The 144,179-nt window shown below is 47.6% G+C and overlaps 4 protein-coding genes across 4 annotated transcripts; 2 read left to right on the forward strand and 2 right to left on the reverse strand.

Moving 5' to 3' along the window:
- Positions 1-26,510: 26,510 nt before the first annotated feature.
- LOC140213968 (acetylcholinesterase-like) lies at positions 26,511-27,378 on the forward strand. Its single transcript, XM_072285163.1, has 2 exons — positions 26,511-27,005; positions 27,100-27,378. The coding sequence occupies exons 1-2, from the start codon at positions 26,511-26,513 to the stop codon at positions 27,376-27,378; spliced, it is 774 nt and encodes a 257-aa protein (XP_072141264.1).
- A 9,546-nt stretch (positions 27,379-36,924) lies between these two features.
- On the forward strand, positions 36,925-59,746 carry LOC126517757 (uncharacterized). The gene is made up of 2 exons (XM_050167553.3): positions 36,925-37,247; positions 58,405-59,746. The coding sequence occupies exons 1-2, from the start codon at positions 36,966-36,968 to the stop codon at positions 58,717-58,719; spliced, it is 597 nt and encodes a 198-aa protein (XP_050023510.2). The 5' UTR covers positions 36,925-36,965; the 3' UTR covers positions 58,720-59,746.
- A 24,113-nt stretch (positions 59,747-83,859) lies between these two features.
- Positions 83,860-107,371, reverse strand: LOC126518337 (uncharacterized). The gene is made up of 7 exons (XM_050168187.3): positions 106,101-107,371; positions 104,815-104,929; positions 104,589-104,740; positions 101,868-102,057; positions 99,704-99,888; positions 90,506-90,647; positions 83,860-84,929 (listed from the first exon to the last, which is right to left on the reverse strand). Exons 1-7 carry the CDS (start codon positions 106,171-106,173, stop codon positions 84,707-84,709), a joined length of 1,080 nt encoding a protein of 359 aa, XP_050024144.3. The 5' UTR covers positions 106,174-107,371; the 3' UTR covers positions 83,860-84,706.
- Positions 107,372-129,936: 22,565 nt separating this feature from the next.
- LOC140213969 (uncharacterized) lies at positions 129,937-135,689 on the reverse strand. The gene is made up of 3 exons (XM_072285164.1): positions 135,675-135,689; positions 135,402-135,550; positions 129,937-130,444 (listed from the first exon to the last, which is right to left on the reverse strand). The coding sequence occupies exons 1-3, from the start codon at positions 135,687-135,689 to the stop codon at positions 130,030-130,032; spliced, it is 579 nt and encodes a 192-aa protein (XP_072141265.1). The 3' UTR covers positions 129,937-130,029.
- Positions 135,690-144,179: the final 8,490 nt, after the last annotated feature.

Below are 144,179 nucleotides of genomic sequence, written 5' to 3' on the forward strand. Positions count from 1 at the left end.
GATTTGGCCGAACAAAATAAAAATAATTATTTCTGATTCGACGCCTTTTCGCCATTAATCCACGGCTATTGATGAAAACTTTTCGGGCTGCACCCACTTTACCTGCCTGTAACGGGACGTCACAAAACCGCAACAACTCACCGCGTCAAAGTAACGCGTACGCGTTAAAGATGCATTAATATGCCGAACAAAACTGAATTTTCTTCTGAATAGCCGCAGGCTGCCCCTTTCCGAAAGGAATAAAACATGGCGGCCGCCGATCGCTCAGGCACTGGCTACTCGCACTTGCCGGAGAGCATGAGTTTATTTGTGTGCAATAAACCTTTTTGCATGCCCGTGTAACGTTTTCGAGCACTTTCTGCACGTTTACGACTTCGCTCTGCGAACTCTTCTTTGCTGAGGGTCCGTTTTAGCGGCATTCTTAACCTTCCGTTGCATACCGCCGCGATTTTCGACCAGCCACAACAAACTAAGTAAAGGAAAGTGGACCAATCGCAGAAATCGACACCACCCTCTTCATTCGGTTATCGATTTTCAGTTCGGTGGCTCGGCCCCATCGAATCCCTCTACACTTGAGCGTGCTCCTTGCGTCTTGTCAGCCAATTAGATAAGACTAGCCGCTCAGCGTAGATAACGTTATTCGTTTTTCAAGCAAACAAAAGCGTCCTCCTATAAACGAGGAGAACGTTTGATTGGTCTGTTGGGTCAACCCTGCGCAGTCAATTTGACGTCAGCAGATTGGAATAAAAACTTATTGGAAGAGTTTTACGTTATAAGGCCCTTGAATATGGTTCTCTGGTCTGGAACCCGAATGCCAGAAGTTCGTATTCATAGATTGGAAGCAAAACAATATCCTCCTGTGCGTTTTGTTTCTAATTCCTATAGTGGTTATGAAAGTAACGCTACAAGTTTAAAGCGCTCTGTGTCACGGGACACGCTACAACATCGACGCACCATTTCTGGTGTTCGTTCCTCTTTTTTATTTCGAAAGTTTGCCCAACGGGGTACACTGTTAAAAATATGCATGCAGGTAAGTTTCGGCGATGCACATCAATAGTTCTCGATGGTTCATAGTCCGGTGGTCTCGTGGTATTAAGGCCCACTGCTTGCAGGTAGCACCGTCGTATCTGCCTAACGCCAGGGCATGTGCACAACAGATGGTTGATTGTAGTCGCGGACGCTCCAGCTGAGCAGTACGGGCAGGCATCCACAAGTGGTCCACGGAGAAGTTATGACCAGGCATAGGTGACTGATGGGGCAAGTGCCGACCCCACACGGAGTCTCCGCCACACCTCCTCCTCTAGGTCGGTAACGTGCTCACTTGTTGTGAAACAAAGTGGGTATTTTTCTAACGTGCATTCCATACTCACAATGCTTGTCTGGTCGGGAACCTGAACGCCGAAGTTCTTATTAATGAATTGGAAGCAATACAATATCGTTCTGTACGCTCTGTAAGTTAGCGCTCTGTGTCATGGGCACTCTTCAACTTCGACTGACCTTCTTTGGGTGCTCGTTCTTAAAGCAGATTGTTTGCTGAGAGGTAGCTATTGATAACCATCAATACCTTCAGCCTTCAGTGTAGATATTCAGAAAAAAAAGGGCAACAGCAATACCATTTGAGAATCTTCATCTGTATTTCAAGTGTCATTCTTTTCGCATACGATTGCAGATTAGAACGCCCTGCGTGATACTGTTGTCTGCGCGCCTTGTGAAGCGTTTCCGGTTGCATTCAGGTAGCACTTGGGAGAAATCTCAACATGATTTGCAGCTGTGTAGATTGAATGATTGCATGCGGCTGCAGTCACGCTATGTATTGTATCTACATTTTTCTGCCTCCTCTTGCGTTCTTCTGGTTGTCTACCCATGAGTAAATAATGTGTTCTTTTACTAGTGGTGTCGTTGTTCTGTTTCGTATTTTTTTGTGCGTTTAACTACCCTACAACAATGCCTTAGGACGTATGTAGGTATGAAAAAAAGATATTTGGCCATTTTATTCCTGCGTCTTTGGCGTCAAGGAAACCGTCGCGCGAGCATGCCCTTATGCGCAGACTTGCTACGCAATATGACACACACGGCGATGAACGCCAAGTTCCCACGGACTGTGGGAATCGATGTAAGCCAAGCTTTGTATGCTGTTTCCTTTGATCGACGATAATCAGCAGTGATGTTGGCGGCGAATGTGTAGTTTCTTCAGCGTTTATAGTCCAATACCACAGTGGTGAGTTACACGTTACCTTGCGTGCATCACTGCTGTTTGTCTGCGCTGTCCACAGAGCACACAGGGAGACGTGTTTGCTTGATGCGCTGTTGCGCGTCATTGTTCACAATGGCTGAGAGGGCTGAGCATTATCATTGCCTCACATGGCACATCGCATCGTGGCAGAAGTGTTAAACTCAAATTGAATTACGGGGCCGTGCGTAATTCATTAAATATAGTTGTAGGTGTACATCGCATACATACATTCGTGGTCTGCGCCAGGTTTCGTTGCGTAGCGAAGACGCTCGTGCTCCACGCGGCACTTCTTTTGGGCCTGGATGTCCTCCACGCTGAGTGCACGCTTTGGAGCCGTTTTGCTGGCGCGTGTTTACGCGCTCCTTCTGCATACGCAGTCAGCACTCTGCTGAGACGCCAGCTCCAAGCGCTCTCTTCAGGATATGGACGACTGTAATGTTTTACACTATCGCAGCCTAGCACGCGACCTGCAGAGCCCAGCACCTGCATTTTTGCCGCATAGGAAAGCAAGCACAGCACGTGCAATCCGCACAAACAGTTCAACGCTGCCGCGGCAGTGTCGGCCGGGATGCGCGGAGGCAAGCGCCATCTGGTAGTGAGTGTTGCAAGAAACCCAACGGGATGAGAGGCAAGACCATCACCACAGCAGCACCGGGAAAGTGGGCAGAAGAGGCAGAGAAAGTATCGCTTTAAAAAGCTAGTTGTATTTGGCACGATAGGAGAATACGTTCTAGCAATTTTCTTGACTGGTTTCACGTCTTTATTTGTGTTTAATTTCGTCTGATCATTCACTTCTGCTGGGTTCAGTGTCACGGCTAATGTTTTGCTTCCCTGTTATACAGAAAAAGATACAGCAGATTGTGACTTAGTGGTTAATCGGGCTACTGTGCTGGGAAAACTATGTTCGATCCCCACCACCTGGTACGCAATTCAAATGTTCTTTTCGTTAACTATCAGCATTTCGGTGAGACAGCAGCAGCACGCAGTCAGCAAAATCCGCGAGGGTTCGCAAAGGAAGTTCGCTTTAAAACTGTAACGCACAGCTTAGAAACGTAGGTAACAATTGTTTCCCTCAGAAAACCGCGATATATGCTTTTGTTCACTACAATACGTAGCTAGTCACTTGATTTGCCTTTGTGAGGCATATACAAAACGCGGGCGTGTGTCATGTTTAGAGTGATCAAAATCAACAGGCAGGGGATGAAGTAGAGGAGAACCAGAAATGACTGCCGTTCCCACCGAACATTTCACTAGCGAACAAGAACAAGAAAACGCGATTGTTCCTCAAGGGCAAAAAAAACAGCGACGGGGTCTTGCAGCGGCCACTTTCCTCAAGCAAGCAACGTGGCTTTTGGTGAGACTCACGATTCAAGACTCTAAGGATGCGCATTATATGCAATCATCATATTTTAACTGTAAGCTTCCAGCAGCCGCTGTCTCTCACAATTGACGTATTCAGCCCCAGTAGAGTGTAACGTAGTTTTCAGTATTCAACGAGGGGCTTGGGACGACGGCATCTGCCAGTTACGGCGAGCTTAGCTCGGGATGGCCGCGAGGTTTCGTGCTTTTAACTAGCAGCTAGGCCCCGCCTTTCCTGGATGACGGTACAGGCCTGTGCGCCCTGGCTTTCACGTGACGAGGAAAACATGGCGTGTACCTAGGTAAAACATGCCGACCCGCCTTTCATCGCAATTTTGTCTTTTTAGGTGAGGAACTTATATTCTGTACAACTGAACAAGTAAAAAATAAATAACATTCTTCGCAAAGCTTGTGTGGGATGTGGGAGTGAGGAGCGTGTGTAACTTTAAACTTGCATATTTCTGTTGCGTTTGTCTAAGAGATGTGCACGACTTCTTTGAAGACTGCTTTCATGCCCTGCCTAAGACCCCTTCGGCCGCCTTAGGTGGCAGGATAAAAAATGCTGCTCAGAGTGTGCTTCAATTATAGTCAGCATAGAAAACAGTTTACTTTGATAATAAGACAATTTAAAGCCCCTGTAATGGAAGGCACCTGGAAGCTGCCTCTGCGAGTTGACACTACCTTGTCCCGGCAAGGAAATGCTAACTACATAATATCGCTCTATATTACCACAGACGTGTGCGAACTTAAGAAAAACACGATGCAGCATACATTAGCGCATAAGAAATCGTCGCTGTATGCATGCGGTTTCTTGTGCGCAGGCGACCGTATCGCCGAGCATCTAAGCATTCTGCTCAAGCGTCATGATGTTCCGACCGCAATGTGTGCCTTGCATCGCTTTCAAATTTGCAGTTATCGCGAAGCCCTCTTTTTTTTCCTGGCTTCGTCGGAATTGGAACGACACGTACTTAGCAGTCTAATAACTTGAAGTCGGGAGGTGCTGGAATACAACCTCAGACGCCTAACCTCAGCATGCGGCAATGACTGGACATTCTCTATAGATTTTGCAAAGAACCAGCAATGCGGAGCTCAATAGCCTACATACATTGTGTATAGTTGCTGGCGCTGTGATTTGAATTTTCAGCTTTATTCGTGGCATGTAACACTTCACATGATTTCACAGGGTTGTTCAGCTTTTGTTCTGTTCAGTGTCGGATATTTGTTGTAAAACACCGATTCCCAGAAGAATATATTTCACTGGATCGCAAAGGGTAAGAGAACGTTGAATCATGTTCAAGCAAAAGAGAGGGCACGGACAAAGCCAGCGGGCACACTTGTGCGTGTCAACTCGCGTGTCGGGTAATTGTTAACGTCTCACAGGAATTCAGGGTATTTGAGAAACGTCGTTGTGGAAGCGACCATCTTGAACGGTGTTTAACGCGCCGTCAACGACCGGGATGCTGTCGTTTTTTGCGTTTCTCCTCTAGCGACCAGTAGTCAAGCTCGCAACTTACCCACTCACTTCTTCCGTGTCTCGTAACGAGCTTGATGGTTTTCATTTGATAGTTAGTTAAACGTCACCTAACGAGAAAAGGTTAAGCTACTATTGAAAACCATGCGTTCGAAAGAAAAAGTCTCAAGAGCAATCCCCATATACCATAAAGCCCATGAGATGAGCCAAGACACAGCAAAATAGCGCAAGAAGCTCTATTTTCTTCAGCCCTTCAAGGAGCACGGCTCAGCGAAGGCGAGATACTGCGCTCGATGACAAAAAATATGTAATTCTTAGGAGACCTGATAATGAAGTGCCAAAGCGCATGTGTGTTCTCGCCCTCCAGCTCGGCACCGCGGCTCAAAGAGCGGGTCCTTCAGTGTCCTGGGACCAGTTGATATAAGTGAACCGAACGCGCACTCATCAATGAGCGTGTCCGCGTGCTCACCTTCCAGCCAGAAAGCGAACCATGCTTGATCTGAGCCATACTAGAAACGGCCTCGAAGCGACTCGCTATAGATAGTCGCTTAGAACACGGAAAAGTCGCCTGGGACACGCAAAAGTTATTTATTCAAGCCAATCTTCCCTTGCTCACCTAACCGCTATTTGGCGTGTCGTCGTTGCCCTCGTTTTCGACTGTCTGCCCCGAGCTCTTGTGTATTCGGTGTGCTAAAAGGGAACACTGTTGCGCATTAATTTGTCTACTATAGGCGAACTGTTGGCACAATTAGCATTGTTGGCCGTGTGAATGCTTTCCCCATTTTTTTTCGATATCATTTGTAGCAGTGCTTATCTGTGGAGAAGTACAATAAACGCTATTGAAGATTGTGTTCTGAGAGACACGTAAGTTACTGCATTACCACAATGCAGCTACATACCTCGCTCTGTGACAAAGACGGATGTTCAATTGAAAATGAAAATGTCTCATAACTGTACTAGAAGATGTCGCTATCGGTGGTACGAACATTCTCGCGAGGTCTCGCGCTACTCGGAACCGGGCGGGTCGGCGCATGGGGCTAACAGCGTATTGAACCCAGTGTCTTCTTTGGCGACTTCAGATCGATTTGTAGTTCCTAGGATCTGGGTTTCTGGCCACTTTCGCCTAGTATCTTAGACAATTTGAGCCCCTTTTTGTGTACGTAGGCCAAAAAAAGGCCTCAAAATGAAGCTTTCGACGAAAACAACAAACCAAGTTAGCGTAGTGCTTTTTACGCCGCAGTAGTGATGCATAATGAGCGCGAAGAAGACCGGAAGTAAACCGAAATAGTGCAGTCTAAACAAACCAGATGGTACATTAATCCACACCAGAAGTCCTTGTCTTTGTAAGATGTCAACCACTGTTAAATCACCTTTCTCTTGCAGTGCCAAGAATGCTTTCGGCCGACTACTACGTTGCGTCCACAGCCGAGTCGCGTGAGACTTCCCAGAGGTGACAGTGTATCACCAAAGGCGATGGCTCGAGAGTGTCGCCATTGAATAAAAATTACTGCACAAATTGCCTAGTGGGGCACAGCAGATAGTGCGTAAGCATTCTGCCTAGACGCTCATCTCGCGTCTCTGACGTGTCCGAACGCGTTTGGTCGTATGATGGAAGCGTTTGCTCTGTTTCTATTTTTATGTTTTTGCTGTTATTTTGTTTGCTTTAAGAGACTGGAAAGAATGGTCTCGGACTACCTGACAAGTCCCATAGTCTGTCTTGCCTTTTTTTATTTTTTTTCCTTTATTCAATACTGCCGGTCGCCTTTTGGTAGCCAAGACAGGAGTGGGTGCATGACGTTTGCATGTTAATAGTCCATCAATAAAACAACAACAGTAACAACTACAACAGAGAACCACATAGGCACATGGTAAGGTTACTGTGAAGCAAATCATGAACAAACCAAACAAGAGGCAAACGCGTGACATTCAGATCCAAAAATAAAGCATATGCCACCTTCTTCTTCTCTCATCTTCTTTCACTCGTCGGCCAATGTAACGTAGCATTTCCCCCATTTTAGATGATGCCCACCAAGCGAGCTATTCGAATGTCCACTGGTGGTGATGTTTCAGACGGGCGACGTGAACGACATCTGTCTTGCGAGAGCGGTGACCAGTACATGTGAGGCGGGATATCACGTAAGCTGTGTCGCTGAGACGTGCCAGAGCGACAAAAGGGTCGGTGTAGCAGGCTAGAAACTTTTGACGCGAGCCACGCTTGCGAGGTGGAGTCCGCAGCCAGGACATGTTTCCTTTTGTCTTCGACGCGTGTTGGTTTGGCTTTTCATAGCGAGCCTTCAGCGGTCTTGCGGCGCAAAAGTACGCAGATGTGCGACGCGTCGCGCTTTCTCAGCGCGACAGCGGGTCTCGGTAAGAAAAGGTTGGTCCTGCTCGTCAAACGGAAACATCGTGTCAAGCTAAGTTTGGAGCTGGCGCACGTAGAGAAGATAAAAGGGGCTGAAACCGGTGGTCTCACCGAGAGCAGTGTTATAAGCGTAGGTCATAAAAGGCAGGATAGCGTCCCAGTTTTTGTGCTTGACGCCGACATACATGGAAAGCATGTTGATGAGAGTCCAGTTAGTGTGCTCAGTGAGGCCGTTCATCTGTGAATGGCACGGTGTAGGGTGACGAAACTGCGAAGCGGAGCAGCGCCTCAACTACATCGGCGACGAATTGGCGACCACAATCACTGATTACGAATCGTAGCTTAAGTTCCGAAACCTGAGCCGCCGTTGCTGAAAAGATCGCTGCAATTTCGGCACAGAGAGTCAGATTGTCTACACAGGCAATAATCCAGCGGTTGCCGTTGGCTAATCGCAGAAAAGGCCCTAAGTCAACTCCGACAATCTCAAACCGAGAACTCGGAGGAGCGATCGGATGAAGGTGTCCTGGCAGGGCACTAGTGGAACGTTTGTAGCACCGGTTTCTCCACTGAAGACGTATGTAGCCGCAGCGTGACACATTCGTGACCAGTAAAATCGTTCCTGAGTACGGCGCAAGGTCCTGGTGAAAGCCATGTGGGCGGATGACGGGTCGCCATGCATGAGTCTATAAGGACTTCCTGTTCCAAATTTCTAGGTAGGACCATAAGTGGCGGGTGCCTTCTGCAGAGAACTTTCCCTTATAAAGAAGGTAATTTTGTATAACAAAGGGCCACCTATGCGACTTCTCGGCAGTGGATATAAAGAAAGGGGCCAAAGTGCGGTCGTTACGTTGTTATGAGCGGAAGGTGTCAAGATCTAGAAACTGCGAGCGAAAAGCGGCCACATATTCGTCGAAATTGTCGCCGTCGCGCTCCGTTGTGGGAAGAGGCAGTCGCGATAGAATGTCAGCGTTCGCATCATGAATGCGACTCTTAAAGCACAACTGAAAGTCACATTCTTGCAAGCACAGGGCACAGCGAGCAAGACGGCCGTAAGGTTCAGGGAGACCACTGAGACAGCATAGCGAGCGCCGTTCTGCGACAACAGAGAATCGACGCCAATGTAAGGGTGAAACTCGTGCATAGTGACAACGACCGCGAGACACACTTGATCTGTTACGGTGTAGTCAGCTTTACTGGAACAACGGCTGGCGTAGGTAACGACATGTTCACAGTACCATGATGCTGCACTAGGACGGCGCCGGGACCAGTTCCACTGACGTCAGTGTGTACTTCGGCTGGAGCTGATGCATCAAAACGGCGAGAGATGGGCACTGACGTAAGCATACGCTTCAACTGCGATAACGAAGACTAGCATTCTTTTGCCCAGGGGAAAGGGACGCCTATGTTAAGCAGGCAAGTGAGGGATAAGCAACGTCAGCAAATCTGGAAATAAAAACGCAGGAAATAAGAGCACAGATGCAAAAAGCTCTGAAGATCTCGTACCAACTGCAGTGGCTTGAACCTGCTTACCTCAGCGACATCATGTGGGTCGAGTCGAACACCGTTCTTATCCACAAGGTGACCAAAGACGAGAGTTTCAGGACTGCCAAAATGACACTCTTTCGAAGTCAAGGTAAGCGCAGCTCTTTCAAGGCATATGAGGACTATGTTAAGATGATGGTTGTGCTCGACAAACGTGCGGCCAAAGATCACGATATCATCAAGATAACAAAGATTTCCCATTTTAGGCCACGGAGTACAGCATCCATAAAGCACTAGATGTGTCACACAAACCAAGCGGCGTGACAGTGAATTCATAGAAACCAACTGGAGTAATTAACGCCGTTGGCAATTTGTCTGCTGAATGCATGGGAATTTTCCAATATCCAGATCTGAGGTCCACAGAAGAGAAATACGAAGCAGAATACAGACAATCGATGACGCCGTCAGTGCGTGGAACATCAATGTGCGGAAGCGAGTATTCATCTTTTTCCGCCAGCCAATGTAAGATAGCAATATATATATATATTACGTTAAACGTAATCGCTTGGTGCAGGGCACGTCTGCATGTATCAGAAGTTTCTGGAATGTTATCGATAGTTCTAACTATTGTCTGCGCTCACCGAATATTCCGTAATCTGATTGTAACCACGACGCAAATGGGGTAGTACTGTCTGATAGGCACATGGGCACCAGCGATTACGTTGGAACCTTCGACGAGTCATGCATAAAAGCCGACGCACTTGACCCGCTAATTTACGACAATCGCCGACTTTGCCCACCGCTATCATTGTGTACAAGAACTGGTCCTTGTTCTTTGAGTGTAACCTGCTTTTTTGGGCACATGTTCGCCCAGTAGTTGGCTAGTTTCGCGATTCACAGCTTTTGCTGCAGTGCTTTTCACCCTCCCTACAGCGTGACATCTGGTGGGTGTGCTTCGTTGTGTAACGGAAACACCCTGCAAGACCAAGTCCTGAAGACATCGGCGACGTCACCACGGGCCTTAGAGCTACCCGCAGGCTGGAATAATTACCGCTGGACCAAGGACTTCTATGGAAGGCTTCCGGGAGATTAAAGCCAAGCCAACTGCTGAACTGACAGCACCCGCGCATCGAATCATCCTGGGACAATCCAGGGAGCCGACGACCTTTCGTGGATTATCGGTTGAAGACCTCGAACGATGGCGGGAGGCACACGAGAGGGTGGCGAAATTCAACAACTGGAACTCCTAGGACAAGTTGCACCGTGTGTACTTCTCCTTAGAAGATAGCTCGAGGGCCTGGTTTGAGGAACGAGACTCAACCCTAACGACATGGGCCCTGTTTCGCAACGGCTTCCTGCAGACCTTTACTAGTGTCATGCGCAAGGAAAGGGCGGAAGCTCTACTAGAAGCCCAGTACAGTTCCCGTGCGAGAACATCGCCACTCATACGGAAGAGATGACCCGTAGGTTCCGACATGCCGACCCGAACATATCTGAGGAAAAGTGAGTTCGTTTCCTCATGCTAGGAACAAAGCAAGAATTCTTCGCCGGATTAATTCGCAGTTCATCGAAGACAGTTGCGGAATTTTCATTGTAGGCCATGACTATCGAGAACTGCAGAAAGTTAAAAAGGACCGGCATTTCCGTCTGGGACGACCTCTCGACAAACACGCTACGAAAGCGGAAGAGGCTATGGGAAAGCGGGAAAGCAGAAAAGGAGCAGGGCTTGCAGGTTCAACTCATGCAAGACAAGACTATTATCGATAACGAGTTGTATGCGCGGAACGATGCACAGTCTTGTAGAATGAAAACAAGCAAGAAATATTCAACTGCACGTGTGTCTCAGTTACACTGTGGAAACCAAACTCGAGATGTCAGCTTATAAACATTAATGCTCGCAGCCCAGTGAACAAAACCGCTGATTTTGAGCTCTTCGTCTTTCTGGACAACCCCGATATTGCCATTGCGACTGAAACCTGGTTGCCCGCGAAATAACACCCCCCTTTTAATTATTTGTAAGAATCATGAAACTCATAATGACGGCGTAGCGATTGCTTAAAAAAAAATATTGAGCTTGTGATGTTACACGAATGCCCCGATAACAAAGGAGTTGGTGCAGGTCAATGCTGTGTGGCTTTCCTTGCGGAATTGGTGCTGTTCATGACCTCCTAATGCCCCTCTTGCTTTTCTGAAATAAATTCGACTTTTTTGGCTGACATCGTGTCTCAATACACGCGTGTAATTATAGCAGGTAATTTTAACCTGCCAGGTATTCGTTGGGATGTAGGACACATTAGCTCAGGAGAATTCAAACATTCTAGTGTATTATTTGACATGGTATTTAGCAAATATTTTACACAGGTTGTTAATGAAGCAACTAGAATTGGACCAAGTACTCAGACAGTGTTTGACCTTGCATTTATAGACAGCAGGATTACTGATCCCACATTTTCTATTGATGACGGACTATGGGACCACAAACTTGCCCAATTGTGCATAAAAGAGGTTTTTCCGGCCAAGCCCAAAAGAGAAACAACACACGTAAGAAATTTTGTTGCAATAGATGATGCCAGCATCTTAAATTACCTGGAGATGGCACTGGAGTCGTTCGATGGGGCAGCTGAGGTCAGTACGTTGTGGGATAAGTTTTAAGGTATTGCCGATTACTTCATACATAAATATGTTCCTATGAAGATAAAAAAATCCGAAAAAGCGAAATCCTTGGGTGGCCCGAGAAATCATTCAGTGAAAAAGGAAATTAAAACGTAGACAGAAAAGAAAAACTAAGGCCGTAATGAGATTCCAGATCTTTCAATAATTCTGAAGCAAAATATATCTATTGCGAAAGAACATTGCTATTTCCACATATTATCACAGTTTATGAAAGAGAGGCGCAGCATTTTTGGCGTCACTTTGCTCCATCGTGTGAGGATGTTGCAGATGTTAGCAGCGATGAATGTATAATGACAGACTCTGGGCAAATTGATAACCAATACCATGATACAATTTTTCCATTCCGTCTTTGACTCTCGTTTGCCATTGCCTGCAGACATAAGGGAGAAAAAATTGGAGGACGCTTGAGCTTCACCTTCAAGAGTGGAACGCGACAGCGTTCCCGTCGACCCGCCAAGGGGTGTGAGACAATGCGCTACGGCGGATCACTTACGAGGCGCCCGCATTGGACTTTGCACCCACCAACCACGCGGTGAGCGTCGAGCAACGCAGCGTTCGGCGCGGCAACGAAACGTGCGCCTGAGCAAGTGGAACGAACCAAAGAACTCGGTGTGTCGGAGGGGGAAACGATGTACGCCAGCCAAACGTCGTCATCGGCACGGGCAGAGAGATAGACAGATAGTGATCTAAAGAAAGGAAGGACGCTTGATTCTGCAACCCGTGGGGGAGCATGGCGAAGCGTCGTCAGGGGAGGGGAGTCCGGGCCGCGACGCGCCTCGCACCGGTCCCCGCACAGCCCCAATGCGCGCGTGGCGCGCCACCTGTCGGAGCAGCGCTGTACATTGAGAGGAGGGGGTCTTCTGTGTTTGCCGCAAGATGGCTCTGCGTGTGCGGGAAGCGCAGAAGAAATGTAGGGGAAACGTACTTCGCTACTCGTGAAACTGCGACTTCTGCAAGTTACATGGTCATAATTACCGATATACACCGCAGTATAACTTTCTACAGCACGTTTCTAAGGCAACACCGCATTCACTAGAGGCGATTTTGTCTCGTTTTGAAGAAACGAACTCGTGGCTGAGTGGTAGCGTCGCACACTCCGGAGACCCTGGTTCGATTCCCACCAGCCCATCTTGCAAGATGTTTTTTATTTATGAAGTGCCTTCTGGGATTTATTGCTCACGGCCAACGCCGCTGACGCCGACGCCGACGACTCCGGCTTTTCTGCGACACGAGCTCCTTAACGCGGTCGCGTTAAAATGACTAATGTACATTCAGAAAGGCAAGAGATTATCTTAACTGTAGCAGGTATACTTCTACTGGTATTATAGCTAGACATGGAAAAGTTACCTGGCCCGGATGGCATCCCTAATGAATTGTTGCGACGATATGCAGAATCTATCGCAAAATATTTGCTGATAATTTTCCATGCGTTTCTTGAACAGCATAATTTGCCACAGGACTGTTTAAAGGCGCGAGTCATACCACTTCATAAAACGGGGGACAAACACGGAATGCAAAATTATAGACCCATTTCAATAACATGTATTTGCTGTAAAATATTCGAGCATATCCTCAAAAAAGCTTGTTCAACTATCTCGAAAGCTCAAGCATGCTCATTTCTAACCAGCGTGGATTTAGGAGCCGATTGTCTACAATCACAGAGCTTGCGGAAACTACGCGATTTTGCTCAGGTAAGTAATGAAACAGGTCAGATAGACGAAATTTGCCCAGAGTTATGAAAGGCGTTTGACCACGTTTCCCATTCATACTTTATTGGCAAGCTACTTGATCTCGGAGTCAACTGAAATATAGTTTAATGGATTAAATCATATCTAACATGACGAAATATGTGGAAGTAAAAGGAAAAAAATGCGAAAATTCTAAATGTAGCAGGTCTTCCTCAAGAGTCTGTGTTAGGACCTACAGTATTTCTGTGTTATATTATTGACATTACAAAGGGTCATAATGAGAAGATAACAATTCTTTTATTTGCAGATGATTGCTTAGTATACGTTAAAATTCACATGTCATGAGGACCAATCAGAATCACGTTCATATCTAGAAGCAATTAGCGATTAGTGCACACGATGGGACATGGAAATAAATTAAAAAAGAAACTGTCTACGCACAAATAACTAGAAAAAATAACAAGATACGTGTGGATCTACAATTACAAGCTAGAAGGTAAACCAATATAACAATGGAGCCATTCAGGTACTTAGGCGTTACGATACCAGATGTCCTGGACAAAAAATATGGAGGACGCTTCAGCTTCGCCTTTTAGAGTGGAACGGGATAGCATTCAAAGATCCCTGCCTACTTCTCACGCTTCCCGGCAACTGGAGCGTACGTAACCGTAATGTTTACAGGGAAACGCTGACCGCGAACCCCATGCACGAAGGCGGGCTTTATGGGAGAAGCGCGGCCTCTTGCGTGGGCCACGATGTGATGGAGGCGAGCGCCAGCTTGAGGAACCGGGCGCGCCACTCCGTGGCCCTCGAGATACCCGCGCGCCGGCGCGCTCAAATGGCGGACGCCGCGGCTGGTCTGTGAATGGTAGAAACGCTGGAAAAGGCGTTTCTTTGAGTTTTCGCGTAACATACGTTTTCTCGTACAGTCAAATTACAATTCGAGGGTTACCTTATCTGTAGGTTGTGTGTAAGTCATAGTTTACCATGTTTCACGTGTTTAAGGTAAAGAAATTCAATTAGTTCCGTAAATTTCTTGCGTCACATGGAAAGGCTGGGTATGAAAATAGTTTTTCGTACCATTCGTATCTTTTACTACCACGGAAGCCGGATGCCAACGCAGGACGCCGGATTTTCTGCGACACGGGCTCCTTAACGCTATCGCGTTGGCACATAGAAGCACATAAATTACCTATAGGTAATTTATGAAATGCCGCAGAGGTTAAACTTTGATCACTGGGGTGTAGGCCTAAGCTTGGTCCACTGCATATCTGGCATCGGTTCGGTACGTCCCGCGCTGCAACGTGCTAGCATAGCAAGGAATCAATAGAGGAAGAATGAAATAAATAAAATTGAAAACAATACAGAGGCGTGCAGCAAAGTTTATTATGACGAAATATAGGTGCATCGAATTCGGTGCCTGAAATGCTCAATGAACTCAAATTTCACGAGCTTTGACTGCGACGAAGGCTAGGCTAAACTTTATTTACTTAGTGAAACATAATTGTGTCAATTTTAACACTCCAAGGTATATACAAAACGGAATGTGTGGGATTTCAAGGGCCGTTATATCTAGCCACGAGGGTCAGTATATGCCCATACTTGCGAAAAGTTGACGCATTTAGTATTCTTTTTCCAAAAAGGATTGAAGACTGGAATGCGCTACCACATAGCACAACCAGAATTGATTTGCCAGAACAGTTTGAAAAATCGGCACTGGCCTATTCTTCTATGTAGCCATGCTCAAATATCGTTAGCTTTATTGCGCAGTGATAGGCAGCGTGTGTAATATGACATTATTCGAAACGGCCCCACGTGATGTTTTCGAAGTTCCTGTGTATGATATTGAAAACTTGATTTTCTATCCCCGCAGGGGCGTCTGCGTCAGCAGGCGTTTGGTGTGTTGCGACACCACGTACCCGAGCACACGAGGGTTGGACCCTCCCGCGTGTAGCCGTGCGCGGCTTAGCCATGTCCGGGGAAAGGGGGATCCTGGAAGTTGAGCCGATGTCGGGTGTTCGGACCTTTAAGGCCCCCCGGCGGAGGCAACACACCTCTTTGGCCTCTGCTTCACATAGACGGCACCCCCGGACTGACCCACCCGGGGTAAATCGGTAGTCTCCTCTTCCCATCTCTCTCTCGTCAAACCTTCGTCTTTATCTCTCACTTTTTTATCTTTCCGGTCTTCTTCTCTCTTCCATTTACTTTCTTTCTCCACGGCGGCAAGGGTTAACCTTGTGTGGCTATCCTACCTTGGGTACACCATATTTGGTTATAGTGATGGCGTACGACTGGCGTCTGGCAGGCTTGTTATGCAAGCTCTGCCACGTCCCCTCGTTGGGCTCCGTGGTGGGCGGTCGGCGCTGTTGCCGAACAAACAAATTTTCTTATGGCAGCGCAAACTTCTGTCTATGATCGGCGTCTGAAAAGATGCCGCACCGAAGCACCGTTCCAGTTCTCTTTTCGGAGCAACGCACCGTCATTTCCCAAATACTATGTCGTCCACAGTGAAAATAACATACCAGTAAGAAAGCTATCTCCATTTCTGGTAGCCAAGTGTCTCAAAGACAAAATCGTAACTACATATAAAGCTCCAGAAATGTCTAGCAGGGACCTACTCCTAGAGCTAAATGATAAAGATCAAGCTCAAAAGCTATCTTAACTTACCACTATTGGCGACGCCACAGTGACAATTTGACCGTATAGAACACTGAGCACAAGCCGGGGTGTGATATCAGAGGAAGACTTCATTGGCCTGAGGGATGAGGAACTCCTGGAGGGTTTCCAGCAGCAAAACGTGACAAAAGTACAAAGAATAGTTATCCGCAGAAATGACCAGGAGATCCCAACAAAACATGTCATACTTACATTTGGAACAAGCGAAATGCCTACCTCTCTGGATGCAGGCTATGTAAAAGTAAACGTCAGACCATATATCCCGAACCCAAGACGTTGTTTCAAGTGTCAAAGGTTCGGACATGCTTCACATGCATGCCGAGGCCAAACAGCTTGTCCTAAATGCAGCTCAAGTGATCATCAATCTGAAAACTGCACTTCTTCCCCACATTGTATTAACTGCAAAGGAGACCATCCAGCCTACTCGCGGTCTTACCCATGCTGGAAAAAGGAAAAGGAAGTAATTGCACTAACTGTGAAAGAAAAAAATATCGTTCTTTGAAGCCAGAAAGTGGCTATCGTATCTTCCGCGAAGAAGTTACGCCGATGTGACGCAGTCGGGGGCAGCGTCACAGATGCCTCCGGAGTCCTCCGAGCCCACGCGCAGTGGTGCCGCAGTGACTCCTCCCACCCCCGTGATGGAAGCAGCCGATGCTGCCCCATCCTCTTCCAAGGTCCTGCAAGCACCAGTCCCGCAGGGCCTTAAGATCAAGCAAACTCCAAGGCCCGAGGAACGTGTCTCGGCGCCTAACTTTCGGTCCTCCAGCGCCTCAGAAAGAGCGATGGAGGTCGACACAAAAACTCCGGTGTCATTGACACCGAAGGACAAGCGCTCTCTCGAGCGCGGTAAGAGGGACAAAATCCCAGTAACCACTCAAAATAAGAAAGCGATAACCTAAGGGTTATCGCTCCTTTGTATTAGCCTTTTTAATCCATGTCACCTATAATCCCACCTCTTACTTTTCCGTAGTGCCATTTCTGACCTTTCAATTTCAAGATGGCTTTTATTATCCATTGGACTTGTAGAGGGCTTTTACACAACTTAGGTGACATCAAAGACTTGTTAAGTAACTTCTCTCCTGTAGCCTTGTGCTTACAAGAAACAAACAGGGGATAACCCCAAAAACATTTTAAAAGGCTTCGCTGTTGTACGGCGCGATCTTACGCAGGCGAACCGGCTTTCGGGTGGTGTAGCTATAGTTCTACAGAGCGGCATTGCAGCTAGAGAAGTTGCCATTAATACTCACTTAGAAGCCGTTGCTGTCACGGTTATAGCACATAAAACCATTACCATTTGTTCAATGTACATTCCACCACATTTACATTTTACTGTAAGAGATATGGAGTTAGTTTTAAACCAGCTACCTAAACCTTTTTTAATAGCAAGTTATTTTAACGCTCATAACATATTATGGGGTAGCAAAACAACTGACACCAGGGGACAAACACTTGAAGATTTTATCCTGACTAACGAAATATGCCTTTTAAACACTGGTGCGCCAACCTACTGCTCCCCAAGCACAGGAGCTATGAACTGTCTAGATCTGGCGCTATGCACTCTATCTCTGTTGATCGATTTTAAATGGAGTGTTATTAACAATTCTTATAGTAGTGATCATATGCCCGGCATTATTAAAAAAACATCTCCTTTCCCTGCAGTACCATTAAGACCACCCCGTTGGAAACTCCATCTAGCAGACTGGCCTCTCTTCATCGAGAAGGCCAGTCTTGATCATATATCAGATGATCAAACAATACACGAAATGAATGAAAAGATTATTGCCTCCATACTTGCTGCAGCAGAACAGACGATCCCGCAATCCTCGGGCTTCTTAATGAAACAACTAAAACCCTGGTGGACGAATGAACGTACTCAAACTAAAGAAGCACAAAACAAAGCGTGGGGTATCTTTCGGCGATATCCAACACAAGATAACCTCCTGTATTTCAAAAAAGCAAAGGCGAAAGCCAGGTACACGCGTAGCCAAGCCGAAAGACAGTCTTGGCAAACGTATGTATCCTCCATCAATAGCTCAATAGCATCCAAAAGAATGTGGGATCAACTTCGTAAGTTTATAAAGCGAGTACGCTCCTTATACGATCCCCATACTCTCACCTCCAGGTACATAAACGAATTTAAAAGAACAAGCAGACATATTAGGGCAGCATTTCCATAACATATCAAGCTCACTAAACTATTCCACTGAATTTCAAAAGTATAAACAATCAGCAGAAAAGCAAAAGCTTCCGACAGCAGGAAGTTCCGAGAAACTTATAATACCCCTTAACACTTCCGGAAATGAACAGAGTACTCACTACTGGCAAAAAAAAAAAAAAAACAGCGCCAGGTCCGGACAGAATATATTACACAATGCTCGCACACCTATCTCCAAAAGCAGTTAAGACATTGCTCCACTTTTTTAACATAATCTGGGAAACAGGAAAGATGCCGAATGAGTGGAAAAAAGCCATTATAATCCCTTTCTTGAAAGGTGGAAAGCATCCTACAACAGCTACCAGCTACCGACCTATAGCACTCACAAGCTGTCTTGCCAAGTCCTATGAATCCATTACAAACATCAGATTGGCAAACGTCCTCGAAACTGAGAACCTGCTCGATAATCATCAGTGTGCGTACGAGAAAGGTTGCTCTACAACAGATCATCTAGTTCGGTTAGAACACGAGATACGTGCGGCCTTTCTACACAAGCAATATTATCTCACAGTTTTCTTTGATCTTGAAAAGGCGTACGACACAACATGGAGGTTCGGTATTTTAAGGGACTTAGCGGATTTAGGGATCCGCGGCAGAATGCTTAAATGTCTAGCTGATTTCATGTCCGATTGAACATTCCAAGTGCGTTTAGGAACGGTGCTGTCCAGCGTATTTATTCAGGAAAACGGAGTACCTCAGGGATGCGTATTGAGCACAACATTGTTTGTGGTGAAAATGAACTCGCTCAATATTGTAATTCCATCCTGTATAATGCATTCACTATATGTGGATGATCTGCAAATTGCATGTCGTGCATCGAACATGGCAACCTGCGAACGACGAATTCAAATTACATTAATCAAACTAACGCAGTGGGCATCTGAAAACGGCTTTCGCTTCTCAAGTGAAAAAACTATAAGTGTTGTATTTACACAAAAAAAGAGGCCTAGAAGCAGATCCCAGCCTCAAACTACAGGATGCCACACTACCCGTAAAACAAGAACACAAGTTTCTGTGTCTTCTGTTTGATAAAAGGTTGAACTTTCTCGCGCACATCAATAGTATTAAAATCAAAGCGAACAATGCACTTAACATCTTAAAGATCCTCTCCCGGAAACGGTGGGGTTCTGACCGTAAATGCCTGCTACGCATCTACCGCACTTTGGTGCGTAGCATATTAGACTGCCGTAGCATCTCATATGGTTCAGCCAGAATATCTTACGTCCGACGACTTGATCCAGTTCATAACCTAGGACCACGACTGGCATGCGGTGCTTACAGAACATCACCTATACAGAGCTTACATGTTGAATGTAATGATCCTCCTTTACAGCATCGCAGAGCGCTACTAACTTTTTCCTACATACTCAGAATCCGATCCACACTACAGCACATAGGCTACAACATCGTCACACAGCGCAGCTCACGCTTGCATTATACAAATAAACCAAACATGATTAGGCCGCTTATCCTGCGATACGAGGAATACTGTCGGGATTATGACATCCCTCGGGAAGTCCTCCAGGTTGCCAGAAAGCCAGAGCGTTTATCCCCGTGGTGTGATTTCATAGCGTTATGTGATTGGACACTAACACATTTAAAGAAAAGAGACACACCACATGAACACATTATAGGAGAATTCCGCGCTTTTCAAGACAAGTATACAAACTACATGGAATTTTATACTGATGGCTTCAAAACGAAAAAACACGTGGGTGTGGGGGCCGTAACAGAAAATTGGGAAACAAGTATTCGACCACCTCAGCATGCCTCTGTCTACACAGCCGAAGTCTACGCAATATGGACGGTAGTTCAAAAGATCATTGCTGACAAACTTGAAAACACTGTCATATACACATATTCATTAAGCATACTCAAGGCGCTACACATGAAATCCCAAAGTGAACCCTTGTTAGGCGATATTTTGAACGCATTATTGTCAAACAAATATGGCAGATCAATAAAGTTTTGCTGGGTACCAAGGCATGTAGGAATATTGGGTAACGAAGCAGCGGATAGATGCGCATCAATGGCAGCGTACAAAAACATTCAAAATACAGCACTTCCATATAAATACAGTGCCAATGCGAATCGGAAGGCCTTGACGTCAAAATGGCAACACGATTGGGACAATTGTTTAAGCAACAAGCTTCATCAAATTAAACCTGTAATTGGCGAGTGGAAATCATGCAGTCAGCAGCAACGATTCTACGAGGTGATCTTCTGTCGACTTCGAATTGGACACACACATCTGACGCACAATTTTCTTCTCCGAAAAGAAAACCCGCCAACTTGCGAAAAATGCAATGAAACTCTTACAGTCATGCACATCCTAATAACATGTCCACACGTTGATACACTGAGACGGAGGTTTTTACACAGCCTGTATAATTTGCACATCCCATCACACCCTGTCCTATTACTAGCAGATGACCCCCTAGTGCCATCTGCAAACCTCTTCGACTTTTTAGAAAAAACTGGTTATTTACACCAACTATAATGTAATGCAGTTTTACCTGCCCTAACATACCGTTTTATTTTGTCTTGTGACTGGCGCAGCATGGCCTTAGTTAGTTGCCTTTGTGCCATTAAAGCCAAACTAACTAACTAACTAACTTGATTTTCTATGGTACGGCTGTTGTTGCTTTTAGTGTTTAGAGTCTACAGTGCAATGCTTATTTGAAATATCGTAGAATATTCTAGTCTAAAATTCGCAATAATTAGGCAAACGTTTGTATTTCCGGATTTGATTTTGTAGCGCTCGTCTCTGTAGCGATATTTGAAGCTTATTTTACGATTACACCACCGTGTATCGGCCTTTGGGCTAACAGAACAAACAAACAAACAAACAAACAAACAAACAAACAAATAAACAAACAAACAAACAAATAAATACGACGCTGGAAATGAGCTCCAAGCATTATGATCGCCAAAATGTTACGCAGAAGTACGAGGTCCAAGCACGTGGCACCGACGACTTGCGCGAAAACATCCGACCAATTGTGCGCGAGGAACTATCGAGGATGTACCCAAGGTCGCAACCTCAGGTGGCGTCGATTTCTTCTCGGAAGTAGTGCGAGAAGAAATCGAGCGGTCATTAGGAGTAACCTGTGCAGCTAAAGTGCATTTCCGTCGACAACAAAACACCGGCAGACATAAAATCCGTCGTCTAGGGCGACCAACATCTACTGCTAGTCCACGAAGTTTGCGTCGCATGAGGAATCACTCGACAACGTGGAGGAAAAGCTAAAGTAACGTAGACAAACTTCAGCCAGGAATACAAATCTCAACAAGGGCATGGTGATGGCATGCATCGAGGAAATTGTGGAAACTAGCAAAGCGTTTGTCCTCTCGGATTCTGCCGCATCTATTTCGACGGCCATAGTTCCCGCACCAGCCTTCGACATCAATACGAGTTACCCAATGTGTAAGCTGCAACAGCTAAAAATTCTCCGACAACACAGAGACTGCTCTTCGATCTCATCGATGATTCAGGAGACACTAGTTACTAAGCCTCCCATAATTACCGAAGAATATGGTTCGTCACTGCGTCAGAGCCCGTACCGAGCTTAAACGCGGGAACGAGAAGCTATAAAGCCACACGTAGATGCAATGTTGCGCAACAAAATAATCCAGCCTTCGAAGGGCCCGTGGGCCTCCCCTGCTGCCTTGGTGAAGAAGAAGGACGGAAGCCTGCGTTTTTGTGTGCATTATCGTCGGCTGAGCAAGATCACGAAGAAGGACGTGCGCCAGCTCCCACAGATAGACGACACGTTGGACCGGCTATGGAACGCTAAGTATTTCTCACCGATCCATCTCAAGACTGGCAAATAGAAGTCGACGTGATGGAACGCCGGAAGACTGCCTTCATCACGTCGGACGGCCTCGGCGAGTTCGACATCATGGAATTCGGATTGTTCTCGGCACCTGCAACGCTCCAACGCGTGATGGACACGGCATAAATAGGGATGAAGTGGCAAACCTGTCTTGTCTACTTGGATGACGTTGTTTTCTTCGCCAGCAATCTCCAAGATCTGCTTAGGCGGCTTGGAACAGTACCAGACGCCATCGAGTCATCAGGGCTCACTCTAAAGTCTGAAAGTATCGCTTCCCTTAAGATGAGCTTCTGTTCTTGGGCCAGTCCGTTCCGATTCGCAGAAGACATCTTAGAAAAGCTGCGAGCTAGGCGAGTTGGTAAACGCTCATGATGAAAAACCGCTGCTAAGACGGAGATATATGAAGAACACAGGCCAAAGCGCTTTGTCTTGCGTTCTTCCTAAGTCTCCGTTATAGCGGCGTTTTTTCATCCCGATCAAGAAGACATCTTCCGTCGCTAACTTTCCATTGCCCGCCGACAGGAAGCGACTGCGCATATTCCTTGGCCTGTGTACCTATTATAAGTTCTTCGTCCAAGACTTTTCATGTATCGGCTAGCCGTGATTATCTCACATAATCCGACATCAGGTTCAAGTGGGAAACGCCGCAAATCACAGCATTCGATGAGCTTAATAAACGACGCCTGCAGTCAACGTCAGTCTTGCCTTCCAATTACTCGACGAGGCTTTTTAACTCCGTCTTTGTTCGTTGCTGTTCAGAGAAGTATTCTGCGCTTAATGTTCCCAGGAAGGCGTTGTCATCCTCGTCGGCTAGCGGTGGCGCGTCAAGGGGGCGCCTGATAGGCAGTCGGCATCAGAGTGCTTCCATCCGTACGTGTAAACGACGGTGATGTGTAATTCCTGGATTCTGACACGCCATCGTGCGGGGCGTCCTGTAGTTTCCTTAAGTTTGCCAGCCAACACAAGGCATGGTTGTCGCTTGCGACTTTGAAGGACCTGCCGTATAGGCAAGGGCCGAATTTCCTGGAAGCCCAAATGATATCCAGTAATGCTTTTTGCGTTGTAGAATAATTGGTTTCTGCTCTCAACAGCGACCGGCTAGTGTAAGCAATGAACCTTTCAAATCAGTCTTTCTTTTAGACTGGGCGCCGAGAATTAGGCTACTTGCGTCGACGCGGATTTCGGTGTCAGCGTCTTCGTCAAAGTGGGAGAACACTAGCAGTGACCGCAGGCGCTGTCTAAGCTCTTGGAATGCTTCACTTTGCGGCGCTTGCCACTTCAAATCTTCGTCTGAATTCATGTGAAAGGTGAACTGCTCGGTGATTTGAGAAATGTCCTTGACGAAGCGCCTGTCATAGGCACACAGGCCAAGAAATCTGCCAAATCCTTTTTTTTTTGGGTGGGCTGTGGAATGTTAGCGATGGTGGGTGCCTTCTGGGTATTAGGACAGACTCCACATTTACTGATGACGTGGCCTAAGAGGAAAAGCTTTTTTGATTTATTTACAGGAATATTGCAGGCCACATGACCCAAGCAGGAGGGGCAATGCACAAGCTCATAAACAACAATGCACGCCAACGAACAAATAAACGAACATAAGCGGCGCGGCACGTTTCCGGCTTCACAGGTAGCCCTGATGACTTGATGGCCTCTAGTACCTTCCCAAGCCGCCTAATGCGATCGTCGAAATTCCCGACGTCGACGACGACATCATACATGTAGACGAGACAGGTCCGCCACTTCAACCCTGCTTATATCCTGTCCATCACGCGCTGGAATGTTGCAGGCGCCGAGCAGAGCCCGATTGGCAATCCCTTTAACTCGTAGAGGCCATCCGGCATGATAAAGGTGGTCTTCTCGCAATCCTTCTCGCTCATTTCTATTTGCCAGTAGCCAATCTTGAGATCCATCGACGAGAACTACTTAGCGTTGCAGAACCGATCCACTGTGTCGTTTATATGTGGGATGTTTACCGACGTCCTTCTTTGTGAACTTGTTCAGCCGACGATATATAGCTGACGTAGAAACGCAGGGTTGCGTCCTTTTTCTTCACTAAGACTGCAGAAAATACCCGCGGGCTTTTCGACGGCTGGATGGTGTTGTTGTACAGCCTTTCGTAGACTGGTTGCCTTAAGGCTTCACGTTCTGATGTGGAAACTCGGTAAGGTGTCTGACAGTGGTCGAGCGCGTTCTTTGGTTATTATGCGACGCTTTGCAACTGGTGTTTGTCGAATCCTCGATGAAGTCGAAAGCAGTTTTTGTATCGTCGGAGAAAACTTTTGAGCTCTTGTGTAACCTTGGGGAGACTTGGATATATGTCCACAACTGGTTCCTAAACTACGACTGCCGTGGTAGACGCGGCAGAATCTGAGAGGGCAAACGCATTGCTGGTTTCTACAATTTCATCGATGCATGTGATCATCGTGCCCTTATTGATATGTTTGCAGTCCTGGCGGAACTTTGTCAGCGTCACTTTCGCTTGTACTCCGTACACGCAAACGATTCCGCTCGCTACCCCAAATTTCGTCGTCAAGCAATAGATGTTGGTCCCCTTCGACGACGCCTCCTACGTCTGCGGATGTTTCGGCGCCGACTGAAAGGAGCATACTGGAACGAGGCAGGATGGCTGGCGTTATCGTCGATCACACTTAAGCCATGGTGACAGAGAGCTCTCCGGCGGTCTCGCTTGGTCTTGGGATAGTGTTTTGACTTGAACGTCAGGTGGATGATTCCGTTCTGTTGGTTCAGAAACTCCATGCCAAAAATTACGTCTCTGGAGTACTGCTGGAGAATAATGAATGTCAGAGGGTAGGTGCGGCAATGAAGGGTCATTCTTGCCGTGAAGATGTTGGTGTCCTCCAGCTGTACGGATTTGAGCGTCGTCTCATGCAGTCTTCATTTTCTTCAATTAGTTCGCCAATGATCCACTGATGACGGCATAGTCGGCCCCTGTGTCTGGAAGAGCTGTAACTTCGTGGCCGGCGAAACGCACGTCGAGGTCGGGGGTCCTCCATCTTGCTTTGCAGGTAGATAGCTTCTGTCGCGTTGTGCGGTTGTTGATTCGTCTCGTACTGAGGTCTGCTGTAGGCGGCGTTGTGTTGGCTTCGACGCTTCGTCTGGATGGCGGCGTGCCATTGCTTCGTCGTCGAGTAGGATCTTGAACCGTCCTCGTCGGCGGCGGAGGATCTTCAGCATTTCGATGTTCAGCAACCTCACCTTCATCGGTTGCTGCTTTTAGTTTTCCGGATATGGGCTAACTGACCCACCAGGAGTTGGGTCAGTGTATGGTCGGCGTTGCGACGAAAGGTAGCGGCCAGGTGACGGCAAGCGGGAAGGTTGTCGCGCTCTCCCTCAATTGCTTCCAGGTGGTCAGTGTGGCCGTCCCGTGATCGTTCCTCTTGTCGCGAGCACGGGCCGTCTGGTGGTATGGGCATTGGCGGTAGACATAGCCCCTTCTCCGTAGCGGTAGCACAGCGAATGGTGGTCAGAGGCGCGTCAACTGTCGGTCTTCCTGGAGGGGTTGCGCGGCCTAGGGGCGGGCGGTAGTGGCGGCGGTGTTGTGATCGACTGTTAGCCTCGCGACACCCCTCGGTCACGGCTCGCACGATTATGGGGAACGGGCCGACGGCCTCATAAAAATGGCTCTCGACAAGGATGAATTATGACCAGCGCGGGAATACCTCGTTCAGGAGAGGTTTGAGCAATTAGCAATGATACGGCTGTCACCTGTCAGCAGCACAAACTGGCGAGTCCAAGCCGTTGACGCGCTCAGTGCGATGGTCCGGCCATCACCTGTCAGGGTACGATCGGAGTCGGCGAAAAGGGCAACCTACCTCCGGATTGGGGGCAGCTGATGTCATCGGCCTCCTGACAGCTGGTTGGGGGAAGGGACTCAACAATAATCACGCAAGGCATAAAAGGAGCTACGGACGGCGGGAGTGATCGGCGACTACCACTTCATCAACTTTTCTGTATTTTTTTGCACTTTCTTGTACATATGTAAATATATCCGTTTTTGTCTAACGTGCTGAATATCGGACCCGTCTTCACGTTCACTTGCCCCTGCACGAGGAAAGAGGATCCCCCGTCGCAACAACGGCGGCGGTGTCTGGAGACGGGATTGGCGTGGCCATGCCACACACACACACACACACACACACACACACACACACACACACACACACACACACACACACACACACACACACACACACACCCTGTTTGCGGCAGCTGTTTACTTATGCAGGTCAAACTGGTTCGCGAAAAGCGTTAGGACGCATCTTTAGCATTAACTGCACATTGATACTGTCTTTTGCCATGTTATGTCGTCAGTTCCCTCTCGGATTATTTAATTTTGTTGTTTCAGGCTTGTACGTGCCTTGCTGAGCTGCTGCCTGCTGTCTCCGCGGTCTTCCTACTTAGATCCTACACTATAAAATCAAGAGGCTGTGTCATCGTGAGCATGCCGAACGGCTACGCTCAGGGAATCTTGCTTCAGTTTGAAATCAACGGCACATGGTACAGCTCCATAGCCTTCTACGGCATCCGTTCGGCGCCCCGGCGACTGGAGACGCGCGGTTCGCTGAGCCCCGATGCGCCCAGCCCTGGCGCGTCCTGTTCAACGCCACGTACAAGCGACCACCCTGCGCCCAGTCGGACACGCATTGGAGTCGCAATTACGTCCTTAACGCCTCGAACTCCACCAAGAGCTGCCTGCACATCGACGTCTGGGTGCCCGGTAGGTGCCTGAACAAACTGCTGGGCCGTGAGAACCGCCGCGCCGTCGTGTTCTGGCTCTTCGGCGGCGCCTTCGTTAGCGGAGGCAACAGCTACGACTACTACGATGGCCGCTTCGTGGCCGGGTTGGGAGGCGTGCTCGTCGTCACGCCTAACTACACGGTGACGTCCTTCGGCTTCCTCAACTCGGGAACGGGCCGTGAAGTTGCGGGCAACATGGGGCTGTACGACCAGCTTCTGGCGCTCCGCTGGCTCCGCGACAACGTCCACCGGGTTCGGCGGCGACAGCGACCGCATACTGATCGCCGGTCAGAGCGCCGGCGCCATCGCGTCCTCCATGTTCATGGCGAGCACGATAATGTCGCAGTACGGCCCGTACCGCAGGGCGTTTCTCATGAGCGGCTCGGCGTACGTTCCGCTGCCCCGGAACGAGGGACCCGACGCGCGACGGAGCTTCTGGCGCCTGGCCACCAACGCCGGCTGCGAGATGGCGCGCGTCGCCGACACTGTACACTGCCTCCGAAACCGGAGCGCGTTGAAGATCTTGGAGGCCACCAAGGGTGCTGCTCTGTGGCTCATGCCGACCTTCGAGGCACCCCTGTGGCCGGATAAGTTGGCCTCTCTCGAGCGGCGGTTAGAGGTCTGAGGCAGGGACACACTGATCTCCAACGTGGCGATGGAAGGGCAGGCCTTCTTCGAAGTATTCTTGCCAGACGTAGAAGGTACGCAAAGAAACATTAGGGCGAAAATGTTGAAAGTATATTTTCCCGATTTATTAGCCGACGTGCAGAGAATGTGGTGGATATGGTCATTTCTTTCCTGAGGAGCATGTACGACCTCGACGCCCCCAACCACCACGGTTGGGTAAAGGTTATCGCTGACATCTTGTTCCATTGCACAGTCGCTGCCTTCGGCAAAAGATTGGCCGCCCTAGGAAAAAATGTATACTACTTGCAATACACGCCAACCTTCTTTTTCTCTGTTTTCTGGAGAAAGCGCGACCCACGGAGACGATGTGCCGATGCTGTTTGGCTACCCGTACTTGTAACCGTACTTGACTACTGACGAAGACAGGCTCATGTCCTACCGCATGATCACGATGTTGTCTAGTTTCGCCAAAGAAGGGTGAGTGCTTCGGGAAACAGAGTTTTTTGCCAGCGAATCTTGGGTTTCTTTACCAAATGGTTCGTTGAATTTTACGTCCGGACCGCACACAGGGGTTACAAGATCGCTTTGGGAGCAATGTTCGACTTACTGCTGATCTCTTTGGATTCATTCTCCATCCAAAGGTGGCGAACTAATTTCTTTGCAGTCCTCTCCGCGCTAGTTTGGATACATCCGTGATTGCCGGAAATTGACGTTGTGCTCGGCAGGAGAGCCATAACCATTCCGCCTCCGCGTGGTGATTTGTCGATACCTGCGTTTGCGTAGCGCTTCACTTTTAGTACTGCGTACGTAAGATGGCTACGTTCTGCAAAGTGCGCATGTGCAGAACGCAACAGGGACGGGACGTGATGCTTACGCGGCCACCGCGTGCGCACGGATCCGATTCTTGAGCGCCTACGTTGGTATCCCTGCGTGCTGCTCTCGTGGTTCTCGTTTATTCCGGAGAGCGCGAGACGAGAGTTTCTTAGTATGGCGCCGCCAAAGGTGACCAGCAGAAGGCCCTACTTATCAGTGGCCTACGATTTGGCTTTGCTGCGTGAAGTGAACACGCAGAACCCATTCCAGAATCCTGCAGGGCGGATATCCATGGTGAAAAATACGAATTTCGTTTTTGACAAATCGTTCAGTGTGCGCTGTCTGCGCTAAGGGCTCAACCTCCTGTTGGCGCAGTACGTCGCAAATGACCGTGCAAGCCTCAGAAAGTGTGCTAGGTGTTTATTTTTCTCGATATGATTCGTGCATTGCATCCGTATTAGATGTGCCCTCTTTTTAAAGGCCTAAATATGGTCCGACGTAGCGTCAGCGCGCGCACACGTTACGTCTCGTTGGCGAGAACAACAGCGTCCATAGTTCGACCGATGATTCGACGCACAGGCGGACGTGGCGAACGCGCTACAACGCGCCAGGCTTCTAACGGCGCTCGCCCGCTTACGTACGCGGAGACTTGCCATCACTAAAAGCCCTGGCGTCACACGCGCTGCTACGTTCCGCAAAGCGCTTGCGTGCTGCGTACGTATCGTCGTGGCGCAGTACTAAAGCTGTCTATTATTTCACCCAGCAACGCAAGCACGCAACCCTGACAGGTACGAACCATCAACGACACTTTTAATGAAGACAAGTGGTTTACTTGGAGCACTTGCGAAAGAAAGTACAAAATTAGGTGCAATAATAGACAGCGCAAGAGAAAAAACAAGCACGACACACCGCCAAGTTCATCTCTGAAAAAAATGTTTCGGAAGCGAAAGGTTTTTGAAAAATGGTGTCCCTTCTGTTGAACCCTTCATGTAATGCTTAACGTATCGTCATTCTTGCGAAATTGAGTTTGATGGCTCAAGATTTGAATTTAGGCGTGCAAACCTAACGCATAGCCTAAAGTAGCGTTTTCGATAAGGCGGAGCGAGTGTCAATTAGTCGATAGTTCAACAGAGCAATTACTTGCTATTCTAAGCATGTAGGTTTTTACTGGAATAACATTTCATTGCTTCCGTGCACGAATGGTCTCTCCGTAGCCAGAATAAAGGTGAAGTACTTGTTCAACGTTTCCTTGACGTGTAACGGTGTTTGGGCATTACAAAGTGTCGAAGAATGTGTTCCTGCGATCAAGGTAGCGCATTGGGGACGTCAACTAGGCAAAATGCTCACGCCTTGTCACCAGTAAGCGCAGGTTTACAGTTGGCGCTCTGTCTAACTTCTTTTTCGTGCCTTACCTTTTATTGCGCGTAATTTTGTATCGGCGCATTGTTGATCACACTGGCTTCTGGAGTACCTTTAATTTAGGCTGACGATGGTAACGGCAGTGATTACGGCCCGCAGGTCTCTCCCGAGCCTGGCGGACGGGAGGACCTGGCCGCTGTTCTCGAAGGCTTCCAAGTACTCGTTCGTCGACCGCGCGCACTCCGGGTTCACGCTTTGTGGTCCCGCTCCCGGCTGTCCGTCGATATCGTCAAGACACTCTGGAACCAAGACAAGTCGGGCCGGCGAGCGATCGACGGTGCTTGGACGCCCGAAGTCGTCCGCTTGGCGCTGGACATGCTCGCCGCGATACCGGCGCGAGCTCTTGAGGTCGCCGCCAGCGGTCATGTTCATGGTTACAGAAACCAGTGAATGTGCCGTACCATTGCTGGGTGTTCGTTTTGCGCCGTTCGTGGTGTTAAAAAAAACTCAGTTTTGCGGAAAACAGGCCACCTCGTTCGTGGTTCATAAACTGCACATTTGAGGATCGTTTGTTTTCTTTACGGAAGTTTACGTTGAGAAATCCATTAAACGAAATTGGGAACGTCCCATTTTCACACTGTTTTTTTTTGCTACTTTGTAGAACTAAGCTCATTTGTGCAAGTCAATTAACCGAGCCATATGAGGAAGATTAGTCGTAAAAGCGTAATTCAGAGGCGCAAAGGGATAAATATTGCGCAGGGAGTGCATGTCGAGTGATGGGACCGATGAAAACACATTTATTTAATTTTTTGATTTATTATACCCTAAAGGTACGGTTGTACATTGGAGATGGGAGGGGCAAGGTAAATACAGAGGCAAATCACACTATAGTTGATTATAAAAAAAAATTATAAGTACAAAGCAAAAACTTTCGAAGAAAGCGTCAAAGCTTATTATTTGGAACTCAATAATTATTAAAATAAAGGAAAAATAGGGAACGAAGGCAACAACATGGCAAAAAGGTGCACGAATTCCCACCCGAACACAGACACTACAGACGCAAAATCTGCAGAAACCGTCCACCGTGAGAGTGAATGTATACCGAATAGCCAGATACTTCGGAAAACGGCTGTTCTCTTTATTCCGGTAATAAATAATGCTCTTGCAGCCGCATATTTATGCAGAGACAAGAGCCATTGACCATCACATTTGTAACGGTATAGTTTAGGTGGCTACAGACCTTTTACAGCGGGCAGTCTGCACACCACGCGCCAAAGGCTGCTACAGGCCCGCCGCCACCGAGCGCCCTCTGAATCCAGAGCAAGCAAGCACCAGCAGCAAATTTCCGCCGATAGGCCGGGAATTGCGTAGGTCCATTTATTTAAACGTGGCAGAGCGGAAGACATGCTACGTCGTGAACTGCAAGAACTGCCACATAAACTTGTATGTGTGGGATGAGACTGTTTCCAAGCTTCCTCCGCCTCAGCTGCTCAATCTAACCCTTTTCCCGCCTGCCTGGGTCCCTAGGTATTCATTCGTGGAATGGGTAGCGCATAGGGACCCTGTGCTGAGGTAACAGGCTTCGAAACCAACCATCGGGCCAACTTGTGTAACTGAGTATGTGGCAATGAGTACGTACCACCGTGCCACTCTTCAGCACACCTCTTTCACGCCGACTTGTGTCGCTGTAGATGCTGCACTGGGTAGATAACACTGTGGGAAGAAACTGTTCGACGCCTATTTGGAGTACTGGGTATGTGTCATTCGGTCTGTGATATTCTTTAATGAACCTCTTTGATGCCAACTTGGGTACAAGGTGTGTCGCACTGAGAACGTGCTGCTCTACAATGAAGAAAAAGATGCCTTAAATTGGTCCGATGCATAGCGGAATGGAACCCACATCACAAGTGTTCCTGAAAGACAGCAACCCCGTGCATTATCAGGTTGCGCTACAAATGCACTGGGTATGTACGTGCCGCTCTTCAATAGAGAGTTCTAGAATTGGGGACCCAAGCGGTTTTGGGGCCCAAGAAAATTGTAGGCCGCAAGCGCGCATGTGCAGAACCCAAGCCAGTCTTGGGTCCTTGCACCCAATACCCAAAAGTCAAGAGAGAGAGAGAGAGAGAGAAAACTATTTGGTCCATTAAGGGTTTAGCGTTCGGTCTTCGTCTTCATCGCTGCAGACGCTTGACCTTCTTAGCAGGGTTGGGCCCCTAGTCCAGCGCTCCACTGAGCCGCGCTGCTTCGCTTGCGTGCTGCACCATTGCCCTTTGGGCAGCGAGCTCGCAGCTGGTGAGCCGGCTCTCCAACAAAAGTCGAGAACTAGCGCGGGTCTCCGATCCGTCTTGGGTCACTCGCGAGGGCGACAAAAGGTGGTTTGGCTTGACAACAGCATACTCATTCATAGCAATAACATAATGATTACGTTCATTACGTTTTAGCGTTCACCATTTTTGCTCAAAAATGCATCCTGTTCGTTTTCACTTGTAAGAAAAACTTTTCTTCCTTCTTGCTTTCAAGCAGCTTTTTATTTTCGCCACTGAAGCATCACGAGCGCTCGACTCAACGCTATCTGGGTTTGACACAATTCCCAAACTCTTCTGCTCCTCTAAACCCAAGAGCAGCCAACCGAACGCGGCTTGGAGGCCCAAAAGCTTCTGTCCCCAATTCTAAAACTCTCTAACGAACCTCTCACCGACGAGTATGTGGCACTGAATGTGCGGCAAGCGAGGGAACAATTCTCAGTGTTCGCGGGCACCGGCGCCTCACGCTTTTAGTCTCGGAGGCCATGCGCGGACTTCGCCACAGTGTTACTAGATGGCGCAGCGTGTCCGGAAAGAAGCTCGACAGAGGAGCTTGGTTACCGCATGGCGCGTCTTTCAGCATTCCCACGCACCTGCGCGCAATGCATTTCGGAGGTTACGCGCAAACTTCGCAGCGGCGGCGCTAGATGGCGCCAAATGTTTTTAGAGAAGTGCGGAAGAGGTGTCCCTCTATGGCGCACTGCTCATACATACCTCGATTTGATGGTGTTGCTATTGTGATTCAGTAGTAACGCATTACCGTCGACAGTCGTCGTGAGATGAGTTCCGCCGCAATTTTGGAGCTTTGCGTTCACTCAGACCAGCGTGTCCTAACTTGCACACAGCCGCTCAGCGGGAACGCTAGTGGGCGCTGAGCCAAACGCTCACTCCGGCAGCGGAACGTAGAACGTTGCCCGCAAGGTGCTTCTTCTTGGGTTTTTTGCCGTTTTAGAGCCAAGCTGTGAGCGCGCCGCTGGAGCCTAAGCGAGATCAACGGAATTCAAGCAGCCACCGGTGCACATGAAAATGTAAGGAGAGCGGAGTATAAGCAGGGCTCTACTCAAAAATCTCTCATGAATCCGTTCCGACTTGACCAACTTGCAGTCGTTCTTGAGAGCACCTGCCCCTTCCATCGGTGCGAAGTATGGTGAAAGCCCCGTAAATGGGTGAAAGAGCGAAAGAAAGCTGTTTGCTCGCTCAAAGTCCTTTTGTTCTTTTCACGAGGCTGTCGTGTAACTTGCGAAAGATAGTCGCCTATCTGCCGCCGACAGCCAAGGCCTCTGTGAACGCCTCGACGTCCTCTCGATTCTTTCTTCTTTATACCACTCTGCCCTTCTGCGTGCTTCCTAAGGGGTTGCAGGAAATAGCGCCTTTTCATTTTCACAATCTCTCTGCCTCTCGTATACTTACAAGTAGCGAGTCCGGGGCAATTATTCTTGCCCAGAAAAGTTATCATTTGCGTTCACCGTTCCGTATGGTTAAAAAGAGGCATAAAAGACAAGCGGCCTATGCACAACGTTCCGCCATTCCTGCTTCGAGTGTAGGGTAGACACACACTGGAGGAAAAAAATGAGATGGAGGCAGTGGGGAGAGCCATGAGAGCTACAGACGCTGTTTGAGACAGCACTGATGTAGCAGCTCCTCGGAGCCTTTGGCTATATTACGTGGCAGTATTGAAAACCAATGTAAATCCGCCTGTGTGCCTCAGCTGAAAGTAGCGAATTACAGGCATAAAAAAAAACAAATCGGAGGACGGCTAAGCACTTCTTCCGAGTTGTGAATGCGAAGGCATTAATGTCCAATTGAACGCGTAGCTAGGCTGACGATGATTATTATTATTATTATTATGAACGCCACTGAAAGGTTTGTCACACGGAAGGGAAGATAGGCTCCCTCAAGGGACTTTGTCTTTCTGCGATTTCAACAGCTGTTCAGTCGCCTTAAATTCACCTACGCCACCGTACCCTCTTTTAGCACAATCTTATGCTTACAGGTCTTAAGCTTTCGTTTATTTTCCTTTTAGATTGCACTACCTTCGGGATCGGCTTATATTTCTACACCACACTATCCGCAGTATCGGCGCGTATTTTTTGTCTAGTAAAGGCACATTCGCGGTTGCGATTTTAAGTGCACGCAGTTTGAACGAGCGCATCGGGTATTTAGTTCGACATTGTTTTAGGTAATTACGCAGTATTACTGCTCCGTACATAACTCTATGCTAACTGGGTGCGTCTTTTTTGTTTTAAACTTAACTTTGAAGCCTTTCTGGTTACGCTACGTGCACCAAAATGTCTAAAATCATGTAATATATGCTGCGAAAGAGGTTAGAGACCCACATCTCACGAACCGCAAATCGATGCGAGCTCGTCAAAAAAGATTCGGTCTCCAAAAAAAAAAAAAATAATACCCAGCAGCGACAGACCTAAAACAGCTGAGCAGCAGCCATAGTAACCTGCTTCAGACACGGCAGCAGCACACCAGACTTGAAACATCAATTCACTCATACGCCCACTCCTGCTTGGGCAAGCTGGCCTGCAGTATGTTGTGAAATAAATAAATAAATAAATAAATAAATAAATAAATAAATAAATAAATAAATAAATAAATGCAAGGCAGAACACAGAACAGTGCGTTCCCGGACATACCGTCCTGTCAAAGAAGACTTCATTGTTCTTTGGCTTTACGCCAAGGAGGCTAATAAAATTCTGTTCATTTATTCTTTCCCCTCTCACTCCTGAATAAAAAAAGTCTCTAAACAAACCACCAGCCATACTTATCTAAAATATTATTGATTCAAATCTCCTTGGAGTCCACCTAATGCTTTCGCATGCCCCCTTTTTAAGTCTATCATGGGGAACCTGTAATAATTCACCTGTCTGGCGCTGCGCTTCTTAATGGTGACGCACTGAATAACACATCTATATGTATTTTATGTGTACTAAACCCAATCCTGAAGACGGCGTTCGCAAGCTGCATTTCCTGGCAAGTTTCATGAGATGAGACTCGCCTGCAGCAAGCAAAATCATCCTCGTCATGGGAAATTAAACCAATGGTGACCGTTATGCAGGCCCCAGACGCCCTAAGATCAGTTCAAACCAGAAGAAGCTAGCAGATGTCAGCGCGACGCCGGACTAACCCTTAAATCAAAACGCCGAGAACATCAATGAATTAACTGCACATTGTCACACGACAGGAATGATTGCACAAGCAGAAACGTCTATTGACAAGATAAACGACAAGAATGCCACTTTTTAGCGGGGAACTTGTGCCCAGGAGTCAAACAAACACGTAATACGAATAACGGCGAATGACACTGCTTCATCCTGGCAGCGACATAAACATTCGTCATCGTGCCGAATCGGTCACCAGGTGTAGCACACGTATGTCGATAGACATCAAATGACCGGCGGCAGGACTTTCTCTACTGATAAAATTAGGAGAAGGTAGCACCACAGCGAAGAGGAGACTGCTGCCGAAATTAGGTCACCGGGGAAGAGGGAAAGGCGCCGATGTATGCGGACCTCGCTGGCTGGTCGAGCAGGGGCGTTGATGCCACGCTAGAGATAAGGGTTCCAGGTAAAACAAGTTTTCAAGGGGGCGCACCTACATCTTTCCTGCTAGTTTCCTCATCGAACCTCCTCTCCGTCACAGGTACGGATGGGCTCAAGAAAGCTCAAAACTAATCAAGGTGTGCATACAATAGGGCTATTTGTTATTTACTTTCACATCAATTATAATTAATTCTATCATGAATACGTTATTTCACACCGAGAGCAGGTATTATGTTTATGTTCTAGAACAAAGAATTTATATAAAGAAGCATAGTCAGTGCAGTCTAACTGCCAACAATGGGCAGGTTGCATTTTACACCACGAGCCATGCTGTCTCGTATGATCCCTCACATGCGCCCGCTTCGATCCCAATTCACGATTGTTACTTGCTCTCCACCCCGTAGGCAATAAATAAATGGTAAAGTCAGCCATTGCTTAATCTCATCTCATGGCGGGGGTAGGACATTAGGCATGTTTTGCCGTTGTTATTGATATCAGGGAGGCTATTCTGCAAGTGTCCACCTAGTCGACGTGTCGATTTCGTGTGCTGCTGAAGTGCTGATTAGCTGGGGTAGCCTGTCTTCTTCTGACGCGTACGCCAGCCCAGCCAATCATGACTCCAGCAGCAGACGAACTGGACACATCCACTAGGTGGACACTTGTACAATACCTCCAAGCTCTCTGTTCTGACGCTGTTATGCCTACACAGACGATGCAGACGTATACGTAAAAGGCATAGTATGCGAAGAGTGCATGAGGAACATAAACGATAGGTCATGAAATGAATGTCGTGATATGTATAATATAGGTCTTCAAAGAGCCGCCTACGTCTCGGTACTCTCATGGTTGTTTGGTTGACTTGGTATGTACTAAAATTGGCATAGTATGAAAACAGTGTACGATGAACATAAATGATAGGTCATGAGATGTGTGTCAAGTAGGTCGTGAAATAGCCGCCTCATCTTGGTGCCCTTATGATCGTTTCATTACATTGGTAGGCTCCCCGCACACTGCTTCGCAAAACAACGGTTCCCGCAGGACGTGGGATCTGCCGGCTTTATTTATCTAGGAATCTTAGCTTCCAGGAACCGCTTCGTTAACCTTGCGGGTCGACGAAGCGGCGGCCCGGCTTGCCGTTGTGATTATTGTGCCAGAAGAGGGATAGGGGTTAGAAAAGCGATGCTTACTATGGTAAAAATCGTGAACATTTATTTCCCTTGATCAGTCGGATAAACTATTCAATATTTGGCCAGTCGTCCGTAGTGGGTATGAGGCAGCCGTGATTCTCAACTTTCTTTCAATATAATTACCAATGCATCTCGCTTCTTAATTGCGGTTATGCACGATTTTATCTTTTTCAAGGAAAATTTTCTAATTTCATCATAAGTGCGTATAAAAAAACCACCCGACTCATCGCTCGTACCTCCTCCTCCTCCAATTGTAGGTACATGCCATGATCTGAAGAGCGAGCACCACTGTCAGCCAGCCGTGCCCCATCGCCAGAGTCAGCATCGCGGTGAACCAGGCGCATTAGCTTCGGAGGCAGCAGCCGGAGGAGCATGGCCTCCCGCTGGGCCAAGCTGGCGCGCAGCCTGCACGGACTGCACGTCCTGCGCAGTGCGCACTTCCTCAGCCTGCTGGCCGAGGCCGTGGGCGTCTCCTGGTGCGACACGACGGGTCTGTTCGACTCGCTGCTCGAGTCGCTGCAGCGCGAGGACGCGCGAGCGAGCGGCGCCGCCGCCACCGGTGACGTGCGCGTCGGCATGCTGCTCATGGACTACCGGGCGCAGGCCGCCGCCACGCGGACTCTGGTCGCCGACGTCTTCCTCAACCTTTCCAAGGTAATCTAGAGGAATGGCAGATCCGAGCAACTGATACGTAAAACAGCGAAGCTGTATAAGGCAGCTATCCGAACCTTCGAAAGTTCGTCGGCCGGGTTTCGTTTGTCGCTGCCCAAAATGTACCCAAGACTTTGTAAGCGCTTCTTTATATCCGGTGCGACTCCTTCGCTGTACCCGATTCTTTATGAATGCAGCTATACATCTGCGTTCTATGAATATGTAGCCACTGCTATAGCGGGCGCATGTATTCGTATTCTGCAGTAGATCCACCAATGCCGGCTGCGTGCTCCGCCTACCTGGCGATATGGCCACTTCGAGGCTGCGATGCAAGCTGCGTTGCTGCAGCTCTTCGCGATGAGTCGTAGCAGACACCGGCGACCAGCTGCGCGTTTTCGCCAACGCTATCACCACGGGACCACTTCGGTCCCCTAACACACGCTTCATTATTTACTGTTCCTTGATTGTCATTTGAAACTTGTTACTCCGCGCCCTCTGGTTTCGGATGTGGTAACCATAAAACGGGCCCTGATGTGTAACATTGCAATGCTAGCTCGTGCAAAATTCTCAGTTTAGCAACAATGCCTGCAAGCGTGGCCACCTCAAGAGTACACTATAGCCTCGGATTGCGCCGAGCCTACTACCAGGGATATGAAATGGTTTGCAGAAGTAAGAGATGTGGCTCGGAGTCTATTCCCTCCGCTTTCTACCGCGTTGGTCCACTCCAGATGCTTGGCTGTAAGGCCTACCCACGGCCTGCCGGACGTTGAGACAACTAGGGTGCTTCTATGAGCACCTTCTCCCCTCTCCAGAGCAGTGAGAGGAGAAGGGGAGGAGGTCTGCCACGTCACTCCGGCCGCCTTCGCCGGTGGACGCCGCAAAGCTTTGCTGTAAATGGTCCTGTCATATGTTGCACTTGCAAACACCCCTTGTATTTTCTCGCTCATAGAAGCTTGAAACTGCCGATTCTCTCGGCAGCTTTTACTTTTCGCTTCTGCGGGATGTACAGTCGGCAAAATTAGATTCCGTACCACGTCCCCACAGAAAACGCTGCATTCCGCCGTACTATGTGCGTGCAACTTCCAAGTGGGAAGGAACATCTAAATTTCCCCTTTCGAGAATTGCAGTGCGTCACTCACTTCTTGGTTCTGCCTTCTGAGCTCGACGAAATTCATCCTGTTCTCTGTAGGTGCGGTCCTCAATCTTCAATCTTTGACGGTATATTTAATGACAAGTAAATTATCATTATTAGTTAGCTTTGTGTTTTGATGCATAACGTTATACAATAATAGCCTTGTTCACTAATATAGTAGCATTCTAACACAGTTTTGTCCTTTTGTCTAATACATGGTTCTCAGATTTTACACAGGTATTATCACGAGTGTGGTACTAACTTTGCACTCTATGCACATTTAGTTTACACAACGTAGCACAGCTTCAGCTGCCTCCTAGTTGCTGCCATACAAGCCGTATTGCAGTTCGGTAGGCCTGAACGATGATTCAAGGCTGCCAAGTCTTCATTGAGAAAACTTGTGATAACAGGTAAACGTGTGTGTGTGTGGGGGAGGGGAGGGGCATCAGAATGATCCGATGTTCTTATGTCAGATGTTCTCCAGGGCTGCAACGCAAAATGTAGCTGTGTGTAAGGTGAACAGTAAAATGACGACAGAAGGAAGTGACCGACACGACACAGGAGCACTAATTTGGGCTAGAGGGTGGGACATCGACATACGGAGCAAACAACACAAACATGGCTATGGGAAGACAGCACCGGCGCTGACAATCAACTAGGTTGATTGAAAATGCATTGTCAGCGCTCGTGTATTGGTGTTTAGGTTAGCGCTCGCTCTTTTGGTAAGCGAAAGAATTTGCTTGAGTGCTTCTGAAAATTTAGCGGAATTGACTATGTCAGCTACTGATCTCGGAAACAAATTCCACTCCTGAATTGCAAAATGGAGAACAGTGCGGGTGAAAGGCTTAATTATTGTTTAGTTATTAAAACGCGCTGCGAATTGTAAATACTACGAGGTGCCCCTCACATTAATACATGGCCTTCGGACGTCCCCTGAATTGTCTGGTTTGTTGCTTACAAGCTACTCACGATTAACTAAATTGCCATAGTTGTAACGCGGTATGCTTTTACGGCCACATTGGATATGGTTGTCTCACCCGTACGGAGCAACTCGAAGAATACGCAACCAGGGTCAAATGTTGCATTTAAGGAATGTGACACGGCAGCATATATTATTTGACGTTTTAAAGTCTCCCTGTGCGCGCCACCATTTAGTTGCAAGCTGTTCGTCTCGGCTTTCGCACGTATTCTTGCTGGTCAATTCAGCGTCTCATTTCAGGGTTCTATGACTTTTGCTTCAAGATGGGATTGCTTAGCGAACTCGTAAAGCAAGGGTGCAAATTCTATGTAGTAATGAATTTTCTACAATAGCATTATTTAACCGCTTGACGAGTAATAAACATCATCGCCAATTTGTATTTTTTTCTGGTGTATAACCTTCGCCTGCAAAGAAATTAATGAACCTTCAATATGTTTCATACTGCATTCTTACTGCACCTGTATTGACACTCACTTTAAAACATGATTGCATATTGCACTTATACGAACGCATTGAATTTCTTTTGTTTATTCTGGTCGTAACGTATATAACAGTATTCTAATAAGCAACTCCGCCATAAATATCCCTCCTTTCTTTCGTTCCTCTCTCTCTACCTCGTGTAAAACGCTTGCAACAACGTGGAAATCAGGCTTTCACCTTGTTTTATAAACAGTAGACAAACATTAAACAAAAACAAATCAAAATATTTGAGTGAAATCAGCCAGTTGCATCCCTTCATGCAAATGATAGCATCCTTTCAATTGCAGGCGGTTCTTGTACGTTCACTGCTGATGAAGCGTCCACACGTATCACGAGTCATACGCCTTGCCAAACAAGCCGGAACGAACGTTGCTAATGGGTTTGCAATGACACCTATTATTGCATAAGCTCATATAACCATATCCTGTACTTACTGCCTTTATAATTAAGGTATCCTGCAAAATCCAAGGTTTACAAAGACATCACGACATTTGTGAATCTGAATCGTGCTTTTTTCAGATGGTGAGATGCAGCTGCTAAGTGATTTATTTTGTTATGTGATTTAATGACATGTGTGTGCCGAACCACTAAAATTCTACTCTGCCGATCTCACCGGGACCCAGAATTACCAATTCTGCGTAACCGAGCTCACCTAGACTCTGCCAAACCTCTACTCTGGCGTGCTTGCTCTGACTCAGCCACGAAAATTTTACTCAGCCGAGCTCACTCTCAGTCAGGTTCATCAAACTTTACTCAGCTCTGCTTCCTCTGACTTAGACTCACCAAAATTCTACTCAGCCGAGCTCCACTCGGGCTCAGAGTTACAAACTTTTACCCAGCCGAGTTCACTGGGCTCAGACTCAACCAATATCCTGCCCAGCTGAGCACGCTCGGACTCCTATTCATCAAAATTCTACTGCGCCTACTGAAACGAACTCAGCCTCACGGATCGGCCCGAGTCTTAGTGTTCTGACTCGTGGGTGAGTTCACTCATCTATGTATACATGTTACATGATACTTAAGTTGTTACCTGGGCGGCGCCTAAGAAAACATTCATATGAGTCCGTGTTGTGTCAGATGAAAATAGGGTCAATTCCACACATTGCAGTTAGTTTTATAGAATTTATTTGATCATTGCTTGAACGCTTCACCTCATGTCGATTCCAACAAGTGCATTAGATCTGTATCCTGGTTTTTGCCGATACTGCCGGCTACCTCGGCCATCACTGGGTGGCCATATATTGTACATTTCAAAACAAAGTTGCATAAATGACTGTCGTGCAATACATTACAAAACGTTTACATCACTACAAGTTCAACAACCAGAACAGAAACACATGCACATAATAGGACTTTGTACATTTCATCATAACTTTGAATAACTGAGTGTAGTGCAATACATAAAAAACGTTTACGTTATTACAAGCTCAACAATCAGAACTGAAACGCATGCACATCATATGATGCACGCGAATGTTAAATACATCTACAGACGGAATAACGCTTAGGCCAAAATGGCCGCAACCTTTCGCAAACAAAGCACAGGTTCACACCGAAATGGCAACACGCATGATCATGCCGCATGCTGGGTACATGGGCTATAGGAGAAACATACGTCGAACCTAGCAGTTTGCGCGAGGTAGCAGGTACGGACTATAGCTCAGTCCGCAGCTGGTCACTCGACCACTCTAGAACAATATGATACAGTCATTACTTGTGCGTATGCACACTTTTATTGTCTATATCTGAATCATAGCGGTGTTCTGCATAGCGCATGAATGGCTTTAGGAAAAGTACAGGGGAGGAAGAGCGCTGATTTCCAACTGAATTTTATTTTCGAGATGGAGCAGTATATTTACACAGGTGTCTAAAAAACAAAACCGAGGATAACAAAGACGAGTCAATTGGCTTATAGTGCGTGCCCATGATTGCCCCTATACCAGGCCAAGTAATAACTCCCAAGGCGTGATATTGCGATAGAAGGGGTGCTTGCTCAGGAGTCACCGAGCTTACAAATTGCTTCTGCTGGTAGTATTTCACTTGTTAACTGCGGCCTGTGCCTTGCCAGTACTACGCACTGATCAAGACGGGGATGGAGCCACAATCGAGTCAGTGAATGCCGTGGTGGCCCTGCACCGTATTATGCACATTGTCTCGTTTACTCACGCAGCCAGTCGTTGAGACTAGTTGAGACACTGCTGGTCTGCGCAACGTATCTCTTTCCGCACGTCACTGGGTTCGAGTAAACGACCCCCACTGCGCAGGGGACGAAACTTGACTAGGGGCGCTATAACGTAAAACTATTCCAAACTTTTCTATTCCAATTCTGCTATCAGTCCTCCACGATTGGTCAAAAAAATTTTCCACCACCCCCACTTCACCTGTGTCTCACGCGACGTCACGAAAACCGTGATGCCTCCCCATCTGATATGATGTGTACACACTGATTATGCATGATTTGACAGAAAAAAGAAAAGCAGTTATTTCTGACTCGACCCCTTTTCGCCCTTAGCCCTCGGCTATTGGTAAAATGTTTTAGGGCTGCACCCACTTCACCTGTCTGTCACGTGACGTCACAAAACCGCAAGAACTCACCGCGTCAAAGTGACGTGTTCGCGATAAAGATGCATTAATATGCCGAACGAAACTGAATTTTCTTCGGAATAGCCGCAGGCTGCCCTGTTCCAAAAGGAATAGAAGATGGCTGCCGCCGATTGCTCAGACGCTGGCTACTCGAACCTGCCGGAGAGCATGGGTGTATTTGCGTATAATAAAACTTCTTGTGTGGCCGTGTAACGTTTTCGACCACTTTCGGCACGTTTACCCCCCTCATTCTGCCAACTCTTCTTTGCTGAGGGTCCGTTTTAGCGTCATTCTTGAGCTTCCGTTGCATGCCGCCGCGATTTTCGACCAGACACCGCAAGCTAAGGAAGGGAAAGCCGACCAATCGTAGACGCCGGCACCACCCTCTTCATCCGGTTATCGACTTTCAGTGCAGTAGCTCGGCCCCATCGAATCCCTCTCCACTTGAGCGTTCTCCTCGCCTTTGTCAGCCAATTAGATACGACAAGCCGCTCAGTGTAGGCAATGTTATTCGTTTTTCAAGCAAACAAAAGTGACCTCCTATAAACGAGGAGAGCGTTTGATTGGTCTGTTCAGACAACCGTGCGGGTGACCGCCCTGTGCTTGCGTTGGTGGTTACGCAAATTTGACGTCAGGAGATTAGAATAGAAACATATTGGAATAGTTTTATGTTATAGGGCCCCTGCTCTGGACAGAACACGAAGACATGCTAGCGCGAAGTGCGTTATCTTGTTTGCACAGTTCTTGCAGCTTCTCAGATGCCGAAAAACACATCCTCACACTGGCGGGCTGACCAATCTTTCCTTGCCTGCGCGCAATGTTGTGTACGTAAGGCAGAACGACTACCCGGCTCTTTACAATCACGCTTTTCAGGCTTGTCGCCTCGTTCGACGACCTTTAGTATCTACTCGGCCCCCCAGAACGCAAGTGGTTCGGGTAGCCAGCGCGTACGGAAAGTCCCACCTTCTGTGCGAAGCTGAAATACATTGCGTGCATGGCGGCAGGACCATTTGAGGGCCCGCCCCCCTCCTCCCACAGGGCTTTGTCAATGCCATCAAGAGGGCGTTGGCAAAGAAAATGTTTGTGATGCCCCCCTCAACTGAGTGGGCCGAGTTGAAAGGCGAAAGTGGTTTACCCCTTCATGGCTCATACATCCTACAGCGTGAATGGGTGACATCGAAAGCGTAAAGTCCAGAAATCATAGAGTGTCATCAAAAGGCGATTCATATGTCAGCTCTAGCGCCTGAAAACAGTCACGAAAAACGATCACTATGTGAGGAGTGCTCTGAAAATTTCCATTGAAGCTTGGAAAAAAATATGTTCGGCAAACCAGCCGACGTCTCAACGACAGGCTTCGTGAGCACCGAAACAATCTGCATGGTGCTGTGCAGGCTCGTCTCGGCATTCACTGGCGCGATTGTGGTTGCATCGCCCTTCTTGATCAGGGCGTAGTACCGGCAAGGCACCGGTCCCAGTTAACACGTGAAAAACTAGAAGCAGCAGCAATTCGTAAGCTCGGTGACTGCTGCATAAGCACCCCTTCTATGGCACTATCACGTCTTCAGCGTGATTACTTAGCCGGGTAGAAGGGAAATCCTGGGCCCGTGCTATAAGCGAGTTGACTCGTCTTAACTGTTATCACTAGTTTTGCTTTTTAGACACCTGTGCTCATCTAGAAAATAAAAATCAGTTGGAAGTTGGTGCGCTCTTCTCTGTACTTTTTCTGAAGCCATTCATGCGCGGAGCATAACACCGCCATGAACTGCTGCCAACTCGCCCAAGCTTCCACCACTATATCTGAATCTTTTAACGTGGTCTCCTAAAAAAATTCACAACTTGTATTCTGAAACTTTTAAGAGCGAAACTTTATTCCATTTTTGACTACGAAAGAACAATATGTTGTGTGCTATTGGCATTCAAGCAACTTTTAAACAGCAATAAAAGGAATGAGTTTCACGCGTTTATAGCATTGGGTTAATGCAGGCAGTTGAAGCAGGCGTAAACTTTTGCTAATACAATCCAGATTAGATTGAACCTTGAGGCTTTCCTTGCGCTTTCTTATTTTGGTCGATGAACCTAGTTTTCAATGGCTGTTATTGCCATGCTCTAACATTGCTCTAATACAGGCTAAGCATATGGATGCCTTAACAGACTGGGATGCTTGTTTTTATTTCTAGTTAAGGAGCCACAACGTTCACTCCAGCTGCACAGTCTTTTCGTGATCTCGGGTTTTCACGCACACTTTAACATAACGTGTTGAAGCACGTAGTAGCCCACGCATGTCAACGAGATTGACCGATAGCTTCGTACTTTACGCTCTTGCCATTACGAGCACAAAACGTCTAGCGCTCTATTTTGTTATTAAAGAAGCAAAGATCCTAAGAACATATTTCATGTTTTCGGTCAGACCACGGCACTGAACTACCTCCTGCAGCATATTTATTTAAGCTTTTTGGTACAGATTCACAGTACTAACAGCGCGAGACACAGGACGAGAAGGTAGACGACGCCACTGTCCTTTAGAATGCTATGATGCTACGCACGCAAGTGACTACAGCGCCTAAAAAATTTGTGGTGCCGGCTTTTGCGCCTTTCGAAATAATCAGAGAGGAACTCTATGCATAATTACAGCACACGCGCCGCAATGGACGAGCCAGGCTAGTGCTAAGATTGAAATTCACAGCACGAATTCAATTCCACGTTCAGTAATCAAGTACAGATCATTTGCGGCTTCCTTCAAGGGCAGACTTGTGCCTACGGCTTGGTGCTTGCTGCTGCGGTTTGTGCAACAATATGGCTAGGAGCAGGCACCGCCTTATGCGCAATTACTAGCCACACAATTTCTTCAGAAGCCGACGCTGTAAGCATAGGTAGCGCGAGGATCTCTCGGGGCTGACATGACGACTTGGCTGCAGCTGGATACCGAATACTGCATATGCGACGAGAGTAGCTATATGGGCTTGTTGATAAGACATCTCCTAATTTTTGTAGCGCAGGCAGAAGGTCACGGTAGAAGGCGCGCGAGACAACACACAGCGCTGAACGACCACTTACGAATGTCCACAGTGTCTCATCGCACTTCAGGAACCGCTCTCGGGCACTCGAAAACAAATTTTAACTTCAAAGCATTTTTAAATTACAAGATGCGTATTATTTCCTCGATAGGTCAATCTTATCTAACAGATAAGATTGACCTATTCACATCAGTAAGTAAAAAAATTCGGCAGAGACACTTAAGGCTGCTCACGTGGCGAAAGGCGGAAACATTATAGTCGCTGTTCTGAAATGTCTTGGACGGGTGTTTGCTACATGCATTAATGTTTTTTTCTGCTGATTCGGTGTGTGTCTTTACGTATACGGACCACTTTGGCGCCGAGAGTCCATCACAGCAGACACAGCAACTGTGGAATACGAAGAGCAAGTGACGCGCGGGAGGCAGGGCGGTCATTTTATACACTCGTGACGTGGCGCCACCTGCTCCCGCTCGCGTATTTTGCTTTCCGCGGATGATTCCACACGCGAGAGTGAAAAAAAGGAGGCCGAGGAGGACGGCGCAACTCCCGCCGGACGCCCTTGCACACTATTGGTTCTCGCCATGAGGTCACGTGCTGCCTGCCTGGCTGTTCCCATGACTGCCGGCAACCCCGTACTAAGGAGCTTAAGCGCGCACGTGGTTTTCGCCGACGGCGTCACGCGCGCGCGTTTTGTTTGAGAGTGCGAATGCTGGATGCCCTGTTTGGGCTTCAGCTGTTTCATACGCGCTGCTAGTGGATCAATAATACTTGCAGAACGGAGAAGTGCCTTCCGCGCTGTTTGTATTTTCAGTGGAAAGCATAACAAATCTATTCGTTTCTGTGACCAACGTGGATCCGACTGGCCTGGCGGGCACCAGGACATTCACGTGCGAGCTGGACGCCAGATTGAACTGACCAGCGAGCGTCAAGTGCTTGCGTGTTGACCTCTGCACGGCCAAAGACGCGTACGAGTGGATCTCCAGCTACAGTCAGACTACCAATACGACATGGATTGTCGACTGGGAAGCATATCCTGAATGAATGTGAATGTTTTATTTTTTGAAAGTGAACTAAGGAAATTTGCTTGAAAGTTCGAATATTCAACCAGATAGCATGCCAAGCCACGCAAGTGTCGCATCGGCATCTGCTGTACAACGTAAGCAAAATACACAGAATTTTAGAAGCAGCATGTAAACCCTACGCTGGCAACACTATTTCGCGTATGTAAGCCGCTTGTGATCGCCATTTTAAAGGAACATTCGCTGGAAAATGTTCGTTTGCTGATCCCAATTCGTTATCGACCCCATTTGCTATTTCCGTTAAAGACCACGGTTTAATGTTGAATATTCTAATAATCTGAGGAATGTTATTTTGGTATCGCACGTGTGAGGCTGACGGTGGAGCCGTGCCAGCTGATAACATGGGACAAGTTTTATTCTCCCCATTCATGCTCCGAAACATTCACGATTAGATAAGGCTGATTATTCCTGAGTGATATTCTAGCTGCATGGAGTTCTTATCAATTTTAAGCATACGTTTTCCTTTTTAATTGCATTGGTGCCCGTGATGGCCAAATCATAATCGCGCTACTACTAATCAATTCTTGGCGGTGCTAAACGCGTAGCAGTGACGTGTCCTGCACTCGTCTGAGCGACGTCGTCTACCGTGATAGGCTCGTTTCGGTCGTCAGTTCCCGAATCCGAGATATGGTCGCACAGCGTTAAATTTATTAAACGCCCAAACTTAAAAAATAACTGATTCCTTTCAGTGTTACTCCCAGTTTCTGAACGCGCCTCTGTTATATGCATTAGTACACTGTACCTAGACAGCACATCGTTTCTTCATTCGCCGGTATTGTGGACTCGAGCATACTTTCCACCCGCAAAGACTGCACCACTCACGCACGTGGTACGGTGGCGTCCTTTCTTCGTCGGCGCGAACGCAGTAAGAGTCATCCGAATCGTGGAGCCAGTTAATGTACGAGGAACGACGTCGACGAAGGGCGCATCAGCGATTGTGAGTTGCTCAGTAGTTAAAATCCTGAAAGCCTTACCGCATTGAATTCACAGCTGGCACTCGGAGCAGTGCGAAGGGCAGCGTTGAAGTTCCTGAAAGCCGGTGCATTGAATTCACAGCTAACACTCGGACTGGCGCGAAGAAACACGAGTGGAAGCCACATACGCGAAGCTTGACACAAGTAAATTATGAACTAACGCGGAGTAATGCATTCGTCAAACTGGAATATACACCACCCATGCGTCACGTAACGTAAAGGGCACTTTTGAAGAGTTGCGGTCATCACACGCCAGAAGTAGCGAAAAGAGCTTCCGTAAAAAAATTTATGCTGCTGCTATCACGACTTCTTGCCTGAAAGGCGCCATCGAAAGAAACCTGCGGCGCGCCCTGACGTCCGGCAACCACGTGCGCGCGACAGCTGCTTAGTAGACCGTTGGCGGCAGTGGGCTTCTTCGATTTTCCACTTCTGGCAACCCACGGGCTGCCAGAGCCAGCCAGAGCGCCTTCGTTTTTCTCGGGTTGCTCTGCCCACCGCGCGACGCACTTCCGCCGGGCGTTCGTTTTGCTCGCGCTGGACGGTTCTGGCTACCCGCGGGCTGCCAGAATCTGCCAGGACGATTTTGGTCTGGCTGCTCTCTGGAAGTTCTCTGGCTAGCAGACGACTAAAAGAGGCGATGGGCGCTCGCCGCCATCTTTGCTGGGACTTCACGGATTGCAACGCGGGCGCTTGAGGACTTGCATTTACCTCGCTCAGCCAACTGACTACGGTCACCTTCGGATTTCCTTACTTCTAGCGTTATCTTGTTAGGTGCTAACGTTCCGTTCCGCATCGCGAAACGGTATGATACGAGCCGTGGTGAACCGTTTGAAGCTTTTGTGTGTGTGTCCCCTGATTGCTTCTTTGCGGCGGTGAACAGAGCGCAGCGCTCTCATGCGTGCATGTTAACTGCATCGTGTTCCACGCAAGTTGTAGACGCTCATTCACACATTCCGGTACATTTTGGGTTCGTCTTTTACTGGTGGCGTTCCTTTTCACATATCTCGCGTATGTATATCTCTCCTTTCTCTGCAATTAGCGAAGGCTTTGCAGCTAGCCCGTGTTCGCTCCGTCTCTCCGTCGTATGCTTAGGTGGCAGCTCGAAACCGATATGTGTTCGAACTGCAGGCCGTTGATATAAGAATACACTGATTGTACTCGGTACATTAGACACACGTACATTGGCTTATTGCTCTCATGATTGTGACCAATGTTGTTTTTCGTGTGAAACGTTTCGCTGGTCACAGGCGGCGTGCATTTTCATGCGCCAGCCGCGTCCCCAGCTCCTTAGGGTCAAAATGAGAAGCACCATCAGCCACAACAAAAATCGAAGCCCATGCAAGCAGGTCGGCGCAAAATTTTATGCGTATGAGACGTACCCGATAACCTGCTTTTTCATGTCTTGTGATGACACAGCGCCAACTCATCAATGTCGCCGGTGGGCGACGTGATCGCTGCGAACAGGGATCCTCCAGCTATCGCTTTCGAGTATACAATCACGATTTCGCGTCTTGTCATCCGCCGCTTCAGAGGCCATCTGTTGCGCTGCGCAAGGCGAGGTCGGCCCAGTAAGCGTCCTGCACCGAGTCGCGCGAAATCGCGCGAAAGTGATCGTATTCGTGAATGCAACTATATATTTTCAAGCTAGTAACGCTTAAATGGGCCGACTACGCCGAGCGCGCGCCGGCCTCGCCGGGCGCTGCCATGCTGGTAGTATGTTTACATTTGGCCAGCTGTACCGGCGTTCGATTTTGCTAACTTCAGGCAGGTTCGGGTTGTCTTGGGATCCCAGCCCACGTGACTTCCTGTCACAACCGGAACTAGCTGGCTGCCAAATGGCTGCCAGCGGGCTGCCAGAACTCCGAAAATCGAAGAGGCCCAGTAATGGGAAGAGCCACGCAGGCAATACGTGACCTCATGGCGAGAACCAATAGTGTGCAAGGGCGTCCGGCGGGAGTTGCGTTGTCCTCCTCGCCCTCCTTTTTTTTTCTCTCTCGCGTGTGGAATCATCCGCGGAAAGCGAAATTGGCGGCGAGGAGTTACGGAGTCGCCATCTATCGGAAGCGCCTTGCTGGCGTAGTATGAGGGATCACGCGCTCCTCGTAGGTTTTGCTGTCAGCGCTCACTGAAACCACCACGCGCGAGCTCTCCCGAACATTTCAGTAAGTACTTTCGAAACGAGTGAAGTTTTTTACTGTCTAAATAATAATCTTGGGCAAACTGAAAGCACAGTCTTTACCGAATACGTACAGTGAACGCCACTGCGCGCGGTCGCCGCGATGGAGTCTCTCGAATCGGCTTCTTGCTGGAAAGGTAGGTAAACGCGGAGAGCAAACTATATGAAATATGCTCTTATAGTATTCGTATAACTAAATGGAGCGTAATAGAATGACGCCTCAATGCAGCGACCGACTGCGCGTCTGCATTCTTGTCCGCGCACTGTTTCGCTTTCGCCGCGTGCGCGTTTTCGCACCGTGCCATGAGCTTTAGGCCGCAGAATATGAGCATTTGACAGTATACAAGCAACCATTGTTGCGTCGGCGCTATCAGAGCTGCTAAAAAATAATTTCATTGTAGAGACTTCGACGCCTACGGGGACTGTGATGTGCCATCGCGACGATTCAATCTTTTTTTTTTCTTCTAAATTCATGGACGTTTCAATATTATTTCTCGAGTTGCGCCGCACTGTATGTTCATCGGTGTTCTCAGCGTGCGATTTCCCGCTGCTTCTTATTTGTAATCCAGTGTATTAATTTATAACACAAACATGACCATATGCCATGCTTTTTTTTAATGTGCTTCTTACCGCTCCCTTTCCACTCCACTAAACTTGCCAGTATCTATAGCATCGACAAGTTCATAGACCAAACGGTCATGACATTAGTCGGGTAGTGGACTCGGGCGAGCGTCTCAGTGCGCGTTTTCCGAACATCGCAGATCCGGCGCCGTAGCAGAAATATTCCTTGCCTCTGTGCTTGCTGCATACCCGAGTTGTAGCCAATGACTGTTTGCCGGTTTTATGTTTCGCGAGCCAAGCTTCACGCAGCTTATTGTCCTGCGCTACGTGTGAATAAGGCTGACACCGGGCTCCGTTGCGTACGTCCGGCACTGCGGCACCGAGCAGTAGCCTACCATGTTGCGCGTTCAAACGAAGCCACTACCTATTGTAGTACTTTCAAGCGTTGTAAAGGAGACACTCGAAGCGGGAAAAATTGGAGGACGCTTAAGCTTCGCCTTCAAGAGTGGAACGCGATAGCGTTATCGCAGCCCGTTCGCACCGCCTACTCAAACGCGCTATGCCAGCCAAACGAAGCGATCGGCACAGATAGCCGGGCCCCGACGCGCCATGAAGGCGGACGCGATCATGGGGCGAGTGGCGCGCCACGTGTCGGGGCAGCGCCGTACATTGGGAGGAGGGGGTCTTCTGTGTTTGCCGCAAGATGGCTCTGCGTGTGCGCAGATGAAATGTAGCGGAAACGTACTTCGCTACTCGTGAAACAGCGACTTCTGTAAGTTACATGGTCATAATTACCGATATACACCGCCCGCAGTATAACTTTCTACGGCTCGTTTCTAAGGCAACACCACATTCACTAGAGGCCATTTTGTCCCGTTTTGAAGGAACGAACTCGTGGCTGAGTGGTAGCGTCTCCGTCTCACACTGCGGAGACACTGGATCAATTCCCACCAGCCCATCTTGCAAGATGTTTTTATTTATGGAGTGCCTTCTGGGATTTATAGCTCACGGCCAACGCCGCTGACGCCGACGACACCGGCTTTTCTGTGACACGAGCTCCTTAACGCTGTCGAGTTAAAATCTCGCCACTAAATGAGGACTGCATCGTACGAGGGAATTTAAACTCCCGTTTTCAGCTCACTTCGGCGCTCCCGAAGCAGCCGACGAGGCCGCTGTGTCCACGTGATCCCTAATAGCACGTCACGGCGACGGTGGCGCCAGCTTTTCCAGTGGTGGAGCTCGAGGCCAATACGCCTCCCGCTCGGCTGCGCCGTCACATGCCAAATGACGGAAGCACTACGCAAACGCTTTAGTCAGCCAGAACCATGGAGCCGCCGTGGCGTCGGAGAAGCTTGCTCTTCTCGTACCCCGAAGTCCCGGATTCGATTCCCACTCTGACCTAAATTTACCAAATTTGCTTTTCAGAGGCGTTGATTTACTTCCTTTACAGGAACCTTCCTGAGAAATTTGACGTCAGTCCGAGTATTTTTGACGTGCTTTTGCTCTTCGCGTCATCGGCCATTTGGCTACCATCGCTCGGGGACGACGGCGACGACGCCGTATATTCGCGTAATGGGGCATTAATGCCTTTGCAATTAAATAGAAATAAATATGGGCAAGTACACGTGCTCACTGCTCAGTGATCAATCCTGCAGTGGTGGTTATTCTATTCTTTCGTGCTTTACAGTGGTGATCTAAAACCAGAACATGAGTGAAACTAGCGACAATTATGCGAACTCAAGCTCTCGCCACCACAGTATCGCAGAGATGCAATTTCAGTTGACGCTTTCTTAGGCGCAGAACGTCCATGTCTACTTTCTTCAGGCCAAAGCACAATTTCACCTGCACTAGATCAGCTCGCATAAAACGCAGCACTACAAAGTTACCTCGGAACTGTCGCCGGAGGCAGTCAACGAGCTCACTGACATTTTCGCCTAGCCTTTGTGCGAAAACCCATACGAGCCCCTCAAGGAAATGAACCAAACGAGTATCGCACCTTCAGAACGGGCCCGCTTACATCTCTGGACCAGCGAAGAGCTCGCTCTTACCAGATACTTCATCGGACACGACAGCTGCTTGACGGGCACGATTTCCACAGCGTTCAACTCAGACAGCTTTTCTTACAGCGCCTACACCAGCCTGTTTGACTCGTCCTTGTCGCTGGTGTCGCCATGCGACGCTTGATCGCCTGGCCAAGCTCGCCGATAAGATCCACGAGACCACGAGGTCCTCATTGAGGACCACATTATAGCCATCACTTAGCTCCACTCGTCTAGGCAGCGCCTGCAACCTTCGAGTCCACGTGCTTCACACTCTGCCCGTGACACTTGTGCAAGGACCCATTGGAGGCAGTGGGACTGCTGGTTCCACCTACGCTATGCTCGGCATGCTAGGAACTGTACGGCTCTCTGCTCTCGGTCAAGCTCGAACCCGAACTGTGCTCTCGGTCAGCTGAGTTGCAGGGATGGGCGGCAAGGAGGGAGGGGGGGTGGACTGTCGCTCACTCGATCATTCTGACTATTCCCTTGCGTTGAACATCATCGTCAACGGTTTCCGAATAAATTCTTTGTATTGCTGTTACTGTGTTTACTAGCTTTGCTGCGCCATTCACCATATATCATTTTGGTTATTTCTTTCGGAAGCTACAATCCGTCGAGACACGCTACAACGTCCATGGTCTCTGGCTACTCACCTTGTAAGCCACCATTCGGCACTTTCGCCACTTACTGGAAGGACACAGTTTCCAAGTGTTGACTGATTTGTTTCCAGCACCAACATTTTGAAATGCGTGGTTTGGAAGACTCCGCATTTTTTGTACATGTCCGGATTCACCACTGAAATGCGGCAGGTCAAATAGGGTGTCAACGAAGCCGCCGATACCCTCTTAGCTGTGGCAGCAGTTGGTTCCACCTCTACTGCTATTGAATGGCACGCCATACAGGAGGCATAGCGCAATGATTCCGAACTCCAAGCACGTGTTTGTTTACCTTTATTTTGTGATATGGAAATAAATACTTCTTCTACTGCTTGCTCATCTGCCTCTACCCTGCTCAAAAGTAGTGTGAAATGTCCGCGTCTCTTCAGTGCCCCTTCATCCTCGCAGTGCTCCGACGCGCAATTTGCCAGTCTGCGCATGGCGTTGCTCATCCTGGGCCCACTAATACCTCATGAGACTGCGCTAAGTTTAGGCTAATGTAAATTTGCAGGTTAGTACGGGATCCCGCACTTGCTTTACGTATCAGGCGACCAAATTGACCCGTCACTATACGGCGCCACACCAACGTTTCTGTTTTTAAACCAGAGGTTCGACAATATGCATGCTGATATAGTGGGATCACTTGCTCCTTCGGGTGAATATTGCTACATTTTAAGCAGCGTGGCCACGTTTACACGCTGGTATGAGGTGGTTGCCTGAGTCGACATCACGCGCCTTCGTCTCTGCTTAGGTTTCGCGTTTAGACTGTAAAGCAATTGTGATGACAGATTGCGGACGCCAGTTTGAACATGCCTTAATCGCTGCTCCTTTCTGCATTCTGCGCATGAAGAACTGCCGCAGTATACTGCTTGCCATCCGCGTGTCTCTGTATAGTCAAGCGCCAGCACTGACACCTGAAGAAAGACTGCTCTCACAGCAAGCCGAGACCGTGAGCACTGAACCGACTACTTGCCGTTTGTAATGCTTGGCCTTTGAACTGTCCTTCGCCGCGACTTTGGGTGTTATGCGGCTGGAGTGATCTTTAGCTCCCCATACGTCTTCCAGGCGACCTGTTAGCCACTGAGAAGGCAGGACTGCAACACTAGCTTTCTCTCAAGAACCCCCAAGGCTGCTTCCGCTACCTGCAACGCCTCAGCCAAGGTCAGCCAAGCAACCAATTCTTGGGCACCCTTTTGCTCGTAGGTTTGAGATGGCGTGCGGGCGTTTGTAACGCTGGGAGATCACGAAACCTGTCCGGTTGTGTACCACTCCTACAAAACATGTGTTATCGCGCAAAATGGACACAGAAAGACCGTTTCTAGAGATTGTCTCAAGGGGCGTACGCAGAGACACCCGTCACCATCCGTGCCTCTGGAACACAAACTTTTCGAAAGTCCGACTTTGAAATTTGGTCGCATTTACAAGAACGGCCACATTACCTACCTTTTACGTTTTAGCTCTCGTTGAGGCACCCTGGAGTGCCCGCCTCCGGTCGGGCGGTGAGTCCAACGTCAGCTATCGCATTAGTTTCAGCGGTGGCACAATCAGGAGTATATCGATGGGATGTCTTCTTCCAGAGTGGGTATACGAAGGCTCCTGCTTGCTGACACAGCTTTATCCACTTGTTCAGCATTCACTGAGCCTCCAAGGGTTCTGTTTCGCACTCCGCTTGTCGAGCGGACCACACTGTACATTTGTAAAGCACCGCTGAGCCGCGATTAGGCCCGCAGTGACCAGTAACTGTGCCACGCCTCGGCACGTTTCTCCAGCGTCCGCAAGTTAGCACTCGTGTTTTCTCAATACACCCGTGTTACTCTGCTTCCTTCGTCCAATGTAGCATTTGCCACTGCATAGCAGTGTCGCATTATCACGGGAACTGCACAAAGTTTTTTTTCGTGCTTTTTAAAAAAGTGCAGTAATTTGTCAGGAGCCTCGGTTTTGATTCAGATCAGACGGTCGAATAGCGGCAGGTTCGCATGACGTAGTACATATTTCAAGATCTTTTTGCTGTGCTTTCAGTGCCTTAGCCGGTCTGGACGGACATTATGTCATTCGGTCAGTTTGTGTGATGTAATGCATTACTTTAGAAGTGAACAGCGTGTAATAGACCACGTTCTTAACGAGATACGGAATTTGTGCTTTTGTCAACTGTTGTCGCTGTTCTTTGGCATATATTGCTGTATATAGGGTGTGCCATCTGACATTAGCCAAGCTGTTCAACTAAAAAAAGAAGGATGCGGATTCCACACACCTTGGGAATCGATGTAAGCGAAGCTTTGTATGCTGTTTGCTTTGATTGACGATTATTAGCGGCGATGTTGGCGGCGAATATGTAATTTTCTCAGTGTTTAGTCTAATACGAGAGTGGCGAGTTGATGTTAAGCGTTACTTTGCGTGCATCACTGCTGTGTATCTGCGTAGTCCACAGAACACGCAGGGAGACGTGCTTGCTTGAGACGTTGTTGTGCGTCATTGTTCATTATCTCTGAGAGGGTTGAACATTATCATTGCCTCGCAGGGCACATCGCACCGCGACAGAAGTGTTAAACTTTAATTGAATTATGGGGCTGTACGTAATTCAATTCATTATTATAATTGTATGTATACATTGTATACATACATTACCGGTCCGCACCAGGTTTCGCTGCGTAGCGAAGACGCTACTGTTCTGCGCTACGCTTCTCTCGGGCCTGGGTGTCCTTGATGCTGAGTGCACGCTTTGGAGCCATTTTGCAGGGGCGTGTTTACGTGCTCCTTCTGCGCACGTGGCCTGCACGCTGTTGAGATGCCACCTCCAAGCGCTCTCTTTAGGCTATGGACTATTGCAATGTTTGCACTATCACAGCCCAGCACGCGATCTCCACAACCGAGCACCTGCATTTTAGGAACGCAAGGAAAGCACGTGCCACATGCATAAACTGTGAAACGCTGCCACGGCGGGGCCGGCCTGGGATGGATGGATGAATGGATGGATGGATGGTGTTACGTTTCGCCTCCGACGTGCGGTATAGCCGGCGCGGATGCAACGGACGCCGCGGCTTCGTTCAAAGCGGCGGACATTTTGGCTAGTTCAGCGCTTCCGCAACGCCTCCTGCCAAGCGCGTCCAGGCATGTTTCAATACCACGTGTCTTCGTGTGTGCGTGCGTGTGTGTGTGCATGTTGGTGCCCACGCTTGTCGAAGCGCGGCAGCCGGGGAGAGGAGCTCCCCAACGGTGAAGCGAGGAGGTCTGACCGGCGCCTGCCCGGCGGATACGTCACTTCTTGTCACAACGTGTCCGTGCGCCGCCGTCACGTGCGCCTCATCCGAGCCGTTCCTTCTTGCCCTCGACTCCGAGAGTATAAAAACAGCTGCCCCCGGACGCCAAGAGAGAAGCTTCGATTTATTCCGTTGAGTAACGTGGTCTCCCGTTTCTCCACTTCGGTCGACCTGACCGGCCGCTCTTTTGCGATGCTAGAACAAACAAGTTGTTCTGTTAGCAGTCGACTCATCCTTTGCCAGGACCTTCGGATGCTTCCAGCTGTGCCCCAGGCCGCCAGGCCAACGCTACCCTTGGGGCTTGCGACCCATTTGCAACAATGGATGGACGGACGGGTGGATGGATGGATGTTATAAGCGTCCCCTTTGGAACGAGGTGGTGGGTTGCGCCACCAAGCTCTTGTGATTAAACTGCCTAATGTCCTACCTAGGTTCAAAAAGAAAAAGAAACCCTATGAACTCCCACAACCAAATTTTCTGATCCCCTATTGCGAACTTTGCTTTTTCACGTCTCCGTTCTTTGTCGTTTCCCTACTTCCACCAATCTTCCGATCGCCTCTTACTAATCTCTATTGCGGACATGTTTACTTTTCCACTGCTCTCGCTGAACCCAATGGCTTCAAGGAGGGCAGTGGTGCCTAAATCGACCAGTGGGCAGACGTCTTCACATTCCAATAAAACATGCTCCATCGTTTCCCTAGCTTTACCGCATCAAGCACGTGCTTCTTACTTCTTATATCTCGCTTTATAGCTGCGTGTTCTAAGGCATCCCGACCTCGATTCGAAAAGTAATGAGCTTCCCTTTGAGTTATCATAAATGGTTTCTTACCTGATTTCCTTTTTTTTTCGTCTTAAGTAGTTACTCACGGCAGGTTTCTTTTCATTTGCCGCTACCCATGAGATTGCCGCCACCCATGATGGGATGCGCGAAAGCGAGTGCAATCTGGTGTTGTTGCAAGAAATCCAGCGGCGCACGCGAGCACGACCACAGCAGCAGCAGCGCCAGGAAAGTCGGGAAAGAGGCAAAGAAAGCTTCGCTTTTAAATATTCAAAAAACACGGTGGAAAATACGATAACATTACGATACCACCAACAGTTGTTCAAGAGGCGAGCCGCCGCGATAAAGACGATGAAGTGTCAGGGCTACTGGCACTAGCGAGTGTCTGCAGGTAGTGGTATGCCTCCAGTGTAAACACCGTGTATATAGTCTCTCTTGCCTGTGTCTTTCCACCCATAACAATGTTAAGACCTACGATGTTCGGTTGTTAAATCTCTGACGGGCGAGTACCATAGGTCTTATAGTTGCATCATGCACCATGTTTTTATATATTCTTTCCCCGCCGAACAGCTTGGATAACGTTAGCTGGGACACACAGTATATCGTTCTTTAACGTAAGCGCGGACGCAGAACTCCCTGCTCCGCCAACGATTGTATTCCAGAACGTTGTGGTTTGAAAACCGGTTATCAGTAGCCCACTGGTGAAGATTAGTACAGCCCTCACCCGCTCTGATATTGTACATGATCCATGGATGAACCGTGTGAGAAAAGGCGCCGCGTATTTAAGTCGTGCATCGCAATCTTGTCGCATTTTTAGTCTCACTTTTAGTCATCTGCTGTTACCTTCCACAGGAAGGAACAACCACTTATCTAATTTTTGCGTATGCAAGTTCCGCCGGAAATCAGAGTACAGTAAACGTTCCTTATAAGGAAATCATCGGAACAGTAAGGGCTTTTGCCAAAACCGGTGGTTTGTTAAAGGTACAGCGACTATGAAAAAGCCCCATTAACGTGGGAAGTGAAACACAACAGTTTGGAGGCCCCAAACATAGTATAGTGACGCACAGCCATGCACGATGAGGGTGACATGGTAACAGAGCGATTATGATGAAACCTGTCATCAGCTGTCCCACCTGTCGGTTACGGCCGCCACAGTGCCGACGAGCTGCAGTCACGTGGCGGACTGGGTTTAGCAGCGCTCCTTGCTTGTCCAGATTGAGGTGAAGAAATGCAAAGTGTCGCCGTGTGCTTTTGCTGCACCAAGCTGTCTTGTGCGGACTTCCCGCAGCGCACTTCCTAGGAAGCGGAGTCAGGCGCCTCTCCAATTCGAATAATCCAATATAAAAAAAGCAAGATACAGTTGGGACCCAGTAGAACTTAGAATAAAGCCATAGGTCTAATAAAGCGATTTCGCGTTAACCAATAGTTTACTGTACTTTTCAAATTGCGCAGGCTGTCGCGGCGGTGGGGCTCGAGGCGGCGACGCTGGTGTCGTCGCTTCAGCCGCAGTCCGCGAGCCCGCAGTCAGAACTGTACAACCTGTTCGTGAACGGCGCCACGGCGTCGCTGTGCGGCTGCCTCAAGCTGTGCCAGCGTCACGCCGCCTTCCTGGAGCTCACCGAGCAGGCAGCGCATCCCAGCGCCCTCGACGCGCACAGGCGGGCGTCGCTGCGATGGCGGTCGCAGTGCGAGCGCCTCTTCGACCTCGCCGTCAACTTGCTCGCCGACTTTGAGGAGCGAGTCCACGAGCAGCTCTTCGTCGAGTAAGCGCGGCGACTCCCTCAACAACTATCACGTCGTCGTCACTGTCCGCTGCTGGGAGGTGCCGAGCGTCCCTCGGAGCGCGTGAACAGCATTGTAGAATCGACACTGCCTGAAGTCTACCGCCGGTGAAACGGGCAGTAGAAGGTTCAGTAGGGTGTTACGTCGACCGTCGAACCACGGCGACATCGTCGTCCAAGTCTATTTTTATCGCACAGGCCTTTGCGAAAGATACCAGAAGATAATCTTGCAGAGCGCACTGCGTAATCGCAGGCAACGTCGACCGTGGGCAGCCTGTGACTGGATGTTTTCCACAAGGCGGACATCATTCTCGGTAACTTCAGCGCAACCAGTCTGCCGTCGCTACCCGAAGCCTGAGACCGTACATTCGTGCAATTTTTGGGGCGATTTTTGATCCTCTACAAACTAGTTGCCTACCCAGTTATTGAGGTCTGTGGAAGGGAGTCCCATTCCGCATTGACGTCACATTCACGCATTTCTGAGAAAACTATCTGCCCGATTGACCGCAGCCTGGAACATTACCCAGCGCACAAGAACTACCCAGTTCTACGTGCGCAAGACATTGTCGTCTCTCTTTTCACTCACCAGGACGTGGTCAAACAATGAATGTATCGATTTCAGCAGAGTGCTTCTCGACAGCTTTTAAGGCGAGCAGGAGTGCAGTATACTCACATTTTCGGAAAGTGCTTGCAAATGGCATGCCTCTGAATTTTGATGAGAACGGTTATGTTGACACGTACCCTCTCTATGGCCACTCATCGGGAGCCACTTGTTCGTTGCAGTGTGGACAGCCTACAGTCGTGCGGCAGCAGGGGTTTTCCACAGGTTGCTGTGCAACACAAGAGGCAAGGCTTGCAAGCAACGGCGAAGAAGCAGACGAAGGCATGTGTAGTTCATGTCGCATAGGGTCGACGATTGTTAATGCACTTTCGGCCAGTTCGACGTCATTTTTTCTTCTTGGTCAGTGAAAACGTGTTTCGCCAGTGGTATAATGAGTTGACAAGTGATCTTGCTAACTAAGGTGCTACTCATTAGGCGTTGCATGCAAGAACACATGAATGGCAAACGGGACCCGCGGGAATAATGCTAGCACATGCTTTACACCCTTTCGGCGCTAGTCCAACTCATTTTTTCTTTCGGCTGTCTTATGGAGCATGCAAACAAAGCAACCCAGGAGCTGTGCCCTACTCGATAGGTCACCCGTAACGATGTAGCAATGCATGTTAGTGCACTACGTATAGATTGCCGCTGGCTTAGATGCAGATGCGAGCCTGAGTTTGTGACCATTGCATTTACCTGAAGAGGTGGTTGTGACCGAACATTTGAGCGGGATGCCTTCGGCGTGAACCAGATTGTGATGCCCTGTGTTATGTGCACTAAATTCAAATTCAAATTTGAGCACAAATCGAGCACTCGAGTACATTTCTGTAAAAACCTCGTTTAGGTCAAGCAGACTCCACTACGACTTCGTAAACTGATGGGTGTGCTCTCGACGGACACTCACGACGTCTTCATATCGCATCTCCGCCGACGTTGCACCTCTGAGCTGGGGAGCTCTACATGGTGAATCACCCTAATTAAAAGCAATTAACGTAATCAATCTAGACATTGCGGTTATATCGCGACTGGTGTCTTGTCTTGTGAATATTTTTTGTATTCAACATCACAAAGAATATAGCTTTAGTGAGCTTTACCATCGGTATACACACAAAGTAATATATCCAGTAACACAGTAGCTCATCTCGCGTAATAGTGCTTGTGTGCTATCGGACCCCTCATTGAAGTAGCTCGGGCCTCAGTAGCGCTGTTCCCTACTTCAGGAAAGGTATGGTAGTCAAATATTCACGTACGTGCACCTAAAATTCTCGATGAGATGATCGCCTATAAAACGTTTTGTTCCAGCGCCTTTTTCTCAAAAAAGTAACATACCTGAAAGTTTTTCAAAGCGTTGCAGCGTTCATTTCTAGACGCTCGATGGCCATGGTTCTCTCGTGGCTGGTGCGCACAACATATAGTACACACTCTAATAGATAACACCGTGAAAGACAAGTAGGCAGAGATGATGCGGTAATCTAACAGAATGGCGAGAAGCCTAAAGTATGGGTAAAATACACTCCATGCGGTTAGCTGACAGTAAACTTAATGAGTTCGTCCTCCTATAAAGGGCAAATATATTTCGTCTATCAGAGTGGATGCACTTCGAACGTTTCATGGCTGCAGATCTACAGCAAGCATACATCATTTGGGCCATTTCAAGCAAGCAAGCAACGAGAAATTATTCAAATTCGAAGAGCATGTTGAAATTCATGCGAATCGAAGCTTTATTCTAGCTGTGTATCAATCGTATATAAATAACGATGATGCGTACAATTGCACTTACATTCTGCCTACGCAGCGTGCAGCCTCGTGCAGCGATGCTGTTTATCCACCGCAAAGGTCCTAATCTTAATTTCATGCAAATTTTGCATTTATGCACTGCGCCATCCCCAAACTATGCCAAAATGCAATCTTGCAAACAGACGGATACACAGGGCGAGATGTATAGGCAGCAGTGTCGCAAGAACGAAAGTGATGCGTATTACTCGCCGATGTGATAATGGTTATGAGAGCTGTGTTCATAAGATTATTATGCATATCTAGCTACATTTAGGTACGTATTTCGTACCTCTTGAGCCACAGTGCCCCCTAACCATGCTGAAAGATTAGCCAAGAACCGCCACGTACCGAGCAGCACTTACTAAATTGCTAAATCGGAAAAATTAAGTAAGAAAGCAATCTTCCGAGTATATTGCGCATTTTCATTACGAAATCAGTGTGCTTTAGAGTTATCTGCGAGCCGACATCATACTGTTCTTTTACAACATGCACAATTTTAAAAAAATCACCTATGCAGTGACATACTTATATTCATTGAATTGGATTACTCAATGCGGCGGGCAGCATTTGCACGAGAAATTGAAATGCATTATTAGCTAATCAACAAAATGCACGACTTAACATTTTAATTAATAAATTTACGCCACATATTGCGATTCATGAATTACAGCCGGCGAGTTTGCAAGGCGTATTAACTTGGAGCAAATTTTCAGCATGACACCAGTTACGAGATATTCATTCCGATAGCTTGCGACGGAATACATGGGCGTTCCAGTTATTTTGTGGTTGAAAGCATGCAAAGGCGGCTTGTTGATGTAAGTGGAATAGTAGCGCATTTTTGCCACAAGTATGGCGGTGTATATCTCGAAAGCCGCGTGATCCTCAGAATTCGTTCCAAACAGAACTCGTAACCGCTATCACCTTGACAAGCACCGTACATCGTCTTCGTCCTTGTGACATCGCCGCCTGTACATTTCGCCCAGTGCATCCGACTGTTTTTCAGTTTGCATTTTTGCATAATTTCTGAACGGTGCAGTTCGTAAATTCAAGAAATTACTTGAAATTACTGCCTTCCAACTTCACCGGCTACAATTCGTAAATTGCAATGTGTGCCGTAATGTAATTTAGGAAACAGTACATTAGTGGATTTTTGGGGTGTCAGTCGATTATGCATTTCCATTTCTCGTGCCAGTAATGTCGGTAGCTTCAGTTATCTTAGTTGAAGGACTACAATTGCGCTATCTGCCACAGGCAATATTTCAAGATACTGTATGATCTTATAACACACACTGTATATGAAGGTTTTGTATAAGAATTCATTATTTGTAGCACGCGGTGCAGAGGTGCACTCACTGTCATTTTTTTCTGAGTCAACGTACACGGGTTACATAACGACGTTTACGGATACTTGCATTAGGCGCACATATAACGGTCATATCCAAGGTGTTTCACTTTACTTTTGCAAAATGTCAAAAATGTGCAAATGCTATGTAGCTGGGCACAATCAAGGTAATGTTGTGGGCTGTCGCTTGGAGATAGACTATTTTTTCGATTGCGCGAAATCGCCACAATTAATTATTCAACTTCTTATTATAATTAGATGAAAAGAGTCAATGGGAAAATTCTGCAGCAACATGAAAAACTCCCATTCAGACTATTTTTTGCATTGCGTCAAATTGTCAAAATTGATTCTTCAACTTCTTATTTATTATAATTAGATGAAAAGTGTCAATGAGAAAATTGTGCTGCAACATGAAAAACTCCCGATACAGTTTTCTGTTGCTCAATATGCACTATATAAAAGTGTTTTTCCGAGCGTGAAAGAAGCCTGCGAATACGCCCAATGTGCCTCAAGTGGCCAGTAGCACGGCATATTACTATAATATATATATATATATATATATATATATATATATATATATATATATATATATATATATTTATATATATATATATACTGCAGTACTGGTTGTCTAACTCCTTGAGAAGACGAGTTACTTCAAGAGTATCTTCGGGAGCTCACAAACGTTTGCAAAGTGAAACCAATTAACTCGGTGGTAAAATTTACCGTGACTTAGCCATTAATAAATTACTCGTTAGTTATTCTACCAGATCATCAAGCCCTAAAATTCAAGCCTTTCATCGCAGCTTTTCAAGTTGGATTAAAAAAAAGAAAGCTGAGGCAGGTTGTCACAGGTGATTTATCTAGGAACTCCTTATGTGCATAATAGCCGCATTTTATGTTTGTGACACAGAACATATCGAGCGGAATCGGATGCCTTCTAGAGTGCGCAGGATCGAAACTCACAATATTTACAGAGAAAGGAAATAAATCGAAATCGCACATGCGGCAATGACAACGTGCGAGCGCGGTGAAACAAAGCTCGAAGCACAATACGTATGAATTAAAAGTACGTCTTGTTGGGCGAGTTGGCCACAATTCATCTTGGGTACTAGGTGCGAACAGACACAAGACACAAGGAAGGAGACGGGACAGAAAAAGCCACATTGACCTCTTGTTCATCAAGTGTTCAAACAACGCGCCATCAACAGCTATGCAGTTTTCCCACACCTTCACCACACTCGGGAACGCAGCCCTTCAAGGAATATGGCGACAAAGCTGCCTGATGTTCTTCTTCAGGGCTTATGTCGTTGTGTTTGTGTCGTACACACAATCCTTGTTGTATCCCCATAAGCAAAAATCCAAAAGAGGATTGAGCTGCCCATGCGACAGGCCCATGGCGACCAATCCAGTGGTCAGGAAAGGATACACAAAGCGGCGTTTTTGCTTCGCTGGAGCTGTGAGCCGAAAGAAACGTATTACTGTATTACCCCTGTACTACTGATACCACAAATCATAGAGAGTCGTGCTATGGATGGGCTGCTGCACAGGTTATCCACAGCCCCTTGGAGGATTTCAGACACACATGGCTGTCCTGTCAGCGATCCATAAAAAAACAATAATGCCGATCAGGTTTCCATCTTAAATCCCACACGACACGCTGAAAGACTGTTGGTGCTGTTTGTGGAACTCAATAAGTCAGTGGGTATTTGCAGCGCTGCAATACTGCGCGTTGTGAAGGTTTACCGGCGCGTTCCTAGGAAAAATTTGCTTCGTCAGTCCATATCACCTTCTTCAGAAAGTCCGCATCTTCGTCACCCCTTGATGAGTACCCAGTTTGAAGAGACCACATGGTTTTGTAGAGCTTGTTCTTCTGGCTATTGATGCAGCCGCGCGTGGTAGGAACGGATGCCTGTGCCGACAATCCGACATGCCGACAATCCAGTCTCCGTGCTCTAACCTGCACGAGGACGTGAAGTAATGATGTAAATTACATCTGCGCGAGCCGCTTCACTTTTAGTGCTTACTTTTGTGGCGCGCCTTTGTCAAGCTTCCAGTCTGCCTAAGGGCCTCAGTGTCGCACGATGGTTGATGGGCTTGTGTATTGTTCCGGGATGCCGGTTGTGAAGTATGTGAGCTGCTCGTCTCCAGTCGCCGCTCGCTGCACAGGAGGAAAGCTTTCTGTGGTTATGAAGGAAAACTATATATTATACTATACCTCAAGGGAAAGCCACATGGGCGCAGCTTCTACACATGTGCTACCGCGCCAAGTAGTCCGCCAGGGTTTGAGTGCTTTTGGTTGCTCGGAGAAGTGGCTGAATCGACGCCGCATCCACGTGCGACGGTTTTGCGGTTGCCTAGACGCTGATGGGAAAAGCCGAAAAATAAGTAAACTTTTACACTCAGTGGTAGATTTTGTCTTGTTCAACTGTTGCTATAAGGTGCTTATGTTTTGTCTGCCCCAGCTTAAACTAACGTGGATGGAAACGCGGGACTCCTTTCAGAAGTGCTCTCACTTTTGCGCGCTTTGCCACCGTAGCTTTCTCTTCATAGCAACAGAAAGTTGTCCGCGAGTATAGTACCACGTCTGCTTCTTCTTCATTCAAAAAACACATTTTCTTTTTTTCGTACTGAGCTGCGGGAACATCCTGCTGAAAGAGGAGCGCTCGGATAAAAACAGCACTTGCTAACGGGCTGCAAAGTGACACAATAAAAGAAAAAAAAATCATCGACGATTTCGATACTCCCTAATGCGAAATTTGAGCGTAGGTACATACGTGTTTTCATTTCGTGATATGTACAGGCACCGCACTGGCAGAAGCGTGACGAGCGGCGCTAAATATAGACCGGCCACACAGTTGCCGCTTCCCGGCAACTGCAGCATATGCAACCATAACCTTTACCGGGAAACACTCGCGGCGAACGCTATGGGCGATGGTGAGCTTTCTGGTTCTTTTGACAGAGGAACTGTCATATGCCAGGTTCTAGCGGCTTGTGTGCGTAGGCAAAAAGATGGCGGCCGCCCCAGAGCTCCCGACCCGCCTATGCCGGTGATAAAAACGTTCACAAAAACGTATTGCTGGGTATGCCCCAGCTGCATCTAATCGCGAGAAGCGTCGAAACGTATCGTGTTAAAAATATATCGTAATACAGAAAGACGGCAGATCCCACGCCCTGTGAGAATCGATGTTATGCGAAGCAGTGTGCGGGAGCCTACCATGTTAACGAAACGATCATGGCAGCACCAAGACGTAGGCGGCTGTTTCACGACCTACCATGACATGCATGTCATGAAATTCATGTCATGACCTATCTTTTGTTTGTCATACACTCTTGCCATACTATGCTAATTTTCGCAAATACCATGTTAACAAAACGACCATAAGAGCACCAAGGCGTTGGCGGCTATAGATAGATAGATAGATAGATAGATAGATAGATAGATAGATAGATAGATAGATAGATAGATAGATAGATAGATAGATAGATAGATAGATAGATAGATAGATAGATAGATAGATAGATAGATAGATAGATAGATAGATAGATAGATAGATAGATAGATAGATAGATAGATAGATAGATAGATAGATAGATAGATAGATAGATAGATAGATGCTCTCAAAGTGGTCAATGTTTGCGAAGAATTGCTTCGCATTTAAAAAGTACAAACGAAATAGACACTGTATAGTATGAATTTCGGTTTGAAATCACGGGCTCTATAAGCAAACCACTCAACCTTATCTCAGTTCACCGGTGCAATAGGTAGGCCGCGTGCGGTGGGGACTGCGGAAGAACAGCGCGTCTACGTATAACACCGTCGTGAACTGAAGCGGGTATGTGCGGGGCGACGGCGGGCCGCACGTAATACGGACGGAGATTGCGCCGCAAACGCCAAGCGTATGCATCTTTGGTTGCATCACCTCTACCGACTCTACTTTCCTCGTAAATACGAGTGATCTCAACATAGATGTGCCTCGTCCAGACGGAAAGTGGTTCGCGACGTTGCTCTTGCAAAGGTTTGGCATTCAATGTTACACAAACATCAGTGTGTCCACGACGCATGATCGACCATCTACAGGTCTCACATTGGCCAAGAACCTTTCCAGTGTCGCCACAGAGCTACGGGGCGTATTTTGTAGTCATCGTAAAGCGACAGTCACCTTGGTGACCAATAATAAATCCAAAAAGGCAAACAAAAGAAAGTTAAAATAAAGAAAGCATCGAATATGCAATTGAATAAAACAAAAGAATCGTAAATAAACAAAATTTAAATGGGTATGCTTCGATTATTTTAGATAAAGAAGTTAACATATTTATTATCAACAAATTTATCGCCATATATACAGTTCCGCTGGTCATCCATCTTCAGAGTGGAACGGTTCTGAATTTTTTTTCTTTCCCCCGGACACCCGGCGCTGCCGCTGCCGCGGATGAATGGATGGATGTTATGAGCGTCCCCTTTGGAACGGGGCAGGGGGTTGCGCCACCAAGCTCTTGCTATTATACTGCCTAATTTCTTACCTAGGTTAAAAAAGAAGAGAACAGAAAAAGAAAAAGAACGAAAAAAAAAACCACGATGAATTCCCATATCCAAACTTTCTGACCCACTATTGTGAACTTTTGCGAATGCTGGTGTGCGGACAAGAGTGCCATCTCGTGGTGATTCAAGGTGGCTTCTTCCGCTTTCTTCCTTGAACTCTCTTCGCTATCGCCGACTTTCATGCTTCGCTGCGCTCCGCGTTCACTCTTTCATCCTTCGCTGTGCTCGTTAGCTCGGTTACCCCGAGGGTCGCTGAGGCACGCTCTTGGATCTGGAGGACAATCCCAATCCCAATCCCAATTTGGGTGCTGGAGTTGGCCGAGGTTGAGGAGGACGTTGAGATAAAAATTGGTGGTTTGTTTACATTATTTACAGTGAGAGTACAAAAAAATTAACAGTCATAAAGTCATTACGGGCCGGCAGCAACTCGGACACTGCGGCCCGTGGCAAGAAGTTCGAAAGCGATGAATGAAGGAATGCTCTTTTGCTGCTCCCGGTCTCTGGCTTTTAACCCTTTCGGTCAATCGGCGAGCCCGCTCAGGTGGTGTCATTTTCGGCCAATAGTAGGTGCCCGTGCGATTGTGTCGCACCCGGCGCAGAGGGTCGTTCCTTGGGCTCCAATTGTCCGAGGGCTTACTTCTCTCTGCAGTATTGCCTTCCTGGTTTGCAAGCGTCGTCACAATAGGCGGATGGGGGGAGACGGGTTATCTTCGAGCTACGTTTCAGTGCTGCAAAGCAGCTTTGCTCGGGACCTACGTTACCTGGAACCGTGCCAGGCTCCCGCTACACTTTCGGGAAGAGTCAAGCAGTGAATAGCTCCACCTGCGGCGCACGAGGTGGGGGACGCCAACTTGTTTGGACGTGCGGCGCCTCGGGAACGTGGTAGATGTGCTTGTGCGCTCCTGAATTAGGTGTGGCGCAATTCGATGTGGTCTGGTGAACTCGAAGGAGGCTCAGGAAAAGGTCCCGTATCTAACAGCTCCTCCTCACCCCGGAAGTTCGGAATGGCCGGTGAAATCAATTCGCTGGCCATGAGGAACGCTGAAAGAACATGTAGGGTACTGGTGTCGAGCCTCGTGTGACGAACTTCGGGATCCTGGGCCCTGGAGAACGTACGTCAAACAAACAAAACAACATAGCGCTGCACCACGTGTAAGCGCAGGCCCTTCACCCCTGACTCGCCAGGCTATTCTAGGTCAAAATGAACCCTGATCTTTTATTTCCCCAATTTTGACAAAGCAGTTCCAATCACCTTTTCAAACTGCTATCCATATCTCCTCGAATGCCGACAAAACCAGAGTGTTATTGTTTTTCCAAAACAAAAGGTCGTTGTCGTTGCAAACAAATAATGAAAACAGCCGAACATAACTTAAGTGGCCTAATTTCGCGAACAGCCTGTTCTCACCCTAGCGCAGTGGCATACTTGTCTCACGTACTGTTGTCACTGAACAGTCTGGCCAACTTCACAAGTACGTAATCACAAGCGCGCTAGCCTTGTGGTCACTATTCAGAACGAGTACTTGCGTCGTAGGCAAACCTTTCATTAGGCTTACTCACGTTTCTTGCTTTAGTCCCTGCAGGACACGTAACCTAAACAAGAACTTAATTCACGTAACTTACGCACTCCGCAGAACCCTTTAAAAAAATGCGTCTCCTAATAACTCGCTCCACGCACGCTTATTAGAGAAGTCAGTATACGGCTGCCCTCAACACACACGAGCAACCCAGTAAAAAATCTGCTTCCTTCCGTCCGCACAGGACACGCGCTAATGGAACTAAGAGCTCTTCTCAGTGCAAATTACGCACTTACTGAAAACCTACGCGCTTAACCTTAAAAATAAAAAAAAACTAACTAATACACACACGCGTTACCATAGGCCTCTCAACGATAACCTTGACACTCAGGTTACTCACACACACACAAAGAAGGAAAGCCTATTTACTCATTAATGAACACCTCGCGAAACTATATGTTTACATCAAACGCATCTTTCCGATCTCGGAGCTTCTCGAACAAAAACACAAAGCTCATACTTTTACATATTGAAAGAAATTCTAGTCTTAAATCGCGAAAATATTGTAATGCTCAAAATTAAATCAAAACAACACCTTTCACTCCTACGGAAGCTCTCTTGCCTTCCCGTTTCAAATGTTTACGGCTGACTCATACTTTTGAGCCATACTCGAGGTGGTCGCGGTTCGAAAACTTCTCTGGCTACCGAGGAACAACAAAAGGGCTGATACACTATCAGCTCCTTCAAGACGTTGCAGTCTCCTGCAATTTACGTCCTGGCGCCACGCTTTCATCACGAACTCGACTAATCGCGTCGCGACTCCCTACCACCTTGTCTCGTTTTGCCACCTTGCGCTCCTTCGCAGTACATGCTGCACTCCGAAAAGAACGACAGAACGACGAGGAACGTAACTGCCCCGTGCCCTTTGTGCGCGTCCGTGCAGAACATGCTTCTCGGTCTCCTTTTGACCGGTGGCTCGAACGTGTCTGATGCGCCAACATCGTCAACGACGACCGCATCTTTCTTTTCCTCGCGCCCTGCCGTTTTGCGTCTAGCGCTTTTTTTGGCGGCGCTACATTATTTACCTCTTTCCGATCTTTACGGTGCTTCCTTCTACGGCGCTTTTTCCTCGCACTCACTTTCATGCCGCCCTCTGGCGCCTCGTGCTGGCCGGTACACACCTCGTCGGCCCGGAGTGGTCTCCTACCCGCACAGTCTGAATGATTAATAACTAAATCATCGCTCTCTTGGCAACCTAGACTGGCGGAGAGCTGCACCGATCCCTGAACCATGCAGTTGTCTTCCCTTGAGCTACGCAGCTCGCAATCCTGCGTACTGCCCTCAACTGCATCGTCCAGCTGGCACTGTGGTTCGGCACGCAGATCTGACCTGGCATGGGTGCTCGCGTCTGTCGGGTCAACACTACTCTGTATTTCGTTAACGACCTCGTTAACATTACCTGCGATGCACACGCGCGGTGACTGTGCCAGTTCATTCACAGCTGGCCTAGCTGCCTCTACAGTGCTCTGTTGGCACAGCACCTCGTCGCTTTCACTACGGCCTTTAACGGCCCCTGTTTCCACTGAGGCATCGTTAGCAGCTAGCCCTTTCCGTTCACCTAGGAATGTGCTGCTAATATCACATGCAATGCTTCTTCCGTCGGCTTTTGCGAAAATCCGCTAGATACTTCCTCATTCTTGTGCTCTGTGCTGCCTGCAGAATTTTCAGACAGGCGTTGTCTTTGTTCCTTTAACTGCTAAAAATATTGTATCTGTTTTTCCAATGCTGCCTTCTCTTTCTCGTACTTTTGCTCACGCTCACGCTTACGACGCTCACGCTCCCGTGGTTCTTGTATCACCTCCCAAGCAACCTCAATGCTGTCATCATCATTGTCACTATCTTGAATCGCCTTTATGATAGCTGGCTTTTTCATCTGTTCATCCGCCTCAACTCCCAAATCGTCGCACACCAATAACAAGTCTAACCTCGTCAACCTCCTAAGATCCATGGCAGCTGCCCCGACTGGTGGTTAGAACTGTTTCCCTTAATTAATTTGTGCAAACACTCAATATGCAACAAATTTCCGATTCCTAGAACTATCAAAATAAACACAACATTTGAAGTCTGGCGAATAAAAAGGAAAAAAACCACACGCTCACTTACGGTTGCAGCACTCTGCCATCTGGTTCATCGGTCCGCTCTTCCCGGTTCCTCAGGACTCTGTGGTTCGAACGCTCGCTCTGCTTCACTGTTCCCAGTTCTTCAGGACTACTTTGGACGAAGGCTCTCTCTTCTTCGCTGTTCCAAGTTCCTCGGGACTCCTTTGAACGAAGGCCCTTTTTTGCTGTTCCGGGACCCTCAGGACTCTCTGGGTCGAAGGCTCTTTCTTCGTCGTTGTTCCCAGTTCCTTAGGACTTCTTTCGACGAAGGCTCTCCCTTCTTCGCTGTTCCCGGTTCTTCAGGATTTCTTTGGACGAAGGTTCATCCGTAGCGCTGCGACCAGTTGTTGGATCTGGAGGACAATCCCAATTGCTGTCCCCCAGATGTTTGACCTTGCCGTTGGGTGCGGGAGTTGGCCGTGATTGAGGAGGACTTTGAGATGAAAACTGGAGGTTTTTTTACATTATTTACAGTGAGAGTACAAAGAAATTAACAGTCATAAAGCCATTACGGGCCGGCAGCAACCCGGACGCTGCGGCACGTGGCAAGAAGTTCGACAGAGATGAATGAAGGAATGCTCTTTTGCTGCTCCCGGTCTCTGGCTTTTCACGTCACGTTCGGCCAAAGTCACGTCACGTTCGGCCAATCGGCGAGCCCGCTCAGGTGGCGTCATTTTTGGCGAATCGGTGAGCCCGCTCAGGTGGCGTCATTTTCGGTCAATGGTAGGCGCCCGTGCGATTGTGTCACACCCGGCGCAGAGGGTCGCTCCTTGGACTCCAATTTTCCGAGGGCTTACTTCTCTCTGCGGTATTGCCTTCCTGGCTTGCAAGTGCCGTCACAATAGGCGGATTGAGGGAGACGGGTTGTCTTCGAGCGACGCTTCAGTGCTGCAATGCAGCTTTGCTCGGGACCTACGTTACCTGGAACCATGCCAGTCTCCCGCTATACTTTCGGGAAGAGTCAAGCAGTGAATAGCTCCACCTGCTGCGCACGAGGTGGGGCACGCCAACTTGTTTGGACGTGCGGCGCCTCGGGAACGTGGTAGATGTGCTTCTGCGCTCCTGAATTAAGTGTGGCGCGATTCGATGTGGTCTGGTGAACTCGAAGGAGGCTCAGCAAAAGGTCCCCTATCTAACAACGCCGAGGCTCAACGCAAGAACGGCCGCCTAAGAGCTGCGCTCTATAAAAATGCAGAGGCTGTCTTTAAGAGCGCTGCTTCAATTCTTTCACTTTCTTTGCTTGATTTGTGCAATGACTGAATACAAGCGTTGTTCGAATTGGCTTCCGGTGGTCAGCCTGTCACTTATCAGGAACGACGGCGCTTCCTTTCCGCGTGCCTCCGTCAAAGACGCTGACGCACTGTCATGCCGATGCCTATTGACCCTTCTCGCAAAGCAGTTCGCTCTAGAGAAACGTGTTGGCACTTTCAGTGGCGCGCTGCACTTTGCCTCGGTGAAAGCGTACGAATTTCGAAACCATTAGCTCTTTTGCCCGGCTTCTGTCTGATCAGCAGTCGGAAATGCAACTGCTTTTTCGGTGAGAGAGAGAGAGAGAGAGAGAAAACATTTATTTATCAGGAGTTTGGGCGACTTCCTCGCAGGGTGGAGCCCTTAGTTCAGGGCCCCATTGGCTCGCGCCACTCCGCGTGCCCGCCGGATCAGCCATCGCTGCTCTTGCGGGTCTGAGCTGGCCAGCGCAGTCTCCCAGGAGGAAGGGGAAGGTGAAGGAATAGGGGAGTAGCCCGGAGGGTGTGGGCACTCCCAGGTGCAGTGATATACTGTGGGCTTTGCTCCACAATAGGGACAGTATGAGGTATATTGTGTGGGGTGGAAGAGGTGAAGATAAAAGAGGCAGGGAAATGAATTAGTTTGAAGCTGTCGCCACGCGACGGCATCTTCTCGATTAAGGGAATTATGTGGGGGAGGGAAGTGTCTCCTGTTATCTCTGTAATATTGTAGAGTTTCAGTGTAGTTCAGTGGTTCTGTCGGTGCGTCGTCTGGGTTGGACAGCTCTTCCAATGGCGCCCGGTTAGCGAGCTCTCGGGCTACCGCATTAGCGCGTTCATTACCATGGAGAGAGGCGTGTCCAGGTGTCCAGACGATACGCACCCTGTGTAACGCTGTGGGGTGTAATGATGTAAGGATGCGGTGTGTGTAGGGTGTCACCCTCCCTTGTGCCAAAGTCCTGCAGGCGGTCTGAGAATCAGTGACCACTGTGATAGGTCCATCCGGCGCCGGCATGGTTGAAGCGTGTACGATGGCTAGGGCAATAGCAGCCTCTTCCGCCGTGCCACTCTCCACAGTGTTGAGCGTTGCCGAAGCTCTCAGAATGTCTGCACTATCTAGTACGACTAGGCATAGGGCACGTTTCTGTGGGTAGCGGGCCACGTCGGTGTATAGGACTGGAGTGTTTGATTTGTCATCGCCAAATAGGCGAGCGAGGGCTTGTGCTCTTGCCTTTCGTCGACCTTTATGACGGTCAGGGTGCATATTCCGGGGAATTGGGGCCACGTGAATTTTGTTGCGAATGCTAAGCGGAAGAAGTGTGCGGTTTTCCTGTTGTGGTTGTCTTGGTATTTGGTATCCTAGCCGGGATAGAATGTGGCACCCTTGCATTGTTCGTTGCAGACGTTGCAGTTGGCTGTTAAAATGACCTTCAACTAGTTCGCGGATGGTGTTGTGCACCCCCAGTCGTAGTAAGAGCTGCGTAGACGCATGTTGGGGTAGTCCCAGCGCTGCCTTTAGTGCCGTACGGAGGAGGGTGTCCATCTGGTGCATCTCAGTCTGAGTCAGATTATGATAGGGCAGGTGGTAGGTTAATCGGCTAATTATGAGGGCTTGCACGATTCCGAGTACGTCTTTTTCTTTCAGTCCTTGTCGGCGGTTTGTAATGCGCTTTATCATGTGCGTTATTTGGGTAAGTTGTTGGCGGAGCATGTGTAGGGTATGTGTGGCCTTCCCGTTGTGTTGTATGTGAAGTCCTAGTACACGTAGTCTGTCTACCCTTGGAATAACGTTGCCATCGAGATGCAATGTGATGGCTGGTGGATAATCGGCCTTGTTCCGTTTTTTGAATACAAGCAGGAGCTCCGACTTCTCAGCTGCGCATGTGAGTCCTCCGGCTGTTGCGTACTGTTAAACTATATTTACGGCTTCCTGTAGTGCGTCTTGCATGGCGCCGTCTGATCCTGTGGTCACCCAGATTGTAATATCATCGGCGTACAGGGCGTGCTGCACGTTCGGAAGTTTGTCGAGGAGCGGTGGTAGCTTTGCCATCGCCACGTTGAACAGGGTGGGTGAGAGAACCGAACCCTGGGGAGTCCCTCTGCCGGAAAGTTTTATGATATCCGACCGAATATCACCTAGGCCGATGGTGGCTGTTCGGTCGGATAAAAAGGCTCGGACATAATCATAGATCCGCTTTCCGCATCGGGAGAATGCAAGGTTGTTTAGAATGAGGTCATGTGAGACGTTATCGAACGCTCCTTTGAGGTCCAACGCCAGAATGGCTCTTGTTTGAGCTTTACTTGGACCATCCACAACATCCTCCTTAAGTTGTAGGAGTATGTCCTGCGCAGACAGGCCTGGTCGATAGCCGAATAAGGTATTGGGAAAGAATCCGTTCACTTCGAGGTGAGGCTGGAGGCGATTTAGAACTACGTGCTCGAAGAGTTTGCCAATACACGAAGTCAAGGAAATGGGTCTGAGATTTTGGAGTGACAGCGGTTTCCCGGGTTTCGGAATTAAGGTGATATCGGCGTGTCGCCATTCCTGTGGAAGCGTTCCGTTTTGCCAATTGTCGTTGTAGTATGCAGTGAGTTGCCGTATGGCCTGGTCGTCGAGGTTGCGTAGCAGTGCATAGTGAATGCCGTCTGCTCCGGGCGCCGTGTTTCGTCTTATGCCGTGTGGGGCTGCCCTCACTTCTGCCTCTGTAATATCGCCGTCCAATTGGGTGTCTTCCTCGTGTGGATAGTCTTTGTACTCCGGTCGGTGGCCTGTAGCAATGTATCTTTGTTGCAGTGTTTGGAGGAGCGCGTCATCATTCATTTGTGCTTTGTGGATGATAGTGCGGACTGTGTTCGATGTATGCGTTTTTGTGTCCGTTGGGTCGAGTAGTGCTCTGAGGAGGGACCACGTTTTGGAACTGACTAACTGAACTCCATGCATGTTGCAAAATATGGAGCGGTGGAGTGAAGACGTGTACAGTAGTTGGTTGCAAATATTGTGAGTGGCCCATAACCCTGTGATGCCCAAACACGCGTCCCACATCAAGGAAAGTTGGAGCAAATTGTTCACGCTTGTTTCCGGCCATGAAGAGTACATTATTAGAACAACAAATTAGTTAGTTATTGGTTTGTTGAACTAGCCACATGTAGCTGCAACTTTATTCGAGCATGTCAAAAGTGCAACTTCGTGCTTTGCTTTAAGTTGGCAGGGCTTAAATCAATATTTGTAGATATCAAACACAGAGTAGCATGTATGATATGTTGGGCACAACAGGGTTAAGGAATACAATGAATCTGTGTGTCCAAACTCATGGACCGCTGCTACAAAAAGACTGCCAATGTTGCCGGCTTTTCGCAATGCACGGCTTCCCTCGAGGATAAAAAAAATCGCTCGTGCGCCAGCGCTGTAGCGGTAACCTCCAAGAAAAGGACGTCAACCCTGGAACGTTTGCACGAATGAGTACCACACGTTATACGGTGACAAAGGCAGTAGCGCCGCTTCTTGGCATATAGTGAGTTTCTCGCAAGTTATCTACACACATCGACCCAACTCCCACGCAAACTTACTCCCACCATATCGTCGAATTATCAAGAATAAGTGAACGGGCGCACACTTGCATGAATGCGCCAAAGGATGGTGACGGCGACTGCAGAGACAGCACACTAATGTTCGAACCTGAGCGCTTGGTAACGGTTCACACAGTGATCGAGTGAATAGCGAAAATACGTATTTGCTACGAGCTATTAACAACGTACAGAAATTCCAAGTTGCAAATATTACGGCCAGCAAGAACAAGTCTATCACAACCGAGCAAATTCGCGAGCGATGAAGCAGAACATAAACCATCAGACAGCGGCCGCCCGGTGAACTTTACCAAGTCGGAAACGTGACAAGCCGCTGCTTTAACGTATTTGATAAATATAGAACGAACAGCTAAACACACTGATACTGTTCAATTTATAAGCGGAAAGTTAGGATCGCTAGGAATACATTTTTAGCGCCGCTTTTGTAATGAGCACCGTATACGCTGCTCGCGCCGTTTCGAGAAAGCGTAATGAGCTCCGAAAGCGCTTACATGTTCATTGAAGTTGTAGACAAAGCTTGGCGTGTCGTCAACCCAGTCACCGTCTATACTACATGCGCCGAGACAGAGGTTTGCAGGGCCGCACGGGCGTCAAGTACATCCACTGTAAACGCAGAGTCAACGGAGGCAGCTGAGGCAAACAATGGTCGCGTCACCACCTTATTAAACATGGCCGTGCCCATGGGATCGCCGTGAAAAGAGTCAGAAACTATGGAGAACGCTTAGGCTTCACCCTGAAGAGTGCCAACGCGATAGTCTCGCGCTAGCTGACTCCAACTTGAGCTTGCAAATTACCTCATGTCGTCACCCCACCTAACTTTTTGCCGTCCTCGATTGTGCTTCCCTTCCCTTGACATCCATTCTGTAACTCTAGTGGTCCATCGGTTATTTCTCCTACGGATTGCCCAGCTATATTTCTTTTTACAACGTAGCTGTCTATGGCTAGGATCGCGGTATTTATTCGTGGCATAACGTCGATAGAAAAAAGTGGTGGGCTGATCCATGGGGCAGTGCGGAGCAGTGCAATGGTTCGTACCCCCGCAAGGCAGAAGCTACAAGCAGCGACCTATCGCAAGCAAAACGACGTTTGTGTGCGAGTTTCTGCCTAAAAAAATGAGGTTTTCTCGTATATGCAGATTAGAATCCGACGCTATCATGTCTTTAGGTTGTGTGTAAGTCGTACTTTACGAATTTTCTGATGCATTTTACTTTGAGAAATTCAATTAGTCCAGCAACGCCTATTCGCAACTCGGTGGGTCTGCGTGGTTGTGGTTCGGAAGGACGTTTTCTGTCAGCCAACAGCCGACATCGGATTTTCTGCGACAAGGGGTCATTAGCGCTTTCGTGTTAACAGCTGTGGCCGCTCACTTCGCCACGGTCAGCGCGCACGGTTCTTTCGCTTGTGGCGCGGTTACGAACGCTCGTATTGGCGTGGTCCTTAGGCACTCTCAAGATGCCTGTGACATCTTTTCGCCCAAGAACCTCCGACTAGGTGTTGTTGGAAATAAACGTAACTTTAGAATAGGATAGCGCATTAGCGCAGTCACGTGCTCTTATTTCATATTTTGCAGGCTTTCTTTAAAGAGCGAAATAAATCACCATGCAGCATGCACGTTGCCACATACATTGGATGGATCGTTCATGATCCCGCTCTACAACGCAACGAAACGCACTTGGCCGTAGAGTGAACATTAAGGTTTTTGAATAATTGATCTCACTTCATTTACTATTTAAGAGAAATATGATACTATGACGTCAAACCATATTTCGTTAGTTTCACCCAGCTGCACTTAACCATTTTTTTTTAAATCCTTGGTTCATGTTACGTGAAATACCCTGTGGAAGTAACTGTATTCTTAGAACGACATCAATTGAAACGGTTAAAAATTGCAACATGTTAGAGCAGCAGCACCTAATTAAGAAGAATACGAAGCACACCAATAAGCACACCAAAAAACAAATGGGGAGTGGAATTCCAACGAAAAAATTCACGAGATCACGACGGAAGAAAGTATTCACTTACTTCTGTTGGAATATTCACACATTTGGCAATATTAATATATTAACAAATTGGTAACTATGTGGTGATAGCGAAGTGCCGCACAGGGCACAAAACAGGATGCGCTATAATAGAATGGTTCGGAATCGCGTGCCGTTGCCGCAGGACGGGGGCCCATGTGAGGGGTGGGCTTGATGCTTTGACTTCATTATTTCAGTGTACTGTGGTGCCATGCCCGAAGAGCCAATAATACACCGAGAACTCACGTGTTTGTTGAGTAATTCAACCTCGTATATCGACTACGCATTTTTAATTCTCGAGAAAGATTGCTTGCAAATATAGGTAGTGCCAAACATTGGCATGTACCGCTTGCAAATTGCTTTGGATTTGGGAGCTGTTCAAAGCCTAGTAATCTATAAAAAATGATTCGATTTTCGTGTTTGCACTTGTACTTAAGACTATGATTCGACGTAACTTCAAATATAATAGGAAAGAACCTGGCAGTGTACCACATAACAGCTAGATAGATATTGAGACATGTGGTTTTTGTTTGTTTTGTTTTTCGCATCAAGGTCAGAGAACTCGCGTGTTTGTCAGATAATATAACCCCGTATCTCGACTTCCCATTTTTACCTCTCGGGAAAGATCGCTTACAAGTATAGGTAGTGCCAAATATTTACATGTACCGCTCGCATATTGCTTTAAATTTGGGAACTGTTCGAAGCCTAGTAATTTGTAAAAAAAAATATGGTTGCTCGCTCTTTCATAGTAATCGGTAGAACACGAAAGTGAAAGGTGTCTTCACAGAAGCTGTTGCATGTTTGCTTCGCGAACTCGTGGTCCACCGCAGCGAAAGGCGCACGATCTGTGGGTAGGCGACCAAGTTGCAGGTTTGCTTGACGTACGGCGTCCTGTTGGCGAGCGGCGTCCTGTGGGCGAGTCATTTCGGCGAAAGTACGAGCATTTTGGTCTGGCTCCGTAGTGCCTTGGGCAGCCAGTTGAGTTACGATGCGCTCAGCTTCAGGAATGCAAGTGGCAGAGTTCGCCGCCGGCGCCGCGAACGTGCGAAGGCGTTCTGCTTAACGCTGGAATGTATCTCGCCGGACCAAAGCGAGATTCGCCCGTCGACGTCGTTGCCTTTCTGCGCCGCTTAGCACCGCAGCTTTTTTGTTGGTGACATCGCGAGCGAAGCAGTAGGCGGCGTGTGAGCACTGCTGATGCGTGTTGAAGCTGCATTCTGTAGGCAACGAGGCGCCACAGGCTAATCGGACGCGAAAGACAAAGGGCGTGCGTAAACTGCGTCGCCACCTCAACAGAAGGCATACACCACCTACATCAGGCTACACCTCGTTGGAGCCTACGCCGCGTTGAGGCTATCGAAGAGAAGCGCTCACTGTCGGCGCTCATTAGAGCCATCATGTTCGCTTCACCGCTCATACAGATGCCGGCGCCGTCTCTGTCAAAAGAGAGCATCTGTATTGCCTTCGTGCTGACATGACATTCGTAACAGGAAGCTCATGGTGGACCCCGGCATAAAACACGTTCGTGCTACAATTGTTTAGATTTTCGTGTTTCCACTCGTACTGCAAGGTATCGTTTTACCACAGTTCAAATTTCATTGGAAGGAACCTGTCAGTGTATCCACATCACAACTAAATTTGTAGTTTCTTTCTCGAATCAAGGTCGGAGAATCGCTCGCAAAACTGTGTGTCCCGATCGCCGGGGATTCTCGTTGAAACTGGGGAAGGAAACGCCGCATTAAACTCCGCAACAATCCTTGAGCAGCCGCTGAAATGCACGCCCTTTCAATTTAGCCCCAGCTTCTGAAAGAAATGGTTTTGCCTTGAGTCCTTTTATGTCCATGTACAGGTCACAAATGAGGTGTGCCTCTCCTTGCAGCTTCGCGTTGAGCATATCCATTTGGTGCGTTAAGTGGATGCAAAAGGTCCTTTTCCAAAATCACTACTAACTGGACAGTAGTAGATCGGAGTGATCCTTATGTGCAAAGAGCGCTTTATTTCTTGCCTAAGGTTAAAAGAGCGAGACAAAATTTTCCACAACTCAGCCGTTGAACTGCCATGATATGTCACACGTGAACTCAGATTCCGTCGCCTTTAGAAATTTACAGAACTGGTGGGGACTAAACTCATGCAGCCTAAGCAAAAGCTATAACAAGGGGCTTCAAAACACAGTAAATGCCCACGTATTTCCCATGAAGGCCTGCTCGTAAGCCTTGCAGTTCAACAGCATAGACTTTGAGAATCCACGAACTTAAGCAGATCTTTTTATTCATCACAGTAGGAGTTTTTTATGCAGCGAAGCTGTATATGGCTACGATCCCGGGATTCATTCGCGTCCGTCGACAGAAAACTATCATCATCAATAGATCATACCCCTTAAGCACTCATACCCCCGTAAGCAAGCAAAAGATGCAATGGCTCATAGCCCCCTAAGGCAAAGGCTACAAGCACTCAGCAAAGTGAAGCGAACAGTACATACATTCGTTGGAATCACGCATACAACATACAGTGAGGATACGTTTCAATAAAGAACAAGCACAAAAGAAGCATCGAAACCACATAAGTGATGATAAGGCGCTTGTGATAGCAATGCGAAGCACGTAGCGCTCCCTGCATACGTTTCCTGGAAAAAATTACTCTTTCGCAAGCTGTTGCGGTGACGCCAGCTTGCCACGCGGGGTGTGACGTCCCTAGCCTTTCGTACATAAAACTACCAGCCTAGCAACTGAGTTCAATGTTGGTGTAGCACCGCTATAAGTGGCGGCGTGCTTTCAAAATTGTCATTACTGCCATTCCCACCATTACTCTAAAAGAGCGCTACTACCAATGCTCTAAAGCCATAAAGCATGGCTTACCCCCCCTCAGCAGTTTTAGTGGTGGTATTAAACGGCTTTCCTGGACATACACTTCCGCAGGGCCGGGATGACGACTTTCATTAACTACGGACGTGTTTTCTGCCGATCAGTTGTGACAGATTTTAGTTTGCCCTCACTACAAGCTCTACGCGGAGGCGATGGCCGATGCGACCAGCCCCTTAATTCGTACGTCTCCTAGTTCATCACCGCTGCTATAGATGAGGTGGCGTCGTAGAATGATCTTGTCACTGCAGTGAAGCCGGATTCCAGGAAGAACTGCAATAGCGCGAGGTTTTGTGGAGATGGCGCGAGCTTAGCCGAAGGCGCAGCGAAGAATTTGCGGCGAAAAACGGCCCTCCCGCGGCGTGGACTGCTTTCGGCCGCCGGTCGCGGGCCAGTTAAGAGGCTTCCGCTGGCTGGATCTGGCCTGCGGGCCGTAGTTTGCAGACCCCTCCTTTGGATGCTTGCTGATGGATCTACAATTTCATATGTAAAAGGGCGAAGGGTAGCTAGATTTCAAGCTGGCTAGATTGTTTGTGGCCGCCTTGAAGGTTCTTGAGGCAGAAATACCTGAAAAAAGGTTAGCAAAGGAGAAGACGACTGCTTTGACAAGTGTCATACTATTTAAATCACCGAGCCGTATAAGAACAATAGCAATTGTACATGCAGTGGTGCCCAAATATTCATTGTTGTTTACCTAGATTATTCGGTGATCTGCGGCAATTCATGCCTATCGTCTGGCTTTCTCACACAATTTCCTCGCAAAGCGGTAGAATTTAGTCTGCGGCATCAGCTCTTTCTCATTTGCGTCGCTGTTACGAGAGTTAAGGGCAGAACAGTTATGAGTAGTCTTTCTTTTGGGGCCGGCAAAGCTGCAGCCATCGCAATCAAAAGACGTTTCGGGAGCGGGCTTAACGTAACCTTGCAGGCTCCTGCATGGGAGCAGCGGAAACGTGCACCCCGCGCGAGGCGGAATCCCTCTGCCAGGCCTGAAGCGAGCGCTGGTGTTAAGGTAGAGCCTGACATGCCTAGCGAGCCCGCCCAGCCAAGCGTTAACACGCCGCAGACACGATGTTAGGACGGCGTGACAACTGCTGCGTCTGCCAAGGCAAGGGTCACCATGGGAGGGCGAGCCGAGAGAGAAAAAACAACTTATTACCGACTCTTAGTTTGAATCGTCGCCTTTGAGTCCCGCCGAGTCCCCAGTCTTAGTGCTAAATCCATTGTCGGGTGTAGCTGTTGCAGGTCCAGCGCTTCCACGTGTAAAGAAGGCAGGGTAGAATGTCTCGTGACATTCCCAGTATATATAAAGTGCTTTGTGGTTTTTGCCACGTACTTGACACGCTGATTACCCAGGTCTGCCATCAGTGTGATGTTACATAGCATCAATGACCAGTGCAAGTGTTTGCGCCAGCGAGATATGTACAACGTCCCCTCTGGTTTGTGTTTTGGGTGGCTATGGTAATAGGACGAGTCTGACGTTTTCGTATTTCTTGAATTGACTACAGTGATCTTGATGTTCAGCTCTGACACCTCTGTGGTTTTAGGCCACTTCATGGGGTTGCTCAGTGTTATGGGATCACAACCTAAGACATGTGCTCGTTCAATGTTTTCTATCCTGTGGAGACCTTGGACCCATACAAGGAGAGCCTGTAATTTAGGGCCCGCGCATATATCTTCTGTGTAGTGGACATTAAATCCGAGAAGTTGTTTTTTCGAAAACGCACGTAACTTCCATCCCTAACGAAAGAATTGTGATAATGTCAGGCTCGTGTGTTTGTAGGAAAATCGCTTCTGTAATGTCCTGCATCTATGCGTCTATAAGAAATGGTACTGCTTCGTGAATGTTGATTGTTTGGCTTCGTCCCACGACCGCTCTAGGGTTTTCTCCGAGCTAAGAGCCGCGTTGTAGTAGTAGGTGACATGGCAGGTGTGGCTGTATGATTCGCATTAGCTTGTCATCGGCCGTGGGGTGATCGTTCACACTCATGTATTGGTAGTTTGATAGGACTTTGATTTCCGGATGCATCCCAAGGCGGTGCGTTTGGCTGGATATCAAGCAGAAGTCGAGGTACTTACCGCAGGTATCGCGGGACAGCGCGACCTAGGATAGACTCGCTAATCAATGGTTTTGAAATATATTATGAGAACCTAGATTGAGCTCATGTCTTCATGCGCACACTATTCCTGTTTCCTGTTAACCCGTTGTATATGCATGAAATGTCAAAATTGCAACGAGCCCACGTCTCTGCTGTAAGTATATTAGTGTATCTTGAGGGAGGAGTTGGCCGAGAGCAGATTTGTCGGTACGCATGAGAAAGACCACTCAACTATACGGTATCGATGAATGGATGCTTCCTAGAATGAGGTGTAGATGAGTAAGAGAAAAATGAGCCTTTCTGAGCTTATAAACGTTCTGCGCATGACAGTGTAGAGGATGTAGAAGCTGAAATAGTGTTTAACGAATGGAAAAGAAGGGAGACGCGAGAGTAGGTCCAGAATCAAATTGGATTGGCACGGAGATGTTGGGAGGCTATCACAGACGAGCCGAAATGCCCGTTAGCTGCCCGACAGCCCAGCATAGCTAGGCACGTCCGCACGATCTGGACTGGTGCAAAATGACTAGTTTAGAAAGAATATGCTTGATAGGTAAGAGGTTTGCCGCGCAAGGAGGCCATTGAATCCGTAATAATAATGGGCAGCAGGTAGGATACTGCGGGAAGATAACAGCAAGCAGCTACTAAGTTAAGTAAGCGTGCATTAGTGACCTGGTGAACTTCCCTATGAAGGAGGACGTGCGAACCAGCTGTGCCTCGCTATAGCGTGGTTGTAACAGCATTGATGTGCCCCACTGCAGAGGCATTGCTGACCGCAGTGAATATGGGCGGCGCAGTGTCGCGTACGCACAGTACGCTTCATGTTGCATGGTAATGGCACCATCCGGAAAAGGTATGAGAACGGTGTTGAAAGGGAGGGGAGAGAATTGGAGGAAGCAAGTCGACCCGGGCGATTATCTGGCGTCCATGAGTGGTAGCTTCGAGTTGAACACCTGATTGCGATGATAAGAATTATATATTTTGTAGTATACTATAAATGTCATGCGCCCTTCAGCCTGAAGGACATGCGTGAGCCCGTGTTTGCTTTTGTGGTCAGTTCCGTGACCATATCAGTGCATCCATATTTTGGTCTTTGAACAGTTAGGTTTAATATTGTATGACCAGGTAAGCTTGTATTCTATATGTCTTGTTCCTGCGAAGCTCCATAATTGATACAGCTCTATAATTGATCCTGTGGCTCGAAGACATTTGACCTTTTCCAGCTTCCTCTATTGCCATTTACAGAATGACTTATGATCTTGTTGGCGAAGTAGTCATGCCCAGCTTCAGGGACGCCTTTACAAATCTGTCTTCGAATGAATCACGTATCCACAATTCTCTTAACAAAAAAAGCTTTTTTATTTCAGAATGTGCTTTTGACACCCGTCTGGGTTCAGAGTAAGCCTTTTAATGTCTGGAGAAAAAAAAAACAGGAGGAAGGAGTTTAATCTATCAGTGAAGTCGACAACTTTGCAAGAAGCAGAGACAAGGAAGACATTTATTACGTCTATGGAGGAATAACTATTAGAAGCATACATAATACCAGTTCTGGCGACAATCAATACCGTATGCCAAGAATGATGTTCCGATATTATAGACTAAAACGACGCATTGAATGTATCCTAATATTTCTTGCCGTGAAACAGATGCACAGCACTTTTTACTTTCAAGATAATAGCCGATTACACCCCTTCTGCGCATTTTGTGGTCGCTTCGTAGCTGTTTCGACCACTTTTATGGAAAACGAGTGTTCTCGATGACCTGTGTCTGACGACCTCCGAAAAGAATATACAAGACGAAGGTTGCATCATCAGCGCTTTGTAGTCGCTCCCGTATTGTGGAAGGTGTGAGTGGTTTTCTAGAAAAACGAGGTTTGGGGTGTCGCCAACCATCGTCGTCGTCATGCGCCCAGCACCTGTCATCTTTTCTCATCATCACCTTGTGAGTGCAGCGATCAAGTTTTGCAATGTCAAAACGAAATGAAAACGTGCCGCCAAATTGTAGCACAGAAAAACAGAGAGGGAAGAACCAACAGCGCTAGCGTCTGCGTGCTTTTGTGCGCTACAATTTGCCAATATGTTGAACCAAAAGGCTCAAACCACCACAATCCTGAAAAGGCATCGTCAAGTTAATTAAAGCGTAGGTGAAAAACAGCGAATAGCATTGCGCGCGCAACCGTTTTCGTAGAGATCCTAAGGAGTGTCCTGCTTAGTTGCTCATGAGTCAAGTGCCATTGATTATTCCTGTGGCTGATCCGGCTAGCACACAGCAGCAGGTCGATGTGCCAGCAAGTGGGACACTCCTGCTGCAAGCAGCAACAGGGCTGCCCGTTGACTGTCGGGCGCGGAAGAGGAACACGCCAAAAAGCCAATCCTTCCGAGCAGTTCTGCCCCGCCCATGTCCACAAGACTGGTTGCCAGGTCCGGGCAGTGGTGCCTGGTCGCCGATTCCTGCATGCACTGCTGATGGCTGAGCAGGTCGCTGCAAAAGAACAGGGATGCCGCTTCGTGTTTCCAGTATGCCGGAAGCTAATGTGAGCTAAACGCGTTAAAGATGTCATAAGCGTGTTGGCTTTTTACGAAGGTAGAGCGCTTTCGGTCATCTCGACAGTTTATGCTTTGTCCGGAGAACAGGGCATCGGAGTTGGTGTCATCTGTAGAGGAGTAACTTTTAACACAACAGCAAGAGAGCGAAATAAAAATGTGCTTGCGCAGCGACAGCTAAACACCGAAAAATACATGCAGGACGAAGATTTTCTTTGAGATTGAGAGTTACTTCTTTTAAAGAATAGCACCACTCCCGCTGTAGCCGCACACACGGCTGAAACATGTCATAATCGATAAATACAAATATCCTGCTTGTTGTGTATCCGTTTGTTTTTATTTCTTTTGGAGGAAAGATATCCGTGTATCCTTTCTGTCCGGCTTATTCATTGGGTGGTTTTGCGGATACTTGTGCACATATATGTGAACATATATAGAAATATGTTATTCTTTCATTCCTTTTGGCACGTTAGCATGCGCCTTGTCTGCGAAGGGTGTGGGAGTAGTACGTGGGCCGTCTGTTGTGGTCTAAGTTTGCGCGGGAAGGAGGACGTTGCCACCTCTTGCCAAAAAAATTTCCTCTTTGTAGAGAGTATAATGAACGTGTGCAAACAAGGATGAGCTATGCTAGAATGATGTGCTGTAGTGTTAGCGATACGGGAACAGGATGCAAGATTTTCGAATCGGCTCATTTTTCTGCTCGCACATACGCACACGCATGCATGCATACATACAAACATACATACATACATACATACATACATACATACATACATACATACATACATACATACATACATACATACATACATACATACATACATACATACATGAGGTGGAAAGAGGCCGAAAGGCAACATGATGGTGATGATGATTTCTTGTATGATGGCGCAAACTCACTATGGGGGATAGGCCACGAATCAGCGGTTTACAACGACACGAACACTATTTTTTAACCGTCGTCTTCCTCTGTTTCTATACCATTCTACTAATGATCCGTCACACAGACACAAAATCAGCGGCCAGGTTATGCATTGTGTACATTGATGAAAAAAGTGTTGCTAGTGGCGGTTGAGCGACTTCCAAGGAATCAGCATTCTGACTCCTCTCTGGTAAGTATGTAATTACTAATCACTGAAGGACGTCATATGGCGATCGTTTTGATAAATTTGCAGGCTGTTATGCCCCAGTTGAACAGAGCGCAAGACTTGGGCAAGCAGTTGAGAAAGGCGAATTGCTGCGTTAATATAATTTATTAAGAGCATTAGGGGAAAAAAAACATCACGAGTCTTAATGCATTTACCGTTGGGTTAGTGGACAGTGCGCAGTGAGCGCCGAGTTCGAACGATGTGCATTAGGATGATTAGATTAAAAAAGTGGCCAGACGTTACCCTAACTGAAAATCGGGGTAAGCGAAGCCTGTCCTGTGTGCACCTGACCTTCATCGCGCTTAAGTAACCCACAGGTGAAGGGTAACAAACACAACGTTTACACAAAAGGTATGCATCAGGGAGGGAAAACGTTCACACAAGGTCCTATACTCAGGGTCGTTAGCTCGCCGCTACCGTTTCGCGTGAACATCCCGTTCCCTGAACTCGGGATCGGCAACTCTTCTCAGGCGTTTCCTGGCGTTCCCTGATCTCAGAGTCCGCCGCTCGTTGCCGTCGGGTTGCCTCGACATTCCGCTCCCTGACCTTGGGTTCTGCTTCTCGTCGCTGCCGGATTGCTTCGGCCTCCTGCTCCCTCAGCTCGGGATCATCTTGTTGCTGTCGGATTGCCCGCTCGGGCGGCTCTAAAGCCTAGACCATGCGTACGCGCCTTGCGCCGGCCGCGCCTGGCGACAAATGGCGGTTTGCACAAACAAAGACGCGCGACAGCGCGCGCTTACTGGGCTCACTTATCACACGCCGCTTGGTACTTTGTTATTGACAGTGTCTGAAAATGCTTCGATAACGACAGACGTAGTTGTTATATTTTTATAGCTGCTGGATCGGCACAAAAGGGTAAAAAGAAGCACTTTCTTGCACAATATAAATCTGCTTCACTGAGAGTTGAATGTACCGCGCCGTAGCTGCGCAGTCAGGAGCGCCGACGCGTGCAATAACATAGAGGACCTGTTCACCGTGGTCGCGCCGCGTTTCAGCGCGTACGAGCCGCGCCGCACCGTCTACGCATGTGTGGGCGCAGACGCGAGCTTTGCGCGCTTCCGCGAGCGTACGTGTGGTCGGGGCTTAACGGCTGGATGGGCGCCCCGACGGCGAGACTGTTCACGGGCGAGTTCTACCCGCCGCTCGTCGTAGGCTGCCTGTTACTCGAGGGAACAGACAACGCGTGGCCGTCCTATCCGTTTTTGGAGAGTGAACTGAACGGAAACGAAGCCGGCACAGCGCGCGCGGGACACTTTCCTGCCCTTTTCCTCCCTGGCGGAAGCGAAACGGCTCTGATTGGTTGCGCACTTGGCGTAAGAGTGCGCCTATGCAGCTGGAATCCTTGCTAATGACTCACGCTCCGGCGCCGGCGTAGCTGTAAACTGATCAAACCGCCCTTTCCCACAGCTGCTCTGCTCTGGAAGCAACTGGTTTTTCTTGTGTGTGGCCACGACAACGCCACCGGAACTTGTCAGCCAATACAAGGTTCGCTTGAAAAGCAAGTATATTTGCTAGGACACAACAAGAAAAACTAGGGTATATAGGTGCAGCTCTTATCAGCATGCACACAAATAACAGGAGTGCGCAAATACACTGTAGGATGCCGTCCTTCTAATAGGGGAACGATACGGAAAATTTAGAAGAATTTAAAATTAGGCCGATTAGTCAGTTGCTAGTCATCGTGCGGTCCTCTCTTTTCTGTAGCAGCAAAGAGAGGATCGTTAGAGGCCCTCGCGCTAACGAAGCGAGCGCGAGGGCTCTCGTGATGTCATTAGGCCAATAGCGATGCGGCGTCGGCCTCGTCCAGAGCGCGCGAAGAGGCGGCGGCATTCTCCAAAGTGTGGCGTTACTTTCGAAGTTTAAGCGGCTTTACGTCCTCGGCGTCAGCTCCTGAGGTCAGTTCACGGTACCAGCGTTTGTGACTGGGATCACTGGTCCTAAAAGGGGCGATGGCAAGCGGCTACGAATAATACCCGTGTCACACATGCACCCACGAACTCCTTTAGGATAAGGGAGCGGGAAACTTCCTAAGGGAGCTCGACATCAAGGAAGGGTCATGTCACATGGCCAAGTACGAGTTTTTAAAAGAAGCCATCATAGGCGCATTCAGCGCCGTCTAGTGTTTGTAGAAGTAGACGAATGTAACTTGTAACTACGCTGGCAGCTCTTATAATGAACCCTTCTTCCATAAAATATGCCATTTATTATATTTGACGCGAAAAAACACGCACATCGTTAAAAATCGAAGTGTTCTCGCTAAACATAGCAGTGCTGACAGCGACGCTAGCCCCCCTGTGCTTATCCGTGTTTTCCTTTCGGCGTACAGGCGACAGACGGACGGATGAATGGGCTAGCCATATACAGCTTCGCTGTGAAGTGAAATACTAAAACGTGACGTTTCGGGCCACATACGGGTCACTTGTTCACAATGAAGAGAGTCGATGACTCTAGGCTAAATGTGGATGAGATGGTGCAGTGCGCGTGTGTACAGGTCAGGCAGATTACCGCGTCTCTCGCTACGGGATTTAAGCAATTCACATTACGCAACTCGACGAGCAATTAACTATGGCCCCGAGCAGATATAAAAAAATATTGACGAAGTGACGTGGTGCTAATGTGGGGAAAAACCCAAAGTAGCTTCGCCAACTTACAATCGGCTTGCTTCATTTCTGGCCTACAAATACTCCTGTCGCGACATTTCCGGTATTGCAGAGGCGCAATTCACCAAGCCAGAATAGCTTCATGTTCTACGGTTGCAATGGCCCCACTTTCACTGCGTGACCTTTGATTGCGATGGTGTTCCATCAGACTGTATTTTTTCAGTGTCGGAAGTGATCTTACGTCACGAAGTTTGCACGCGCAGGCGCGGTAGTGACACTGATGTACGCTGTTGCGCTTTCTCTTCTGCTCGCAAGCATTCCGAAACCAAGCATTCGCGCTGCTCCGGATTCTAGTTGCTCTGCGTGCCATGGCACCCTAAGGGGCAGCAAGTACGCCGTCATTGGATTCTATGAGCAAGCCTTGCAGTTGCGCGATAAAAGAAGCACACACGAGGAAACACTCACAGAAAACTCAAGCTTGCCTCCGAGACGCAGATGCGAACACGAAATCATGCACATGCCGCACGCAGCGACCACGCAAAGCGCCCTTCATTTCGTCACCCTTAAGTGTAGCCGGACTGCTGTATGGCTCAAATGGGATAAAAAAAACGAATTAAAATACCGCCGGGTTGCTGGGGGAAGCATACTGTTTCTGTTTAAGATGTATAGCAGAACTCAAGCTTTAGGATATCGTGAACAGGGACCCTCGAAGAACAACGATGAGCGCTGATTTTGCTGGCATCGCCAAGTACTTCACTACGTTCTGAGACAGCGTCTGCGAAAGAGCATGTCTCTTCTGCTGCCACAGAGAACGGTGTATGAATAATAAGGCTTTGAATATGGTGAAATGTTCGTGATCGCTAGCTGTTTATTGTGCGCTTGCTAAGGCACCTTCCTGCAGGGTGGGATAAATGAATACCAAGTGGAGGTGGCCGAGGTAGATATTCGCTCGCTGTTGTTGCTTAGTGGTCATAGCGTTGTGCTGAAAAGCGCAACTTCTCGGGATCGAATCCCGGCCGCGACAGCCAGATTTCGATGAGGGCAAAAAAAAAAAAAGAAAAAAAAAAGAAACCGAAGAACTACCGTGTCCCGGGTAGAAATTAAAGAAACCCCAGATGGTCAAAATTATTACACAGCCCCCACTACAGTGCGCCCCATAACCAGATGGTTATTTCAGCACGTAAATCCCGTAAATCTATATTTGTAACTTATTGAAGTAGACATTTGTGCACGAAAGTCGTAGGTGGCAACAAGAAAAGGCTAAGTTATGGGGTTTTACGTGCGAAAAGCACGATCTGACTATGAGACTCGCCGCAGTGGGGCCTCCGGAAATTTGGACCACCTAGGGTTCTTTAACGTGCACCTAAATGTACGTACGCGGGTGTTTTCGCATTTCGCCGCAACGATGCGTTTTAATCATGGAAGGAGGTCATCAGAGCCCCCGCATATAGCTAGCCTCTCAAGATGCAATTATTGTGCACTGTGATGCATAGAAGCCTTGCAGTACGCCTCCCTTGAGTCTATACAATTTCTATCGCAATAAAAATTCACTTGCGAGAAGTGTGATTGCCCTTACAGGTTCCTCCTTTGTTCTTATCTCATCCGACTACCAAAGGTAGCTGTTATCCCTCTGACGATGAGTATCCCTATTTGATATTCCAAAGGCGACATCTACTGCAATCCAGCTTGTCTTATTACGTATTTGTCGCTCTAGGACGGAAGTTCGTGCATGACATAGTGGCCTCAAGTACGCACTGCAGACGCACCTGCATAGCCTTCTGCGTTGACGGTCGCTCACAGTGCCCTTGCCATGCAGTACAGGGCCTTTCCAGTAGGGGTCGGTGACCTTCTTTCCCTCGGCCGCATCGCACATCTCCCACTCCTCGGTGAACTCCTTCAGCTCGCATCCTGCAGCAAACGAGTTCCCGAGTGCCGTTAGTCATGACACAAATTCACTTAGTGTCCGCGAAAGATTGTTATTCTTTCGAGCTTTTATAAAACAACCTGCTTCAAAGCTAGCAACAAATACAGCCAGAATACCTACGTGCCTGCTACAGTTTCTTAACTGTAAATGCGTGGGGATATTTTTATAGGCATGCCACAGCACACTTATAAGAAATTAGTCAAAATAGACCCGCGCAGTGAGACAGAAATCTACCCAATAAAAAATACACTGCAGCGCATACGGCAGGTATTACAAACGGTCATGACCGGCAGCTTACCGCTACAATTCAAGAAAAAAAAATAGAAAGAAAGGACTAGAATCATTGCATTACACAAGTGACAATATATGATACAGAAACGTGGATATTAACAAAGAAGCTTGACGGCGCAACTAGCGATGGCAGCAAAATTTGGCGTAACTTTAAGAGACAGGAAGACAGCGCTGTGGATTTGAGAGTAAACGGGGGTGGCCGAAATAAAAAAGGAAATGGAGCTAGGCAGGCCATGTAATGTATAGGGCAGATAACGGATAGTTTATTAAAGCTACACAACGAGTCCTATAGGAAAGTACACATGAGGACGGTGGAGAACAGGGTAGCGTGATCAGATTAAGACATTTGCAGGCACAACGTGGAGACAGGTAGCGCAAGGCACAGATAATTAGAAATCGATAGAATAGGCTTTCTTCCTGCAGTGTAACATTAGCTGATGATGATGAAAGAAAGGTCCAAATATGTTATGTGGTTCATGCGCTCGGTAGTGCTCCCCAGCTTCGGCTATTACGATGCCAATTTATTAGAGAGTCCAATACACTATTCACAGGTTACAATATAGCAGGAGACGACTAGTAGAGACGCGCGGTGATGATGATAATGGCTTAGTGGCATGCCATTTTAAACAGGGTGGTAACAAATACTCACCTAGCCTGGTTGGGGTAATCAGGTATGCTAAATACGTTCTTTTCATTCTAGCATTCTTGTGCACGTATTTTAATGTTTTTTCTATTCCTCAAAACTTCTTTATCTACCTTGCACCGTCACCTATGCCTGTAACGCATGCGGTCGTATCAATCTCTTCCCTGCTTTTTTTACCCACACAATACTGCAAACGTACCTTGCTTATCTCGACTGCTGACTGGTCCATTTTAAATCCAACCGCTCTTGGGAAGTGTACACTACCTACGTGTCTCACTGGATGAATCGCTTCGCATTCCATTAAAATGTGCTGAGTGGTCTCTTGATTTTTGCTGCAGCGTACACGTTTCATTTAGTTGCAAATATTTGCTCCAATATGTTTTTGTCCTTAGGCAACCAGCTCGACCCTCAAACAGCAATGTGCTTGCCTACGTGTTGTCGTACAGATTTCCTGTTCTAATTTCTTTCTTCTGGTTTGTGTAAATATTTATGCCATTTTTTTGTTTGCCTTCTTTGCATGCATTTCACTGTTTCTGTTTCTCTAGCTGTCTATCTGATGACTCCTGGTTGTCTATTTACACTTTAAATTACACTGTACTTCGTCTCGAACATTCTAGACCTCTTCCTACATTTTATCTCCACGCTTTTCAGGTACCCATACTTGTGCACTTTAACCACTCATTCATTTAGATACATTTGCCTGAATCTCTCTTCAAAATTAATTTTGCTCTGCGATTCTCTGACTCATGTCACCCTGCACGGCTTCATTTGTGGTTTTTCCGTGGGCTCCCAAAGCCAAGCGGCCTACAGATCTTTGGTTAACTTCCAGCCACGACAAATTATCCGATTTTAAGCACAGAATGGCAATTGCGAACGTCCAGATGGAAAGTCTAGAGGGAAAAGTGCACCCATTTGAGCTGATGTGTACACGATTATTTGCCTCCATGCATATATAAGCCAACACGACACATGCGAGATTCGTATTATAGTATAACAACTCTGTTTAACGTCTGTCGAGCCAATGTTTTTTTATTGCGTTTATTGCTTCCAGCTGCTCGCTGTACCTCTACTTAAGAAATCACAATCTTGTGACAGAGCTTGAAGAGAAGCCTATTGTGGATGTGAAGATATCTTTGAACATGCACGAACAACACAGGTAATCCAGAGGTCCCTTTCTGCATAGTACTGCTTGATATAACGTCAAAAGCAGGTACATAATAATTTCACAAAAAAATAAAGCATAGCATTTCCAGCACGATGGTTTACGCCAAAGGGTTTGTTGCATTTTGTAACGGGCATACCACAAGTGAACTGAAAGGTAGGGGGGGGGACGCAGAAGAGGGAGAAACGGAGCTGTCGGACTGTGCGATCACCATATACCTTCTGTACGTAACGTCATTTCAGCGTAACAGTTTTGGTGGAGGTGCGGGGTGCTCGAGGTCGACACTCAAAAGCGGAAGTTGACTAGGGTCATCAGCTCTTCGACGAAGCCGTTGCCTTGTTGGACATCCGCCGAATCCGCCAGAGTTGGAGACGTCCCTCGATGCAGAAGGACAACGGCCCGTTCGATCGGTGGCGCCTACTAGTCCTGTGGCGCAACTGCGTCCTTCGCAGGAAAACCTGACATGGCGATGACGTAGAGAAATGCTCCATCCATTACAACCAGGTGAGCTAGATATGTATATATCACGCCTCTCAATTCCACCATGTCTCGACCTTCCACCGATGTCGTCCACGCCCCCCGCCTCAAGCCATAACACTCGGACGATCTAGCAAACCGGGGCGGTGCCTTCGCCGCCGGGGTCATGATAACCAAGCACAGCTAGAGACGAAGCTGAGGACAGTAGAGAAGACGATTACGCTCGCTGATGTCGCGCGGACTGGCTTCCCTCTTATGTCAATGACCGCTTTGTAAGCAGCCCGTACATATATTCTCGCCGCATATATATATATATATATTCACTGGCTTTTGCTTATCTCGTTCTAAGTATATATATATATATATATATATATATATATACTTAGATCGAAATAAGCAAAAGCCAGTGAAGTCAACCAAAAAGTCTGGTTTGTTACCTTTCACGGGGAAAAACGCATTTCAATATAAATAAAGGCAGAAAAGCGAATATATGAACGGGAATCGGCGCACAGAATTGAAGCAGCATAGGTGACTATTACCGCCTCGCAGTTGAGTAGACCGCTGGAAACAGTCTAGCATTCGGTCTGAGTTTAGAGCACAGATCCGTTGTGTCCACTATTCAAGTATATTTTGCTTTAATAGTGGCCGACTGCGCAGTGGCCCTAACGTTGTGCGCAGCATCTGCCTGTCCATACTGTAACGTGGGCAGTGAGTGAGTGAGTGAGTGAGTGAGTGAGTGAGTGAGTGAGTGAGTGAGTGAGTGAGTGAGTGAGTGAGTGAGTGAGTGAGTGAGTGAGTGAGTGAGTGAATAAACTTTATTGCAGGTCCGGCGAGGACGCGAACTCGTCGCGCACCCGGCTAGTCCCACGTCGATACCGGCAGGTCTAGCCCACCGGCCCGGTCGCGGGCACGCCGGACGGCCAGGATTTGCTTTTCCAGAGCGGGGCTACGCACACGCAGGAGGTGCGAGATTGTTTCTTCAGCCACAATTGTCAAAAGTCGGGCTAATAGCGCGCCCAATTATAAACGAATACGAGTTGGTTGACGCGATACCGAACGACAACAGTGTCTTGACATTTTGGCAGCACCTAATGTAGGCGACTATTAAAGGTTATGCAGATCCCATACACTATTGGAATTGAAATTATGCACATCATCTGAAAAGTAGCGGGCTATCCACCATCCTTCACCATCCACCATTTCACATGATCACCCGGTTCTCCAGCAAGCGAGATAACAGCAGTCCATTGGTCATTGCCCTTCAAGAAGTCAATGGCCCTGTGCTGAGCATAATCGGCTATGACGGCTACGCCCCGCCTGTAAAGGTCACTGAACCCACGAAGACAGCATTCTACGTGCGACGGGGAAATACACAGGTGCAATTAGACACGCAACCGTCGTGCAGCGCTACTCATAGCGTTGTCGGTTGCCGGTTAGAAGTCTCATCACAGCGTACAATGCTCATCTTTTGCGTCTACGTGGTTCCCGAGAACACAAGGAATAAGACCACTAGGGCACTCGTTGATCTGAGCTTCATCTCCCACTTTAAGAGGATTTATCCGCAAAACACCATATTGTTGTGCGGGGACTTTAACGCTCAGCGCGTCGCCTGTGGATACAACAAATGCAGTGCGGGCGGTCGGCGCATCATGCAAGATACCTCGGAGTACGGGCTGGCACTCCTCAACATGCCTCAAGCACACACGAGGCTGGGACAGACAGTTCACCAAGCAGACACATCACCATATCTTACCTGGAGTACTCGTACGCAGATTTTTCGATGGGAGGTGCTGGACGATTGCATGGGGAGCGACTACTTTCCGATCCTCATACGCTTTCGCGCAGGCCATGCGAATCCGAAGATGAAGCCACTCAACACTACACGGCTAAGCCACAAAACACACTGGGACAAATACCGCGAGTTACTGCAGCAGTAGTCTGCAGGCAAGAACATTGACCATCTGGTATCACAGCTATGCGTAGCGAAGCGAAGAGCCACCAAACACTTACGGGATCCCTCTGACCACCCAGAGCCTGACAGACATCTGCTCACCTTATGGAATAGAAGGCACCGGATTCTCGCCCAGTACAGGTGGTCTGGTCGCGCTGTTCACCAAAAAGCACGGTTGCGCAAAATACAGCGTTTGATCGCAGAATATACGACTATGCTCACGTCAGACCTCTGGATGGGAATTTACGAATCCATCAATGGACAGACTCATACGTCCAAGGTTTGGGCCATCCTGCGCTCTCTTCTCGGCCAGTGCAAGACCGACAACGGCGCGGCTCGTGTGGCCCTCCGCGAAGGCATCAGCGCTCAGGAACTTGCCGAACAGGCCGCTGAAGTGTTTTTCCCGCAGACGTCTCGCCCCACAGACACCACATACCAGAAGGAAGCACATTCTGAAGATAGTGAACCGCTTAACAGCCCCTTCATGATCGAGCTGGAGCACGCCTTGCAGCGTGCTAACGTACGTAGTGCTCCAGGGGTTGATGTGGTGGGTGTGGCTCATCTACGCAATCTGCCCCTTGAGCACAAGCACGGTCTTCTCGAAGAATTTAATCGAGCCTGGGATACCGGGATACTGCCCTCCACTTGGATGTTTTCGGTGGTCAAGCCGATTCCGAAGCCTGGTAAACCACCACAAACCTTATACAACCTCCGTCCGATCTCTTTGACCTCGTGTGTCTGTAAAGTAATAGAGAGCATGGTCAACACACGTTTGATGTGGTACCTTGACGATCGCGACCTTTTGGCTCCTACACTGTATGGATTTCGCTGTGGGCTATCAAAACTGGTTGTGCTAGCCCGCCTCAAACAGGACGTCCTCGACTCTAATTCGGTGCACCCACTAGCCGTTGTCGCAGTGGATATGCGCAAGGCATTTGATGCCGTCCCACATAACACCATCATGATCAACGCACGTGCCCTTGTCATCAGAGGGAAGATGTACAACTTCATAGCGGGTTTCCTTGAAGAGCGAAGCTACCGAGTCGAAGTTGGTCACGACGCCAGTGCCATACGAACCAACCACGTAGGCGTCCCCCGGGGCTCGGTTATTTCACCGACCCTGTTTAATATAGCTATGCACCAGCTACCAAAGCGCCTTGCCGACGTACCGGGCGGCCTGAAACACGCGATGTATGCCGATGACGTCACCGTGTGGACGCATCAAGGGTGCGTCGGGGAGCAGGAGGACGTCTTACAACGAGCTCTCGACATTATTCACGCCTATGCTACGGAAACAGGTTTACACACTGCCCCAGACAAAACAGTTTGTCGTCATTCGTGGTGGCAGGTATACCTTTGGAAAGCAGGAAGACAAGCAGTCTTTTAAACTGTACATCGGTGACCAACACATCACACGGAAATCTACTATACGAATACTCGGTATGCACCTAGACGATAACTGCACAGCGAACACTTGGTTCCAACGCGTTACGAAGACCAGCAAACAAATCCTGCACGCTTTACGCAGAATCTCTACCCGCACCCGTGGAGTAAACGAACGTGAAACGCGGCAGTTCGCTCAAGCTTTTCTTGTCTCCCGTATCATGTACAGGCTGCCGTATCATCCAGTCAACCGCACACAGATGCACGCGCTCGACCGGTTACTTAACGAAGCCAAACGCATTGTAACAGGACTCCCAAGGTACACAAGCCTCGAAGTGCTTAAAAATTGTAGCAAACTCAACAACCTGTCCGGGCTCGTAGACATGCACATTTATACACAAGAGACGAGACTTCGCGCCACAAATGCCGGGCGACACACGCTCATGCTCCTCGGGTATGACGTCCACACAATGGCCATTTGCCCAACAACACGCCGCCGTGGGAAATCACGGCTCTCATCGATGGCAGGCCACTTCCTCTCAATATGGACCCTACTCAGCGAATGCAGTGCCTTGCATATGCAAGAGGCATGCTAAAGCTACGAGTTCACTCCCCTTGACTGAACGCACCGTATACACGGACACTGCACTGGCTGCAGACGACGCTAGTAACACCTGTTATGCCAATGCGCGGTACGACCAGACAATTGAAAATCAGAACCGCCGCCATCATATATCAGCAGAAGCAAAGTCCAGCACCCGCGCTGAGCTAATGGTCATCCTAGATTATTTAGAGTGGGCCCTCGCAACTTCGTCTCAAACTGACCCTGTTCACCATCATGTGTACACAGACTCACAGGCTGCCCATCGGGCATGTGCTCATGTTATTTACACAGATCCCGTACTGCAGAAGATCCGGCACCAGGCACGCCTGCTCCGTGATTGCGGTCACGATGTTACCATCCACTGGGTCCCTGCGCACTGCGGTATCCCCGGAAACGAGAAGGCTCATAGACTGGCGCACGCTCATCTCTCTACCGCGCTAGCCAGAGCCTCCGATACTCCTTATCCTCTCCTAGCTACCACACCATTGGCAGACAAGCATACGACCAAACAATGACGTGCCGCCTACCTCACAGCAGTGGGCAATCCACTTTCTATACCGTCGCTTCCACCGAAGGTATTCACACGGCGAGAGTCAGTCTTGCTTCGGAGAATTCAGACAGCCTCCTTACTCCTCACTTGTTGAACCGTTTCCACAGAGGTGGCCCACCACCACCCGTAAGTGGGTTCTGTTCCATGTGCAAATGTCGTGCTGATCTCAACCACCTTTGTTGGGAGTGCCCCCTCTACATCCTACCAAGGCTTCGTGCCCTGGCCACCATACAGCGGGGAGCATTCTTCTCTCCGGACTTGGGCTTGCCCGGATACCACGTCTCCGGACCATGCCCTCGAGCTCTGGCGAGCACTGCTGTTGTTTGTCCAGGACCCGCCGGCACCACCCGTCGGCGATCGGCTCCGCGACAGCCACAAGCGTCATGCGGCTCCCACTTAGCTGCCTCCAGGACGTTCGTTAATAAAACGGAGGCAGCCTTACCTTTCCCCTTTTGCAATAACACCCCTCCCCTTTCAACCGCAGCGTCTTCGGCGCATTTTAATGTGGAATAAACGTGGTTTCATTATTTCATTCCATCTTTCGCGAACCTTCGAAGTGGTGCAATATGGACCTAGTCTGCTTGTGTAAAGAAAACATTTACCTGACACGGTACGTGACGACAGAAGGAAAACAGCGGCGACAACAATAGCATGACGGCAAAGGCAGGACGACAGTTCTTTCAAAATGAAGCTTTATTGCTGAGTTACGTGCACTTTTATTTTTCGTGTCTGGTCTCGTGTCTGGCGCCCCACGGACGCCAACAAACCGGCGCGTTAAGACGCAAAGGAGTTTCCGGGTGATTTTTTTTTCTTTTGTAAAGAGGCGGTTGCAACCAGTTCCCTCACTCCCTACGCCGATTGAAAAATATATGTTGTTCTTTGCAACAACATAAAAAAATAGAAACGGGAAGTTTGCCTTCGTACGTAGCATTCGCAGCCAGCGTTTCCCAGTAAACATTACGGTTACATAAGTTACAGTTCTGGAGAAGCACGACAAGCAGTCGGGGATCTTTGAATGCTATCACGTTCCGCTCTTAAAGGCGAATCTTAAGTGTTCTCCCGGAATTTTGTATTAAGCAACTCCGTCCCTCCCCCTCCTACCACTCCGCCTCGAATTGGCGGAATATGTACTCTTCCGCTCGTGAAACGAGGGAAAAACATTGATAATTGTCTGTCATCGAATGCAAACTCGCGCCCGCCCGTGCTCAAGCTCGTATTACGTCAAGTGGCGCACGCGATAGTCCTTAAAGAAATTAAGATAGAGTATAACATTTTACGAGCCAAAACCACGATCTGACTATTAGGCACGCCGGAGTGGGGGACTCCGCTTTAATCTCGACTACCTGAGATTCTCTGACGGGCACCAATTCTAGGGTACTCGGGCCTTTCTGTGTTTCTAAATGTGGCCGCCGTGGCCGGTATATGATCCCTAGACCTCGGGCTTAGCGGCGGAACGCCAATGACACTAATCAACTACGATGGGGTACGCGCAAGCCATCGCAAAGAGCTAGTTGGCCTCGGCACGATAGGAACATGCGGGTGATGTTCCATACCACGTGGCCTTGTGAACGGGTGATCATGGCCTAATTAATGGCTACAGCATCTGGCTGCTGTACTCGGAGTGAAAGGTTCCAACCTACTATCAGATACACGAACTTTGGCTGTATTGAAAAGCGGTGACACAGGAACTTACCTACACTACAAAATGGCTGGCATGTGAGCCTAAGAAAGCTTCGCATTAATAAAATGAATGCCTGATTAGAGTAACAGAATAGGCAACAAAGTAACTGAAACGCAGTTGACTGCGGTAGCATTATAAGATGGTGTAATGATATTAGGTCATTTGCAGGCATAGGTTAGTCAACTGAGGCGAGGCGAGGGTAATTGGACGAAACAGGGAAAGGCGTTAGTCTTGCAATGGGCATAAAATGGGTTGATTGCGATGATGATAACGGTAAATAAGATGGGTGGACACTTACCTAGTTCATTTGGCGTACGATCGCTGTTTTTGTAGGTCCAGAGTGGCACATAGTCGCACACGCTATCAAATTCCTCCAGAAGACGCTTCTTTAGCAGCGATATCTCCGTGCTGAGGAACGCGTTCTCCGGACAACCGGAGTCGTGGATAGCTGAGTTCATGCAGTACTTCATCTCCTTTACCAAACTGAAAACAGACAAAACAGACACATGGAGCTTCTGTGCCTAACACTACAAAAACCACCGTTATCGCTGTATACCGTCTGTATTCGCTATGTATAGCCCAATTTCCACAGTTCGTTGGCAACTATGTAGAGTAAATGTAGTTGTGCACCTGTTCTATCTAACCAAGTCTATACAAGCAGTTGTCCGCGCTGTAAGTTGAGCAGTGATGGAATAAAGTAGCAGCTTACTCTATTCATCACCACCATCACCATCATCAGCGGCACATTTTAAGTGAGCTGCAGGATGAAGGCCTCTCCCTGCGATCACCAATTACCCCTGTCCTGCGCCCACCGATTCCAACTAGCGGCTGCGAATTTGTTAATTTCATCGCCCCACATAGTCTTTGCCGTTCTCGAATGCGCTTCCCTTCTCTTGGCACCATTTCTGTAACCCGAATGGCCCAACGGTGATCTAAACTAGGCATTACATGACCTGTCCGGCTCCATTTCTTTCTCTTCATGTCATTTAGAACATCGTCTATCCCCGTTTGCTCTCTGATCCACACCGCACTCTTCCTGTCTCTTAAAGTTATGCCTAAGATTCTTCGTTCCATCGCTCTTTGTGTGGCCCTTAACTTGCTTTCGAGCTTCTTTGTCGGTTTCCAAGTTTCTGCCCCATAAGTTAGCACAGGTAGAATGCACTGATTGTACACCTTTATTTTTAGTGATAATGGTAAACTTGCAGTCAGGATATGATGTCTGCCGTATGTGCTCCAACCCACTTTTATGCTCCTGTAAATTTTCTTCTTATGATATGGGTCCCCTGTGAGTAATTGACCCATGTGAACAAACGTATTCCTTTGCAGACTCTATGGAGGCTGACTGGCGATCCTTAGCCAGGCTATTGATCATTATTTTTATTTTCTGCATACTAATATTCAACGTCACTCTTACATTCTCTTTGTTAAGGTCCTCAATAATTTGCTGTAACTCGTCCCCAGTGTTGCTGAACAGGACAATGTCATATGGAAACCGAAGGTTGCTGAGATATTCGCCGTTGATCCTGACTCCTAAGCCGTCCCAATTTAATAGGCTGAATACTTCTTTCAAGCATGCCGTGAATAGTATTGAAGTTATTGTGTCTTCTTTTCTGACCCCTTTCTTTATAGGTATCTTTCTACTTTTCGTCCATATAATCCGGTGAATCCTTACTTTTCAAGACATGGTAAGCGCGTTTTCTACGCAATGCTCCTTTAGGAGACAGCATAGAAATACCACGCTAGCTTAAGTAGACTAATTATTCTTGCACAATAGTAAAAAAGATACGTTTACAAAGAAGTGACTGATTTCCTGATTGATGTGAATAATTTAAACATTTCGATATGATTAGTACCCGGAGAAGAAATATAATGTCAACAAGTTTAACATTGGCCATTATTAGTCATCTAATGGCACGGGAAATTCTTCAAGAAAAGGTATTTAATATGTTCTCCGCCAAATGACTGATATAATAGGCTGATGGTGAGGGTAAAACGTGTACAAGTAGCGTATGCGTCCTGTGTTCACGCTTTACTGGGTTCAGCAACGCCTCCTTTCTTTAAAACGCGGTTCTTTATTAAGTATAAGCGGCGTAACGTTAACAAATCTCTTCAACTTGACCTTGTACTCTCACAAGCGTTGCCATATGCCAGCTTTCTAGTGAGATCAAATACAAGAGCAACTGCACGGGAGATGCGGCGGTGCTTTCAGTCGCTTTGGGCATGCGAGTCGTCCGGCACGCTCATTGGTTAAGCCAGCGGACATGGCGCCCACTGCCACAGGAAGTCGTGGCAAGGAGGAAGTCGTGCTGGACCTAACGTCACGTAAACGTATTAGCGAAAGTAATGAACCCCGCATACGGCTTTTGGTATCCTGTACACGCGCTCCCGCGTGTGGAGTACAGCCCTTGTTAGAAGGCCCGCGCCATGACGAAGCCCGGCGACAGCAGGTCACACATACTCACGGGCACAACGCAGCCGTTGTCCCGTTGTCCACTGCGGTCAATTCTGCGGACGAGGAGCCTTTCGCAGAGGGAGTGGACCCGGAGAGCATGCGGTGGAAGGCGACGCCACACAGCAGCAGCCTTTTCACGGCACCGAACTCGTCGCACGAGCTCTGGCGCGCGGCGACAGCCGCACGTCTCCTCTGCATGCCTGCGCAGCAAACGCGGCGGTCGCCCGCTATACCAAATGGCAGCAGCAAACATTCACGCACTGGCCCCGATTCCTCCGTGTGTCTGGTGAGGTTGCCGTAGTCTTTCCAGAGAAGAATAAGTCTTGCTTCGGACAGTGTGGGCTGTGGCGGGAACTTACACTTTCCCTCACCTGGGCGTGGGGTCTAACTAAAGAACCAGTGAATTGTCCAAATTGTGCTGCTCCAGCTCCTACAGCGAACGTTCATCATCTGCTGTCATGGCTCTGCCCAGAAGCAAGGGTTACTCTAGAAAGGCTGCCAAGCTACTAATGAATCAGACAGTTATATGCGTTGCCTCACGAACGATAAGTTCACTAAACCCTTACTGCAACTTATATGTCGAGGGTCTCCGCACTTTTCTTTAAATAGGCACCTACGCCGCAGGGCAAATTCAATTAGAAAAAATTATGTTCGCTGGTTTCAGAGAATATCAGTGGCACTTATCTCTTAGCAGTGTAGGTGGCGTGGAGCAACCATAAAAAATAGTATCCCACAAAGCCTCATAATCGGTCTAACGACTCTCTTACACTACTTCCACAGGCGGTCGGGTGGTCCCTGCTCTTTTGCGGCAACCGGCAACGCGAATACTGAAAAGGAAACGACGGCGCGATACCCAATGGGAGATGGAAAGCCAGGCCCGGATGCTCAACATGCCAGAGGGCAGCTCGGAATTTCGCAAAGAGCGCCCACGAGTGTTTGTAGCAGCAAATTTGGAATCCGCACGTTACTTTCTGACCAACGTTACCGAAGCGCGGCAGACACGGACAAACAAAAATCCACATCCTCCACCGTGAAATGCGCGCTCAAAGCATGTGAGTGGTCTTTTCTAGATTATCTGTCTCTGTTGCGATGGGAAGCTTCGGCAACGCAGCACCCACTAGCGCAACGCTTAGCGCTGCTGAATAAAGTCTCCAGTTAGGCATCTGATGCATGCATTTGTGCCTTGTCCCTTAGGCAAATACTTGTGAGATGCTCGTGAAATGCTTGTCAAATAGTGCTATGGGGCGTCGTCATCTCGTTCTGAGTCATTCGCGGCCGGAGTGCGAATAACCTTTTATATTTGCTCTAAGATGTTATTTTAGTTTTTCGATTGCGCAACAAAATTTAGTTCCTATTTTGGGAAGCAATTACACATTACCTTAGATCCTGTCGTCGGTGGGACTGCACATTGTTGCGTCTCAATACGGCGATCGATATTCTTTAGTCGTTTACCATGAGGCAACCCCCTATTCATAAGCGCCTATCCAGAAGTCGACGCAGCGTTGGCGCCGACTGTGGACGGGTCCATTAAAAATCCCTCTACTTAAACCTGCAACCTCAACTAATGGAGGAAAAGGGTCAACGTTGAATGCTACCGTAGGAACGGCTTCGATCTCGGATTCCCAGTTTGCTACGCGCTTGCGCCATCTGCGGGGGGCGAAGTTGCAAAATCGCAGGCGGAGTTCGGTGGAAAGGCGTGATACGATGGGAGGGATCTTGCGACCGATTCGACAACTCTGATTGGCCGCAATACAGTCATTAGATTCCCTAGTCTTGTCTCCTAGGGAAGACGACGATATTGAAAGGGGTGACCTTTGGTGAAGTGAGAGGGGGGCTGACGTGTCCTGATGTGAATTCAGACGTTTATAAGCTCCTACATGGAGTGGGCTTGCGTATCTGTAACCATTTTCCCCTCATTGTTACTACCGGACGTATTCGTCAATGAACTTAGTGGAATCCAGGCCCAAACGCCACCTTAAGACGCAACAATATTCTGCTGTTGCATCGGGTGCTCTTGCCACCACAAAAATATGTACGTGCCTGCCGGCAGGATCATGAACCGTTTGCTTATCATGGGCCTTCTAGGAGGGGCGCGCACATTGTACGTTGCACCACGTTTAGGTAAACGAAACGGAAAAAAAAACAACGCGAAATGGCGTGAATCTTGGTCCGCGGATCGAAGCACGCACTCGATCCGGATGAAAAGTATGCGGGCGAAATGCACTACAAAAAAAAAAGAAAGAAAAAAAGAAAAGCGAATTTTGTATGTGGTTAGCGTGTAAACTGAATATTGGAGACTGGAGCTCCGGCTTGGACAGTGGGACGACCTTGCAATCGTAACTTTCCGGTTCTCAGTCCGAGTTGCCAACATATTCATGCTTTCTTATTTCTTTTTCTTTTTCACGGAACCCCTTGTGCGAATACATTTCATTAGAGGTGTTGTTCCACATCCACTTGCCTGCAAGACTGCTAAGTCCGAAGGGTATAACGGCATTTTTGGTGAGTGTGATTTGAGTGCCATTAACTTAGTGTACACGAGAAACGTTCCCGGTGGCTGAAATCTCCAATCCGCAGCTTGACTGGTCCTGATAGGCGTCGTACTTGGGAGTATAGGTCACAAGAACAATAAACACTGCGAGGTAAGCAGTGTCGTTTACAAGTCGAATCGTTAGAAGCTATTCAGCCTGTTAGAGCCATCAACCAATTAAGTAAGTAAGGTTGAGAAGCTCACCAGGAGGAATCGTGCAGGTTGAATGATGTTTCTCGTTAACCGAGTTGACAATATAGTCCCGGACTGCCCTAACATTAGCGAAGAGCTCCGTGTATCCGCACGTGTTTATCAACACTTGCTCGTGTGTGCAGTTCAAGAAGTCCTCCAAGATCCTGCAGTGTAGAAAAGAGCAGGCAACGTTTAAGCTCGCGTTTGCCTGAAGCCAGTCGCGATGCAAGAGCCTTACCGGCAGATTTGTGGAAGAGCCTGCACGTACGACGGGAGAAAGGTGTTGTATGAATGGCAGTACGTCAGGCCGCAGGAGAAAAAGTTCTTCAACAAAGTCAGCTTGTCACAAGTATCTGCGGAAGTGCATAGAGACAACGTAATGCTGTACAAGATTTTGTGCGGCCGCTCTTGAAGTTAAGCGATGCGTGATATGATATTTTCCAGTTGTCGGCTCGAGCACGCACGCACGCACACGAACATGCACACACACGAACACAGCGTGCCAAAATTCGAGAAAGATGGGTGGACATTTGTGTAACCTTACGGCACTGCGCCTATAAAACCGCAACCCCACCCCCACACACCACCAATACGAAATTCATGAATCTTATGAGAAGACGACACGAAAAAGGCGAGTAAGCGAAAATGTCTAAAAAAACCAACAACATAAAGTCGCAGTTTTGCCCGAAAGGTGAAGCATCGATTGCGATAGCGAATTAGTTGACATCTATGCGAAGTAAGGACAGTAGTTTTTTTCGGCCGTATAAATTTGGAAACATTCGCTTACTAACTGAATCGACCCGCCGTAGTTGCTTAGTGGCTATGATGTTGGGCTGCCAAGCAAGAGGTCGCGCGATGGAATTCCGGCCACGGCGGCCGCATTTCGACGGGGGTGAAATGCGAGAACACCCGCGTATTTAGATTTAGGTGAAGGTTACAGGACCCCAGGTTGTCCATACTTCCGTAGTCCCAAACTACAATCAGATCGTGGTTCTGGCACGTAAAAGCCGACAATTTAATTTAGTTTATTTACTTTCACGCTCGGAAAAACACTTTTATGCAGCACGTATTGAAGCGACAGCAAGATGTATCGGGAGTTTTTCATGTCGCTGTAAAAGTTTCTCATTGACACTTTTCGTCTAATTATAAAATTTGAGAAGCAGATGATTTAATTAGGAATATTTATCTAATTAGGCGAAATGAAAAAAACATAATTTGAGTATCTCCAAGCGACGGCAAGCTACATTACCTTGGTTCTGTCCAGCTACGTGACATTTGCATATTTTTAAACTCTGGCTAAAGTTAGCTGGGACACCCTGTATGCATGGTTCATGAGACAATCACACCAAGAAGGCTTCGCCTTACGTAGATGTCAACTGGAGTTGAGTATTCTTATTTCCTTTTATGAAAGCGAGGCGAGACAGGAACTCACCTAGCTGCCTACCGCAAAGTACGAAGAATGAAGCAAACGATGCTTCGCATTAAGTGTAGTGCCCTCCAAACTGCGACGTGCTGTATACTCACTGCTTCTGTTTAGGCCTCTGCAAGAGTGCCTGTAGCCATCTGTGAGAATTTCTGTGAAATGTTTGAACGACATCTCGATGCTGCTCTGTTGGCGGCAGACCACGAGTTCTTCGATGCATTTCAAGAAGTCGTTGTAATGCCTGTAGAAAATAAAGGAAAGCTACTAAAGTCAACCTGCGCTTGACAGTGTAAGCCGTGCGAAAAGGCACTGCCTACATTAAATCTACTTGATTGCACCCTCCTGCTCGTTCAATGAAGCCCACTAAAATGCCCCGTTTATGTACATACAAGCTGTGTTTTATTTGGAGCAGGCATAAAAATTAATTGTGGCACATGAGCGAGAATATTAGGGGATCCGAGGGGCTGAATTTTTCGGTTAAGGCTGTATGAAGAAAAAGAAATATTGCGCGGGAACAATTGATGATGATAGTAAATGTAAGGGAATAGTCCGAGTGAGTGAGAGAGCGAGAGCAAGCGAGTCATCGAGGAAACGAACGAACGTGTTCTTTGCCGAAGCCGACCGTCGACCATCAAAGACATCCCACCAACTACGAAAACGGGAGAAAGAGCCAAAGAAAGCTATTCGATTTAATAGACAGTGGGTTTGTTCTAATTGTGGCCTCAAGTGTACAGAGTCTACAATGACAGGTAAAAAGTCAGCTTCGAGCCAAAGCAATGGAACAAATGGAACTCATCTAGAACCACCTGGAACATGTTTGTGCAACATGACGCCACCTAGTCTACAATAAAAAAAAACACATAAAAATCACCTATTATCACCCAGTACCCTAAAACATTACGTGTCAGAACCTACCAAAACCACAACGCAGCTTGCAACGTAGCTTAGAAAAGAAAATGCGACTACGTTTTAAAGCAAACGGCTTTCTTTGTCTCATTCAGTGATTTTCCTGGTTGCTCGTTGGTGGGAGGTCTGTAGGGATCGTCGGTCGGTGGTACGACTCGGCAAGGAAAACGTTCGTTGGTTCGCTTCCCCTCTCGTTCTCTCTTGCACTCTCTCTGTTGTTCTTTAGTTCCCTTGCTGGTTCGTTCGTTCTTTCTGGCTATTAGCTTACATTGGCAATCATTGTCGATAGATTCTGCACAATTTTCTTGTGACCTTCCCGTACAGCTTCCAAGCCTTGTGCTCAGCTGCCATCTTGTCTGGACCGCAAGGTGGCCTGCATCGTTTCTGAAATAGGTGATGCCTTTGCGAAGCTATCTTCTTTTCCATCTTCACCAGAAATGAAACGAGGCTAAAGATGGCCGCTATCAGCTTAGCTGCCCATTTAGCTTTCTACGGTGAGCATTAGGACGGTGAGTTTAGGACCTAAACGTAGAAAGAAATGCTAGAGAAAAAGATGTTCTATTCCGCTACGCTTAAAAAGATGCCGATGAGTAAAAGCTAGCACTGTAATGGCCCTGGCTGGCACTCGCTGAATAACACGCGTACAAGGCTAATCTTGTACACGTACGCAACACCCAGCAAGGGAACGGGGAGATGGCCGCCGCGGTAGATTAAAGAGCCCTTGCTATGGAGCGAAATTACAAAAGTGTCTCTTGCGGTAAGTTGCATCTCTTAAAATTTTATGCTAGTTGGATTAGCTTCGAACGTGTCGTCTATGAATTTTCAGAGCAATGCCTTTCTTATTCCTGCGTTTCCCAGGTAAAGTTAATTGGATACATCTGTCCTTTGCGGCGGGCTTAAGGAGCTTCTACCGGATTACATTAAAACGGAGAAATCGTTTTCCTCGGCAATCACTGCACCGATGCTGGTTAGGTATGTCGCACTAAAAATAAACTGAATATGTACGGATGGTATTACCAGGTTTTCAATTTAGGCGTTAAGTCGTCTTACAAAAATTATTGGATATCGCGAACAACAATTGAAGAATCAAGTTCACAACTCAGTCACTCAGCGATCCCAAACAAAATCACATTATCTATATTGCGTGCCCATTGCGGACAACATTTACGTAAATGAAGCGCTGATTTGTTGGTACTCCACAAAATATTAGTAAGCATCGGAACTACTTCAAGTAAACTGTAAATATACAATGAACGAGAAGAATAAGAACCGAGGAGCCTGCATTTTGTTAGTCACAACCGTATGAAGCCGACAATTAGTGAAGCCAAGGAAAGCATAGAACAAATTGTTTGTTGCTTTTAATTGAAGTTGGAATAACACAGTAAGTGCAATGAAAGTGTATACAGAATCAACTCGCCGTTGGTGGCAGCAGAACCGACACCCTGCGCATTACGCGTGCGCTGCTCTGCTGCGGCGGCGGTTGTTCGGCTGTCCACATTCTGGGGTATTCACGTACGTGTGCTAGATTTAGCACGAGGAGTGTTAGCAATGGCCCGTGACGACTTATGAGAACACCACATAGAAAGCACAAAACTCATAAAATACATTCGCGCGGTTCAAATGCTTTCATCGATGCAGTTTACGAAAGTCTGAGACCGATCTTTCGAGTTACGAGTATGCAAATTTCCTGCTTCGATTCCTTACAACCTCCCGGAAATTATGGCAAACATATTATTCGAGGCCCTACATACTTCTGCTACTTACAGTGAGGAAATTTTGAACGAAGCTTAAGCTTCGCCTTTATGAGTGAAATGCGATAGCATTTAAAGATCCCTGACTGCTTCGCACGCTTCCCGGCAACTGCAGCTTACGTAACAGTAATGTTTACCGGATAACTCTGGTGACGAATGCTATGTACGAAGGCGAGTTTCCAGGTAGAAACGCGGCCTCTTGCGTGGGTCGCGGATACGCGGAGGCGAGCGCCATCTGGTTGGTGTAGCAAAGAACTGGGCGCGCCGGTCTAAGAATGGTAGAAATGCCGGTCTATGAATGGTAGAAATGCCGGAAATGGGGTTTGTCTGAGTTTCCGCGTAACAGAGTTATGTGTTCTCGTAGATTCAAATTACAACCCGACGCTATCATGTATGTAGATTGTGCATAAGCGTGGCCCTGAGTTTACTGTAATCTTGTGCAGCATGTAATGTCAAGCAACACGGCGGCTGCATTTTATATGGGGGCGAAATGCGAGAACACTCACGTACTTTGATTTTAGGTGCGCGCGAAAGAAATGCAGGTGGTCAAAATTAATGCGGAGTTCCCCGCTACACGGCGAGCCTCATGATGCGATCGCGGTTTTGTCACATGAAACACCTGAAATTTAAATATCACGCAATATGTATTGTCATCGAGTTTCCTGCGCCAACCTGTGCCGAGGGTGTTCGAAGCGTTGTAATTTTGCGGACACAGCCCGTCCACAAGCAGATCTTCTCAGGAAGGCCGTTCCGTTTTCCTGCGGCCTCGATCAAGCCACAGACTTTTCACACCTTATCGCGCTGCTCACTGCTCCATCAATTCTCGCCCACTTCGATGCCCATGCTCCAAAGTGAACTACGTACAGACGCGAGTGGCTATGGAATTGTCGTTGTTTTAGCGAAAAGCCAACGTGGTTATGTTAAAGCTGTTGCGTACGCCAGCCGGCTTCCTTCCTCTGCCGAACGCGAGTGTCCCGCACTTTTTTGGGCAGCCAGCTAATTTCACCCCTACTTATGCGGCCTTCCACTGTTACCCCTGACCGCCAAGCTCTGTGGTGGCTTTCGTTGCGTCGTTCCTTTGCAGTTGGCCCTTAGCGGTCTCGACTGCGTCACAGTATTTTAACCAAGCGCGCACTTAGGCCCGCTCACCTGCAGGCCTCGCCGGTATCCGGGCGATTGGGATACGTGCTCCTGAGGAACATAGCGCCGCATGTGAAATACGTGGAGGCGTATTGGCGAACGAGGCAGTGTTGCGACGACGCGCGCTGCCGCGTTTTTCCTGCGAAGAGAGCAACGGAAGGCATTCGCGATTGGAAGGCGGGAAAAATAAACGACGTACGGAGGAGAAACTGCGGCGGCAGATCGCGCGCGAGTAAGAGCGTCTCCGAAGAGAAGTCCCGCAAGCGCACCCTCGTTTAGGTTGGGCAAGAGAAAACGTAGGTATGCAATAGCAACATAAGACAAAATGCATCACCGAGTGTGAAAATTAACCTTTCTTTCTGCTTTTTTCTTCCGCGACTGGGCAAATGCGCAACCGTCGCACGTGGAAGCTACGCCGATACGGTATCTGGTCAAAGAAACTAAATGCGCGGTCAAATGCTGCCGGGGAACTTCGCGCAGTGACACATGCGCGGAAGCTCCGCTCTTGTAGCTTTCCCTTCATTGCCACAGAAAGTAGTCCGGGAGTACAGCTTTGTCTTAACATCCGCACGGGAGACCCCCAACAATATTAGTTGAATTTGGGTTTACTGATAAACATGATTAATGCTGGCATCCTAAACTATAGGGATCGTTGAGTGCTTGATGCTGTTTTTATTCTGCCTGATGTATGAAAACATTTTGTTATGCGCAATCTTCAAACAGTGAAATTAAGTGGAACTTCTATTTTAGATGTTTTGATGGTTACGTCTTGATGTGCCTGGTTCCTTGAGGCAAGCAACTTGTCAAGCTTCTGTTTGCTTATTTTATTTGTTATTTTATTTAGCAAATACTGCCGGCCTGTATTACGAGCCTTTGTGTTTGGTTGTAAATTGTTTGGGAACTTTTCGTACTCATCCTACCATTTCCTTCTTTATTCGGTCCATCTGTACGATGTCAGAAAATGCTGAAAAATGCGGCGGATCAGGCGTGCTGAAAACTGGGCTGGGTCAACTGACGATATTCGCCCGCGACTAACGCCTTTACTCGATTATAACGCGCATCGCGGTTCTTCATGGCTGGACATGAAAGATGCGATGCCCTCGACTGTAGCGCGCACCGCAGTTTTCCTACTTTCAAACGCGTAAAACGCGACAGCCTTATTGTTACGTTGCCAGATCTTCGTGGTAAGAGATAGAAATAGCGATTTGCTCTCCACTAACGAGCTTTGGGAGAGAGCCTTGGCCAGCTCCGACCTCGAGGATCAGCAACGGCTGATTGCGAGGGCCCAGGACGCAGCCCGAGCTCAAGGCATTCTGGAATGAGGACGCCTCTCGGAAGCTTCATTCACCGAATAAAAATGTTTATTCTCTCTCTCTCTCTCTCAATTGGTAACAGGGAGGGTCCATATTCACAAAAAGCTCTCACGCCAGAATTGCTCGTTGGAGCAAATTCTAGCCAATCCTAGCGCTTTAGATATTATTAGCAAATGTGGCCGGTTAATGTGACATAGCACTTACGAACGAGAAGCTTAGTGAATTCGGCCCCACAAATTTTAAAGCTACAAGATGGCTGAAGGCGCGACTTGGACGCCAGCTATAGGTGATGTCCAGTGATGACAAACTTCCGGCACCCGCAGCACGGGAAAGCACGGCCTTCGAGATTTGAAGTGGGATTAGGACATCATCTATAAGTGGCTATGTAAACATGGTGGCCTTCGCGTGTTTCCCGCTCCGCAATTACTTCCGGTGCATCCAGTAAGCGAAATCACATGTTTCGAGGTCTGTTTCTGTTACTAGGAAGCAACGATCGCTGAGACGTGAATTCGGACACCAACACTCATTGCATTTTCGTTTCACACTCGGCCCTGACGCACGTCCCATACTTTAGTCAGGTGTTTAAAGCGAAGCTTTGTTTGCCTACTTTCTCGTATATGACGCGGCTGCCTGGTTTTGGGTCGGTCTCTATGTCGCCAAATATATTTGTGAATATATATAGGAAGGTTATATGAGAGTACCTGGTGACGTGACTGGTGGGCTGGTCAAGCGCGCCCACGTGTAGTTATTGTAACATAAAATAACTTCACATATGAAACCTCAACACATAACGTCGGCTCACAGGCACCTCTAAAGCACATCCATCTACTAATGGGATGTTGAATTATATTTAACAGATTCTTTGATTTACTTTATGTTCTTTCATTCAGCCACTCAGCGTGTGTCACGGCATGGGTGTGTTCACGCTCTTGACCAACCCTACAGAAGGGACATGTCCCATTATGAAACAAGCTGTACCGAATGTCCAAACGTTGCTTGGTACGTGTCGTACTTATCTATGCATACAACTTCCCGCCATACACCCTAGCCTCGATAAGCGTCATACCACACCTTCGTCTTTGCGGCATCGTTGCGTGCGCATCCACCTGTTTTGGTGTTTGCATTTCGGCATAGTTTCTGATGGACGCAGTGCGCAGACATAAAAATTGCATGAAAATAAGGTTTCGGCAGCTGCAGTGAATGAGCATAAAACATTTCATGAGATTACGCGTTTCAGAACATGAAAGTAAACAACATCGTACGCATCGGTGTTAGTTGTAAAACACTTATTTACTCACTTCACTAAAGCTTTGCTTCACACAGATTCCTACATGTGCGCTGGATCTGCATATTTCTTTCCGGAAGAAACATGCGCCCTTGAGTCGAGTAATTAGGGTTAGCGGCGACCTTTTCGTAGGCTGAGTGTTTGCGTTGGTTGCGAGATAACACGCAAACCAGGACAAATTAGGGCAGCAGGTATTCCCGGCCACTGTGTACAGAGGTCATCTGACAAAGCTATGACACCTTAACGAAAGTGCGTAATTTGGAGCTCATCTTGTCCCCAATGAAATATTCTTCGCCCATTTAGCCGGCGTTTCTTTTCTTTAACGCTGCTCTCCCAGTACCTTAAAGTCACGAACGGCCTGCATGTATGACCGGGACATAGCGTTCGTGACAGAAAAGCAAAGAGTGTGCAGGGCTAAAAAAACAAGAAAAAAAGTAAGTGCACGTAACATAGATGAACGTATAATATGACAGCCATAAAGCGGTACGGACCTGCTACAATATCTTTCCCTTTCGTGAGGCCGTACGAGAAAAGAAGTGCATGAAGCGATCCACCAGATAGACAGTTTGTTTTTCATGCACGAATCCGTTAGGTAACTCTTCAGAATGACATTCCCAGGAACGCGTGCATTTGCAGGCTGGTACAAAATGGTACAAAGTTGCACAGGGCCTTAGGTCATCAAACAAACGTCTCGAGCCCGCTATACGACTATAGGGAGTGGTGTCGATTGAGCGCTCAAAAGTGCGACAAGCACTAAAACGGACACTACCGGAAAATCCTACGCCCATCCATGCGAAGGTTTCTCACAGGCAGAGCGATGATCATGATGATAATCACTTATTGGCATCCCTTATAAAACAACGTGGTGGCAAATAGACGCCCAGCTCGCTTGAGTTAATCAGGTATGCTACATATGCTTATCGTTCTAGCATTTTGTCTGCATCTCCTTAGTACCGTATTTTCTCTTTTCCTCAAAACCTGCATATGTAACTTGTACAGTTACTTATCCTCCTAGTAGATCCGATAATATCAATCTCGGGCCCGAATTTTTTCAACCTACAACCTTATCTGCTTATCTTGAGTTCTGACCGGTTAATGCTTACATCCGTTTTAAATCCCAGCGGTTCTGGAAGGTGGACGTTACCTCGGGGTCTCACTGAGTCAATACCTTCGTACTCCAGCAGGATATGCTGAGTTGTCTCCGAAGTTTTACTACAGCAGAGAAATGACGCACCCTATCGTGAATATCTGCGCGCGCGTACGTTTTTGTCCATAACCAACCAGCTTCGACCTCAGATAGCAAGGCCTTTTGTGTTATTGTACAGCTTTTCCTTTCTAATTCCTTTCTTGCTATTCTTGTAAATCTCCATGGTCCTTTTTTGTTGTTGCGATCCTCTGCATCCAATTTACTGTCTGTTTATCTCACTTTCTGATGAATCCTGGCTGTCTATTTACACTTTCAATTACTGTGTCCACACTTTCGAGGTACATATATTTGTGCACTTTAGCCACCCATTTGTTTTCATCCATGCTCCTGAACCCCGATTCTACGGTCGTCGTCGTCGTCGTCGTCGTCGTCATCATCATCATCATCATCATCATCATGTTTTATGTCCACTGCAGGACGAACGCCTCTCCCTGCGATATCCAGTTACCTCTGTTCTGCGCCAACCGATTCCAGCTAGCGTCTGCGAACTTCTTAATTTCATCAGCCCACCTAGTCTTCTGTCGTCCTCGACTGCGCTTCCCTTCTCTTGGCATTCATTGCGTAACCCTAATAGCCCACTGGTTATCTAACCTACGCATTACATGACCTGTCCAGCCCCATTTCTTTCTCTTAATGTCAATTAGAATATCGTGTATCCGGGTTTGCTCCCTGATCCACACCGCTCTCTTGCTGTCTCTTAACGTTACGCCTAACATTCTTCGTTCCGTCGCTCTTTACGCGGCCCTTAACTTGTTTTCGAGCTTCTTTCCAAGTCTCTGCCCCACATGTTAGCACCAGTAGAATGCATGATTGTAAATCTTTCTTTTCAATAATAATGATAAGCTTCCAGTCAGGATCTCACAATGTCTGCCGTATGCGCTTCAAGCCGTTTTTTAGTATTCTGCGAACTTCCTTCTCATGATCAGGGTCCCCTGTGAGTAACGGATCTAGGTAAACGTACTCCTTCACAGACTCTACAGGCTGACTGCCGATCCTCAAGCCTTGCTCCCTTGCCCGGCTATCGGCTATTGGCTCTGTTAAGGTCCTTACTCATTTGTTGTAGCTCGTCGCCTGTGTTGCTGAATAGGACAATATGACATCTTCAGATCGAAGGTTGCCGAGATATTCGCCGTTGATACTAACTCCTAAGCCTTCCCAGTTTAATAGCTTGACTGCTTCTTCCAATCAAGCAGTGAATAGCATTGGAGAGATTGTGCCTTCTTGTCTGACCCATTTCTCTATAGGTAGCTTCCTGCTTTTTTTCTTTTGGAGAATCAAGGTAGCTGTGGAAACTGCAGATACTTTCCAAGATATCGACGTAAGCGTCCTGTACTCGTTGCTTACGTAATGCCTCTATGACTGCTGGTATCTCGACTGAATCAAATTCCCTTCCGTAATCTATGAAAGCCAGATATAGAGGCTGATTGTGCTCTGCGGATTTCTCGATTACGTGATTGACGACATGGATGTGATTCATTGCAGAGTATCCCTTCCGGAAACCTGCCTGTTGCCTTGATTGACTTAAGTCTAGTGTTGCCCTTATTCTATTGGAGATTATCTTGGTGAATATTATATATAATATTGGAAGTAAGCTAATGGGCCTATAATTTTAAATTCTTTAACGTCTCCCTTTTTTGTAGATTACTATAATGATGGCATTCTTCCAGTTCTCTGGGACCCTTGAAGTCGATAGGCAGTTCGTATACAGTGGCGCCACCGTGTTGCCAGATGACAACCGATGTGACCACTGCCTTGACCACGCCACAGCGCACCCGCAGCAGATCACGTGGAAATACAGTGACTTTATTCGGGAGCGCCTACAAGCCATTAATATGACTGCCCGATTTGCAAGACTAGCTCCACCTTACTCGTAATCCGGATGCGCAGATCCGGATTTCCAGAGCGTCCTGGTATATAGCCTTTAGAGAAACTTGGTGCGCTTGATTTGTTGCGACTGCGGTCTATTGGTTAGAACTTTATTTGTCTCTACCCACCGCCTCTTTCCTCTTTCACTAGCTGCCAGAAAGGCTCACATGACCTCAATCAAAGGGCGATTTTGTCCTTCAAAGAAAGAACGAACAAATCATCATCGTCACCATCACTATGTTGACACGATGAACTGGCATAGCTATATCTAAATAAAGTAAAAGTGCACCTTTGTTTCAGTTAATATAACTGCACATTTCTAGCAGCCGAAAGCTGCCGAACAAAATTAAGTCTACGGTGTTTAACGACGTATCCTAACCGAAGAACTGGCGGGCTACGACTGACGGTGTAGTTGGGAGCTACACGCTAATTTAAACACCACCTGAAATTTCTTAAGATACACTTAAAGTGCTCTGCACGACGGCTTCAGCGGTTCGTCCCTGTCGGACAGCGGCCTCAGCATCAAGTAACCATACCGGAAGCCTTGCGCACAGCCGCGGTCAAGCCGCACGCTTGCGCTAATGTTCCTTGTCGCAAAGGTCCGTCGTATGTTACAATTATGCAAGTTAATGAACAAATGACATATGCGTAATTGTTCGGGTTCACGACTGGGCATTAGACCATTTCTTTCAGGAACAGCATACTTCAGACTTAACAAAATAACTTAATCTTTTCAAATGTGACACTAACAAAAAGAAAGCAAGAAGGTATATAGGGCGAAGATGGAAGCAAAAAGAAATGATCAAGTAGAAAATAAGATAATAGTGTTGAAGGAAGTACAAATTCGTGTTCGGTGTTTTCTGTAACTGGGAACCCTAAGTATTTCTTAATTTATTTTATAGCACTTAGTGTCGCACACGCAGTTAACCTATTTAAGTAAGATGGTAGGTAAAATGCACGAGTTCCTTTTCCTATTTAGTATATATTCTAAGAATAACAATTTCTTTAACTTGACGCAGTGATCGTTTTCTTTTTTAGGTTCTGTATTTCGAAGGCATTGGAAAAATAATGTTTAAATAAGACACATAATGGAGACTATATTTGTAGCACTCTATACGTAGTCCTAGACTTGTCAACTCAGTTTTGTGGAATCTGCTCTCTATAGGGCGACAAAGGTGCGTTCCTCAATGAGTCAATATCGGCAACATACCGACGCGGCCTTTCTTGGCGGTGGGGCACTTAGACCCGGACGCAGCGTGCAGCTCATTGTCGAGGTAGTCGAGGTTCTTCCAAATGCCGATCCTCTTCGGACAGCGCCCTCTCTCCATGGCGGCTTCCACGCACATCTTGTGGGCGCGCACGAGCCTGCGACCAGAAATTGACGAGGAAGTGAACGAGACTCGCTTGCATCGCGACCTCCTGTACGATAAAAAGAAAATCAAATCAGCGAGTATACTTCAAGAATAAGACACAACTACCAGTTAGTGTGTGACATGGCGCACAAACTAAACGCGAACGTGGCATCGCAAAGTGAGACACATTTTCGCAACTAATAACTCGGCAGCGTTATCCCGCACCGTTACTGACGCGATCGTCAGAGAAGGTGTAGGCCTCGCAGTAAGCTCGCGAGCCGAAACCATGCAAATATTGCGCGAATCGATGAAAGCGAAACGAAAGAAAGAGTTCTAGTTAACCTTGTTTTTTTTAGCATTGTAAATATGCAGCATGCTACGCTACGATAGGAAACTGCGAAAATAATATTCTACGATTATCTTCAACATTAATTTGGTCAAGAAGACGTACACGAGCATGGAGCCATTATTGTTCGAGTTTACGTTACAAACATTAGAGCATTGCACACAAATAATAGGAGACGGTGATGCACATACTAGGGAAAAGTCAAAGATAGAGTTCTTTGGCAAACAAAATAAGAATGTACAAAAGTAGGCGCCCAAATGACATAGGATAGAATATACAAGAATAAAAAGCAAAATAATTAACTCATAAACAAGAGAGCACAAAGAACCGATATAGCTGAAAAACAAGAGACATCATGCATTTTGTTGAACTTATTATTCAGTGGAATATGAACTTATGAGCTGGCGGAATTTATGAAGATTTCTTTTGGAGACGATGAAATCAGCAATATGGTCCCATCCCCGAATGTAACGAGGAAGCGCCGAACAAATGAATGCGCGAGTGTTCCCGTAAATGCGCGTGAAGCCGAGGTGCTATGTATTCTTTGTGATCTGCAAGGTGTGACATCAAGCCGTAAAGAAGATTTTCCGGTTGCATGAACATGCTTGTGAAGTAATGATAAGGGTGATGAATCGCGTCAAGCACCTAACGATGGAAGTAAAATATTAAGTTTTATGTGTGAGACCCTTGAATTGTAGGTATAGTTACGTGAGATAAACTTTGCGGCCCTATATTGAACTGATTCTAATAAGTTGGTTAGGTTGTTATGACAGGATGACCAGATTGGAGAGGCAAATTCGAGCTGAGGGCGAGCAAACGTCTGATAAGCTAGCTTGCGGATATTGAACGGTGAATTACGTAGGTTTCGGCATAAGTACCCCAGTGATTTTGAAGCATTAGGACATATAGTAGCAATGTGATGGGTCCAGGAAAGGCTTGGTGCGACATTGATTCCCAAGTACTTTTATGGAGTAGCTGGAAAAATCTGGTTATTCTTTATGTGATAAGGGAAACTACAGATTGAGTGTTTACGAGTGAAATATATTAGTTTACATTTAGTTAAATATACAGTTATCAACGAAGTGTGATTATTGTAGAGCGCTCGCCTCGGCTGCGGGGGGTTCTGGGTTCGATACCCATCGCCGCCGGGCACCCTCTGGTTCAAATGGGCACATGTTTACTCCGGCCTGGGGTTCGGCTTTCTGCATGGGTGATACTCTAGGGAAAGGAGTTTGCGCCCTAAATTGTCGTCGAAACCTTCGTGAGCAGAAAATAACTGTTACGACATCAGGCAATATCGTCACGTGATGATGCCGTTATTCTCATATATTCGAATTACAATGCGAAGCTATGATGTCTGTGGCTTCTGTGTAAGTGTTACTTCAAGAATTTTCTGACGTAATTTACTTTGACAAATTCAATTACTTTAATAAAGCACTTGCGCTTGACAGAGGGCCTAGGAGAATGAGGATATATGCTGAACTTCTGCACACGGTCATGCGCGTATGATGTACGTCGCTTGTGGTGGTGGTACTTGTCGAACATCATATAACGTCGGTCGTGCTTGTCTGACGTCGACAACAACTTCGCTGTACATGCGCTTTCAAAGGTTGCAATAGAGGCGGTTTTTTTTACCCCCACACACACAAAAAGAACGACGTACAAAAGATAATCGAATTATGTCACTACAGATGAATTATCCAGTTGGGCGGAGATCTATCGTGAGAAAAACGAAAGCGATCCATTTACTAATGTAATCTGATTGCACATTAATTACTTTCCTGGATATCAACCTGACGGCACATTTTTTATATTGAAAAATCGAAGGGCATTATCGTTGAAGTCTAGTTTCGTGTTTATACGTTTAAGAGTGGCCACGAAGACCGAACTATTTTTACAGCGGAGCTGTATATGCGTACACTCCCGTACATTTTTCATGTCCATGGCTGGATGCATGGATGGATGGATGGATGGATGGATATTATGAGCGTCCCCTTTGGGACGGGGCGGTCGGTTACGGTACCAAGCTCTTATACCAAACCTTCTGAACCCCTATTGGGAACTTTGTTTTTGTGCGCCTCTGTTATTTGCCGTTTGGCTACTTCCATCAATATTCGAATCGCCTCTTACTAATTTCTATTGTGCACATGTTTACTTTCCCTCTGCTCACGCTGAAGCCTAGGGCTTCAAGGAGGCCAGAAGCACCTAAATCGACCACTGGGCAGATATCTTCACATTCCAATAAAACATGCTCCATCGTTCCACAGCTTTACGCAACTAGCACATGCTTCTTCCTTGCTGTATCTCGCTTTATAAGTGCGCGTTCTAAGGCTTCGTGATCTCGCTTCGAAAGAAAATTAGCTTCCCTATGATTTATCACAAATTGTTTCTTTGCTGAATTCCTTTTTTCCCTTTAAGTAGTTACTGGTAGAAGGTTTCTTTCTTTTCATTGCTGCCACCCATGAGGTTATCTCAGCCAATCTGACTTTCTGCTTGACGTTCTTTGTTGCCATGTTGCTCGCCAAACAGGTCGCGGAGTTGCTGGTAAGCTTCGTAGTTCTTTGCCTCCACTGTGAATCAATGTTCTTCCTGTACAAATACCTGAACACTCTCCCAGCCCATAAACTTTCCTCTATATTCCTCAGTCGTTCTTCATAATCAATTTTACTCTGTGCTTCCCACACTCTTCAAAACTTGTCCAGCCCATATCACCCGGCACAGCTCCATTTGTAGTTTTGCTATGAACGCCCAATGCGAGGCGTTCCACTGACCTTTGGCTGCCACCGAGTCCTGCTTGCACCCATGACAACTGCATTTCCAAATGTAAGTCCTGAAACCATTGCACCTTTCCACATATGCCGGAGCACCTTGTATCTAGTGTATTCCCACGGCGCTCTGTGTTTCATTATGAGGGCATTTCTCTTCCCTTTCGCTGTTATTGTTTTTCTTGTGTTTACATATATCTATTGCCTTCGTTTATCCATATACCAAGGTATTTAAATTGCTACGAGTCACCTCCTTGGACTAACGAAGAAGACGGCGATGGCCGGGGCATTGCGCGTGTTCAGCCACCTTGGCCATCCCTGTCAATAGTCGCCGCTTATAATCGTGCTTCGATTTCATCTATTTGACGCCCCATCACAATAGTCATTTAATACGAGGTATTTCGCGGCCCTGAATTGACATTGCCTGTTCACTCTTTTGATTAAATACCCTAACACCTGATTTTTTAATGCTACAGTTCAAACGTAAATTCTCGCCTTCCTGTCCACAGACAACCAAAAGTTGCATATCACTCTGCTTGTTAGCTTGCAACACAATGTCGCTTATAAAACAAACAAAGCTGGAAGCTGTTGCTCTGCTACTGTACCCCACTGTTTGTATGAGAGATTAAACCCGATATTACTTCCCTCTAGTGCCCGTTCCATTCTTACCATGTACATCATAAACAGTAGTGGGGTTAAAGGGCACCTCTGCCTCTGTTCCTTGTTGATATCAGCTTTTCCCTCGCTCTTCATCCCTTTCCATTCAATGCCAAACAGTATTATCTAGGTAAATCTCTCTCAAAAGCTGTATGCGATCGTCGCCTAAGCCTTCCCCTTCCAGAATATTCCACAAAATGTTGCGGTCTACGTTGTCATAGGCACCTGTAATGTCTAAAAAAAGACATATAACGGTCTCCTTTCTATTTAGGATATTTCAATACGCTGAGTAAGGACAAATAAGCTATCATCCAGACGCCTACCAACCCTGAAGCCATTCTGAAGTTCTTGCAATATGCAATTATTCCTTGCCCATGCTTGCAGCTTTAATTTAATCGCCTGCATTGCTAACCTGTGAATTACCGATGCAATGGTCTGCGGTCTAAATGAGTGAATAATATCTTTTCCCCCGTTACCTTCATATTTTAATTTCATTCTACTTTGTCAACACTGTCTGGTATTTGTAGTGGGAGAATAACGTATTCGTGGAGCGCAAATAAATGCAGAGAGGAAAATCAAGAGTCAGTGGAATGCTTAAGTGCTGATATTAATGATTTCGGGAACGATGCCAAAATTAACCTATTAGGTGACATTAATGCCCACATACAGGATCTAGATGGCTATACGAACCACAACGAGAAGTGAATGCTAGATCGTTGTGAGCAACATAACCTCGTTATCGTGAATTCAGAACGTAAGCGTGAAGGGCCGACCACGTGAGAAGTGCGAAACCGTTAATCGACCATTGATTACTGCCTGATGACAGAGGTAACTTATGATAAGTTGACAGAAATGGCCATTGAGAAAAAGAACGCCATCCCTACAATATTTTGGAACTACGTAAACTTATTAGGTAGGAAGTCTGGAACGATCGGTACAACAACATATCCTAGACGAATATGGAAACAAAGTGAAAGTGGAAGAGGCATTAAATTACATTGCAAATATAACAGCCGAATCTTTCCAAAGCTATCACAAGATTGTATTTGAGGAAAAAAAGAGCATGAAAGAGAACCAGATGGAAAAGAAGATGGTGCTGACAAATTTGAACTGGAAAAAAGCCGAACAGAAAATTCGTAAGCGCACAGCCACAGGGTTAGACGAGGTTCCCGTTAGGTTGGTTAATGAATTTGGACGCAAAAGTAAGGAAGCTCTGCGGGAAGCAGTAAAAAAAAAGAACACTAAAAGGTAGACGAATACTACACAGTTGGCTACAAAGTAGAATCGATTTAATTTGTAAAGCCAATGGGGAGAAAGATAGAATTTACACATATAGACCGTTGACCATTACATCCCCCGCAGGGGCGTCTGCGTCAGCAGGCGTTTGGTGTGTTGCGACACCACGTACCCGAGCACACGAGGGTTGGACCCTCCCGCGTGTAGCCGTGCGCGGCTTAGCCGTGTCTGGGGAAAAGGGGATCCTGGAGGTTGAGCCGATGCTGGGTGCTTGGACCGTTAAGGCCCCCTGGCGGAGGCAACACACCCCTTTGGCCTCTGCTTCACATAGACGGCACCCCCGGACTGACCCACCCGAGGGAAATCGGTAGTTGCCTTTTCCTGTCTCTCTCTCCCTCCAGCCTTCGTCTTTCTCTCACTTTCCACCTTTCCTGTCTTCTCCTGGTTTCTTTTTACTTCCAATTTTCCAGGCAGCAAGGGTTAACCTTGTGTGAATAGCCAACCTAGGTTATTTCATATTTGGTTATAATGATGACGTACAGCTGGCGTTTACAGAACCTGTACATACAGTCGCTGTAGCGTCCCCTTGTAGGCCTCCATGGTGGGTGCCTGGCGCTATTGCCGAAAATTCAATTCCTTAATGGCTAGTTCCTTCCCTCCGCTTCCTGATCGCCCTCAGAAAAGAGGGCGCACCGATGAAGTTTTCCAGTTCCTTGGACGTCAAAGACCGAACTTCCCACGGTACCATGTGATCCATTCAGAAAAATCCGATAAACAAGTACGAAACATTTCCCCTTTTCTAGTTTCCAAGTCCTTAACTGATGTCCTTGGTCCAGGCTACAAGGTATCAAGGCTGGCAAGTGGTGATCTCCTGTTAGAGCTGCTTGATCAGAAACAATAAGAAAAGTTGCCCAGTCTAGTATCATTTCGGGATATTCCACTGACAGTAGCTCCACACCGCACTCTGAATACCACCCGCGGCGTTGTCTCGGATGATGATTTGCTCCAGCTGACAGAGGCTGAGCTCTTGGAGGGCTGCAGTCAGCAGAATGTTGTCAATGTGAGAAGAATTAAGATGAGAAGGGATGGAAAAGAAATGCAAACGAAGCACCTAATTAACATTTCGTTCAAGTATTCTGCCCGAGTCTATAGAGGCCGGGTACATCAAGCTCCGTGTCAGACCATATGTGCCGAATCCCCAGAGATGTTTCAAATGCCAGAGTTTCCGCCACAGTTCGCAGAGCTGCCGGGGCCGCCAAACATGTGCGATATGCAGTGCCCTTCAACACGCCACTGAAGCTTGTAAGAACTCCTTCCACTGTGTAAATTCTGACGGGGATCACGCCGCGTACTCGCCATCGTGCCCCTCCTGGAAGAAGGAGAAAGAAATTGTAATGATAAAGGTAAAAGAGAATATATCGTTCAAAGAGGCACGAAGGCGGGTAGAATACCTGCCAAAGAAAAGCTTTGCCGAAGTGGCGCGTCAGGGGGCAGCGTCACAACGGCCTCCGGCGGCTGTCCGCCCCACAAGAAGTGAGTCGGCAGTTAAGCCATCTGCCCCCACGGTGGTCGCAGCTAGCGCTGCTCCACCAACCGAGCAGACGGGACTGTCAACCCTGAAGGTGGGCGCCGCCGAGACTGCCCCAACCTCCCCGGCCTCTTCCAGCGCTGGCAACAGCCGGCACAGCCAAATCCCACAGAGAGCCCCATCGACCTCCGGGCTGGTGGGCGCAGGGGTCTGGCCTTCCAGGGCAGGACTCTCTCGGGAAACTTCTCGCTCGCAAGAGCACGTGTCCGGCGCCTCACAAGAGGCAATGGACGCTACACCTATCCTCAAGGCTCACCAAGCGCCTAAGGAGCGGCGAGGCTCCCTCTAACGCTTCAAAAAGGGCAAAACCCTGGTTACAGGGCCTCGAAAGAGCTCTGTACTCTAATCTCTGAAATCTCTGTAATTAATACTTCTGTTTCCGTATACACAGCACCTATTTACTTCCAATATGGATACACAAATAATTCAATGGAATATGAGAGGTCTTCTTAGGAACCTTGATGACGTGCAAAAGCTTATCCAAAAACACAGTCCAAAAGTGCTGTGTCTACAGGAAACACACCTAAAACCACAACACACAAACTTTCTCCGAGCGTATGTCAAGTTTCGCAAAGATCGTGATGATGCTGTGGTATCATCAGGCGGTGTTGCCATTTTTATTCATAAATGTATTTCGTGTCAGCGTTTACACCCACAAACGCCCCTTTAAGCAGTGGTGGTTCGAGCTGTTCTTCTAAATAAACTCGTCACCATTTGCTCGCTTTACGTACCCCCACACTACAAATTAAACAAACATGAATTTCAGTCATTTATAGACGAATTGCCAGAACCTTATGTTGTTCTTGGCGATTTCAATGCGCACAGCTGCCCGTGGGGCGACTCTCCTATAGACGCGCGAGGTCGTCTTGTTGAACAGTTCCTCTTTTCTTCAGGTGCGTGCTTGCTGAATAAAAAGGAACCCACATATTACTCTCTAGCAAACAGAACCTTTTCTTCAATAGATCTTAGCATAGTCTCCCCGTCTGTACTGCCTGAACTTGAATGGGAAGTTGCCGACAACCCTTACGGCAGCGACCACTTCCCTATACTGCTAAGATCACCTAAAGAAAACGAATATCCACCACACGCTCCTAGGTGGAAGATTGACACAGCCGATTGGGAGAAATTTCAATCTCTTACTAGTATCTCATGGGCTGACATGTCTTCGTTAGGAATTGATGCTGCTGTCGAGTTCTTTACAGCCTTCATAATAGATGTCGCATCTAAATGCATATTCGAAGTGAGTGGTCTGGCATGCAAACGACGTGTACCGCGGTGGAACAGCGAATATAGGATCGCCCGTAAGAATCAGAACAAGGCGTGGGGGTTGCTACGCGCTTCTCCCACTGCAAACCCAAGGCAGGCGAACCCGCCGACAGGCCAAAAGAGAAAGCTGGCACAAGTTTTTATCGAGTATTAACTCGTTCAGAGATGAGGCCAAAGCCTGGAACAGGGTTAATAGGATTAGAGGGCGGCAAACACATTCACTCCCTCTGGTAAACACACACGGCGATACCCTGCAAGACCAGGCAGATTCACTTGGGGAGTATTCCGAGAGCGTGTCAAGTTCAACAAATTTTTCACAAATCTTTCTCAAATACAAACAAATAGAAGAATGTAAGCCTTTCGTCAGAAAATGTCATCAGAATGAACCATACAACCGCCCTTTTAGTATTGTAGAGTTTAGAGCTGCCTTGAGCGCATGCAAGAGCTCTGCACCTGGATCTGACAGAATAATGTATGAAATGATTATAAACCTACACAATGACACGCAAGTTACACTACTCGCACTTTTTAATACTATTTGGGCTGTGGGATACCTTCCAACCGCATGGAAACAAGCCATTGTGGTTCCTGTTTTGAAACAAGGCAAAGACCCTTCTTCAGTGGCAAGTTACCGCCCGAAAGCTCTCACAAGTTGCCTTTGTAAGGTATTTGAAGAAATGATTAATCGCAGACTCATACATTTCCTTGAACTGAACAACATGCTTGATCCCTATCAGTGTGGTTTCAGAGAAGGGCGCTCCACAACTGACCATCTTGTACGCATCGAAGGAAACATTCGTGACGCATATGTACACAAACAGTTTTTCCTATCCATATTCCTCGATTTGGAGAAGGCATACGACACAACGTGGCGCTACGGAATCTTGAGAGACTTGTCAGAAATGGGCATTCATGGTAATATGCTAAGCCTCATAGAAAGCTATGTGTCCAATCGCACATTCCGTGTAAAAGTCGGCAATGTACTGTCACGTCCCTTTGCACAAGAAACTGGTGTACCCCAGGGAGGCGTGCTTAGCTGCACGCTATTTATAGTGAAGATGAACACGCTTCGTGCTTCATTACCACCGGTCATTTTTTACTCTATTTATGTGGACGACATTCAAATAGCTTTTAAATCCTGTAACCTCGCAGGGTGCGAGAGGCAGGTACAGCATGGTTTGAACAAAGTATCAAAATGGGCAGAGAAAAACGGATTTAAAATCAATCCTAGCAACAGTTCTAGTGTTCTTTTTACACAAAAGAGAGGCCTGGTCCCGGATCCTTGCTTAGAACTGTGTGGACAACAAATTCCTATCAACAAAGAGCACAAATTCCTAGGTATTATACTTGACGATAGACTCACTTTCAATCCACACATCAAATATCTGAAAGAAAAATGTCTAAAGACAATGAACTTAATGAAACTTCTTTCTAAGACTAAGTGGGGTAGTGACAGAAAGTGTCTAATGAATCTCTGCAGGAGCCTAATACGGTCACGATTGGATTATGGGGCCGTAGTGTATAACTCTGCCGCCCCGAATGCGCTAAGGATGCTGGATCCTGTCCATTATCTAGGCATCCGCCAAGCCACTGGCGCTTTCAGAACAAGCCCGATCGAAAGCTTATATGCCGAATCGAATGAATGGACGCTCCACTTGCAGAGATCATAAATCAGCTTTACATATTTCCTGAAAGTGCACTCCAATCCTGAACACCCATGTTTTAATACCGTTACCGATATGACGTGTGCTACACTTTTCCGCAATCGTCCGTCTGTAAGACAGCCTTTCTCGCTGCGTGCGAAGGAGCTTAGCGATGAAATGCATGTCCCACTCCTTAAGCACCGCTTAATGCGCCCAACCAAGCTATTACCTCCTTGGGACTGGCAGGTCACAGAATGTGACGTATCCTTTCTAAAAGTTTCAAAACATGCTCCAGAGGTAGAAATTCGAATGCACTTCCTAGAACTTCAGTACAAGCACTCATGCACAGAGTTCTACACAGGCGCTTCCAAGTCACATGCCGGAGTATCCTATGCAGCCGTCGGTCCATCTTTTTCGGAATCCGATGTACTACATCCAGAAACAAGTATCTTGACGGCAGAGGCCTACGCTATATGGTCGGCTGTAAAGCATATAAAAAAATCAAAACTCCAAAAACCGTTATATATACAGTCTCCCTAAGTGTGGTGAAGGCCTTAATGTCACCCTACAAACATAAAAGTCCTGTACTTACGGAGGTCTATACCGACCTGTGCAAAGCTTATCTAACCAGAATATCATAATATGCTGGGTACTTGGCCACAGGGGAATCGAAGGTAACGTTCTGGCAGACCACATGGCTACGTCAATTGCACCCCCTGCTGTTAATAATACTGCTTTGGTGCCTCTCACAGATCTGAAACCTTACATACGAAAGAAACTGCGAAACCACTGGCAACGCATGTGGGACGCAGAAATAAATAAACTGCACGTTATAAAGCTACAGTTAGGTTTTTGGCCCTCACCAACAAGATATCGGCGAACAGATGTCCCATTCTGTCGCCTCAGAATAGGACACACATTTGGGACCCATAATTGTCTGCTTACTGGAAGTAAACCTCCAACCTGTGGTAGATGCGGTGAGAGGCTTACCGTCCTCCACGTGCTCTTGGAGTGTCGGGAAGCCGAAACGGAGAGAAAGAAACATTTTCCGCTTGCTTACCATTATTACATCCCTCTACACCCGGCTACGTTTCTTGGTAGGGAACCACTTTTTAACACCAAGGCAGTCCTCGACTTCTTAAAGGATGTAGTTCTACACATTATAAGCCCATTAAATTCGTAGAGCATCCTCGCTCTAGAGGATGCTGCTGCGATAATTGTTTTCAATAGCACATGCTTCCAGGCCCTTGTGTTTCAGGGGCTCTAAGGAGACAGTAGTGCTCTAGCATATCTTACATAACCTGATATATTTTAGACATCATATCATTCTTTTTAAATGCGTCTTAATGTTCATAGTACACGTCATAAGTCATCGCCATAATCTTATTATACAGATTTTACGCACTTCACACCAAGCCACGTCACAGCCACGTCACACCAACTTCATAGAACCCATGACTACACTACATACTCATGAACAGGGACATGTCGCTCTTTGGCCATACTTGGCTCTTGCGCCATAAAACATCAAACATTCATTCATTCATACCATTACATCGGTAATACACACGTTAGCAATGCAGGCGATTAAATTAAAGCTGGAACTCTCAAGATCGATTTGGCGGCGGTTTAGCAATGTGTGTGAGGAGTGGTGGCTCGGGTAGGGGAGGGGGCCGTGCCACCTCTCCTGTGTACGCGCCTGGAGCACATGAAATAAATTTGAGTCCATCAATTAAATGTAAATAAAACCTCATTAATCTCTTTCAATCGTCGGCATTCTTATGTAGCACCCTCATATCTCTTAGGTAATTCAATAATATCATCTGTGACCTGTTGTAAATACTTAGAGCTTATCTTAACGGAAGATCTTTAATGGTCCTCTCACGTCGCTAAAGTAACTAACGAGGCTAACCGCACCATAGGCTTTCTCCGGCGACATCTGAAATTTGCCCCTCCTCCGGTAAAAACTCTTGCCTATAAATCTGTGGTAAGGCCCAAACTTGAATACGCCTGCTCAATTTGGGGCCCTCATCATACTAATATTTCTAATATGCTTGAATCTGTCCAAAACCGCGGAGCCCGATTTATCTTCCATGACTATCCTTCATATACTAGTGTCACAGCGCTAAAATCTAATGCGAATCTTCCTACACTAGAAGCGAGACGTCAAGTGTCCAGGCTCATTCTATATCACAACTTTTATCATGCCCCGATTGGTAACAGCGTCATATCGCCAGCGCACCGCCATTCATCCCGGACCAATCATTCAAAGTCAGTGTACCCTCCGCATGCGCGCACATCATCCCATCTTCATTCGTTGTTTCCATGTACAGCGAGAGACTGGAATGATCTGCCTGAAGAAGCGGCGGACCACTCCAGTGCGACTGTGTTCAGGACTGCCATCGAACATATTTTTCTTTGAAGCAGCCCACTCCTCATGTAAAACCCCTCTCCTGGGGCATTTGAGGAATAAATAAATAAATACGCGAAATAATTGGAGACACTATGGCATGTCCTTTATTGATTGGTGCGGAGCATGAAATGCTAATCTGGTTGCCAAATTCGAGCGATAATGAAGGGTCGGCGAGCGAATTACTCTTTTGAGTTAATTCAAATGACGTAATAACTTCGGAGTTCATTTACCAGCCCTTCAAATCAAATCAAATCAAATCAAATAAAGTTTATTCATTACAAACAAAGAAACGGTTCATATATTAAGTTTACATCGTCGTATCATGAGAGCGTTAAGGCTACAAGCGTTTACAAAATATTACAAGACAACTGACAATTAGTGCTATGTCAAGGTATTTTTTCCTCAAGGGCATAGGATGTGCCTGTGGGTCCTCCATGTGGTACATTCTTATATTCTATATGCAAGAATCTAAATTTCAGCTCTGCTGACACTATTGAAGAGAACGCCAAATTTTTTACGGCCATAGCAGATATTAGTTCAGGATACCCACGACATTTATTTCCTGTTAGTGGTGCGTCGTTTTTATGGACGCATTTGTGATTCCATGTCCCACTCTCCTCGGTAATGCCTATTGCCTTGAGGGTACAATAGGTGCCGCAGTTTCGCCCGAAAGGCAAAGCATCGATTCTGACAGCAAATCAGCAGACAGCCATACGAAGCAAGAATAGCACTTTTACCGGCCGTATCAACTTGTAAGCATTCGCTTTTAACTAAATTAACAACCATGTTGTCAACGCGCACGGCTAACATGAACAGATCATACTCGCTAACCGCGGACACCCGCTGTCAATACGCTGGCGTGGGGAAACGCGGCAGCAGCAGTGAGCAAGGTGACGAGCCGCCAACGCACCTAGACTCTGCCACCAACGTACCCCTGTCAGGATATGGCCGTGCGACCGCGCGCAGCTACCACATGCGCAGTTGCAGCCGGAGTAGAACGCCCAACGCCTCCCTTCCCTCACTCCGGTGCCTTGCAAAGTCGGGTGCCTCGCGTGCGACGGAAGACGGCGCGCTTCGTCACCGCTTTCTTCCCTTTAGCGCGGGTGAGAATGACCCGCCGATAGTCGGCTCTCCTCGCACGCTTTCACGAGCGCATACAGCGTAGGGCGCGTGGTGACGGCGTTATCGCCCTTGGACTTTTTACAGAGCATCACGGCGGCGACGACGGCAGGAATGCGCCTGGAGCATCCATATAATTGTTATCGCAATAAAATAATATAATTAATGACGTAACACTTACTCACACACCGCGCCGTCATGATGTGACTCGCCGGGGAACCTGGCGTCTCGTAGGCTGAATATGAACGTTAGGCCACAGTGAAAGTACTTCTCCAAGTGCACCGCTTCATTGCAAGTCTCCTCGTAGGCCACGTGACCCTTCGTTGGCGGGTGAGCCGTGACGTTCTTCTCCTCGTAGGTCACGTGACCCTTCGTTGGCGGGTGAGCCGTGACGTACTTCTCCTCGTAGGTCACGTGACCCTTCGTTGGCGGGTGAGCCGTGACGTTCTTCTCCTCGACGGGCACGAAGCCGCGGCAGTACTGCATGTACGGGCTGAGCAGCGCGTCTAGCACGTATTCCGAGTGTGTGTTGAAGTCCGACGGGGTGCTGCACTGCAAGTCATTGGTGCACTTCTCCAGATCCTTGTACGCCCTGTGTGTTATGTTCAGCAAAAAAAAAAAAAAGCATGCTTGGCAAACGCACGCCAATCTCACAACTGACATACCAAAGGCAGCGAGGTTCTATAAATTTTCACGCTCTTCAGAGTACTATAGTCCTTGACAAAACAAGAATACCAGGTTATACGTATGCTGTCCAACTCAAACACAATTTGCACAACAGCGCTAGCCAGTTAGGTTCTGTTATTTCCGTGACGTCATGCATTTTTGTGCATGACGTCACGGCTCTCTTCGCCATACAAATCTTTATTTCCTATATTATTATATTAAATGCATGCTTTTCAAAGCCTTAAGGTTGCCAGATTTTAACGGCCTTCTAACACAAACGGCCATTCTAAGGCATTTCTGGTCGCACAAATACAAGGTCGAATATGTTCCTGCTCGTTGTCTCCGGCCGAAAGACCGTTTTCTGGTGCCTCGCTGCTCTACCAAGTACGGTCAGCGCACTCGTAATTACTTCAACCCTTCCTCTCTCAATAAACTACCAGCAAGTGCCTTTCGCGCGAAATCAAAGTATAAATTAAAACAAATTCTTCGCGCATTAACCTCTAATCCATTACACGGTTGGTTCTTTCATGTGCATTGAAACCCTACATAACTTTAGGGTACTTGAGCAAAAACATCAATTTATTTGTTTCATTATACACCTACTGATGTGTGTGAATAGAGCGTGTGAAGAGTACTTTTGTTTCGTTTCAGTGCCCTGCTCCCTGCAGATCTCATATGTATAGTCCGGTCTCTTTATTGGTTCCTATTTCGATTGTTTTTTGTTGGCTGTTGTCAATAGGATATTTGATGGTTTTTAAGTAGTATACAAACGCCTGATGTATGTTTTTTTGCTCTGTATTAAGAATGCTGGGTTATGTTACTTTTCAGCGTAGGATACGTGGTTTGTTTTCATTGTTGGCTGCTCATTGCTGTTTGTGTTTCTCTTCGGTGTCCGCGCCTGCTAACAATGTTTCTGTATATCTTGTGTTATCCGCGATACTACATTGTGTTAAACGCTGTCTGTCGGCTCTGCCCTTCAAGCCCAATGCGGCTTTGGCAGGCCTATTATGTATTAGTGCTGGCGGAATTCCTGTGTCAATAAAGTATAATAATAATAATAATAATAATAATAATAATAATAATAATAATAATAATAATAATAATAATAATATTTATTGCCACAAGATATACAAAATAACACAAGCAGGCCGGTCTAAGCCTCAGTTGGCTTGTAGGACCGTGCCTATGATTGTAATAGACAAAGCAAAATATATACATAAATTGATGAGAGATGAATAAAAAAAATGAAAGGCAAATAATAATAATAATAATAATTATTATTATTATTATTATTATTATTATTTTATATAGTGCATACTGTAGTCCGATGATCGCGCAGGAGGGGCGAAAATGAACATAGTGAACAAACACGTACAAGTTGTGCAAGTAAATAGATCAAACATTTTGGCACAAAGTAACACAAAGAGAAACACATGTGACTGAAATAGACGGAAACGAAAATTGCACAAAGAAGAAAGTCGTAGTTAACCCCGAACGGTGAAGCATCGATTGCGATAGCGCATCCGTGGACAGCTATACGAGGTAAGGATAGTAGTTTTATCGGCAGTGTAAACTTGTAAGCGTAGGCATGCCAACCATATTAGCAAGCATAGTGTCGCGCGCCCACACGCAAACGTCAATACACCTCACTCGATGACCGCGGAAACTCGCTGTCAAAATGCTGAAGTGAGGAAGCGCGGCAGCAGCAGCGAGCGAATGGACCATTCTGCATCATTGCGTACCAAGCCGCTAAAACGCAGCGCGCGGCGGACTGTGCCTCCGTCGCAGATGGCTTTCCAGATACAGCGGCCCGGGCGGCCACGCTCGCCCGCTCGGGCCGGCAGGAGTAAAACGCGCCCCCTTCCCAACCCTCCCCCCGGAACTTCGCGCGACGGAATATGGCGCGCTTCCTCCCTGCTCCCCTCTGCGTGCGCGATATTGAGCCGTGATCGCCGTCTGAACATGTCTCACCCTCGAACGATTTCACCCGCACATACAGCATACGGCGCGCGGGGAAGATTTTATCGCTCTTGGTCTTTATATGGAACCTCACGGCGACTCCGACGGCAGAAATGCGCCTGGAGTGTCCATATAACTGCTATCGCAATAAAAGCAAGCGCAATGTCGTATCTCAGTTTCGGTTTCAAAGTGTTTCATCACTATCGCAGCCACGCGCTCAACGTTTTATGTCATTCCGGTCACTCCTGTTGGCGCAGTGTACCTTGCTGTGTTCCACTTGTCTCCGTTGAATAGTCAGTCCAGGCCGCACTAGTCTCAAGTTCAACAGATGACTACAGAGGGCGCAGAAATAGACCGCGCGCCACTGCTAATCCAACAAGCATAGTACACCAATTAAAAAGGTGCCCCCCTGAGTGCAATACCTGCCACGAGAGGCGAAGCAGTAAGTGTAACTTTAACATACAAACTTTCTCCCACACTAATGGAAGCGTTTTTATTACATGACAAAGGGTACAAAATTATTATTCCTACTTATGCATCGTACTCATCCGTACTTCCTCATCTCTTTTTGCCATTAAAAACGGAAAATAACGTTCAGCATCTTCAAACACGCACGTGACCTCTGGCCTTTTAATAGTGATTACCTGAATTGAGATGTTGACATGACCTGTGAATTATGCTATGCATCTCTCCTTTCGCTGCTTTCTCTGTTGCGCATTCCCTTGACATGATCTGTGAATTATGGTACGCATCTTTCTTTTTGCTGCTTGTGTTGTGCATTCCCAACTTTTTGGTGCTTGCCACGGTACACTTTTCGCTGCTTGGTGTGGCCCAACTGCTTATGTAGGGACGTACTAGGCAAGTTTTGTAGAAAGCATGAATTCTCATTCTACTCCTTCGCATGCGGCTGTTCACTACATATACATTTCAGCTTTCACCTCATCATGCCATAATCTATAGCAAATGCACATGCAAGCATGTCATGGGCAAATGAAAGCATGCTGCTGCTGTGGTGCTGTGGGTGAATGAGTTCCAGCTGGCATCATGTAGAGAGGTTCCACAAGCCTAGGGAGGCCCTTGAGAAAAGCCGAATATGGATGCCACAGAAATCTATTGAAGAGCTATTCAGTCGCAAGTTTTACCATTTGTGTTTGGATGGCTACTTCTTTTATACGTGAAGTTTATGCCTGCACATATCCAGTTATCATACTGTCTGTTAACATGAACTCTATAGTATGTTGCAACTACTCATGTCGCAGGTCCGAAGAAGATATTTCTCGAAGCCACATGTCGCAACCATGTTCCCCCATCATGCACTTACGAAGATTTTTGCTGATATAGCCTGCCATCACCATGATAACCAGAAATTAGCTTCAATGCGTGCCTCACAAAAAAGATGGGAACAGGGGGGCCATCAATCAGTAAAGAAGCAGCTTTGCGAAATTCTCACTTGTCCCGTCTGCAAGAAATGATAACATGGGAGGCCGACATGTCTGTGTACAATGAAGTGGCAGCAACCTCTCAGGAACCTATAGTGCTGACCATCTCACGATGCAACCTAACCACGCAAATGGCTGAAAATGACAGCAGGATGCCGAGGAGATTGCTGTAGCTACAGTGCCACAGGCAGGCTGCAATATATAGATAAGCTGGGATATCAATTCAATGTTTATGACTCTACTGCAATGTAGGATATTTAAAGTATTAGATACACAAAATAGGCAGAAAATAGCAAAGTATTTCACGGCTACTGCTTGCGCAGGTGGCACAATTAACGCATGATCCGGCTGCCAAGTTCAATCGCCCATGCAGTTGTCGCGAGAAGGCTACCACTGGATGCTACTGGCGAACAAATTATAAACAGGAAGCCTTTGCTTAAGAAGGCCGTTATGCTCGGCAAACTGAACGCCGCGTGTAAATTTCAATGAGCAGATTTTACACCAATGCACAATATATTGTAAGTTCCTTCATTTCCTTAGGCCGAAAGAAGGAAGCTGCAGTCAGGGAACACTTTGAGCGCAAAGTAGGAATACCTGTGTCGCTGGTACGTGGTGAGCTGCATGAAAATTTGTAATGTCGGAAAAATTGTTATGAAAGTTCCAATGACCACCCCAGATTTTCGGTTAGATAGATGCGTGACATCTTTTGGGCGGTGTAATGTGTTTTGGGCGGTGATGTAATGATTCAGGCCTTCTTGCTTGCGGCAGCTCACGACCAGGTAGTAACGACGGTGACGCTTTCTTTAGGCTGAGCTTGGCCGCTCAGTCGGATCGGCGTCGCCATTTCTTTCTGCTTCCAGCATTACGTCCCACGGCACACGAAGCGTCTATTCTCGTAAAACTAGGCTGCGACCAGCTGGCAGCGTGGTCTGTGACAAATGACGAGGCTTTTTGCACTCACTAGAGGACAGAAAAAAGCGCGAATCGACTCAAAACTAGGCTCGAAACGTGCTTCGCCACATCCAGGCTCACTACTACCCAAAACTGGTACTACCCAGCCAACTTTTCTTGCCGCCACCAGGCACCCCAAGCATACCTCAATCTCCAGGGCAAGAGCTCTATAGGCTGCGACAATTTTCTCCGTTGTAACCCCGTGGTAACCTGTAACAGGGAGCACTTTCTCGCTTAAAATGTGAGACATCTATCTTTCTACTGGATTATTACTTGAAAAAATGTGTAAACAAAGCATTTTTGTTACAATTTGTTGTGCTGTAACTTCGGCGCAACCTGCAACAGGGAGCGTCTTCTTGAATTAACTATACAGACTGTCGTTCGCAAGACGTACTCACCAAGATTTGCGGCGGGCACGCTGTGGATGAATTAAGCGTTCACACTGAAAAGTCGAATGGACCGGCGAATAAATGCTGTCGGGAGTAGATACTCCGAGGATCGTCGCCGTGTACTCTACATGGGCATTACACTCACGTGCACAATTTCTCTTTCGGAGGATCGCTGCTCTCGATCACGTTGAAGAGGAGGCCGCACGCGAAGAATTCCCTGGTCGCCTTCTCCTCCCGGCAGATGCTGTAATCAGCGCTGAGGCTTGAGTCCGAGGAGCCCAGAGCACGCAGAACCTTTACTTGAGAACAAAACGCGCGTTCGCGCAGGTTTAACCGTCAGAGGTAAGTTGTCTTGACGATCGAGGTCGTCATTCATTTCAGTTCAGTTTCTTTGAAGATGATCAGTTCAGTTTATTACCTTAAAGGCCCCCATATCACGGAATGTTACATAAAGGATTGGATTATATCTCCAATATAAAAAAACGAACACTGAAAATTATTCAGCATTGTAGTTAGGCTTCAGTGTTAAACCTTTGGGCCTTACAGGTTGTTAAACCTGTAAGCACCAAAGTATCGTTTTCCCTACGCTGAGTGTGACACCTCAAGATTCCTATGTAAGCGCGGGAAACTTAAGAGGAAGCTTTAGCTCGAGGCCTCCTATCTAAATACATGTAAAAGGAGAACTCGTTTTTCTCGGCAACCACTGCACTAAATTTGACGAGGTTTGTTGCATTTGAAAGAAAAACTTTAAATCTAGTGACTGTTGGTTTGGAATTTTTGTGTTAGGTGATGAATTTTTTATTAAATATCGGCGAAAATCGAAAATTTTCGTAAGGCGAAACTATGAAGTTTACAACTGTGTAACTCAACAACGAAAAAGGATGATACAATTATGTGAATTGCATCTAATATTACATCTAAAGCGGACGAAACTGATATGTTACACATAAATATAAAAAAAATTAGTAATATGGAAATACACCTTTGGCAGAACACTTGTAACCAACGTAAAAATTCACGTAAGGTGTAAAATGACATGGAATTTGTCCACTTCGAACGATCTAATGGATGCCGTTTACAGAACCGCGATAGCTGTTCTTGATGCAGAGCTATGAATTTGTAAACTTCGTGCTTCTACTTTTTTCCAACGGTCGTATATATGAAAATACTTCTAACAAAATTCAGGCTCTAAATCTAAATTCCGCTTGGAACAGTCACTAGAACTTAACTTTCTCATATACAACAAATTTCATTAAAATTGGTCCAGGGCTGATCTCAGAAAAACGTTTTTCCGTTTTACATGTATTTGAATAGGCCGCGTCGGAGTTGGGCACGAGCTAAAGCTTCCTCTTAAGGCAGAACCTATAGTAGAGTTTTTTCAAAACGAGCTCTTCTTGAAAACTTCATATTGGCTTGAGGCTTGTAGGAGGTATGTGGCCGTCACTTGGCGCCAAATTCTTTCAAACTAAGGCAATTTGAGACCTTCTAATACACGTAGGAAAACGAAAAAAAAAAGGGTAGGCGTCAAAGTGAAGCTTGGAATGTGAAAGATACACGAAGTTAGCGTATAGCTATGCACGGAATAGTAATAATCTGTAATTAGGGCGACAAAGCCGAAATTAAAACCCGCCGTGGTTGCTTAGCGGCCATGGTTTCGGGTTGCTAAGCACGAGGTCGTGGAATCGAATCCCGGCCACAGAGGCCGCATTTCGATGGAAGCGAAATGCGAAAACACCCGTGTACTTAGACTTAGTTGGATGTTAAACAACGCCCAGTGGTCCAAATTTGCGGAGTCCCCCTTTACGGCGTGCCTCATAACCAGATCGTGGTTTTGGCTCGAAAAAAGGCCATAATTCAAGGTCGAAATTAAGCACAGATGTGCTTGTTCAAATTGCGCGCGCCTGAAGCCGAAGTCGGGGAAGTGTCGGCTTACTCAACTAAAATTAAGGGCCGATACAGTCCAAATATGCGGGACGATCTAGAAGTGAGTGCAGTATAAACAACAAACCACATTCTACAGCAATGCGCCCAAGCAGGTCTTTAGTCGGTATCAACTCTGCTGACTCGCCTTTTAATTTGATTTTGGTTTTATTGTATCTACAAAATAGACTATGTTGTCAGTAGTTAACGTCTATATTTTTAGCCAAGGGCAGAAAAGTAAAAATAACCATGGTGCAGTGCGTCACAAAAGTGAAGCGAAAAGGGCATCGCCCTTGGCCAAGGAGTATGCCAGCCCGAGACACAGAAATGCTTGAAGCCGCCGATGTCGAAGGAGCCCAGAGTGCCGAGAACGTTTCGGTGATACGCGGAACCCTTAGTTGACATGCTGAAGCGAGTTTTCAGTTCTAACTATGAAACAAGTTCGTGCATCACGAACTGACAGAGTACTCTGCCGCCTAGGTCCCTCGACTACAGATTCTGCGCTTTGACTTCTTTAACTGCCTGAACGCCTTCTTTAGGATAGTTAAGCAATGCAATTACTAGCAAAAACTGCCCTAATCGGGTTGTTTGTACAAATGGCAGAATTTCGTTTTTTTTTTTCGAGCAATGGACTCTGCATGATCAGAAATTAAAGTGAGCAGTATTTGCCTCAATAGTGGAAGAGTTCAAGTTCCTAGTGCTTTGCATGCGGCACGAATTGCACGTTTATGGCTGGGCTTACCTCTGAGTCGCTGAGCCGTGAGCTCCAGTTCTGCAGCGCACACGTTGTGATACTTATGGGTCAGCAACCTGGGGAAGTACTCGGCAGGACGCATGAGTTCGGCGTCGTGTTCGCAGGATTGCTCGTGCAGCACAGTATCCAGGCAAGTGTAAAAGCGGCTCACTGTACTGCATGGAAGAGTGCGGTTTTACTGGGCCGAGCCCGCTTGACGGGAAGATATGTTCTATACACCTGCTACAAATGCGTCTGCCGAATATTGTTGAACATACGAGTTTTTTTTTAGAAAATTTACTTTGTGGCCTAAAACGTGTACATCATGCACCTTTGCGTAAATCTACAGGCACGAGCGTATGTCGCCTGAACTGTTAGAAAACGCATTTTGACTTTACCGTTACTAAGTTCGTACCCAAAGTTTGCAGAAAGATAGACTTTTATGGTCTGGATAAATTGAATGCAACACTTTACGCGGTTACTTCTGTTGTTTCTGAGAAAACTACGGGAAGTTACAATCGTTTATGGGGAAGCTTAGCTCCTGCGAAGATGGCGCTAGCCTAATGTTGTGTCACCACCTGTCGACAGCTGGGGAACTCGGCTGGTGATAGGAGGCGGCACAAGTTTGTGCGAGCGCCGTGTTCGCAGCAGCGTGTTTTTCTTAAAAACTATGAACTGTTATGTGTTGCATTAAACTATCCGGCCCATAAATGTATATCGTTCTGCAAACTGAGAAAAAACATGACAGGGAAGCGCGAAATATTTTTCTGAGAATTTAGGCAAAATATTGACACGTGTACTTATATTTAACGGGCAACCACGTTTCGCCGCCTAACAAATGTTATCGCACAGCGCGGGACGCGTCTGCATGTATCCGAAGTTTCTGGAAAGTTATCGATGCTTCTATCCGCTGTCTGTTGTCGCCGAACCTTGTATTATCTGATTTCATCGCGTGACTCGAATGTTGTAGAACCTTGTGGAAGGCATGCGGGTCCCAACGATTAGTCTGGAACATTCGACGACTGTTGTATAAAAGCCGACGCGCTTGACCCGCTGATCAGATTTCCGACGATCGCCGACTGTGTTCGCCGCTTTCGTTGTGCTATAAGTGTAGCCTGTTTTGTGGGCACAGGTTCGCCCAATAAGATCTAGTTTTGCCTTTCACAGTATTGCTACTGTGTTCTTAACGTCACCACCACGTGACAATATACACCTTTATGTGTAGTTTCTTATGTTCAGTGAAGTACAACAGCGATAGATGCTGTGTGCCACATACATCAATAGCAAGTATTCAGGTAGATGCTGTGTGGATGTACTGATACGATCTCGATCGGGTGAGGTGGGTCTTCACCACACGAATGAGGAAACGACGACGAAACCGGGCATCGTGATGATGAAAAATAAGCAGAAAATATTGTATTCATTTCACTGGTACATGGTTGTCACTGTTATCCGAGTCTCGAGCGGTTCCGATTAACACGGGGGCCAGGAGGGCCTTTTATAACCTCTGGCGGTACTGCTGTCATCGCCGTCTTTGTGGGGAGCCTGTGGCAGTAGGTTCTGTCGTCGGCGACCTCCTACCTTTTCGCGATTCCTTTCCTTCGTGTTTCCCTTTGTGTCAGCTTGGGGAAAAGGGGGTGACGCTGTTTTTTAGAAGAGAGCAATTATGTTCACATTGGGACGCCCTCTTGAACGCTTCTCACACTTGACAGGTCAATCATAACAGTACCCCATAATCGACAAGTAGTGACATCTAAATGAGCGCGGCCCGGAAGAGGTACGGAATAGATGTCTTAGGTCGCGAGTGCAACTATGCGAGGGCAGAAGGGACGAACACTGACCCACGGACCTGAGTCCATAGAAAGGCTTCAGGCCGCGTCGATACAGCACGCACGTGCAGAGTTCTTAACACAGTCTACTCGCGACGGGAGCGACCGTACTGATCTTATGATCCACTCATAGTTACATGGCTGAAAACTGCGAGGCCGTGAAATGGTGGCTTCGTATCGGCATCCTTATGGATGAGCCGGCACACCTTCAAGGCACCTCTGGCAAGCAATGTTCCGTCTGCCGTACAGTTAAGTTTCTACAAAAACGTCTAATACACTCACTAGGGGTTTTATGCTGCGCTGTATCAGTTTTGAACTAATACACCGCCGTTCTCTTTTCAGTAATAATATTGCCATATGGGGTGGCACAGAAAGGGGACTGAAGAAAAGGGCAACGAAGTTCATCTCGAATCACGCGTCGCCGCTGACGTTTCATAAAGTGCAAACGCCTGAATCTTCATTCAGCGCGTATACTACAGCTGGGTATATGCGACAATATGGTGGAGGTGCTGGGTACGCTGAACTTATGCAGGAGACCTCACTGGGCAACAAGAACCTCGCCCCACAATTGGAGTTGACTCGAGTTCACCGCACAAACCGGCGAATCCGAGGCCTCGCCCCCGAATTTGGAAACCTCCAGGAAAAAATGATGACTGCGACCACTGAGACTTCTACGGAAAGGGTGACACCGACTTACCTAGCACTGCTGAACCCCCAAGTGCCAACGGCTTTTCATGGCGACACATTTGAAGACGTCAAGACTGGCTGGCGGAGTTCGAGCGCGTGGCTGCGTTTAACGAGTGGGACAACAACGCCAAACTCAGGAACGTCTACTTCAGCTTCTAGGATAGTGCTCGCACATGGTTTATGAACGGCGAAAGTGCCCTGTCATCCTCGCCTGAGTTCCAGCACAAGCTACTGGAGACTTACTCCAGCCCCGATCGCCGAGAAAAACGAGCCCTTGAGTCACGCGTTCAAAAGCCCAACGAGAGCGTCACGATGTACGTGGAGCACATGACGCGTCTGTTTCAGCGTGCCGATCCGAGCATGTTGGAAGAGAAGAAGGTGTGTCATCTGATAAGAGGCGTAAATGAACAACACTTTGGCGGTCTTGTTCGAAATATGCCCAAGACTGTCGCGGAGCTCCTCACCCAAGCCACCGCGACGGAGAAGACGCTTCAGCAACGGTCGGACATATGCAACCGACAAGTAAATGCCGCCTGCACTCCGCATACGCCGGTAGGCTACGGGTGCGACGTCGCCTTGCTTTGCGAGCTGATTCGGTCAGTTGTTCGCGACGAGTTACAGAAGCACCACGGTACGTCGCCACCTCCAGTCAGCTCCCTCGCCAGCGTCGTACGCAATAAGTACAGCAGGCACAGCAGGCACACCAGGCATCTCTTTCCAGCAGTGGAGCACCACCTCTGCCAAGCGAGTCCCGGCGCAAGACTTACGCACAAACATTACTGAGCCCCGCCCAAGCTTCTGCGCCTACTTATGTTGCGTCGCCAGTCGGGTTACAATCGGCGCAAGGCGCTCCGACAACTCCGCTACTGTACTTCGACGCCCGCCGAACACCTGCGAGGAAATCAGAGGTTTGGCGAGCGCCCGATCGACGACCGCTGTGCTACCACTGCGGCGAAGCTGGTCATGTGTATCGGGAGTGCCGCTACCGACGGGTGCCGCTACCGACGGGAGTGCCGCTATCGACGGACTGCGGGTTTTTTCTATCGATTCGCCTCGACCTAGGTTCGGCCAAAGGCCTGCCGACATGGCAGAATTCCTCGAACAGCAGCGCAGGCCGGGCACATCGCAGCGCCAGTCACGCTCACCCTCACCGCAGCGATATTTCCCTGCTCGTGATACCACCTCGAGGACGACGCAAGGGAGATCACCAAGTCCTCGCCGGGAAAACTGACGTCAGCGACCTTCCGAGGCAGGGCCGCTGATACTCGACATGCTGAAGACCTCGTGTCGTGCCGACCGCAGACCAACGAAAACACGATAACGCCAAAACGAGTTTCCACGAACAAGATTTCATTGATCGATGGCAGAAAAATGAGTGCACTTGTTGATACCGGCGCCGATTGCTCTATTGTTAGTGGAAAACTGGTGAGCGTTCTGAAAAAAGTTACGTTGCCTTGGGAATGGGGCACCAGTTCGTACGGCAGGTGGCCACGTCGTCACACCGCTTGGCCTATGCACGGCTAGAGTAGATATTCGCGGTGCTGGTTTTCTCGCCACTTGTCTGGTTCTACGCGAGAGTTCCCGCGATTTAATCCTTGGGATGGACTTTCTCCGGGAATATGGCGCGATTATTGACCTCAGCGAGCGCTGCATCACGTTCTCAACAAAAAGGGCAACAACACATACACAGATCCGCGCTTCGCGTTTCGGAGACCGCATCACGATACCGCCGCTTGCGAGTGTTATGGTTCCGGTCAAGTCGGACGAGCTACAAGACGGTGAAGCCATTGTAGAAGACAACATTTCTATGTTGCTGAGCCAAAGTATTTGTGTAGCCCGAAGCCTTGTGGAACTTCGTGATAGCCAGACAGCGGTCCTCGTTACCAACTTTACCTTTGAGCATCGGCGCATTTTTCGTGGCACTGCCGTCCCCTACGCCGAACCATCAACGGACATCGTCGAGTGCTTTGCTTCTGAAGTGGACACAGACGACGGTTCGCTCAGAGACATCGATGTAAGCTCCGAGCTTACGGACCAACAAAAGAACGCAATGCAGGGCCTCTTCAACAAATTCCGCGCGTACTTCGCTCGGTTTACTAAGCTGGGCCAAACGCCAATCACGAAGCACCGAATAACGACATCCATCGACGCACGCACCATCAAACAGGAGCCTTATCGTGTCTCGCCGAAAGAACGTGAGGCAATTCAAGCCCAAGTCAAGGAGATGCTAGATGATGGCGTCATTCAGCCTTCGCACAGTCCGTGGTCCTCCCCGGTCGTTCTGGTCAAGAAAAAAGACAGAACGCTTCGTTTCTGTGTTGATTATCGACGCCTCAACGACGTTACCAAGAAGGACGTGTACCCACTACCACGTATCGATAACTCTTTAGACAGATTGCGGCGAGCTAAGTATTTTTCGTCTCTCGATCTAAAGAGCGGTTACTGGCAAATTGAGGTAGATTAACGAGACCACGAAAAAACTGCTTTCGTCATCCATATGGACTTTACGAATTCAGAGCACTTCCTTTCGGTCTCTGTTCGGCACCAGCAACTTTCCAGCGAATGATGGACACCGTTCTCGCTGGTCTGAAGTGGCAAAGCTGCCTCGTCTACTTCGATGACGTGGTTGTTTTTTCAGCAACATTTGACGGCCACCTGAAATGACTGCGGCAAGTTCTCGAAGCCATCCGATAGGCTAAGCTCACCCCTAAGCCTATGACGTGTCATTTCGGCTACAAGGAGCTGATGTTTCTGGCACACGTGGTCAGCGCGGAAGGCGTTAGCCTCGACCCCGCGAAAAGTGCCGCTTTAGCCACATTTCCAACACCGACCGACAAGAAAGCTGTCCGACGCTTCCTGGGCCTTTGCGCATACTATCGGCGTTTCATCGAAAATTTTTGAAGATGGCAGAGGCGCTGACTCGTCTCACGAGGGATGATGCATCGTTCGTCTGGGCCTCAGAGCAAGAGACTGCTTTCACCGAGCTTCGACAGCGTTTGACGTCAGCACCAGTTCTGGCCCACTTTGACGAGGAGGCGGGCACAGAAGTTCATACAGACGCCAGTAACGTTGGTCTTGGTGCGGTGCTTGTACAACGGCAGGAAGGTATTATTGGTATTATTGGTACAACGGCAGGAAGGTATTATTAAACTTTATTGAAATATTTAGTACCACTGAACGAATTCTTTGAGACGATTTTATTTTGAGAAAGATTTATTTGTGCTGTAAAGAACACGCCTTAGGCCGAGCCACATTGAAAACAAGTTCTTGCACACCCACATTCTTCCATTTCCATGGTGGCACAACACACATTAGGAAACTTGTATAGGCGGAGGCGCAAGATTTTTGTTTGTCAAAGTCCAGAATTCAACGAAAAATCGCCTGGTCGCATCGCATAGAAAAAAAGAAGGACTTTGCTATAAACGTCCGTTTTGACTTGGTCAGTGGGCGGAAGTCTGCGCTTTATTTTTTTCGAACTCTTGACCCCAGCTCTCTCGTTACGAGTACAAGTTTTACAACCAGTCGAGCCAAAACAAAACGTGGGTTGTAGTCAAACCAAGTGCCACGAGCAGCTACATCTCCCAAGGTACCGCTCACCTGCAGACGTCATGCGACTCGGTTACGCTCTCGTCTTCAATCTGCTGCACGTGAGCATAAAAGCGGTTGGCGCACAAGAACTGAGCCTTCCAGGCTGCGTCCTTTGCGCACAGCTCAGACGATACGCGAGTGGTCTCAGCATGCCCTGCATCCGAGT

The sequence above is a fragment of the Dermacentor andersoni genome, chromosome 11 (genome assembly GCF_023375885.2).
Source record: "Dermacentor andersoni chromosome 11, qqDerAnde1_hic_scaffold, whole genome shotgun sequence".
NCBI classification, from domain to species: domain Eukaryota; kingdom Metazoa; phylum Arthropoda; class Arachnida; order Ixodida; family Ixodidae; genus Dermacentor; species Dermacentor andersoni.

Excerpts from the sequence above, each read along its gene's own strand:
- LOC140213969 (XM_072285164.1), bottom strand. Across the intron at positions 130,445-135,401 it reads CCGAAAGAGAAATTGTGCAC|GGCGTACAAGGATCTGGAGA; the intron begins GTGAGTGTAATG and ends CATAACACACAG.
- LOC126518337 (XM_050168187.3), bottom strand. The coding sequence starts at position 106,173 with ATGTCGTTCAAACATTTCACAGAAATTCTCACAGATGGCTACAGGCAC. Across the intron at positions 104,930-106,100 it reads CAGAGGCCTAAACAGAAGCA|ATACTTGTGACAAGCTGACT; the intron begins GTGAGTATACAG and ends GCACTTCCGCAG. Across the intron at positions 90,648-99,703 it reads TCGTACGCCAAATGAACTAG|GATGCGAGCTGAAGGAGTTC; the intron begins GTAAGTGTCCAC and ends CGTTTGCTGCAG.
- LOC126517757 (XM_050167553.3), top strand. The coding sequence starts at position 36,966 with ATGGCCTCCCGCTGGGCCAAGCTGGCGCGCAGCCTGCACGGACTGCAC. Across the intron at positions 37,248-58,404 it reads TCTTCCTCAACCTTTCCAAG|GCTGTCGCGGCGGTGGGGCT; the intron begins GTAATCTAGAGG and ends CAAATTGCGCAG.
- LOC140213968 (XM_072285163.1), top strand. The coding sequence starts at position 26,511 with ATGGTACAGCTCCATAGCCTTCTACGGCATCCGTTCGGCGCCCCGGCG. Across the intron at positions 27,006-27,099 it reads TCCGCGACAACGTCCACCGG|TACGGCCCGTACCGCAGGGC; the intron begins GTTCGGCGGCGA and ends ATAATGTCGCAG.